This window comes from Xiphophorus maculatus, chromosome 10 (genome assembly GCF_002775205.1).
Source record: "Xiphophorus maculatus strain JP 163 A chromosome 10, X_maculatus-5.0-male, whole genome shotgun sequence".
NCBI lineage: Eukaryota > Metazoa > Chordata > Actinopteri > Cyprinodontiformes > Poeciliidae > Xiphophorus > Xiphophorus maculatus.
In genome coordinates, this window is record NC_036452.1 from 261,677 (window position 1) to 389,272 (window position 127,596).

General features: G+C 40.4%; 1 protein-coding gene across 3 annotated transcripts; it reads left to right on the plus strand.

The window, feature by feature from the left end:
- Positions 1-13,119: 13,119 nt before the first annotated feature.
- Positions 13,120-116,710, plus strand: LOC102235952 (formin-2-like). Of its 3 annotated transcripts, none has more exons than XM_023340739.1 (19): positions 13,123-15,012; positions 17,455-17,687; positions 21,183-21,361; positions 28,439-28,586; positions 30,302-30,357; positions 30,500-31,527; positions 44,206-44,350; positions 46,123-46,210; positions 49,029-49,090; positions 58,088-58,179; positions 58,522-58,651; positions 70,168-70,314; positions 71,421-71,480; positions 72,661-72,781; positions 74,627-74,719; positions 75,002-75,053; positions 75,252-75,401; positions 84,795-84,876; positions 116,351-116,710. In XM_023340739.1, the coding sequence occupies exons 1-19, from the start codon at positions 13,433-13,435 to the stop codon at positions 116,573-116,575; spliced, it is 4,671 nt and encodes a 1,556-aa protein (XP_023196507.1). In that variant the 5' UTR covers positions 13,123-13,432; the 3' UTR covers positions 116,576-116,710. The 3 variants fall into 3 exon arrangements, with proteins under 3 accessions (XP_023196510.1, XP_023196507.1, XP_023196508.1); XM_023340740.1 differs by lacking the exon at positions 116,351-116,710 and adding an exon at positions 109,826-113,577 and having other exon boundaries at positions 13,125-15,012; XM_023340742.1 differs by lacking the exons at positions 70,168-70,314; positions 71,421-71,480; positions 72,661-72,781; ... (3 more) ...; positions 84,795-84,876; positions 116,351-116,710 and adding an exon at positions 59,190-59,449 and having other exon boundaries at positions 13,120-15,012.
- Positions 116,711-127,596: the final 10,886 nt, after the last annotated feature.

The following is a 127,596-nucleotide window of genomic DNA, read 5'->3' on the forward strand; positions in this document are numbered from 1 at the left end:
AAATCATTCATGCTTTTGTATTATTTTGTCTAGACTACTATAATGCCCTTTTTACCTGCCTGGATAAAGCCTCAATTTCACGTTCGCCATCTATACAGCACGCAGCAGCCAGACTTCTCACCAAATCCAATAAATTCTGTCATGTCTCTCCTGTTCTATATTAATTACACTTTCTCCCAGTTGATCTTAGAATTTGTTTTAAAGTTCTTGTGCTGACATACAGAGCATTACATGGACAGGCTTCTTATTATCTTTGTCAGCTTTTAACTAAATATTCTGCTGGTCGTGGTCTTTGTTCTCAAAGTCTGAATCTTTGATTGTTCCACAAACACAGTTAAAAACTAAAGGGGACTGGGCCTTTCAGTCGGTGGCCCCAAGGTTGTGGAACAGTCTGCCCTTGCAGCTCCATTTTGCTGACTCTGTGGAGGTTTTTAAGAAGCATCTAAAAACATTTTTTATTTTCCTGGGCTTTTATCTCTTGATTTTGTTGTGTTTCTTCTGTTGGTTTTGTATTTTGTATGGTTCTTAAGGTTGATTTTTATTATACATCGCTTTGCGATTTCATGTCTGTGAAAAGCGCTTTATAAATAAATTTTACTTACTTACCCTGACCCAGTCTGATGCTTTGCACTATGAGATTGAGCCAAACTCCTTCTCAGCTGTCTTTGGAGTTGCCCCAGAACTGGATTTACCACATTTCAAACAAAGAATGCTCTAATTTTCATCAATTGCCAGGAGAACTATCTTATTGAGGAAGATCCACCTCCCACTTCAGATTCACACTGGTTAAGGGACATTTACACTATGACTTAGAAAGTCCATACACAACCTTTTTAGTTGTGTGTGGACAATTTTTACATTAATTCATTTTATTTTATATTTTCTTTTCATAGATATTTGTGGCTAGTGTATTTTATTGTCATAGGATCAAATGGCATTATTGTATCTTTATTCTACTTTGTGCAGATGTTATTTATTTTACCTCAGTTTAGTTTTGCGTGGGTGTGTCTACACTGTAAAACATTTGAACTGCATTTAGTTGTGTTTACTATCTTTTGTTCTTTAAGTCAAATAAATTTTGAGAGTTTAAATCTTGAACCTAAATGTGTGTGAAAGATAAACTTACTAAGGTAGCTAAGGTATCCAAATGTTTTCATTGTACTGGACTACACAGATGTTAGCCTCTTTTTTTTTACCATCTTTGATACTGAGATGTCCTGCACTTTAATTGGTTTTCAAAATGTAAAACTGAGTGGCAGACAGTTATTGACAGTCACCACCACAGAGTGTCAATAGATATTTCTATTGTGTTAGCTGTGTTGCAAGTGCTACCTAACCTGTTAAGTTGTTTGGTGTCCTGAGCTCCAACCAACTTGGAAAAATTGAGAAATTGAGTATATCCAAACCAGGTGCTTTTGTTAGACAAAAGGTTAGACAAACGGAAATATCAAAAATCTTTGATCTAAATCTATTGTCTTTTTTCATTTTGATTTATCTACCTCCTATTAATCTTATTTGATGCATTTTTGAAAATACAATTTTTTCGTCGCAGACAAGAGAGTCATGACTTCACTTACTGTCTCTGCACTATTGTCCATTCTGTAAACCAGTGGTACCCCTAGTGGGTGGAAGGACCTCCTCAGCTCTCTGGAACCACAAGATGGTCTCTCCTCAGTAATCTCTGTAAAACCCAACCCTTTACTGGAAAATGGTCTACTCTTCTTATTCCTCAGCTCCCCCATTGATTCTTACAGATTCTTCACTTGCCTCCTTCTGTCATTCATTAACTCTTAACTGTTCATTTGTATTCTTAATTGTTGTACGATTGAGAGGCTTAACATCAGCATGACAGGGAGTCTGATGAGGACACTCAGAGAACACTGAACACTGTAACCTCCATATATTTGTGTGATATTGTTAGTAATTCATACATATTTCATGTAACACAAATTGGTTACAACACCAAGAAAACAAAGGAGGTCATCATGGACTTGAGGAAACTCAGCACCGACACAGCTCCTCTCTATATTAACAGCAAGTGTGGAGAGGTTCCACACCTTCAGATTTCTTGGTGTCCTCATCTCTGCCAACCTCTCCTGGACACAGCAGCACACAGCAGTCATCAAGAAGGCTCAGGAGCACTTACACTTCCTGAGAGTCCTCAGGACTCTCAGCAACTCCAAGCTGCTGTTGACCTTCTACTGCTCCTCCATGGCGAGCCTGCATCACAGCCTGCTGTTTCAGACAGGATGAGGCTGCAGAGGGCCATAGAGGCAGCTCAGAGGATCATCGGCTGTCCTCTCCCCTCTATGATGGACATTTACACCTCCCGCTGCTTCAGCACAGCTGAGGCCATCACCAAAGAACAGAACAAACCCTGACTTCATCCTGTTTGACCTGCTGCCCTCAGGGAGGCAGTACAGATTCACCAAATCAAACAGACTCAGCTTTGAGGAAAAAAAGGCCAAAAACAGCTTCTTCCCAAAAGCAATTAACAACCTAACAACCACATGCACTAATTATTTGATGGTTATATGTGTATGAATGTATATATAAATTTAACTGATTCATTCATTAAAGTTCCCCTGTTCCCATGGTGATTTACGAGCATTGATAATAGCTTTACAAATGTGTGATTTATTTGCAATGTTGACAGAGTGTAATGGGTCTCCTCTGCTCTGACTCTTGAAGATGCGGTGTTGAAATGATGACTGTCAAACTTGCTGCAGTGCTGAGGACGAGGGAGAAGCTAATGGTAGCTAATGGCCACTTTCGCTGCTTGATCAGGACAGACAGGCTGCAGCTGAGCTGCAGAGCATTGTCACTATAAAAGTCTCCAATAACACAGAAAAGGAGTCTGTAGATTTATCATTAGTTGTTTTGAAATGTGCCAGGACCAGTGAGATGGAAAAGGGGCAACTAGAATTTAAAACCACTATTTTAACGTAGGTAGACTGGATCACAATAACCCACTTTAAAGGTTACCTGGAAGCGCACAGACCCGCTACCCAGGAGGCTTGAGACAATTTCATCCAATTCAATAATTTTATTATTTTAGAAATGTTGCAAATATGAAAATATTTGTATTTTCATATTAGTTAATATGAAAATACAAATTTAAGACCACTCACATGTTAAAAATAGATGGGTCATAGGCTCAGCTCTGAGATCGCAATGCAGATCAGGGTAGTGACCTAAATGAAAGAAAACACAACAAACAAGATAGCAAAAATAATAAAAAGAAAAGAAAATCATGCACCAAACCAGAAAAAAGGACCATCACCCATAAAGTCCACCACCAACAAGAAGGATTGATCGGCGTTTAGAGCGTCATTTAGAGCACAATTCAAGCATGCATTTGTACTCTGCTGTTATACAAAAATGGAAATAAATTACCACAAATAATGGGCTTAATGAGGAGATATGAAGCCTGCCTTAAAATAGCATGATGTCAACCAGATGAGGGAGGGCCTTTTATATACCGACAGCCAGCTCCTCAGCCAATGACATTCAGGGACTTGTCTAATGCGTTCAGACTACCTACAAGGCACACTGCCATATTCCAACCCCCAAATCAATGCCCCGATGATGGTGAGCTAACTCAACTCAAAATTAAAGTGAAATAACACTACACGCTGATCCAACTTTAATGTAATGTCCTTAAAACAAGTCAAAATTAGGCTCAGTATTGTGTGTGGCCTCCACGAGCCTGTATGACCTCCCTACAACGCCTGGGCATGCTCCTGATGAGGTGGCGGATGGTCTCCTGAGGGATCTCCTCCCAGACCTGGACTAAAGCATCCGCCAACTCCTGGACAGTCTGTGGTGCAACGTGACGTTGGTGGATGGAGCGAGACATGATGTCCCAGATGTGCTCAATCGGATTCAGGTCTGGGGAACGGGCTGGCCAGTCCATAGCTTCAATGCCTTCATCTTGCAGGAACTGCTGACACACTCCAGCCACATGAGGTCTAGCATTGTCCTGCATTAGGAGGAACCCAGGGCCAACCGCACCAGCATATGGTCTCACAAGGGGTCTGAGGATCTCATCTCGGTACCTAGTGGCAGTCAGGCTGTCACATGTGCTCAGTGTGAACCTGCTTTCATCTGTGAAGAGCACAAGGCCAGTGGCGAATTTGCCAATCCTGGTGTTCTCTGGCAAATGCCAAGCGTCCTGCACGGTGTTGGGCTGTGAGCACAATCCCCATCTGTGGACGTCGGGCCCTCATACCATCCTCATGGAGTCGGTTTCTAACCGTTTGTGCAGACACATGCACATTTGTGGCCACTAGGAGTACTAGGTTTTCGATTTCTCCCCAGACTTACTGAAACAGTGCCAAAAGAACCAACGACTGATGGCTCAAATTAGCATCCATTCTTCAATTGTAAATGTGGTCGTTGACCGTCAGGCCAGAAGGTAGGAGTGTGAATAGTCCATGTTGGGGGTGGGTATCTATGATACCAACAGGAGATCAGATCTCCTGTAGGTAATGCTCTTCAGTCTAGTTTTGAAGCATGCATGAAGTGTTTTTGGAGAGATGTGGCCTTTTGCAGCTGATGTTGTGCTGCATTATCCAGTCTAAGTCGAAGTCTAAGGAACAATTGTGCAACTGTGAGATGCGTTGAGGCCATTACCAGGGTACTTATAAGGTAATGGCCTTATTTACAGAACAAAAGCAATCCTTCAGGTCATTTGGCCTATCTCTAGACTGCATAGGTAAATGTCAAAGTGGAGTCAAAGTGGACTAACTCCAGCACTTCCAGTGTTAGGAGGAACCCAGGGCCAACCGCACCAGCATATGGTCTCACAAGGGGTCTGAGGATCTCATCTCGGTACCTAATGGCAGTCAGGCTACCTCTGGTGAGCACATGGAGGGCTGTGCAGCCCTCCAAAGAAATGCCACCCCACACCATTACTGATCCACTGCCAAACCGGTCATGCTGAAAGATGTTGCAGGCAGCAGACCGCTCTCCACGGAGTCTCCAGACTCTGTCACGTCTGTCACATGTGCTCAGTGTGAACCTGCTTTCATCTGTGAAGAGCACAAGGCGCCAGTGGCGAATTTGCCAATCCTGGTGTTCTCTGGCAAATGCCAAGCGTCCTGCACAGTGTTGGGCTGTGAGCACAACCCCCATCTGTGGACGTCGGGCCCTCATACCACCCTCATGGAGTCGGCTTCTAACCGTTTGTGCAGACACATGCACATTTGTGGCCTACTGGAGGTCATTTTGCAGGGCTCTGGCAGTGCTCCTCCTGTTCCTTCTTGCACAAAGGCGGAGGTAGCGGTCCTGCTGCTGGGTTGTTGCCTTCCTACGGCCTCCTCCACGTCTCCTGGTGTACTGGCCTGTCTCCTGGTAGCGCCTCCAGCCTCTGGACACTACGCTGACAGACACAGCAAACCTTCTTGCCACAGCTCGCATTGATGTGCCATCCTGGATGAGCTGCACTACCTGAGCCACTTGTGTGGTGCAGTGCTGAGGAGTCCGTCTCATGCTACCACGAGTGTGAAAGCACCACCAACATTCAAAACTGACCAAAACATCAACCAGACAGCATAGGTACTGAGAAGTGGTCTGTGGTCCCAACTGCAGAACCACTCCTTTATTGAGTGTGTCTTGCTAATAGCCAATAATTTCCACCTGTTGTCTATTCCATTTGCACAACAGCAGGTGAAATTGATTGTCAATCAGTGTTGCTTCCTAAGTGGACAGTTTGATTTCACAGAAGTTTGATTTACTTGGAGTTATATTGTGTTGTTTAAGTGTTCCCTTTATTTTTTTGAGCAGTGTACAAAGCTGCTTGATCAAAGTGCTCACAAAATTGCGGCCCCGGTCTGAATGGATGCATGCCGGTACTCTGAATTTTGTAAAGTAAGTAGCAGTAGGCTACCTCATTAAAATGTAACTTTAGGGACTTTATGATGAACAAAACAAAGTTCTGCTTGTCATGTCCTCAACCTCCATCACCTTATTGGAGTCGACATTCAGTTAAACTCCTCTTCACAATGACCAAACAGACAAGAGGGCTTACGTTGGCTCTTTACTGAAGCCAGTTGGAGTAGGGTAAAGCTGAGAAATGAACATACAAACTTCAGAAATAATACACAGTAGCAAACAATACAGCACTTAAATGTACAATAAATTTGCTCCAGAGAAAATATTTAGCTCAAGGCTGTAAAAGTTTGTATAAAAGAAATGCTGCTTTCTTACAACCCAGCCAGCATGCATGAGTGGGCCCCACTTGGGTTTGTTGTGGGCTACATGGGTAACGAGTGGGCATGGGTTTTATCTGGGCAAACTGCATGAGACACATATCCCTAACCCAGCCCACATGGGACCCATATGGGCTGGCCCATTTGGGCTAAATGTATGGGCCCTATTCAGCAATAATGTGGGCTAACTGGGAATGGGACAGAAATGGCCAACACTATGTGGGGCCCATGATACTGAAACCATATGTGGGCTGACCACATTGAACACACATGACATAAGCATGGGCTGACCGTACATGGGTTGGACCTGGGCATGGATATGTAGGCCCTAGTCCTCTTTTATGTGGGCTAACTGGGAATGGGACAGAAATGGGCTACACTGTGTGGGGCCCATGTGGTTTCAGTATCATGGGCCCCACATAGGAAGCCCATGTGGGCTGACCACATTGAACCCACATGACATAAGTATGGGCTGACCGTACATGGGTTGGACCTCGACTATTAAATGTAGGCCCTAGTAGATTTTTATGTCGGATAAGGGGACAAAACTGTTTAACATCTTAATGGACAATGTGGTTAACCTGTCACTTTCAAACTTTTCACTATATGTCAAAAGCAAACGCTGCAAGAGCAAGAATATAAAAATTTGGGAAAAAATTACCCGAAATATCAGATTGATGGTCTTTGCCAAGGCAATTTTTACTCAACTGGCCTCTAATGGAGTTGATATAAGGTGAATTGTAGAAGCAATTGCATAAGCTTTTCTTTCTACAAAAGGATAAGCTTTTCCTTGGATGGTTACCTCGTCTTGGAAGTCACCAAGGTGTATTGTATTTGAACCTAAAACATGCTCACTATATGATCTCTGTGTCTGACTCATTTACTAACACTGACATGACACTAGGCTTCCAAAAAGACCAGGATATTGCCATTAAAAAATAATGCTTCAGTGCTTTATTTTTAAAACAGTGCAGTATTGTTCTAGCTACACTTTGCACTCCTAATGTTTTTTCTTTTTATTATTTACACTAGAACAGTCCAGTCCAGTCTGGATGTCATTTTTGTGACATCATCTGTTTTAAATATGCACGATGTATATGCAATCTTCTGCTCACTCAAAATTAGGTTCAGATCTGGACTTTTCACCTTGCTTTTTCTTTTATCCAAAGGGTTTATTGCAGCTTTTTCACAACAGGATTTAATTCTTATTTGGAGAAATTGTTCAGATCGATCAGACCATTGTGAAAAATATTACAAAATGTTTAGAAAATAAATTCAAACAAAATTCATTATCAAGTGAGAAAGACTAAAATTTTGAGCATTTGTTTTTCATATATCTGCAAACATTTTCCAAGTTGTCAACATAAATAAAATAAAATAAAAACTTAACATTTCTATTAATGATTAATTTTATATATTTTAATCTGGTTGCAATGATCTTTTTAACCTTTTTGTTGCTCTATAGCATCGGTGTCAAACTCCAGTCCTCAAGGGTAGGTGTCCTGCAACTTTTAGATGTGCCTCTGCTGCACCACAGCTAAATAGAATAATTAGTTCATTAAGGCTCTGGAGAACCGATCCACACAGGTAATTAAGCCATTTCATTCCAGGTTTTTGTACCTGTGGCACATCTATAAGCTGCAGGAGACCTGGAGGACCTGAGTTAGGGGTTGGTCGGTGGAGTAGTGTGAGGTGGAGCGGCGAGAGAGAAGCGTTTGTTGGTTAAAGTGACGGAGGTGTATTTTGGAGTTACTTGTAGGTTATTTTAAACAAGGAAGTGCGATGGATGAATGCGAAGAATTAGATGACTCAGATAATTGTAGTATGAATAGTGATTATTGTAAAAAAAGTGCAAAAACAGGAGACTGGCAAACAGTGAACCGAGGAAATAAGAAAAGGAAAGGATTTGAATCTGATGAAAGAAAAAGAGAGGAAAATAAAAGGATTGAAATTAAAGTGATTCTTAGATTCCAGTACCCATGTGTTTTGAATCCTTTAAAATAAGTGAGGCAATATATAAAATAATAGGTGAGGTAAAAGCAGTCAAAACGTTAAGAGATGGTAATCTATTGGTGTTATGCAGAGATAGAGATCAGGTGCAGGGACTAATGAGATGCAAGACATTATTGGGAAAAACAATCAAGCCACAAATATGGCGGGACACAGGAAAAGTAATGGGAGTAATATATGGAGTATCAACTGATCTGACAGAGGAAGAGATTAAAGATAATGTAAAAGGAGCTCGGGTGATTAAAGTGAAACTCTTGTTTTTTTTTTTTTTTACAAGAGAAGGAGTTAAAAGTCCTGGTAAGTCAGTTATGTTAATCCTAGAAGAGGATAGATTACCTGAAAAGTGATGATTGGGTATGTCAGTTATACAGTAAGGCAATACATTCCTCCACCAACCAGATGTTACAAATGTCAAAGGTTTGGACATATTGCTGCTGCTTGTAGAGCTAAGACTAGGTGTGCTAAGTGTGGAGGGGAGCATGAGTATGGGAAATGTTCTGAAGGAACTAAGTTAAAAAGTTGCAATTGTGGTGGGGAACATAGTGCTGCATTTAAAGGATGTGAAGCTCATAAAAGAGCAGTGCAGGTACAAAATATATGGGCAAAAGAAAAAGTTACCTATGCAGATGCAGTTAAAAAGGTAAGTAATTTAAATGTTAATGCTAAAAGCATTTCTGTGCCCCAAATTCCATCTCAAACAACAGAGCAAATGCAGAGCCAGAGAACTTCAGGAAGTACAATGATGGTGGAGAAAAATAAATTTGTTGCATTTATTGTGGAAGTAATAAATTGTTCAGCACAGATAGAACAGAGCGAATTAAAATAATAATTAAAGCGGCAGAAAAATACCTTGAGATGGAAGACTTGTTTTTTGAGTCAATCAGTGCAGTTTTAACAACTGGGATAAATGAAAGTCAACCGTCCAGCAATGGGGACATTTGATGGTTTTATCCATATTACAGTGGAATGCAAGAAGCTTAATTGCTAATGGCCAAAAGTTACACTATTTTATTGAAAGACAGCATGATAAACCAAATATAGTATGTATTCAAGAAACCTGGTTAAAACCATCACTTGATTTTATTCTTAATGGATATATAGCACTACGTAAAGATAGAAATCCAAATGTAGGAGGAGGGGTTGCTATATTTGTTCAGAAAAGAATTAGTTATAAAATTCTGAATATAAATGAAGAAATAGAAGTTATAGTGGTTGAGGTATGGATTAGTAAATCAAAATTTAATATTATACATTTTTATAACTCTTGTAAAAAAATAAGTAGAGAAAGACTTGATGCTATTTATGTGAAGAAAAATAGAAGAAATATTTTATGTGGAGATTTTAATGCTCATAATACCTTATGGGGGAGTAAAAGACTGATGAAAATGGGAACATAATTGAGGAATTTATGGATGATTATAATTTAACTTGTCTAAATGATGGAAGAGGTACTAGATTTGATGTAGGACACGGAGCAGAATCTGCAATTGATTTTACGATAGTGTCAAATCAGATAGCAGGAATTAGTCAATGGGAAGTAATTAATGATAACCCCCTTGGAAGTGATCATTATCCTATCCTGCTTAAGTTGCATAATTTTAAGGTAGTAGTTGAAGAAAATTGGTATCCTAAATGGTTAGAATGAGGGAGGCTAATTGGGCAATTTATAATAAAATAGCAGGTGACAAACTTATGGAGATTATGCCAAATTTAAGCAATGATATTGAAGAATTAAATTCAGTGATTACAAATATAATATGTGAATCTGCAGAAAAGGCCATCGGCAAATCTACTGGATTAAGAAAAGAAAATGGTTCCTTGGTGGAACAATGAATGTAAAGAAGCTATTAAAGTTAGGAATAGAGCATTTAGAAGGTTAAAAGTAAATCATTCATTTGAGAATTTAATATTATACAAAAAAGCACAGTCTAAAGTTAAGAGAATAGTTAAATTATCTAAAAAGAGTTATTGGAGGGGTTTTTGTAGTACAATTGGAACAGAAGTTAAAGTAAACGAGATCTGGGGAATGATTAGAAAGATGGGAGGAATTAGAAGGGATTTTTTTTTAACCTATAATTAAAGATAATCAGTGTGAAGCTGTATTTGTTACAACAAACAAGGAGAAAGCAGAGATGTTTGCTAGGTCCTTTGTGAAAGTGCATAGTTCTCAAAATGTATCAAATGAAGAATTATCATGGAGATTGAAGATAATAGAGAAATTTTAAATAGGAAAGAGATAGATGGAGGTGTTTTAGATAAAGATTTTACATTGTTTGAAATGAATAGAGCTTTGATTGGAGTTAAGAATACGTCTCCAGGTAAAGATGGCATATGCTATAAGATGATTGAACAGCTATCAGATATTGCTAAAGGAGTAGTTTTAAAGTTATACAATAAAATATGGGAACAAGGTAAATTGCCCTCTAGTTGGAAACATTCAGTCATTGTACCAATAGTAAAGCCAGGCAAGGATAAAGTGGAGGTAAAACGTTATAGGCCTATTGCTCTTACATCTAATTTATGTAAATTGATGGAGAGAATGATAACTAAGAGATTAATGTATGAAATGGAAAAAAGAGGTCTTTTATCTCCTTATCAGAGTGGTTTTAGGAATGGACGGACAACTGTAGATCCAATTGTTTGTTTAGAAAATGAAATAAAAAAGGCTCAGGTAAATAAAGAAATTCTCTTGGCTACATTTTTTGATTTTGAAAAAGCATATGATATGCTTTGGAAGGAAGGTTTATTAATTAAGATGGATAAAATGGGAATAAAAGGGAAGATGTTTAATTGGATTAAGGACTTTTAAAACCCGCGTAGTGCCACCATGGAGACCTCTAACAAACCCACTTGTTACCCATATTCTAGCCGAGTTTAGACCCAATTGGGACCCAGGTAAATATTCCTGAAAGCACCCTAGTGGGCCACAGATGGGTCTCATGTAAGTTAACCATCTGGGCCCCACTGAAAACCCAGTCAGAGCCCATTAAAATCTACTTGGGCAAACCCATGTGGGGCCACCATGGAAACCGTGGACAAACCCACTTGTTACCCATTTCTAGCCCAGTTCAGACCCAATTGGGGCCGAGGTAAATATTACTGAAAGCACCCTAGTGGGCCACAGATGGGCCTAGTGTAAGTTAACCATATGGGCCCCACTGAAAATCCAGTCAGAGCCCATTTAAATCTACCTGGGCAAACCCATGTGGGGCCACCATGGAAACCGTGGACAAACCCTTTTGGGACCCATATTGTCTGCCATCTTTGATCCCTTTTATATATGGGGCCCACCTAGGTATGCTGGCTAGGAAATGGCTGAATTACTTTTAATCAACAAAATCTCCATTGCAAAATTGAATACATACCAACAGTGCTTTCAAAGACTAACTGAATCAAAGTTGCAGTTTGTACTGAAAGAAAACCATCATGCATTCTCTTGCTTTGTCTGCTTTTAATGACATCATCAAAAACTGCAGACTCTTAAATGTATTACCTAAATTCCGCCACTAGATGGCAACAACTGAACACTTCCACAGTACTGTATAAACCTATGAAATGTCCACAAACTGACATACAACAGCACACTGCTCATCATAAAGGAGATGAGGACATATTGGTCTCAAACTGTTCTTACTTAAAGGAGCAAATTTATGAATAAAAAAGCAACACAAAATATTGTGTATTTTTAATGGGACATTATTTTCCAATATCTTATGTCAGCTGCTGTTTGTTACTCCTGTTAACAGTTTTAAATAACTGACTCCAAACTAAGCACTTACTTTGCTGTAGTCAGTACAAATCATAATCACAAGTAGCTTAAAAAAATTGACATTTACATTTATTGTTAAATATTCAAATTTACAATGTATGATAAAACCGCTGACTAAATTTGGAGTTAAACTGATGCATTAAATTCAGCAAAGGCTTTTCCTTTTCTCAGAAATTAACTTGAACTAAACTTGATGGGTTTTGCTCCTGTCTTCCCATTGATGCAACACCATTAGATCTTGATACAAACACAGCCGAAGGATCAATGCCGTTTTTGCTGATCTATTCTTATGTTTTATCCTTACTCATAATTGAATATGATTTCAAATATAACTGAGTAACTTTACTCAAAACAAATTTAAGTAAAAGTAAAAGTTCAGGTTTTGTAAACAAATTAAGGTTATAGACCTTAAGTTGTAATTACAGCAATACGAGTAAATTTAACTAATTTCCAACCTCTATGCCAGAACCAAAATATATATATATTTTACATTGTAAAGGGCTTGCCTCATAGACTACTTTCTGCATTATCCATACAGGTTGACTATAGTACAGTGAAATATTTATATTTTTATTTGTTCTGGTTTGCAAAATGAGCCCCTCAAAAATCAATATCTTTTGCAATCCGTTAGGCTTTTAGATAGCCTCGTATAAAATGTATTCATTTTATACAATCAGCTGAACTCAACAGTGTTGCATAATTATTTGGAGTGAACTGGCTTTTATGTAGTTGAATCTGAATGTGACTAAGCATAACTAGATGCTAATTAAGCTATAATTTGAACAGAATTTTTACTCTGTTGGACTTCATAGAGATTGGATATTTTGTGCTTCAGTTCACTTGTACAAACATTTGGGACAGGTGGAATAGTTTTCAAAAAAAACATAAATTTTGTGTTGAGGGTAACATTTTAAAATCCCTAAGCTTCTTTTTTAGAATATTGATAGAACATGTAGAAAAATGTCGGAGGTTCATGGGAAATGTAGTTGCAAACTGTGAAATTAGCTGCAGTGGCAAGTGACACCGCCGAGGACTGAGCTTTGTTCCCACTCCAGTTGCTGCACAATCCGTTAGGTCTGCCTCCCTGTCAGAGCTCCAGGGAGAACATAGAGCTGGCGTCATCCTTTCGGCAAACCAAGAGAAGGAAGGGGGAGGGTAAGACAGAAATGGGTAGGAGAAGGAGGGTTGTCTGTGCTTCTACTGCATCAGCGCCAACATCACTGCCTTCGTCACCGGAAAACAAGGACTGACTAAAGCTGAGACTAAAGAGAAAAAATACTGTTAGCAGCAGCAAATCTCTTTCCATCAAATACGGATTCCCACATTAGGCCACTGCGTCTTCACCTTCCTTAGCCAGAGGCATCATCTCCCGAGAGAGAAAGAGGTCTTCTAGGAATGACTTGAGAAGAGAGGACGACAGCCATCGCTCCATCCTGTCAAGATGGGAAATCAGGAGGCAAAGCAAAAGAGAGCTGCGCCTTCATCGGGTAATGGAAGCTATCCTTCGCTAAATGAAGGATGGAGGGAAGGAGGAGGGGATTTGACAAAAAGGGGGGGCAAGAAACTCGGCAAGCAGGGAGGTAAAGGAACAAACAGCAGTGGAGGAGGAGGGACTCATGGCACTGGACCAGGTAAAAAACGAAATAAATCTGATTCCAAATCCTCAGTTTTTTCCCTCCGAAAAAGAAAGATAAACCTGAAAGGAAAGGGGGATACATGCTCATCAATACCAGGTTTAAATGAAGATGATTGGGCTTCTCAACATGATGATCTGGACAGCACCAAAACACCTGACCTGTCTGCAGATGAACTAGGACACTCAGATTCTGAGGCTGCATTTCCTGAAAAGAGAAAGAAATCAGAACAGGAAAACAGGAATAAAGATAGAAGAGAAGATGAAAAGTCACATGTGCAATTGAAAGCCTCAACAGAAACCACATCACCCACAGAAGAAGCAGGACAAAAGGGGGGTAGCTCAGGATCGGACACTGATATATACAGTTTTCATTCAGCAGCTGACCATGAGGATTTACTTGCAGACATCCAGCTGGCTATTAGACTACAGCATCAGCAGCAACATGATGGGGAGAACGCAATCTCAGAGGTACATGCAGGTGGAGCGGGGGACCTGAATTGGAGAGCAGCGGAAGAATGGACTAAGAAAAGTAATAGGGTGGAAAAAGAAACTCATCAGGAGGTGCTTGGTATGACTCCAGAACTAGAGGTGGGCTCTGACGCACTATCATTCTTAGAGACAGAAAGTCATGTTTCTGTCAATCACACAGACTCGCTTCCAATGCTGTCAAGTAGAGAGACATACCTGTCCTCTCACACAGAGATGAAAGGACAGGGGGAGGTCCAAAAAGGGCTGGGACCACCAAAGTTAAGTATGAAGACGAGAGAGGGACAAGCTTTTCTTTGTATTGCTACAGGCACAAAAGACCAGCATGTGGACATCTCCATGGCAACTGGAAGTCTGACAGTCAGCCCAATCACTATGGCAACCTGTGACAATTGTTCACCTATAGTCTCAATTGACAGTGAAGGGAAATGTCTGGGAATGGTGGAGGAAGCAGAGTTCAGTCCCCCTCCAGTCAGTAACAGTAAAAGTACTGAACATGCAGAAGGATTTAGCTCAGGGGCTGTGTTTGATGAAGGTGATGGTCAGTTAGGCTCAGGTACCAGTGCAGAGTCCCTCGAGGACTGTGTTTTGACTGGTTCCAAATCCAATCAATGTGCTGCTTCTTGTAATGGTTTCTCACCCTCTGACCAGCTCTGCAGCAGGGACAGCATCTGCTTTATCACACTGACTCCCCAGGGGAGCCCAAAGTTGGCAAAGCAGCTCCTCAAGTCCACCCATTCCTCCAACTTTTATAGCCATGTGGTGAAATCCTACCCCACTATTTTTCCATCCTACATCAAGACCACTACGCGACAGCTCAGTACCCCAGGACAATCCCCAGCTTTATCTCCTTCCCACAGCCCACTTTCTCCACGGAGAGCCCATCTTCACAATCGCAGGTACATATGCTACTCCTCATGCTTATCATTTAATGATTTTTCATATTTGTACTCCATTTTGTGTTTTTACAGAAAATTATCCCAAAACTGAGACTGCACATTTATAATCTGATTCGTAGTTATTTATACCAGGAATGCAACTGAAACAAAATTAAACAGATTTTCAGAATTATCTTAGGATGCAATCTTAACCCAAAGCTATGGAAAATGTAAACAATAATTCACATTGTCACTACATTAACTGTACATCAAATAGTTTGGGATAATGGGATTTGAGAAGATTAACAAAATCAAATTCAAAAAATACTTTGAGATCCCAAAGGGAAATTAAATGTTGTTGTAACTCATATTAAATCTTCTTCACAATTGTTGTAGATTGTGATGGTTGTTGGCAGGAAAGATCTGTAGTGGTCTGTATTACAACAAATTTGAAGAAGCCTCTAATTGAAGACACTATGTTTTTCCAATACAGTATTATGAAGAGGATGGCCAGGCTTGTCCATATATTTCATGATTTTATGGAGAATCCTTCTTTGCAACATCACCTTCAGATGATTTTTTAACAAATTAACGTTAAAAAAGCATGTAAAAATTATGTTTTTCTCGTGAATGAAGTGATAACTAGTTTCAGAAAAGCTAAGCCTACCCAATTGTATTATCTGTCAGCAATCTTATCAGTCTGGTTATATAATATACAATGTTTTTCTATCAGTTTCTAATTATCAGTAATCAGCCTAAATGGCAACTGTTATGGAGTCCTAATCAAATACTTGATTGAATGGAATGAGAGTGTGGCATATTTGTCAGAGGTCATCTGCAAGGTGCTGCAAAGATGCACAGTACAAGGTCATAGCAAGAATGTTCATTTCCACGTTCAGTCTCTGGGCAGGTTGATGTAAACAAGTATGATTTATCAGATTATGAAGTGGTGAAAAGCCAGTTTTTGTAATTAATTACATACATGTCTGATAAGTTATTATACAGATCTCACTAAACCAAAGCAAACCACACAACAAACAATTCACAAAACAATTTATTTGCCTTCATCAATAATGAGTAGAAAACTGCTCATTTATCAGGCAATTTTTTTTCCAAATGTGCAAACATTTTAAAACTAGAACATAGACCTAAGAAATTGCTGATTGGACTACAGCTCGTTTTTACTTTTGAACCGGAAGTTATTCTGGCTTTAACGTGTTTTTTTTAAAACATGAATGTTCTCGGTGATCCAAAGCCTCTTGCCACAACTGCTACAAACGTTTGGTGACAGCTCAACCAGCACTTTTCCTCAGTTTGGGCAAAAATGGCTACGTGACCGTATTCCAGCTCCAAACAAGCTGTAGTCCAATCAGCGATTTCTTAGGTCTCCCACTGGGACATACCTCTTCCGTTTTGTTAATATTGTAGTGCTTTTGTAATTTGTAATTGTCCTTTGTTAATGTTGTAGTGCTTTTGTAATTTGTAATTGTGCTTTCAATTTGCTGAAGTGGTTTGCACCTCAGGGCCACCGTAGAAGTGGGATGATCTTGGTGTTTCTTGACAATATTTAACTTTTACAATCAAAAATTAACAAATTATTAAAGTCATACAGTTATTTGGTGAGCAATTAAGTCAAGAAATAAAACATAAACAAACATCAAATATAAATACTTCAAAGGACTTTCCAAAAGGAACTGAGTGAATATTAACTCAATGAAAGTAGTCTTGCAAGATGGCTTTTCCAATACCTATCACTACAATAGTTGCTCAGAAGCAAAACAATTGACAAACCGAAAGGTTAGATGGTAAACCAATAAAGGTTTTTAGAAGGTTTTTATTGGCTCTAGTGGCCTTTACTTTGGACTTTTCAGAGTAAAATGGGTTGTGAGAGAGGGGGACAACATGCAGCAAAGATCATCGGGCCGAGATTCGAACCTGCGATGACTGTCAAGGACTAAGGCCTCCACACATGAGTTGCATTTAACCCTGTGCAGCCACCTTGTTCGTTTATAGATATCTTAACCAGTAGAATCAGAACTGATCAATTTAATTGGACATTTACTTTGATTCTAGATGTTTTACCTACCTGGCTTTTTTCCGGCAGGTAAACATCCAGGGTCATTATCTCTGCATATCCTGTCAAGCTCAGGCAAATAGTCTGTGGAATAAAAATTGTTTGAGTTCTGTCTGATGCCAAGGTAAAGGGTGTAAATATGTATGCAAATCATTTAGATTTACAAAAATATATATAGCTACAGATTGATTGTTGCCTATATTTCTTGCTTTAAATATGAGTAAAGCCTGAAACAAGACCTTTGCACATCACTATGATGTCTATATATATGAGAACAAGTGTTTCCAAAAAAGGTGGTGAAACAAAGGAAATTCCTCCACAAAAGGAATAGATTGCTGAACTGTATTGAAGCCTACACAGATGTTAACCAGAAACGTAAATGTTGACAGGATGGTGGCTGGAGAACACGAAACGCACAGACAACGGTCACTGAGCCTTACTGGGACTCTAAGCCGATCAGCTGACTGGACAGAGGAGCTTGAAAAGAGGCTGAGAGGCAGAGAAGTGGATGGAGGAGAGTATCTGATGGGCTACAGAGGAGGAGGCAGTCAACCTATCTGTGCTACCAGAAGATCCTCATGTGGACAAGTCTCCCTCTGTGCTTTTCAAGATGTCTTTACAGGTGAGCAAAGAACATGCAACAGTAAAATTTTGGGAAGTCGTCACTTTCTTACTTTAATAGAGATAGAAGAAGCAAGATATTCCCAGATGTTCTTCTGTTGATGAAGTTGTATTGATGTTGTTCAATTAACTTAACATTTCAAAGTAATGATTGAAAAAAACTAGCCAGATGCGAGATCACTTCATAGTACACTTCATCTGTCTCAATTTTGGTATTTATTTATGTTTGTTTCAATGTTTTCTTCATGTCACGGTTTTTACAGTACATGAGTTTTAGATTTTGGCCTTGTTTTCAGCCTAGTATTATTGGGTCATGCGCCACCTGCTTCCCCATTAAAGTGTCTATTTGCGAGTGAAAATGTGTAGGAGTAATACTTTTGTATTTAACTATGGCGCCATGTATTCTGATCACCATGTGTCCATAGTCTTTTCTGGGTCATAGGTAGAATTAGTTTTCCACTACACTTTAAATTTTGCTTGTTGGTTGTAAGGTTAATTTGCATAACATATAACTTAATTTAAAAAACAAACAAAAGAATACCCTCCATCTTAAAGAATTAGCAACATTTAATTTTCTCTAGGAAACCAGTCACACAATCCAGTTTCTAACAGGAGTCCCTATGCCAGAAAATGCTTCACTGAGTAGAATGAAGTCAGAAATACAAATCAATTGGTTGGTTTGCATACTATTGGCGATCCAACCACTATTGGAAACCCAGCAGAGCCACACCAAGCCATATGTAACAGCCACTCTTCTGTGTTTGTTAGATTTGTGAAGTGCACAATTTATAGCGGTCCAATCAAAAATGTTTTTTACATGACCTGTGGATCTCTGCTGCTCCTGCATAGTCACCATAATACTTATGGTTAGTTCTCTAATTAAATCAACAGATTTAATAGAGAATCTGGCTGTAAGTCTGTGACCCAAAACTTACAGCCAGACCTGTAAATTTGGGTCACAGCTGTTAAACTCTTTTGCCAAAGGGCCAGTGACCTGCAAACTTTAGGTGTGTCTCTGATTCACACCTGAATAAAAAAAAATCATCTTTACCATCCCACTGTAGAACTTGACTTCAGACTGAGGAGGCACTTTTGGCATTTGAGTCAGGTTTGGTGAATAAGTTATATAAGCTACTGTCAAGTTCCGTGTTTTTCTGTGTGTTTCTTTTGAGTTTCCTGTGTATCTGTGTCTCAGTGTTGTCCTGTCTTCCCCTTGATTGTTCCCAGGTGTGTCTCGTTCTGTGATTACCCCCTGTGTATTCAACTCCATCTGTGTTCCTTGTTCCTCGTCGGGTCCTTGTTTTGCAATTGTCGAATGTGCGTTCAGTCCTTCATCTGGTCCATTCAAATTACCAGTTGCTACTGGCGTTGAGCCCTGGCCTCTGCTCAGTCGTGCTGCCTGGTTGTGTGGATTTTCTGGACATTCTTTATTAAAATCATTATTCATCTTTACCTGGGTTTAGAAGCGTCTGCCTCACCATCACCTCCACCGCACCGTTTCATGACAGCTACAATAAACAGGCCCAGAATGACTATAATTTAGCACTCCTAGTGTAGGTGAAAGGCCTGAACTAGGAGTGGGTAGGTTTCCAGTAAGTCATAGCATTTTCTTTTTTTCATTTTTTAGCAGATATTGGATTGCAGATGGCTGTGTAAGATATTCAATGCCTGAGATATTGTTTTAAAATCTAACCACGATTTAAACTTCATTATTTTATTCCTGACAGGTCTTCTGGAATTCTCAATCAAGCATAGCACATTTCAGCAACAAGACAGTTCAAAGTGCTTCACATTATGAAAACATGAAAAAGATCAGTTCATAGTAGACTTCATCGGTCTACTATACTTGTAGACTTGTATACTTTACCATGTCCAGAGGACTCCAACGCACTTCACACTACATTCAGTCATTCACACACATTCACATGGTGGCAAGCTACTAGACAGTAGCTACAGCTGCCCTGGGGCAGAGGTGGGGCTGCCATGCACAGGAACCACTGAGCCCTCTGACCACCACCAGCAGGCAATGAGGGTGAAGTTTCTTGCCTAAAGACACAATGACAGAGGTGGGCAGAGCGGGGATCGAACCGGCAACCAGCCAATTGCAGAGCGAATTCCTACCACCATCGTCCCTCGAAAAATAACAAAACCTCATAGAAATGTCATACAGTCAACAGTTCTGAAACCAGTAACAGACATTGCATTTTGCCAAATGTTATAGTTAAAATCATCATTGTATATCAAAAATGTTTGCAAATATTCCATTTATTATGGTTGAAAAGCAACTTTAAACAGGTGGATTTTTAGTCTAGGTTTAAAGGAACTCAGTGTTCCGGCATTTGGCAGTTTTCTGGAAGTTTGTTCCAGGTTTGTGGCGTGTAGAAGCTGAATGCTACTTCTCCATGCTTGGTTCTGGTTCTGGGGATGCAGAGCAGCCAGAACCAGAAGACCTGAGAGGTCTGGAAGGTTGATACAAAAGCAGCTCTTTAATGTACTGTAATGCTAAACCGTTCAGTAATAGAAGCATTTAAAAGTCTATTCTATGAGCTCCAGGGAGCCAGTGGGAGGATTTTAGAACTAGGTGATGTTATCTCCCTGGTTTTAGTCAGAATGCCAGCAGCAGCGTTCTGGATCAGCTGCAGCTGGAAGACTAATTTTTTAGGCAGACCTGTGACGACACTGTTGCAGTAATTAATGTGACTAAAGATAAATGCATGTATGACTTTCTCTAGTCATACATGCAAATTATACAAGAAAATTCTGGCCAAATTTTCTTTATAGAACTAAAATGTGGTCAAAAAGGCCACATTTGAGGGTTTTTTAACACTGGATCATTCTGAAGTGAATATGTTGATGTGATTTTGCCCATTGTTCTGGTTTTGCTTTTGAACTCTCCTCCCGTAGATGCCATTTTTGTACAGTGTCTTTCTTCTTGTAGAATCAAAAATTATTGACTTCAGATAGACAAAGGATGTTTGCAATACTTTAGATGTTGGTCTTGATTCTTTTGAGAGTCCTTCACATGGTGGATCCACATCCACCATGATAGTTATTGCCCACATGCACCTTTCCAAAACCACTTTTGGAAAGGTGCATGTGGGCAATAACTATCATATTGACTAACTCCATTCAGCTTGCATAACTTAGTAATTACTTCAAGCATTGTTCATGCTTGTTCATCTTGGTAATTGCTCTTACAGCTGGCATCAAAGCTTTAGAAATGGCTTTGTTGACTCATATGTAAATAACTATTAGTATTTGCATTTATTTTCACTGAGTCACTGCTTTTTGAAATCTTTTAGCCTTTTTTTTTGGTTTTTGGTGGTCAGTTGAGGAGGGCTTTCGAAGCAAATCATGCTAAGGGCCACAGACCATCTTTGCTTAGAAGTGAACCTAGAACATAAGAAATTTAAGGTGATTTACAGAATATAATGGCTTTAAATATTAATAAAGTGTTTTGGGTTTTTTTTTCCCCGTTTATTCTATGGCTATGCAGGTCGCACCCTTCTTGAGAAGCTGTTTTTGCAGCAGCAGCAGAAGGAGCCAGAGGAGGCTGAGAGGCTCTGCTCCAAGATCTTGGCCATGGGTCTTCTGCTTCCTTTCACTGACTGCTTCAGAGAACAGTTAGGCGGCAGCACGGCTCAAATTTCATCCACTGCATCAGCCAAGTTTGACGTACGTACTATTATTTTTACACATCTTTTTGACATGTTTCAAAATTCTCTGAGGGTCATGTGTAATTTATCATCACTTTTTCAGCAACAGTGTCAATCCCATTCGGCATTTAAATACTATTGTCAGGAGACACATTCACTCATGATGTGCATGAATGTCAGATAAACATTCTTTAAAAATTAATTCTGTATTAAAGCCATGTTCTCTTCAAGGAAGATTTGTCATGCAACATTTTTATGTTGTATAATAACTTGCATCCAGAAAGTTAGGAATAACCACTAAGGGTAATTTGGTGACTTGGCCAAATTTTCTTGACCTGCAAGTTGTTATAGGTGTCTGATGTCATTCTTTTGTTGCATCCCCCAGTTGCTTCCAAGCTTCAACCATATAGCTTTATGGACTCAATACACTGGAGGCGATGTCACCCCCTCTCCAAGGAAACTTGTGTGATGAGGTGACAATCAATTCCTGTCCTCCAGCTAAGCGATCAGTGAAAGTTGTTCATGTGAAATTTGAAGCTTGTAGACATGCATATGCCATAGCGACGCAATATAAAAAGCTACAAATTGTTCAACTTTTGTCGTTGCTGCCTTCACCATTGCTTCAGTCTCATGTGTTGGGTTCAACCAGAGTGGCAAGAACCTGGCGAGTCTCACTGTCCATCACTCCCCATGTGTCAAGTGTAATAGAATTGAGCTGGAGTTGAAAATATTAAAGGTAGTTCACATACTTCATTGTCCCATTCAATTCCTTGAATACACCATCACCACCCACAGCCCCGTAGCAAGATGCCAACTCTATCATGCTTAACATTTGGTATAATCTTTTTAGCTTTACAAGAGTCACCTTGACTTCTAAAATATACTTCTTGTCATTTTGGCCAAATTGCTCAATCCTAAAACATGTTCATGAGGTTAAGTCAAGTTTCAAAGTGTAGGGTTTGGAGCACATTCATCTTTATTTGAATAGAATAGAATAGAATAGAATTACTTTATTCATCCCAGCAGGGAAATTACTTTGCAGTTACAGAAGCATAGATACAAGACACACAACATCCACCACTGAGTAGCAATGTAGACAAGATAAAATAAGAATAAAATATGACATGCTGTCAATATAAAAAGCAGCTTAGAGCAGTCCTTCCAAAGATTCAAAAATGCAGAACAGAATGTATATGTAAATATATGTACAGCAAGTGTGCCACAGTGCAGTTGTGCGAAATTGGACTGATTAGTGCAGAACAGTGATTTAGCTTTTATTGTACAGTGAGATGGCATGTGGCAGGAAGGATTTCCTGTATCTGTCCCTACGACAGCGGAGCTGGAGCAGCCTATGTGAGAAGGTGCTCCGCTGCCTGTCCACTATGTGGTGGAGAGGGTGCTGTTTATTGTCCATAATAGACAGAACCTTCTTCAATGTCCTCCTCTCCACCACAGTTTCCAGGGACTCCAGCCTTAGTCCCAGTACAGAGCCAGCTTTCCTGATGATTTTGTCTAGTCTATTAGAGTCACCGGCTCTGATGCTGCTTCCCCAACACACAGCAGCAAAGAAGATGGCACCGGCAACAACACTGTGATAGAAGGTCTCCAGCATCTTGCTGCACACATTGAATGATTTCAGCTTCCTTAAAAAATAGAGTCTGCTCATCCCCTTCCTGCACACAGCGTCAGTGTTAGATGCCCAGTCCAGTCTGTTGCCGATTACAACTCCCAGGTATTTGTAATCCTCCACCTCCTCCACCACTTCCCCTTTGATCTTCAGTGGCCGTGAAGGTATCTTCTTCCTTCTGAAGTCAATCACCATCTCTCTGGTCTTACTAATGTTGAGCCTGAGGTGATTCTGGTCAGACCACTCCACAAAGCTGTCCACCAGTGTCCTGTACTCCCCCTCCCCTCCATCCCCTATACACCCGACAACCGCTGAGTCATCAGAAAACTTCTGTAGGTGACATGACTCACCTACTGGAAATCAGTGGTTTACAGGGTGAAGAGAAAGGGAGAAAGCACAGTTCCCTGTGGAGCTCCTACGTCACTGACCACCACATCAGACAGGACACTGCCCAGATGGACAAACTGTGGCCTGCCTGTCAAGTAGTCAGTCACCCAGGAGATCACTGAGTCGTTGACACCCATCCTCCGCAGCTTCTCACCCAGTAGCAGAGGCTGGATGGTGTTGAAGGCACTGGAGAAATCAAAGAATGTGATTCTCACAGTGTCTCCTCCACCATCCAGGTGCGACAGTGCTCATTGCAGCAGGAAGATGACGGCATCGTCCACTCCTAAGTGGGGCTGATAGGCAAATTGCAGGGGGTCTAGAAACGTCCTGACATCTTCTAAGTGAGAAAAATAAGTATCTGAACACCCAGCGACATTGCCAGTTCTCCCATTTAGAAATCATAAAGGGGTCTGAAATTTTCGTCATGTCATAAGGTACATGTCCACTGTGAGAGACATAATCTAAAAAAATAAATAAATTAAAAAAAATCCAGTTATCACAATGTATGATTTTTTATTTTTGTGTTAGGCTACTGCTGCAAGTAAGTATTTGAACACTTGCCAATCAGCAAAAATTCTGGCTCTCAAAGACATGTTAGTCTGCCTCTAAACACTACACCTTCACTTCACTTATTATTCTAAATTAGAAGCACCTGTTTGAGGTCATTAGCTACATAAAGACTCCTGTTCACCCCACTCAATCAGTAAGACTCCAACTACTAACATGGCTAAGATCAAAGAGCTGTCAAAAGGCACCAGAGACAAAATTGTTGTTATATTGCAGGCACAAATGGGACAGGCGACTACATAGTCTTTGGTCATACAAAACTTTTGGTGGCCATCTTTGTATAAAGATGTCAAAGAGATTGTTTGGTTTATGCCAGAATGACATGAAAATTTGGCAGTATAGGTCCAATAAATAAGATGAGCTCTGATGGAAGAAGGGAGATAGAGACTATCAGGTAGTATGTTATCAGGACCGGGTTTGGTCTGTTGAGTTGTGAGTACCTGGTCTCTAATTTCCCAAGAAAGGGCTCCGATGACACAATGGTGGAATGATGGTGGCGCAAGTGTGTCTTTATCGAGGAAAACTGTCTTGAAAGTGCATCTGGTTTGGTGTTTTTGGACCCAGGCCTGTAACAAATTGTAAAGTTGAATCTGGAGTGAAAAAGTGACCAGTGAGACTGTCTGGGACTCAACCTTTTGGTCTGTTGAAGATAGGCTAGGTTTTTGTGATCTGTCCAACCGATGGGATGTTCAGCCCCCTCCAGCTAGTGACGCCATTCATCAAAGGCCATCTTTATGGCAAGGAGTTCTTTATTGCCTACATCAGTTTTTCTCAGCTGATGAGAGACGGCAGGAGGAGATTGCACAGGAGTGTAGTTTGTCATCAGTTGGTGAAATCTGTGACAGGACTGCTCCAACCCCTGAATGAGACAGGAATAAACTGTCTAGATCACATGTGTCAAACACAAGGCCCGGGGGCGAAATGCAGCCCCTCGCAGCTTTTTATGTGGCCCTCTAGATTCTAGACTTATGCATAAATAAAACATACAGGATAACAGTTGTGTGCTTAAACAATATGTTTCTTAATTAAATCAAAATGGCTTTTATTTGTTACAGCCAAATTACATTAGTCAATTCTTCCAGTTTTACTACAATCGCAGAAATTCACACAAATCAACAAATTGTGTAATTTTTTGTGCGAATGCATAATTGTGAATTTACTGAAAGTTTTCCAGAAAAATTGTCAAAAACATGTGTTTGAAGTGATACCAACTCCCACCTGCAAGTGGCAGTATATTTTACTTCTACATTTATGCTTTAATTGATGTCAAGTTCTAGTCTGTGATCGACAATTTGCGACTAATGAAAAGTCACATTTACCATAATAGATAAATGCAAATATTGCAAAATTTCTTACAAATATTTTTAAATTAGCAATTTATTGCAAAAAAATTACAACAACAACAAAAAAGAAATCCTGGAGGAATTGATGAATGTGAAAACTGTTAATTATGATTTGAGTTAGGACATTCGTGATGTTAATGTGGCCCAAAATGAAAACGAGTCTAGATGGATCTGGTTAAGTGAGGATGGATGCAATGGCAAATTAGTTTTATGAAACTTCGGGTGACCAACTGAAACTGGTTATGGTGGATGTGAGACTGGTAGAACAGTTTGTCATAGTTTTTAATGAAACGACGGTAGAAGTTTGCAAACCCCAGAAAACACTGAAGTTGCTTGCGACATGTGGGAGTAGGCCAGTCCAAGAACTTGAACCTTTGCTGGCTCTGTCTTCACCTGCCCGCTCCCCAAACATATCCAAGAAATGTGAATGATGAGGCATGGAACTCACATTTCTTTGCTTTGACAGTCTATTCTCCAAGAGAAGCTGAAGGACCAGGCAGACATGTATTTGTGCTTCTCTACGGACCTTGGAAAAAATGAGAATGTCGTTGAGATAAACAAAGATAAACTGATTAAGCTACTCCCTAAGGACATCGTTGACTAGAGATTGGAACACAGCTGATGCACTCATGAGGCCAAAAGGCATATCCAAATACTCAAAATGGTCAAGTGACTGATCTAATAGTTTTTATTCACTTGTTGATCACATAACCCTTTCATGCATAAATTATGATCCTGTAAGTCTGGATTTTCAAAATCGTTTTTGATTATCTTAGGGCATTAAAGAAAAAGGTGGGAAAAAAACTTGGTAATTTTCTTTTTTCTAGGATTTATCCAAGTGTCCACTCAGGTAGACAACATGTGCTTAAATTTTTTTAACTAATGATTTGCTGTATATTACATTGTGAATTTTTATTTTTTTGTACATTTTTTACATAATATTTTGACATGAGTTAATAGAATGCATAAATATATAACATTGTATTCAACTCGCATCCTAGTCTAATGTTCACTACTATCTCATCCCTTTATTCACTCCCTCTCATTCAACTGCTCAATCTAATTTTAGTCGTATTTTGGCTTCTTCTCAAACAGTATATTATTATGGGCATTTTTATTTTTACAAAACTAACAAGATTGAATATGATAATTCAGTCATTTTGTTGTTTTCTGTAACATAACAGTACAGTCTCTTCAGTTTCAGTTATATAACTTCTCAAACATAAAGACGTTGAAATATAAAGGTCCTCAGAGTGAGCCGGCACATTACCGACGCTACCCCTGTCTGACAAAACTGACAAAACGGTGCATTGGAACCGTGACTCAATTATACATCACGTCAATCAATATGTAAACATCCTACAAAGTTGCCCTGGCGGGTTTTTTCCACTGTATACTGACCTGGAGAACAAATTGACAGGAGTCATCAATGGAACGTAGGGCTGCATTTAGCATCCAGATTGTTTTTGGGGCAGACCAGAAGTCCATCCCAAACCCAACCTGGAAGCAATGCCCCCCAAACAAAGGTTCCGCTTTGCTACTACCACTCTGGTCCCCACCTCAGGAAAGCATTATAAATGTAATGCTTAACTGTGAACAAAATATAATTTGTTAGTTTATTTTTTTCTTTTAGAAAATAGAATAAATTTTACCTGAAACTATTTCAAAATTAATTAAAAAAAAAACAAAATACTGTGGTGGCATTTCTAGGTGCACCACATACGTATATACAGTATATATATATATATCAACACCACCTGGGGTTTTTGTTCCAGGACTATTCAGCTTCACAATATTTACAAAAAAGCTATGCTAGGTCAGGACAACAAGGAGAGGTGGATTATTATATTTTAGAAATGGTTTATTTTCTCCAAAGTTTAAAGTAGGCCTACAACAATAGAATGCATGCATAAAAGACGACTTACAAAGTTCACACATGTATACTGCACATTAGCTCTTCAACACCAAGTTGTATACTACAACCCAATTAAAAAAAAGAACATTTACACAAATAAAAGAAAAGCCCTCCAAACCAAACAGCAAAACAACATGCATGCAAACAAACAAACAAAATAGCAAAACAAAACCTGCAAGCAAACAACAAACATACATACAAAAAGGGGAAAACATCTACAAACCCCAAATGAACATGCAGTAGAATTACAAAAGGGACTCACCATGAGCAGGTTGAGCCCAACAATAAAATTATTAATAGGGTAAATGACATCCCAGCTGAAAAAGGCATGAAACAAAAGGACAGGGACCAAACAACGACTTTGATGTGGCTGTGCTCCCCATGCGCACACCAGCAAGGAGGAGGGGGAGAGCCACGAACAATTTGCAGCCAAGTTCCGCAACAGCCCAGGATCTAAAGTAAAATTTATAGTACGCCATTGCACAGAGCCCACAACGAGCTGGACAATGAAATCACTCACCCCAGTATGAACCCCAAACCCACGGCTTGTCCGACCACACGCACTTCCAACGAGCAGGAGAAAAACCACACAACCTAACCATGTCCCTGAACCCAAAGGAGGCATGATCACTAAAAAAACTGGTCTAGAAGCCAAACAAATGGGAGACCACAAAACTAACCTGGAAACTATGAATGCTCACCATACGCCATCTTCACGACTCAATAGAAGTGTGTGGGAAACGTCCGATGCCTACCTGGCTTTGTTGGTGCCACCCACCACTCATTGTACAGGTGAACCTGCACCAACATACCACACTTACAATAAAATAATACATGGATTCAAATCCACAATAAATTACCAATTTTACAGAGTTAACTGTGCTGAAAACTACAGACCTCATAAACAGACAGAATGGAATTATTCAAGAACATCTTTAAAAACTTGGTATTTCCATGGTTTCCATTTAAAACACAGAAAATACCAACACTTCAAAAAATAAATTTTAAAAGAACAATTCTTTTGTCACTGATGTTATGATTCCAATTTCATGGGAAGAGCAGAGTTTGGTTCATATTACAAAAACAACATTGTAAAAATTAGTTTGGACTTTCTTTTAACTCATTGCTTTAAAGTTTTGTCTAACATCTAAAAGGAAAGTTGTGATTAACTTGGCAAGGAAGTTGGAGGAGAATAGTGAATTACATAGTAAACACCTGTTGCTTAAGAAAGTGTTTAAAATAGTTTTGTTTCTGCAGCATGACCAGCTGTATACATGGGCCGCAGTCAACCAGCCACCACACTCACTGGATCTTCTTGAAGGAAAACTAGCAGGCCAACTCAAGACGCAGTGGTCTCCATTAAGGCTAGGAGAAAACAGAACTGGTCATAAATCTATGGGAGCAGGTAAGCTCAACATTCAAATGAAGTATAAGGAAATCAAAATAGTATTGTTTTCCACATCAAGCAGTTAATTTATTCTGAACATGTGGAAAGGAATCACAAACAAAATACAAAAATACAACAACAAAAATTGGCGTTTACTTAAAAATTATGCAAGCTTGCAAGCTAAAGGTTTCAAAACATAAGTCTTAGTATGTGCGAGCTGTACTGATTGAGTAACATTAACGTGTGCAATTTTAGGGAATTTTAAGTTTATATTAGTATTAAATTAATATTAGTATGTTGTAATTACTTAAACAACACCCAAAACCTAAGTTTTTTTTAAACTAGAAACTACTTACATAAAAAGAAAACAACTTTTTTGAGACAGTTCCAGCTTTATATTTGTTTCTTTGCTCAAACCTAGACAGTAAATACAGAAAACAAAGATAGTTTGCTCACGTTTTTCAGTAAAACAAACTCATTCACATACCAAGCTGCACTTATTTTTAAATAATAACATCACAACAAATATGGCATCAGTATTAGATATACTCAAACTTGAAAAAAGTCACCACAGGCTACTTCCAAACATACAAAAGTGAAGAAAAAAAAAAGACTAACAATGAAAATTAATCTAATGACAAAATAATAATAAAAAAACAACTAGCTGTTTTAGAGGAGTTTCAGATTGTTTATTATACGATACAGATATTTCTGAGTATTGCTACGTTCTACGAACAAATGATGCAATTTGTCCTGGGAAAAATGTAGAAAAGGGTGATTGTATTATTTTTTTCTCAGTCTGTCAGGTCAACTTCATACTCGTTGCCATGGCAACCAATAAACAACAGCTCTGGGAGTGCAGAGCAAAGATTACGTTCAAGTGCATCAGGAATTAACACTAAAAAAACCCCCCACAAAAACATTTCCCACACAAAAAGTATGTACAAACACCAAACAGAACATTTTGTCCGTTGTAGATTTATGTTTTTGAATTTCCATTTTGCGATCATTAGGAAGTGATTACCTGAACACTCGCGGTGGTTGATTAGCTAACTTAAACACCTGCCCTTCTGATTATCTGTCGGAAAAAAGAATGTGGGTTGCCTTATTTTTGTGTTAATTGAACCAAGCTAACATAACTAACTTACTCTCCACTTTTTTTAATTAAAGGTTTTTACTGACCTGTGAAATGTGATCCCTTTGGACCTTGTTATCTTGCTATTGTAGTGTTGACAATTAATATCAAAACTTTGCGTCCCCTTCTCAGATTCTTTGGTTGATTGCGTAATTTCCCCGACCATCGATATTCCTGACTCAATGTAATGCAACAGCAAATGTGGCTCACTGCCACGGCGCGCACAGTAAGTCACGTGATGTCCAATCCACTAGATCACTGAGCGGACTTGCCATTTACGTTTTACAAAGGAATTTTAAAAAGCATTACCTGGCCGTTAATGCTTTGAATACAACGTGCAGCTGCTGCCGAGTTACATAGATGCAGGCCTATAAAGATAAAAAGGTGCAGGAAATATTGGTGGGGACTGTCCCCTTCAGGCCAGAGTTGGTGGGGACATGTCCACACCAGTCCTTCAGGAAGTTACACCTATGCTGTAATGTAATAAAAGTTACCTCCTACAGCTTTAATGTTACCTCTTACTATTACCACTTTCTGTCACTCTTCCATAATGTTTTAACTAAAGTATAATTGCTGTACTGTGATATTTTTTGCCTAGATCATTGTGAAGCTGTCCCCACAACAAGACAACAAGACAGTGAGGAGAGATCAGGGGTCTGTCCTTCTATTTCTCTCTACATTCTATAATTTTGCTGTGTGACCAAACTAGTCTTCTAGTTCTGTTTGGTAGAGAGAGTGCAAGTGAACAAAGACCTTAAATTTTTTTAATTTGATTTTGGATTTTTCCTTTCTGCAGGGGGAATATGTGCTGCCGTCAAAAAAACTAAAGGAGAAACACGTTGATGTTATCCAGCAGCTTGAGCAAACTATAGAAGATCTCAGGACTAAGATTGCTGAGTTGGAACGTCAGCCCCCTCTTCTGGAGGAGAAGGGTATAACAACCATCACTTCCACCACCGACGGAGAATGTGGAGGAGATGAGAGCCTATTGAGGTCTCTCTGTGATGCTCATCTGCAAACAGAGGCAGGGGCCTCTCTGGGATGCCAGGAGGTCAAGTCAGTGCAGACCTCGCCAATGGATGATAGTTTTAGGTTCAACAGGTTCTGTAGAGGGCTGGATGGAGGCTTTCTGCAGCCATCATCCAATCATGATTGTTCATGTCAACTAGACCCTTGTACTTCACCTCTTCTGCATCAAGGAGAAACTGTAATTCTTCACTCATGCCTGAATTTGGTCCCACCTCCTCCTCCTCCTCCACCTTTGCCAGGATTTCCATACCCTCCTCCCCCTCCTCCTCTTCCCCCTCCTCCTCTTTTCCCAGGACTTCCAGGCCCTCCTCTTCCTCCTCCTTCTCCTCCTCCTCCAGGCTTTCCAGGCCCTCCACCACCGCCTCCTCCTTTACCAGGATTTCCAGGGCCTCCCCCTCCACCACCGCCTCCTCCTTTACCAGGATTTCCAGGGCCTCCCCCTCCACCACCGCCTCCGCCTTTACCAGGATTTCCAGGTCCTCCCCCTCCACCACCGCCTCTTTCTTTACCAGGATTTCCAGGGCCTCCCCCTCCACCACCACCACCTCCTCCTTTACCAGGATGTTCAGGCCCTCCACATCCTCCTCCAGGATGTGGGCCTCCTCCTCCACCACCAGGAGCAACTGGCGTACCCCCAAGTCTTCCAGCAGTAATGGGTTCATTGCCCCCTCCAATGCCACTGGGTTTGTATTCTCTACCTTTAACTCAGGATAAACCAACCAGAAAAGCTGCAGTGGAGCCACCCCGGCCAATGAAGCCCCTTTATTGGACGAGGATCCAGCTACACACAAAAAGGTATTGATGTTGACCAGACAACTATGATGTTATTGGCAAGACATTGCTATTGATTTGGTTCTGCTTACTTTAAATTAGGGGTTGCATGACTTCATATTTTTTAAAGTCGACCACAATATGACAAAGTCGAGTCGATTAGTCACAGTGACGTCATAGTAATGAAAGCGAAAATATATCACAGCAACTTACAACCTTTATTAGCTATGTTCACGGCAAATATTAACAAAAAAACATGCTTATGTTAAGTCTATTATGCTGAATTTAAAGAACAAGAACTGGTCTACATGTGTTTTGTGGACTTGGAGAAGGCGTTTGACCGTTTCCTTCGGGGAGCTCTGTGGGGTGTTCTCCTGGAGCATAGGGTATCGGGCCCTTTGATACAGGCTGTTAAGTCCCTTTATAACCAGTGTCAGAGTCGGCAATAACTTGCCGGCAGTAACTCGGACTCGTTTCCGGTGAGATCTGGACTGCCCTTTGTCATCAATTCTGTTCACTACTTTCATGGACAGAATTTCTAGGCGCAGCCAAGGTGTTGAGGGGATCCGTTTTGGTGGCCTTATGATCGCATCTCTGCTTTTTCAATCAATCAATCAAATTTTATTTGTATAGCACATTTCAGCAGCAAGGCATTTCAAAGTGCTTTACATCGTATCAAACACAGAAACACAATGCAACATAGAATCAACAATCAAAACACGGCATTAAGTAAAGTTCCATCAATAAATTTGTTTACGTTTCAAATACAATCCTAAACAGGTAGGTTTGTAGTCTAGATTTAAAGGAAGTCAGTGTTTCAGCTGTTTTACAGTTTTCTGGAAGTTTGTTCCACATTTGTGGTGCATAGATGCTGAAAGCTGCTTCTCCTTGTTTGGTTCTGGGGATGCAGAGCAGACCAGAACCGGAAGACCTGAGAGGTCTGGAAGGTTGATACAACAGCAGATCTTTAATGTACACTGCCTGGCCAAAAAAAAGTCGCCACCTGAATTTAACTAAGCAAATAGGTACAAGCCTCCTATTGGATAAGTACTGCATAGGTGATTATCTTTCAGCTTCCAACAAGTTATTTAACCCCAGCTGATGCAATGAGTAACTCCTCATTTCTTAAACAACCATGGCAAAAGACACATCCTGTGGTCGTGGAAAAGACGTTAGTCTGTTTAAGAAGGATCAAATCATCAGCATGCATCAAGCAGAGAAAACATCTAAGGAGATTGCAGAAACTACTAGAATTGGGTTAAGAACGGTCCAACGCATCATTAAAAACTGGAAGGATGGTGGGGAACCATCGTCTTCCAGGAAGAAATGTGGTCGGAAAAAAATCCTGAATGATCGTGATCGGCGATTACTTAAACATTTGGTCAAATCAAATCGAAGAAAAACAACAGCAGAACTCAGGAGTATGTTTAATTGTGAACGCAAAAGCATTTCCACACGCACAATGCGAAGGGAATTCAAGGGGTTGGGATTGAACAGCTGTGTAGCTGTAAGAAAACCTCTAATCAGTACGGCTAACCAGAAAAAAAGGCTTCAGTTTGCTAGGGAGCATAAAGATTGGACTCTGGAGGAATGGAAGAGGGTCATGTGGTCTGATGAGTCCAGATTTACCCTGTTCCAGAGTGATGGGCACATCAGGGTAAGAAGAGAGGCAGGTGAAGTGATGCACCCATCATGCCTAGTGCCTACTGTACAAGCCTGTGGGGGCAGTGCTATGATCTGGGGTTGCTGCAGTTGGTCAGGTCTAGGTTCAGCAACATTGTGTGCCCAAAGAATGAGGTCAGCTGACTACCTGAATATACTGAATGACCAGGTTATTCCATCAATGGATTTTGTCTTCCCAAATGGAACGGGCATATTCCAAGATGACAATGCCAGGATTCATCGGGCTCACATTGTGAAAGAGTGGTTCAGGGAGCATGAGACATCTTTTTCACACATGGATTGGCCACCACAGAGTCCAGACCTTAACCCCATTGAGAATCTTTGGGATGTGCTGGAGAAGGCTTTGCGCAGTGGTCAGACTCTCCCATCATCAATACAAGATCTTGGTGAAAGATTAATGCAACACTGGATGGAAATAAATCTTGTGACACTGAAGCTTATTGAAACAATGCCACAGCGAATGCGGGCTGTAATCAAAGCTAAAGGCGGTCCAACAAAATATTAGTGTGTGACCATTTTTTGGTGGCGACTTTTTTTTTGGCCAGGCAGTGTATTTTAGTGCTAAGCCGTTCAGTGATTTGTAAACTAACAACAGTATTTTAAAGTCTATTCTTTGAGCTACAGGGAGCCAGTGTAGGGACTTTAAAACTGGTGTTATGTGCTCTATCTTCCTGGTTTTAGTGAGAACGCAACCAGCAGCATTCTGGATCAGCTGCATCTGTTTGATTGATTTGTTGGAGAGACCTGTGAAGACGCTGTTGCAATAATCAATGCGACTGAAGATGAACTCATGGATGAGTTTCTCTAGATCTGGCTGAGATATTAGTCCTTTAATCCTGGAAATGTTCTTCAGGTGATAGAAGGCCGACTTTGTAACTGTCTTTATGTGGCTCTGGAGGTTCAGGTCAGAGTCCATCACTACTCCCAGGTTTCGGGCCTGATCGCTGGTTTTTAGTTGTAATAATGAAGCTGTGCATTGACTCTAGATCTATAACTCTAGATCGTTCCTCTTTAGGTCCAAAAATAATGACTTCAGTTTTGTTTCTGTTCAGCTGGAGAAAGTCTTGGCACATCCACACATTTATCTATTCTAAGCATCTGTTCAGTGATTGGATGGGTTCTGAGTCACCTGGTGACATCATAATGTAGAGCTGTGTGTCATCTGCATAGTTATGGTAGCTAATATTATTTCCTGTTATAACCTGAGCTAGTGGGAACATATAAATATTCAATAAGAGGGGTCCTGACTTCCGGTTATGGCGTCTCAGTGAAATTGTGCGTATGGCTCGCTGTTAAATCCTTAAATGAATCCGTAATTAAGATCAATATCCACAATTACGCTCGTTTATGGTAATGGAAAACGTTTAGTGGGGATCATGCCACTGAAAAATGCCAAAGTTGTCCAACAACCAACTAAAGCGACTCCACGAGAGAATGCGGCTAATGTAGCTCATGCTAACGAGACAGCACCGGCTAACTTGACAGAGGCTCAAGAAGCTCCGACCAACCATGATATTCTCAGAGCAATTAACCTACTGAAGGAAGATATGAACAAACAATCTGCTGATATGATGAAAGCAATTCATGATATCAAAGGGGATATGCAATCGCTCACTGAGAGAACTGGGGAAACAGAAGTGCGAATTTCGCAAGTAGAGGATGGCGTTACTTCCCTTCAAAGCAGAGTTAAATCACTGGAGAGAACAGTGGAGGTGCTTGGTGATAGAGTTACGGAGCAAGAGGACAGGAGGAGACGCTCCAACCTGAGACTGGTCGGGCTGCCTGAAAAATCCGAGGGAGCGGATCTGTGTGGCTTTCTGGAGACATGGTTTCGAGAAACACTAGGTGAGGACTTCACCTCCTCTCGATGCGTGGAGAGAGCTCACAGAATTGGGCCCCTCAGCTCTGAAACTGGCTCCAAGAGTTGTTATAATGAAGTTTCTGAGTTATAGAGACCGGGATTTAACTCTGAAAGCCGCCAGGAAAATGAAGGAAGTGCATTATGACAATCACCGTGTCACCTTTTTTCCTGACTTTTCGGCCGAGACTCGCAAGCTGCAGAGGCGCTTTGATGGAGTGAAAGCCCGGCTTTGAGCCCTTAAAGTCCGGTATGGTATTTTGTATCCAGCTCATCTGATCATCACACACAATGACAAGCGACGGATCTTCAAGTCAGTGGAAGAAGCCGAGAAATACATCGATGGAATAATCGATGGAGTTGATAACTCCAGGATATAGTGTGTGCCCATCGCTTCCCCTCAACAGTGGATACAAAAGGAACAAATTGCAGTGGACAATATTGTAAGTTGACAAACGTTTTGTTGATGTATGTGAAAGCATGAACACTGCTATTAATGTTTCTTTATTATACCTTTGTATTGTTACCAAATCTAGCCTTAACTATTAATATTTTGGTCAAATTGTTCTTTGTTCGGCCAGCCAACCCACATATTACCTTCGTTATGCGTGTGGACTTTTACGTTACCCAATTAGTGGATGCAACATTTCATATAACCCGAGTTCAATGTTCAGAAGGGATTAACACCACATTTCGTTTGGGGAAATGTGTGGTGATTTGGGATGAAGGGCTCACTATGGGTACAGTTTTTTTGTTGACTTTACATGACTTGAATGTGAGAATAAGAAGAGGCCAATGCATTAAATTTGTTTACATCTCCAAGTACACGATTTATGTCTGATTGCCCGGTAATCAATATATCTAGTTGGAATGTTAGAGGTCTGAACAAAATGGTCAAACTTAAACAAGTGATGGGCAGGATCAAACAGATGAAAACTACAATATGTTGTGGCCGGGACAGGTATTCTCCTCTAGTTTTACAACTCATGCCAGAGGAGTAATAATAATGATTCACAAATCAATTCCATTTGAACTTAAAAATAAATACCTTCACCCGGCAGGGAGATTTATCATTCTTAGTGGGACTATAATCTCTACATTGGTCAACTTTGTATGTCTCTATGCCCCCAACGGGGATAATCCTACCTTTTACCAAAATCTGTTTTTAACCATGTCAGCTTATAATGGTTCATTTATAATTGGTGGAGATTTCAATTGTGTTTTAAACCCTGCAATAGACCGTTCAAATAGTTCTGTCATATCCCACCAACAAGCCAGGAAAACTGTCGAGAAATATATGAAAGATCTTAATATAGTGGAGGTTTGGAGGCAACTTCATCCAAATAAGACAGAGTACTCATGCTTTTCAAGCACCTCCAAAACTTATTCACAAATAGATTATTTTCTGGTCTCCTCCGGTTTATTATCTACAGTTGAAAAATGTTGGTATGAAGCTATTCTACTTTCTGATCATGCCCCAGTTATTCTGTCAGTAAAATTACCAAATTATTGCCGGTCTTCAATCCCATTTCGATTTCAAGCTAAATGGTTTAGATCCCAAGAATTTGAGGAATTTCTCGAAGAGAAAATAACTGAGTATTTCAATTTTAATACAACCCAAACCAGTGCATCAATAAAATGGGAAGCCTTTAAAGCCTATGTAAGGGAGGAAATAATGAGTTATACTAGGCATAAATCAAGACTACATTTGAATAAATTAAAAAACATTGAAAAACAAATCAAAGAATTACAAGAGCAACTGTATCACTCTAATGATGCTGACAAATATAGGAGACTTCTTTTACTAAAATCGGAATATAATGAGCTCACTACCAACAAAATAGCAACTTGTTTACTGTGGTTAAAACAATCATACTATGATCAGGGTGAGAAGGCAGGTAAACTCTTAGCTTGGAGGCTTAAAAAGTTACAGACGAATCGGGCTATAAATTCAATCAAATTAAATAATGGTGAAAATCTGGTAGATCCAAAAAGTATAAATGATGCATTTGCAAAATATTATGAGAACTTATCTACATCTCAATATCTAGACAACACAAATAAACAGGACCAACTTCAATTTCCAACTCTGTCAGAAGAGAATAAGAACAATTTGGATGAAAAGCTGAGTATTGAAGAACTTAAAATGGCCTTAAGCCGCATGAATTCAGGTAAGGCACCTGGCCCCGATGGCCTTCCAATTGAACTTTACAAGAAATTTCCAGATAAATTACTGCCCCCTCTACTCGAAGCGTTCAATGAATCTTATGAAAAAGGCATCCTGCCTCCATCACTGCGTTTGGCAACTATTTCTCTCTTGTTGAAGCCAGGTAAACCCCCAACAGAAATGGGTTCATATAGGCCCATTTCTTTAATGTCCTGTGACACAAAAATTCTATGCAAAGCTTTGGCTCGAAGGATTGAAACTCATATTCCTAATTTAATCTCGAATGACCAAAATGGATTTGTTATTGGACGCCAAGCCTTTCACAATACCCGTCGATTGCTAAATATATTATATGCAAAACAGTTTGCTATGGACCACGCCTTTCTATCATTAGATGCTGAGAAAGCTTTTGACAGGATCGAATGGAGCTATCTCTTTGATACCCTTAAGAGATTTGGCCTAGGAGAAAAATATTTAAAATGGATTCAATTACTATATACTGAGCCAGTTGCTAAGGTCGCAACAAACGGTCAACTTTCAACATGTATTAGCCTCTGTAGATCGACGCGACAGGGATGCCCTCTGTCCCCCCTCCTTTTCTTATTTGCCATTGAGCCGCTTGCCATGGCAATACGTAAATCCCCTGAAATCACCGGCATTCAAATTGGAGATGTGGAGCACCGGTTGTCTCTTTTTGCGGATGATATTGTTCTGTTTTTAGCTAATCTGAAAGAGTCTATTCAGGCTGTTGATAAAATTCTGAAGGTATTTGGTGAATTCTCAGGTTACAAAGTTAACCAAAAGAAAAGCTCCTTGTTACTGCTTAACAGAAATAACCCCCCAATACAAACACAATTTGCTTATACCTATGAGGGCTTTACCTACCTAGGAATTAAGATTAACCCAGATCTAGAGAAAATAGTCTCTATAAACTATGATCCTTTAATTCAGAAAATATTAGATTCCCTAGATAGATGGAATGAGATGCCAATTTCAATGATAGGTCGTATTAACATCATTAAAATGTCCATTCTCCTTATACTTATACTCCATGTTCTTATACTTTTTTCAGTCCATCCCCTTACACATTCCAGCTTCCTTCTTTTATTCGATAGATAAAGCCTTTACCAAATTTATATGGAACAATAAACGCCCCAGATTGCGACTCTCTCTTCTTTATCTGCCCTGTGAACGAGGTGGGCTTAGAGTACCAAACATTAAGTTGTACTATCATGCAGCACAGCTTTGTGCTGCTACTTGCTATTTTTCCACTGGTGAAATACCCTCTTGGGTACAAATAGAGAACAACTTATTAACATTGTCTTTGACATCCTATCTTTATTCAGCAGATCTTAAACATCTATTAAAAAACACCAAAAATACTTTTCTCAAAAACACAATATCAGTTTGGCACCACTCACATTCAGTTTTGGATGAGGTGTCCGAGCTCTCATGTCTATCCCCTATTTGGGGAAATAATAGATTCAAACCAGGAAGAGCAGACAGAGGATTTAGAATATGGTTGAATAAAGGCGTAAATAAAATAGGGGACCTTTATAGTGAAGGAGTTTTGATGTCCTTTGAACAGCTGGCAAATAAGTACAGTCTGCCTCAAAAACATTTTTTTAAGTATTTACAGATTAGAAGCTTTGTTTTTGCGTCACTGAAATCCACTGCTGAACCTCCACTCTCTACCATAGAATATTTAGCCACTCAACACAATCAGAGTAGGGGTTTACTCTCCAAATTTTATAATATCTTGCTTTTATCCTTAAAAGAAAATAGTCTCTCATATTTACAAGCATGGAAAAGAGATCTGCAAACTGAAATCTCTGAAGATGAATGGAACAACTCTTGTCTACTGGCACAAACGCAAACTATTAACACAAGGTTTAGACTATTACAATACAAGTGGTCGTTTAGGACATATATCACTCCTATAAAACTTCACCATTTCAACTCAAATATTTCTGATGTGTGTGTTAAATGTAATATAGATAAGGGTACTCTTTTTCATTGTATGTGGCAATGTATGGAACTTCAAACTTTCTGGAAGGAGGTTATTGTGTTCTCCTCTCGTTTGATTGAACAGGATGTTTCAATGGACAGTAAACTTTGCCTACTGCATATTTTTCCAGATGGATTTAAAGTACCTATAAAGAGAAAGAAGCTTGTGAGTTTTTGCCTTTTGCAGGCTAAACATTTGATTGCTCTGAAATGGAGGAACCCAGAAAGACCAAAGATAAATGAATGGATCAAACTACTGAGCAACAACCTGGCAATGGAAAAACTGACTTATATAACAAAAGGAAAACTTGAAGACTTCGATGATATTTGGTCCCCCTTCCTATATTTTATCGAACAATGTGACATGTAAACTCAACCTTTCCTTTCTTTTTGTGTAGAGAGTGAGCCCTGGGGTTTTGTGTGTTTTTCTTTATTATTATTATTATTTTTGGGGTGGGGGGAGGGACAGCATTGTGTTATTTTTTTATTTTTTTTCTTCTTCTCTTTTTTCATGTTCTTTTCTTGAATGTTTATATAGCAGAAAATTCTAATAAAAATATTTTGGGAAAAAAAAAGCAGAAAAAAATAAATAAAAAAAAATAAGAGGGGTCCTAGGATTGAACCTTGGGTACCCCACATGTGACCTTTGACCTCTTTGATGAAAAGTTTTCAAATGAAACAAAGAAATCCCTGTTCTTTATTAAGATTCAAACCAGTTAAGCACTGGACCTGAGAGTCCGACCCAACTCTCCAGTCGATTCAGTAATATGTCATGGTCAACAGTGTCAAAAGCTGCACTGAGGTCCAACAGAACCAGCACTGTGGTTCTCCCACAGTCCGTATTTATATGGATGTCATTGAACACTTTTACGAGGGCAGTCTCTGTGCTGTGGTGAGCACAAAAACCATACTGGAAGGAGTCAAAGCGGTTGGTTATCGTTAGGAAGCTATTTAATTGTTTAAACACAGCTGTGTTAGACCAAAATTCTCTAAAATATTAGAGAGCTTTTTTGACCCTCTGTCTTGGGGGTTGTCAACATGAATGTTGAAATCACCGACAATTATTAAACAATCATAATTAATGCATTTGAGAGATAGAAGCTCATTCAAGTCAGTAAAGAAATTTTCCACATATGTTGGAGTTTTGTATAAAGTTAGTGTCAAAGTTCGTTTGTGGCCTTTAACCTCAATTCCAAGATACTCAAAAGAGGTGAAGTGACCCAAGGAAATTTTACTACTATTTACGGTATTCTTAAATATTGAAGCCATGCCTCCTCCTTTTTTATGTTTTCTATTCTCACTTAAGAAATTGTAGTTAGGAACCGCTGATTCAATTAGTACGATTGGTTCATTATTGTCATTCAACCATATTTCTGTCAGAGACATAACATCGATATTATGCTCAGTGATGAAATCACTAATTAATAGAGCTTTAGCACAGAGAGATCTGGTATTTAAAAGAGCTAGTTTAAGTGAATTGAGGCCAAAGGTTCTTCAGTCTGAGGTTCCTTTAGGCAGTGGAACAGTCTGAGGTTTGAATTAGGTCCACTGTATTTTATGTTTCTGTTTTTTGTAAATTTTCTGTAGTTATCCGGACAGGTAATGTCCTGTTTTGCAGTGCCGGGGGGCCAGACACATTCTGGAGTAAGACGGGTGTAAAGATAAAATCTGGACCCCGGCCTCAGACCTCAGAAATGCAGAGTGATGGATCCTCTGGGATGTGCCGAAGCGAACCTGTTGATTCATTCCATCTGTAAATGTAAGAAACTCCGGTTCAGAAGACATTTCTTTATGGGCATCTTGTGAATCCTGTGAATGAGTGGGTGAGCAGAGAGGGAGGGGGGAAAGAGGAAGGGAACCAGTCGCTCCGTCTCCAGTCGATGTATCAGCATGTTTTGGAACGGTTTGCTCCTGATAAGCGCAGGGTTCCATCCTAGTCAGACATCCTTGAGTCTGTTCTTCTGAAGCGATGATCACGTTGCTGTCCTTGATAAGATGAAAAAGATTTGCAGTTAGTAGCTTTGTCCCATGTTTATTAAGATTGCGTCTGTCTCTTCCAAAAAGGTGAAAGTGCTACCAATAGATCCAGAGGTTATCGATGAAGGTCACTGAGCTGGCAGAGCAGGTTTTAATCAGCCATTTGTTTATCATGTCCAGCCTGGAGTGTTTTTCGTCTCCCCATTGAGGTGATGGAATTGGACCACTGAGAAATAACTTCATTTTTAATTTTCCCATAGTGTTCAGAAGAATATTAAAGTCCTTTATCAGAATCTCATATTTCTGCTTTGCCAGATCGTTGGCTCCAACATGCACAACTAAAGTCTCAATATCTGGCTGATCAGTAGTTAGAGAGAGTACAGTGTCACCAGGAAAAGAAATCACTCTTGTTTTCTTGGGATTGCAAACGTGACTGATTCCATTTACTGCCTCATCTCCAACAATAAGCACTTTTGGGATACCTTTCGTTTTCCTGGTAGCCGCTTTGTCCTTAGGAGCTTTGGGGGGTGGATGTGTTGGTCTTGCCTCATTGTTGATGTTTGAAGGCGAGGTCTCACTCAGAAGCTCAGGCTGGATTACAGAAAATCTGTTTTTCAGTGGGATTCCCACAGAGTCAGAATGTTTTGAGGCCCGGGCTGGTCGCTTTGTCCTTGGGAGCGCGGTCGGTGGAACCGTTTTGGTTTCAGCTGCTTGTTTATTTTTCTTTGGTGGAGCAGGTGTTGAGGTTGAAGGTGGGTTTTGGCTCAGAGCCGGACACGCTGATTCGTCCAGGTGAGGGGTTCTCCCTGTCAGTTGCCTCATCGGATCTGCGGTGTGAGACTTTTGCTTCAGCTTGGCACCCAGAGCGTTCCAGGGTGGGCTGCTTGATGCGGTGCGTACGACCTCTTCGTTGAATTGAGGAAGAGTTGTCTCATTTCCTCAGGTAGAGTTGATCTCAAAGTTCACCTCCAGCATTTTAATCTTCATTTCTATAGACTGAAGTCGTTGTATAATACTGCTAATGTCCTTGGGGTTGGCCAGAGGCATTTTGTCCTGGTTCAACTTGGAGATGAAGAAAAGTAAGGTAAAAATAAAAGTAAGAAAATCCCCCAGTCCTTAGGTTTGAAGTAATCCAGTTATGATGTCAATAACGTAAATATAACTATAAAAACTGTCACTTTAAAAAATAACTCACAGGCAAAGTTATAAGTAAGGACGAGAGAGAGCACGATAAGCTGTTCCTCCTTCAGCTGCCACAGAGAAGTCCCGGTTGATGCGGTCCTATTGGCTTCATCAGGTAGTAATCTACAGCTTTCGCTGGAGCGGTTCGCAGCCGAGTGTGAAGCAGCCAGGATGAGGATCAGTGCCTCCAAATCTGAGGCCATGATCTTGAGCAGGAAAAGTTTAGAGTGCCTTCTCCAGGACAGGGGGGATGTCCTGCCCCAAGTGGAGGAGTTTAATTATCTCAGGACCTTGTTCACGAATGAGGGAAAAATGGAGTAGGAGATCGACAGACAGATTGGCGCAGCATCTGCAGTGAAGCGGGTGCTATACCGGTCTGTCATGGTAAAGAGAGAGCTGAGTTTACCGGTCGATCTACGTTCCTACCTTCGTCTATGGTCATGAGCTTTAGGTCATGACCGAAAGAACGAGGTCACGGATACAAGTGGCCTAAATCAGTTTTCTCCGCTGGCTCTCCCTTAGAGATAGGGTGAGAAGCTCGGCCATCCGAGAGGGATTCAGAGTAGAGCTGCTGCTCCTTCACGTCGAGAGGAGCCAGTTGAGGTGACTCGGGCATCTGGTTATGATGGCTCCTGGATGCCTCCCAGGGCACTCTTCTGGGCACTTCCCACCAGGAGGAGACCCTCCCCGGGGAGATCCCTCCAACCCAGAACGTTGGAGGGACTATATTTCTCAGCTGGACTGGGAATGCCTTCCCAGTGTGCCCCTGCGACCCGACCCCGGATAAGCGGAAGATGGATGGAGGAAAAAGAAGAAGAAGCAGAAGCAGAACATTCATCTGCTGCTGACTTATTCGTCAGCAGCAGAGCAAAAGTGGTCTGGAAAGTTGGACAAAGTTGGGTCCTGCTTTTTTTTCCGTTCTTCACCATTAATAACTGCCATTCATTGGGCTGATAATAAGCAAAGCTGGTGCTGATGATCAGGTTAGCAGTACTTATAGGAGGCAAATTATTACATTGACCACAACTATGCTTTTGGCACATCATTAAACAACTTATTATGAACAAATCCCATTTGAGTAGTTAAATTCAATGCACCCACCCGCTGCTCCTCCGCCCCAATTTGCAGCAGGATGCTCCACTGACTCAGCAGCGGCTCTCTGACTTTGCTGAATGAACCAACATGCAGACAGTGGCAGAGATCGCCTCTATCAGATCCTCAGAATGCAACTTGAACTAACATTAGCAGCTGCCTTGTTCAGCTCAACACTTCACTTTTTGCAGTGGAGGATAACCATTGCCTGCACTGTAAACGCTTGTTTACAGTGCAGGCGAGTTCCAGTAAGCTTCTTGGTATCGAACTTGTACATTACATACATCACATGCAAACATCCGCAATTGGGCAAAAGTTAAAACATCAACAGAGTTCACACCTCCAGAGAGTAATTTAAAAAAAAAAAAATTATTTTTATTTTGTCTACAACTGCTACTCAGTGGTGGTTGTTGTTGTGTCTTGTCTCTATGCTGTAACTGCGAAGTAATTTCCCTGCTGGGATGAATAAAGTAATTCTATTCTATTCTATTCTATTCTATTCTATTCTATTCTATTCTAATCGTTTCTCAACAGCCGAGAGCCCAGACCCTCTGTAGCCTGATTTTCTATTGACAGAAGAAAGATTACTTTAAACTTATGTCTGTCAAGGATATTTTGGCCTGTGGATAGATTGGCATGATTTAAGCTATATACAATCAAGAAAATAGTTTTTCTAGTTAGTTCTCAAAGTTTTGGTGTTTTACAAGAAACTCTTGAGACCTTTTGTGTTTTTCAGGGACATTCCTTCTTCACTTGTGTGGGAGTTGGTTGAGGAACCTGATGTGGACTTTGACGAGTTTGTGGCACTGTTTTCGAAAACAGCAGTTAAAGAAAAAAAGCAGCCACTCTCTGACACCATAACAAAATCCAAGGCAAAGCAGGTCTGTGTGTTAAGAATGTTTTATATCTTGTATATTATACAAAGCAAAATCATAAAGAGTTAATATGCTTTCAAAATGGTCAACAATTGAATATATAAATTATTCAAGTTTCTAAGAGATAAAGTCACTGAAGTTCACAATTTTTTTCTTTATATTTGCATATTTTAAACAGACATGATTAACACTTCCCCATGTTTTAGATGTCACTGTTGCAGAATAGCTTATTCAAATGATTACATGACCTCCTCTGCAGCGATCAAGTGCTGGAGAAGCTTGTTAATCACTGACTTATTCAGGCTACGTGTGTGGCAGAAGGGAAACACCTAAAATATACAGGGCAGTGGTCCCTGTTGACTGGTTAGATTCCATTTACCATCAATTAGTCTAACAAAGCTAAAAGCAAAACCAGGACAGAGCCAATTATACAAAACAAAAATGCAATATTTAAGATGCAAAGTTTGAAAATTTTTGAAGATTTTAGTCATCAAGTTGACGGCCTTTTGACAACATGACCAACAGTACATCAGCAGGACAAAGCATAAAATGTGGCAATGGCACCTGCCAGTGTCAGCATTGTGTTCTGGGGATGTCTTGCAGCATGCTGCAAGACATCCCCAGAACACAATGCTGCCCCACCATGGTTCAATATAGGGTTATGGTTATGAGCTGTGCCTGGTTTCCTCCAAACTTGACTATTGGCACTCACACTAACAACTTCAAACCTTGTCCTTGAAAATTTTCTTTCATGGTCAAAGTCCTTCAAGTTTCTTTTGGTAATCTCCAGACAGGCTGCCATGTACCTTTTAGTAAGGAGTGGCTTTCATATGCCCATTCTATCATACAGAATTGATCAGTGGATCACTGGAGAAATGGTTGTCTTCCTGAAAGGTTCTATTCTCTCTACAGAATGCAGTAGCTCTGGCATTGTGACCATCGGGTTCATGATCACCTCTGTAACTAAGGCCCTTCTCCCCTCTGCCAGATAGCAGTCTAAACTGCTCTATAAAGAATCCTACTGGTCCCAACCATCTTCCATCTACCAATGATGGAGGCCGCTGAGCTCAATGGGACATTCAAAACACCAGACATTTTAAGGGATCCTTCCCCAGATTTCTGCCTCAAGACAGACAATACAGTTTTGAGGTCATCAGGCACTTCCTATGATTTCATTCTTGGTGTTTGACCTCTGACCTACACTGTCAATTGTTGGACCTTATATAGACAGGCAGTGCCCTTCCAAATCAAGTCATATAAACCGCACAGCCCAATAAATAAAAATGTTATTTCTTGTTTTGTTTTGTTTTTTTAAAGGTTTTTGTGGCACTAGTTGCATTTATTTAAATGAAGTGACAGACTTATATAGTGCTTTTCAGGACACTCAGTCATTTCCATTTGCATGCTAATGATGGCAAGCAACTGAATTGTAGCCACAGCTTAATTTCTCTGACAGAGGCGAGGCTGCTGCATTGTGCTAACGGCTCTTCTAATCAAGGCGATCGCAGGGCAAAGTCCCTGCAAACTCATTGCAGGGAGTTTGTCACCGATTACATGTGCCCTCCCCCACACCCCAGTTTTCTGTTTTTAATAAATTAGCAAAGTCCTCAAAAACATATGTCCACCTTGTCATAATGGGGGATATTGAGGAAAGAGATTAATTTAATACTATTTGGAATAAGGCTGTAACATGTGGAAAAAGTGAAACGCTGTGAATTTTTCCTGAATGCACCTGTATCTGTTACAACTTGGAACTGACTATGGGGGGTTTTTTTTAGGTTGCAAAGCTGCTGAACAACAAACGTTCTCAGGCTGTTGGGATCCTGATGTCTTCCTTGCACCTCGACATGAAAGATATACAGCATGGTGAGCAGAGAAACTGAATTAACTGTGCTCAGCATTGTACCTTTTTATTTTTATTGTCCATGTTTGCCTGGGCACTTATGCTGTACAAAAATAATATCCTTTTGACTGATGAATGGTCAGGGCCACCGTACACAGCATAAACCAATCACCATTCAGAAGATTTGATTCCCATGCCAAAACATCAAGGGGCAAATGTCATGATTCTTCCACACATGGATTTTCTAGACTGAATGTGGTTTTGGAAAAACTTCTACCAAGTGATGCCATAGATCAATGTTTCCCAATCCCGGTCCTTTATTTTAGCAGGATTTAACCTGAACCATTTTAACTTTGTTACACTAAGAAAAATTAAAGTCAGGATTTAAAAAAATAAATAAATAAAATAAATAGAGAGAAAAAAAGACAAGAGTGTCAATTTTAACCCAGTTTTTCTCCAAGAGAGGTGAGTACACTGTGTGAGATTATCAACCATTTAGCATAGTTAGCTTAGCTAGACTACTGCTACTGCTTGCCTCCATTTCACCAGCATTTAATGAATTAAGGAAAAAAATTACCAAGATATTCATATATTTAACTTGTCCCTGTACCACACTTAACAACAGATGAGTCAGCAGCTGCTCTAACCCATGTCCCTCCTGACCAGCTCTCTCCTAAGTGAAATTAAAGCTGCAGTATGTAACTTTTATTTTTTTTAAAAATAATAATTTTACATATTTGTTAAAACGGTCATTATGTTGTGAAAGTATGGCATGAGAGATAATTTTTGTAAAATGTATTTCCTTTGCCTTCTCTTACTACTATCTATAAACAACCAATCAGAGACAGTAGGTGAATTTTAGCGATGTCAATCACAATCTCATGTGGTTGCTCATCCTCCCTCCCCTTGCTCTGTGCTATTCTGTAGCTAGAGCAGCCTGTTGTGAATGCTCAGTCTAGTTAACATAGCTACCAATGATGGCAGAAAAATGATTTTCCTGTAACGATAAGTTGTTTCTCTACCATTAGCAAATTTAGCAGAGTGAATAAAGTTGATTGACAGCACTAAGACCCTCCTCCTGGTTCTGATTGTTTGTTTTTTTTGTCATAATGGTGCATTACTTTAGTTAACAATAGTTTAGGGAGGAGGTGAAGGAGATTGATTGTTTTCCCAGATTATGTGTCTCATAGCAAACTATCATGACATGGTGACAGCTTTAACAAATATGGAGACAATATATATTTTATTAGTTATATACTGCAGCTTGAATAAAATGCAACTACATAGCATTTATTGAGAAGTCTAGATTGCTTCATTTATATTTTGCACATTACCAGTGACTTGCTAGTGAGGAGAGACATTTCAGTAATCTAAAACTAATAGAAAAAAATTAAGCAACCTATTTGAATACTGTATGCAGACTGTTGCATGTAAAATTCATTAGCAGTAAATATTGTGCTAGTATCAGTATTGGACCAAAGAAAGCAAGGCAGTTGCAAGCCTTTAAAATTGTGAAGCTTTTTATGGGTCAAATAGACTCAAGGAATTGTAACAGTGGCTGCGCAGGGGGGCCCAATCAAATTTTTTGGGGCCCAAGATTCCTGGATGCGCCCCTGGATGTAATGCATGCTTCCACCCACATGGCAGCAGGGAGCGGCTGCCATGTGGAGGCTTTCCCCTGGGCTGCCAATTAGGCACACTGTTGTGGACTCATTGTCTAATCTTTCTGAAATGGATTCAGCCTGACTTTAAGGTGTCTGTCAGAACAAAAATTGCTGAGATCCAAGATATTAGCTGTTCTATGACATAGAGATGTGTTTACTCAGTCAAAACCCCTGCTTAATAACTTATAACTGTAGATTTCACGATAGTGCCATGCCCTATTGTTAGCGCATGACGCTATCGTGAAATCTATGCGCATCTTCTTCAAAAAGACGGTGCTTGATGATCAAATTGGTGCGTTTTTTTATGGACTGTGATATTTTACACAGGTTTTTCAGAGACATTAAAAAAATGCTACTTCCACTGGGACAGGACGAACAATAAATCGCTTATCATTTATAGACTTCAAATTAAAAGCTGAATTTTTAATTTAAGCAAAATTAAAGCTTGATAAAAGTGCAGAAAACAATAACTAATTTGTTCAAATGAAAAGACAGTGGTGCAGTACATAAGAAGTTATTTGGAGGCAATTTTGTCTCCAAATGCTACGAAACAAAATTGTTTATCAATGTTTATACGTGCCAGTGAGGTGGAAAAAGTACAAGAAATTAGACTACTCAGGCTAAATCAAAGTTCTACTCATCACAAAGGAAATAGAACATATTGGTCTCAAACAGTTTTTATTTAAAGGAGCAAATTTATAAAAATATTATGTATATTTTTAATGGGACATTAATTTCCAATATATTATGTCAGCTGCTGTTTGTTACTACTATCTAATAGTTTTAAATAACTGACTCCAAACTAAGCACCTGATCTTCTGTTTTTAAATGTAGTCAATACAAATCATAATCACCTGTGATTGACATCTTAAGATATTTAACCAAAAACCATACATTTAGATTGTAATGTGACAGCAACCCATATATACTAAAATTTTATGACGTGGATGTGGTATTGCTTTAAACACCTGAAAGTAGCTAGAATTATAAATTACATATTTAGAAGCTTTTTCATTTGTAACTAGACAGATACCACATTGACACAATTGATGTGATCAACATTATCAAAGAGAATATTGGAAAATATTCTATAGTGTTTTGGGATGAAGTTTCTTCTTTAGAATGGATTGTCCTATGAAAACATCTGTGAACAATGGCTCTTCTTTTTGTTTTCTAGCTGTCTTGAACTTGGACAACAATGTAGTGGACACAGAGACCCTGCAAGCACTTTATGAAAATGTAAGTTGCTAACAGAAATTTCCTCCATTCAGGTTATGTTGCTTGTTATGTCAATCACTGGCTCTTAAAGCCTTCATGATTTTGCCAATAAATCTAGCTTAGAATCAAGTCTGTTTTACTAAGCTGCTTGTGTACACCCTTTCATCTGAGATATATTTTCTGTCCTAGGCATGGCTGCTAATAAAGGAAATTCCTAAAAAGTAATTGTCATTTTTTAAATGTTGAATGCCTTGATCAATTATTAGTGAGGGCCCACTAATGCAGAGCTGTGATGTGAAAAGACTTCAGCCTTCAAAAACACAACTACTAGTTGTCAAGTTGATTTTAAGCTTTTTACTCTTCCTACACCAACTATTAGCAATGGCAGCACTTTTTGAAATGTAAGGAGCCACAGTTGAATATTTCCCTTTTTGTAGTTTTCCTCACACGGCAGCAAATATTTGTTTTCAGCTTCCTAATTACTGATTTGGCATTTACAAAGTAAGTACATCTTAAGAATACATACATTTCTTCAATATAATCAATTAAAAACAAGCCATCAAATCAAAAATAGACATCAATAACTTTCACCTAGGACAACCATCCCCACTCAATAGCATCCAAAAATTGCAAAGTCTCCAAAAACTATAACTATACAAACTAAAATTTTCAACCAATAATACACCTCAAATTCCGATTACTAAATGGGAAAAAGATCTGTTTTGTTTTGAATGCATCTTTTTTAATGTATACCTATTTGAGTCATGATGGGTTCTATTTGTCTTGCCCATATGCAGAACACTACACTGGAGAAACGGAATCAGTGAAAGAAGGTTTATTAATATATATATATACAAAATAACTGCAGTTGTTGGTCCGGGTTGGAAGGGGAAAAGTCTCTTGGAGCAGCCAAAACTCTATGAGAGATAGCGGGGAAAAGGGATGAGTTCACAGACGGTGGGAAATAGGAGTGACAACAGAAACAATGGATCGATCTTACTGGGGGGATGAGAAAACTCAGTCCGGAGGGAGTAGTCCGTGGAGGCGCGGCGGAGGGCGGGCAGGTAAGTTCGGGCAGACCGGAGACAGAGGAGCGGTTCGGCAACCCGCCGGAGGAAACGAGGGAAGACATGTAATCCAATGGGGAAGTAGAAGACGGAACTCAGGCAACCAGTGGGTACGGTCCACGGCATCACGAGGGAGAGAGTCCAATAGGGGAACCAGACTTGACCGTCACTGGAAAATCCAAGGCGTCTCGAAAGGGAACACCCGAAGACGGGGAAAAACATGAGAGGATTCACTCGGAGAAATACTCTTGCGAAAACACAGAGCCTAGCTCTAGGGAGCTCAGAATACCATTGCTGGCTAACACTCTGGTGTCGAAGTGCTGGCAGCCCGCTCCTCTTGTAGTCTCGGCCTGATGAGGTGATGAAACACCGGTGTGCAAGTAATGCACCAATCTCTGGAGAGGTGGTGAATCTGACTCCATCTGGTGGTTGAATGGTGAGTAACAAAAAAGAGAAAAAGAAAACCCACAAAGAAAACCAAAAACCCCTGCTCCATGACAGTACACCCCCCCCCTCAACGGTCGCCACCTGGCGGCCGAGAAGAGCAAGAGGGGAGCGAGGAGCAATAATCCTCGATAAGAGAGGGATCCAAAATAAAAGACCCGGGAACCCAGGAGCGGTCCTCCGGACCGTAGCCCTCCCAGTCGACAAGGTATTGCCACCTGCGACCTCGCCGACGGGAGTCCACAATCCGGCAGACAGAGTAGGCAGGATGGCCATCAATATCACGGGTGGGAGGAGGGGGCTTGGAAGGGGGGCAAAGGTGCTGGTCTGGACGGGTTTTATCTGGGAGACGTGGAACGTGGGATGAATGCGAAAGGAGGCTGGGAGGCGGACGGCTGATGAATGATGGATTCTATCACAAACGGATTGATGAACCTGGGAGAGAGCTTTTTGGACATAGACTTTAACGGGACATTCCAAGAGGACAACCAAACCTGTTGACCTGGAACATAGGTGGGCGCAGGGGCCCGTTTCCGGTCCGCCAGACGTTTGTTCTGCGCAGCGGTATTGTTCAGGGCATGGATGGTGTTCCTCCAGACCTTCTGACATCGGCGGATGTGGTGGCGGACTGAATTGACTGCGATCTCGTCCTCATCAGAAGGAAGTAATGGAGGTTGATAACCTAGAGAGACCTCAAAAGGGGACAGGCCAACAGCAGTAGAAATATGGCAGTACTCTACCCAGGGGAGAAACTGGCTCCAGTCAGCCGGATTAGTAGAAGTAAAACAACGAAGGGTTGTTTCCAGTTCCTGATTCATCCTCTCTGATTGCCCATTGGTCTGCGGGAGGAATCCCGATGTTAATGACACCTTAGCGTGAAGGGACCTACAGAAGTTCCTCCACACTTGGGATATAAACTGGGGACCTCGGTCTGATAGTATCTCGAGTGGAGTGCCATGTAGGCGGAAAACATGTTTCACTAGGAGTTGGGCTGTCTGGAAGGCAGTAGGTAACTTGCGAAGGCGGACTAAATGGCAAGCTTTAGAAAAAAGGTCAATTATGGTTAAGAATGGTGGTCAAACCCCTTGATGGTGGGAGTCCGGTCACGAAGTCAACAGAGATGTGAGACCACGGGCGTTTGGGTATGTGAAGGGGTTGAAGGAGACCGGAAGGAGGTTGGCGAGACAGCTTATTCCTTGAACAAACTGTGCAGGCCATAACATACTCTCTCACATCTTTGTGGACCGAGGGCCACCAGAATCTACGTTTGATAACAGAAATAGTCTGACTAATACCAGGGTGACCTGAGAACTTAGATGTGTGGATCCACTGAATAAAACGGGCTCGGATGGAAGTGGGTACATAGATCTTACCAGGAGGACATGAATCGGGCGCTGGCTCAGATTGTTGGGCCTGTATGATTAAGTCCTCAATCTCCCAGGTGACGGCTGCAACGTTGCAGCTGGGAGGGGTCTTAACGGAGTCGTCCGGGGAATGGATACGGGACAGTGCGCCTGGCTTAATGTTACAGGAACCTGGGCGAAAAGAGATGGAGAGGTTAAACCTCGAAAAGAACAAAGACCAGCGGGATTGATGGGGACTCAGCCTCCTAGCAGACTGGAGGTATGACAGGTTCTTATGGTCCGTCCAGACCAGCACTGGATGTTCGGCTCCCTCCAACCAATGCCGCCACTCCTCCAGGGCCAATTTTATGGCCAAGAGCTCACGATCTCCGACATTATAGGTCCGCTCCGGTGGGGATAGCCTACGGGGAAAAAATGCACAAGGGTGAGTCTTGTTATCTTGATCAGAGATCTGGGACAGTACTGCACCAACACCCGTGTCAGAAGCGTCCACCTCAACAATGAATTGTTTCGTGGGATCAGGTTGAATGAGGACAGGGGCATTAGCGAAAAGAGTCTTTAGCTTGCAGAATGCGGTGTCGACCTCTGGGGTCCAACAGAATGTGGTCTTGGTAGACGTCAGAGCTGTTAGTGGTGATGCTGTTTGGCAATAGTTGCGAATGAACCTACGGTAGAAGTTAGCGAACCCAAGGAACCGTTGCAGCTGTTTGCGTGTTTCAGGTGTCGACCACTCCAATACAGCCCGGATCTTCTCCTCGGTGGCCCTTACCTGCCTGCCCCCTAGGATGAAACCAAGAAATGAGACTGAAGGCACATGAAATTCACATTTCTCCGCTTTCACATATAACTTGTTCTCCAATAGGTGTTGAAGGACTAGGCGGACATGGTGTTTATGTTTGACAAGGGACTTTGAGTAGATTAGGATGTCGTCGAGGTATACAAAAACGAACACGTTAAGGAAGTCTCTAAGTACATCATTCATTCCTGGAATGAATGCTGGGGTATTGGACAGGTCGAAAGGCATGACCAGGTACTCAAAATGCCCGATGGGGGTCTTAAAGGCAGTTTTTCATTCGTCCCCCTGGCGAATGCGGAGTAAATGGTATGCGTTTTGTTGTGATTTAAACTCAACGGACCAAAAGCATGTGAGCACACGAACAGGAAATCAGCCACACAGAATAATCAGTTTACTTTTTTTATTCTTTTTTAGCGCTAGAAAAGAGAGACGCTAACCCTCACAGGCTAATTTGTTGTGGAGTGAATATAACCGAAATTATACAGCATCTGATCAAAAACGGAAGAATCATTGGTTATATCTAAAAACACGCCCATTGGTTGCCTGATGTCGTACATCAGCTAAGTCATGCCCAGTGATCACCCGATGTGTTACATCAGCTAAAGTTTCTATTTCTACAAAGGCCTTTGTGTGAAAGTGAAGAATTCCATGTGCATGTCCTTAATAAGCGTCTCAACAGTTTCTTAAATCTAGTTTGGAAAAAATGGTTGCATCGTGTACCAGTTCAAAAGCTGATGAGAGTAGAGGCAAGGGATATTTGTTCTTTACTGTAATCTGGTTTAGACCCCTGTAGTCGATACATGGGGGTAGGAAGCCATCCTTTTTCCCCACGAAGAAAAACCCCGCCCCTAGGGGAGAGGAGGACGGGCGGATGATTCCAGCCGATAAGGCGTCCTTAATATATCTCTCCATAGTTTCACTTTCTGGTCTAGAGATATTACACAGGCGACTAGAGGGAAAAGGAGCACTGGGTAGAAGGTCTATGGAGCAATCATATGGTCGGTGAGGCGGAAGTGAGAGGGCTCTGGACTTACTAAAAACTGAAGCTAGGTCATGGCACTTGGGCGGAATGGTAGAGAGGTCGGGTAGGTCAGCCTCTTGGAGCCTTGCCGGCGATGGACCTGGTGGAATAGCCGAATGAAGACAGAAAGAATGACAAGTAATGGACCAGGACTCAATTCGTTTGTCTAACCAGTTGATGTGTGGGTTGTGTTGTTGTAGCCATTGAAAACCAAGGATTATGGGGGAGCTGGTGGTGGAAAAAACAAAAAAGGAACAAAGTTCACGGTGGTTTCCAGAGATTATTAGCTTTAGCGGTTTAGTTTGGTGAGTTATTTGGGTGAGGTTTTCACCATCTAAGGCGGTGACTCGCAGGGGAACAGCTAGTGGTTCGGTCTCTATGGATAATTGCTCAACGAGTACAGTACAGAGTCGAGGTTCTGTTCACAGCCGGAGTCTATAAGGACGGATAAAGGGCACGACTGATTGTTATACATGACAGTGGCTGGTAGTACTAAACGAGGAGTATTTACTTCATGCGAGTGGTCCGCCAGCCTCCCTGCTTCTACTGGCGGACCAGCAGGTTTGACCGAGTCGAACATGTGGCGATGAAATGTCCAGGAAGCCCACAATGTAGACAGACCCGAGAAGCCATTCGCTTCTGTCTTTCCTCGGGGGTTATCTGAGCTCGACCTAACTGCATGGGTTCGGGGTCAGAAGTAAACTGAGGAGGGGAAACCGAAGGGGTAGAAGTTACTGCCGGAAAAGATCTTACTGGCGGCTCTCTCCGGTTCCTCTCTCTAGTTCAGAACCGCAGTCTGTTATTGAGACGAATGGTAAGGTTAACCCCTCTACAGTTTCAGGATTGTCAAGAACAGCTAACTCATCCTTTATGGATTCGTTCAAAGTGTGGAAAAACACACTCTTTAATGCAGCGGCTTCCCACCCAGACGCGGCTGCCTTTATTCTGAAATCCACTGCAAAGTCTGCTACGGATCGCTGACCCTATTTAATCTTTAATAACTCCCTTGAGTTAAATGATTTATCTGGGTTCTGATTGAAAGCTTTTGTGGTGGGATGGTGTTCCACCCTTCCAACTATGTGCACCAGGTGTCGAAAGAAGCGCACAGTTGATTGGTGGGTGGGGCAGATGGCTTTATAGCTGAGCAGGCCGCTGTGAGGTGCGTGTGTCTTTGTTTCCCCTACTACATGTCAGCTGACTACCACACTGACGTGCGGTGGTTAAGCAGAGGTGCAGTACTTAAGCGCTTCTTTGAGCTACGAGGGGAAATTGGACAGTTCATGGAGAAGAAGGGATGCCCAGTAAAGGAACTTAAATGCAAGGAATGGGTGCAGGATCTTGCGTTCATGGTTGATATTACACAACACTTGAATACACTTAACACTAAATTGCAGGGCCGTAACAGAGTTGTCACTCAATATTACGACAGCATAAGTGCGTTCAAGATGAAACTGTCACTGTGGGAGACGCAGCTATCCAACGGTGACACCGCGCATTTCTCTTGTCTCACAGCTGTGCGTCCGGAGGCACCGGGCCGTCCCGATAATGATTTGGATAAATATAAAGATAACATAACAGATTTGCTGCAAGAGTTTGAGCAGAGGTTTCAGGTATTCGGTGAACTTCAAAACAGATTTGGCTTTTTTCGCTTGCCATTTACAGCGAAGCCTTCTGATATGCCAGCTGACATTCAACTCGAGCTTATTGACTTGCAGTGCGATTCCGCTATGAAGGATAAATTTAGGTCAGTGGGATTGGATACGTTTTATCAATATCTCGTGCCAGGTTACCCCAAATTAACAGCCATGGCTGCAAAGGTTCTATCCATGTTTGGGACTACTTATCTTTGTGAACAGATGTTTTCGGTAATGAATAATAATAAAACAAAGCAGCGCTCAAGGTTAACAAATAAACACTTGAATGACATTGTTAAATGTGCTGCTACTCAGGATTTGACACCTAATATTGATGCACTTGTGAAGGCAAAAAGATGCCAAGTTTCAGGAGCCAGCAGCAGCAAGTAGACTGCAGGAGTGCATTTTGAGAGAGAAAAAAAAGTGGGATGACACAAAATTTGTTTGCACTCGTGAATACAGATAATTAAAAATAAGATTCATCTGATTTCATATTAAAGACAATTGATATTGTGCAGTTTGTTCTCAGCTTCAGTAGGCCCAGCCTAGTAGTTTGATCTGACGTAGTCTAATCTTATTGCCCATGCACTGCACTTTTTGTATTTACTTCAAAGCAGTATGACAATTAAGGCGAAAATATTTTTTTCATAGCTCCCACTTGAGTTTGTTATTGTGGTGAGTTGGTTCAGGTGTAAAACTGCATTCAATCAACTGTTAAAATAAACCAGTTAACACCTTCATACCCAAACATGAAAATAATTTTTTTCCATTGTTTGTTGAATAAATGTGTTGTGCTCAGAAAAGATCCCTTGTCATCTATAATTATAATATGTAGGGTAGGCCACAAATGTAGGCTGAATGATAACACATAGTACTGAAAAACAAAGCTAAATATTTGGAGTTGACATTCTTTTACTGATCCGGCCCACCTGAGAACAGAAAGTCTGGATCCGGCCCCAGAGTCAAACTGAGTTTGACATGCCTGACGTAAGCAATCTTAGAACTGTCTTGAGTGAAACTTTGAGGAGAATGGTTAAATATGATGGCGCATTGTAAAACAAACCCCTTGCATCTGTTCGGGTCTCCAGAAAATCTTTCAGGAGTAGGTGGACGGATCTCGGAAAATGTGGGACGGATTGAAGGATCAGGGGCTGGAACGGGCTCTGGAGAGGATTGCTGGGGAACAGAGGTTTGCAGAAAATTAGAGATCTCGACAAGACGTCGGTTTGTTTCGGCTTGACGGCTACTTAGCTCTCCAAGAGCGGACTAGTGGGACTGTAAGAGAGCATGTTGCTCTGATAGCGTTCTCCGTACAGTGTCTGCTGGGCTAGTTTGTTTGCCAGAGTGTTCTGTCATGATGGGTTCTATTTGTCTTGCGCACATGCAGAACACTACACTGGAGAAACGGAATCAGTGAAAGAAGGTTTATTAATGTATATATACAAAATAACTGCAGTTGTTGGTCCGGGTTGGAAGGGGAAAAGTCTCTTGGAGCAGCCAAAACTCTATGAGAGAGAGCGGGAAAAGGGTTCCCACCATTCACAGACGGTGGGAAATAGGAGTGACAACAGAAACAATGGATCAATCTTACTGGGGGGATGAGAAAACTCAGTCCGGAGGGAGTAGTCCGTGGAGGCGCGGCGGAGGGCAGGCAGGTAAGTTCGGGCAGACCGGAGACAGAGGAACAGTTCGGCAACCCGCCGGAGGAAACCAGGGAAGACGTGTAATCCAACGGGGAAGTAGAAGACGGAACTCGGGCAACCAGTGGGTACGGTCCACGGCGACACGAGGGAGAGAGTCTAATAGGGGAACCAGACTTGACCGTCACCGGAAAATCCAAGGCGTCTCGAAAGGGAACACCCGAAGACGGGGAAAAACACGAGAGGATTCACTCGGAGAAATACTCTTGCGAAAACACAGAGCCTAGCTCCAGGGGGCTCAGAATACCATTGCTGGCTAACACTCTGGCGTCGAAGTGCTGGCAGCCCGCTCCTCTTGTACTCTCGGCCTGATGAGGTGATGAAACACCGGTGTGCAAGTAATGCACCGATCTCTGGAGAGGTGGTGAGTCTGACTCCATCTGGTGGTTGAATGGTGAGTAACAAAAAAGAGAAAAAGAAAACCAAAAACCCCTGCTCCATGACAATTTGTTTGTTTTGTTTGTTCTTTTTGTTTGGTTATTTGATCTCTATTGCTGTTATTTGTTCTATTATATGGTTAATTATTTTTGTAGATCAATATCCTTTTGTGTTTTTAGTCACTCTATGTTGTATATACACCTGCTGATGAATAATATATATATATAAAAGAAAAAGAAAAGAAAAAAATCATACACAAGAGATTCTACAATGTCTTTATATATTAAAAAGATTGTGCCATAATTAAACTTTTAAAGAAAGCAAATTGCAAAAACCTTAAACATGGATTTATTTATTTATATTTTTAAAATAAAACTATAATTTAATGTGAGTGTGCTTTCACTATACCATTCATGTAGTTTCTAAGGGCATCAATAAAACACTATAAAATGTATTCTTCTAATTTTGTTTTTTTTCTTTTCTTCTAGTTTTCATGGGTTGTTTTCATGTATGGTTATTGCTGCAGTGGAACAGGAACAAAACACTAAATAATTTTTTTTGCTGTTACAATGATTACTCCATATTGTGCATAGAATCTTGTATTTTTTCCATAGAGAGCACAACAGGAGGAACTGGACAAAATTGAAAAGCACATAAAGTCCTCTAAAGACAAAGAGAATGCTAAGCCTCTGGATAAACCTGAACAGTGAGTACTTCTCCCCCCAACTCAAGTTTAATTACCGGGCTAAGTTGTTCTTTGAACTTGAATCATGTTCTTTGCTCTGCTCACATATGTATTGATTATGAGGAAAAGTGCATTGTTGATTAGTCTTTATTATGACTAACCATGGCTAGATGAGTAATTGTTGTATTTAGTTATGACCTTTACTGAAACATGAAATTGATATGAAAATATATGTATTAAATTTTAAATAATTGACAGACATTCCAGAGTTGTTTTGTTAATTAAAATGCACATCTGCAATCCTATCCTGTGTTGGCAAAAGCAATCTTACAAATGCCTGCTATCTCATTTGGTTTGTTACAGATTTCTCTACCAGCTCTCCCTGATACCAGACTTCTCCAGCAGAGTTTTCTGCATTCTCTTTCAGTCCAGCTTCTGTGAGTGTATGTCATCAATCACAAGAAAAATTAACACACTGCAAAGGGTATGCAAGGTGAGTCATTAGAGCTTTTTCCAAAACCTTTTTTCCCCCAAAAAGCTTTTGGTAAAAAAAATATTTAAGAGTAGGGGAGACCGGGTATGGTTATAACATAGGGAGAGTTGTAACACCACCAGTTCCACCAATCAGGGATAAGATAGGAGTCACATGATCATTTCAGTGTTTACCCGCTTCCTCCCCAATCCCATATTGTGATTGTCAAGGCTGGAAACAGGCACATGCAGATACTAAGGAGAAAAAACTGATTTTGAGGTAAGAAAGTAAATTTTTTGACCATGACTATATTTTGTCATGATGGTAGTTTTTAACAAGCCCACATGCAGAACACAAGACAGGAGAGGTAGGATCAGTGTTAAATGATTTAATAATGATCACACAATTATCAGCGAGAATCAGGATGGTCTGGTCCAGGGGCAAAAACAGTGACGGCAACAATGGTTCACTACGAGGAAAGAGCAGAGTGGTGAGTTCAGGGGTCGTGGGAAGGAAGGAAATCTTTCTGGGAAAAACAGGCTGATCTTACTTGTTGCAGATGAACAGAGTCTTGGAGGGGAAACAAAGTATGTCCGGGGTCTCGGTTCTTGGTGGGTCCAGGAACAACGGAGGAGTGCGGCGGGCAGCGGACAGGTAGGCACGGGTGCAGCGGGGAGACGGAGGAGTGGTACATAAACCAGGAATTCAACCGGGATCTCATCAAAGGATCACCTAAAAGGCAACGGAGTAAACAAAGATAATTACTAGAATGTTCAAGACAACTAGAAACACAGAGACGGGCTCAGAGGTACCGTGACTGGCTAACACTCAGGCGACGCTGGACTGGCGGCCAACTCCTTAAGTCTGCGCCGCTGATGAAGATGATCACGAACAGCTGCGGATAATAATGCACCGCACTCCAGCCGGAACCTGTCGCCATCTGGTGGTAAAAGGTAATAAGGGTGCACAGGAACTCCCACCATGCAGCCAGAACCCCGGAACATAACATATTTTGTTTAGCACTTATACTGTTGCAGATAAAACCATATGACTTACATTAGATGAAAGTGTAATTTCTCAGGCAAAATGTGATGCATTTTCCTGTGCTAATTTCAAACTACTATGCTACTACAGCTAGCTAAACATGGCTGACAGGGTTGGGGTGGTTTGTAACACATCTTTAAAAAGTGTTACAACCATCCCCTTACATACAACTAAGAACATTTTGATTTTAATAATTTTACAGAATGCCTCGGCAGTGGATACGAAAGACTGATAGAGGTGTGCCTGCAGATGTTTTAAAAAAGGCATCTGATGAGGTCACAAAGAAGAGCAAGTCAGTCAGATCAGTTGCGAAGGCGCATGGGATCTGCCATGTAACACTGAGCAGATACTGCAATTCACTGCAGAAGCTGAGAGAACAGGGGTCCAGTGATCTTCCCAGAGTAAGTAATTGGAGCAGCAACAAAGTCTTCTCTGAGGTGCAGGAGGAAGTGTTGGCTGACTATTTCCTGCCAAGACGATGACGATATATGATATTCCAAGTATTGTGAAGACTGCTCTGCCTGCAGCTGCAACACCGAAAAACATTCAAGCCGGTTTCCAATCCACAGGTATTTGGCCCTTCAATCCTGACATTTTTGAGGAGTGTGACTATGCACCCTCACAAGTCACTGACCGTCCTGACTAGGGGTTGAACGACTACATATTTTTTAAGGTCGACTACATCATGATAATAGTCGAGTCGATGTCGACTAGTCGCGGTGACGTCATAGTGACGTAAGCGCAAAAACCCTTCACAACTACTTGGAGGCTTTATTAGCTATTTTCACGGCAAATATTGACACCCCCCCCCCACCCCCCCCACACACACACTCTCCCCTTCTCCTGCTTTTACTAAGTCTATTATGGAGATTCTTCGTGAGCAGCGGGGAAAAGTTTGTTGCACAAAGTCGGGTCTGACTTTTTTTTTCTAAACACCGGCTGATGCTGATGATCTCTGGATAGTTACTATAGGAGTCAAATTATCACACTGACTACATGGAGCTTTTGGAACATCACAAGCCAAACCTGTTATGAACGGATCCCGTTTGGTTACAGCTGAATTCAACGAAACCACCTGCTTCTCCTCCGCCCGATGCGCGGCAGGAAGCTCTGCTGACTCAGCAGATTGAACGATTTAAGATATTTTCTAGTCAACGTCAACATGATAAAAGTCGAGTCAATGTCGAGTTGACTAGTCGTTGTGACGTCATAGCAACGCAAGACGCAAAGCTTTGGAGTAACGTACAGGCTTTATTACCCGTTTTCACGGAAAAATACGGCATTTACACAGAACAGCAACAAGTGAAACAACAAAACATCGGGATAGTTTACGATAAATAATAAGTTGCTGGGAAACCAACATTCAAAAAGGAAACGCACATCTTTTAGATGGCATGTAAAAACAATAAAAAGAGGTGGCACGGGGCCGGGGGGGGGGGGGGGGGGGGGGGGGTAAATAAAGTTCACTCGCTGTCAATATTCTCTTCGCTAAGAGTTGTTGGGGTTTTTTCTTGGTTGACATGTAGGAAAACAAGGGCATCAACATGAGCCGGATGAAGGCTTGCCCGCTTTCTCGTAATGGTATTCCCAGCGAGAGAGAAAATCCTCTCGCTGGGAGTGCTGGTTGCCGGAACAGCTAAATATTTTCTGCTGAGGTTTGCCAGACGGGGAAATCTGCCCTGGTTGCTGGCCCACCACTGCAGCGGGTTCGCCATGGTGGGGATCTGCGGTAGCGAAAAAAAATCAAGGATTTCTTCGGCAGCAGTGGTGCTGTGTGCTGCTGATCCCCTGTAACTCTGGTAATGTGGCCCAAAAAGTTGCAAAAAATCTTCTTCACGTGTGACTTTTTTCCCGGTCACCGGCTCGCTCTGATCGGGCACGTCCTCCACCTCCTCCCCTTCCTTTCCTACAGCTATAAATAAAATAAATAACGCTAAGTTCATAAATTTTCACTTCATTTGGACATTATAGACTAAAGTTATCGTAAACTGTTCAACCTAAATCAACAGCTGTCATTACCGCAGATCTTTATTTAATCAGCAACATAACATCATAATGTATTAGTTAGATCGTCGTGACAAAGACACTCGCGAGCCGGCTAAGTGACATCCTTAGCGGGAAGGGGGCGAGTTTTAGACGGCTCGTGTTTTGTAGTGGACTGCAGCTGCAACTCCATCTCCTTTTAAAAACACTGTAAAACCACAAATATGCATCCATCTACATATCATTTAAACTAATGTATTAACTTATTTTTCTTGTGTCTTGTGACCTATACTGTGCTGTCAGATCAGCACAGGCTGTCACCACCGGCAATCACATGACTGCGACTAGTCGACATGAAATGTAAAAACTCGCGAGACGTCCTAGAGTCGACTAGTCGACTAGTCGACTAATTGGTTCAACCCCTAGTCCTGACCCAGGTACATCACTGACATCTGGAGCTTTCCAGCCACAGTCTCCACCAACTCATCTAGGGACGGCCTCCTCTCCTCCAACTCACCTGGAGACTACTACTTCTGGCTCCTCTGCAGTTAATGATGCGACCATGTCCTGTGCTCCAGATGAGCCAAGCACCTCGGGGGTATCTCCTGGTCAGGCATTCAATCCTTTGGCTATGCGGCCATTTCCAAAAGCAGGGCCAAGGAAAACAACTGGCAGGATCAGGAAGAAAAGGAAATCTGAAATACTCACTGACACACCAGTGAAACAAGCACTGATGGAAGAAAAACAGAGAAGAGGAATCAAAAATGTAAGGAAGAGTTTCTTTGCAAAGAATAAAGGCAAGCAAAAGAGGAAGGAGAGAAAGCCTGCCAAGAAAATGTTAAAAGCCAATGCTGAGGATTCTGAGACCTCAGATGATGAATATTTTTGTGTTGTCTGTATGGAGCCATTTGGCAACTCAAAGCCACAGGAAGTGTGGGTAAAATGTGCCCTATGCAGTCTCTGGGCCCACCAAGCCTGCACTCCTGGGCTACCATCACTCATTTGTCACCACTGTGACTCTGATTAAGGATACACACACACACACACGCACACACACACATTGACATTGGTTTTTGTTAGGCCTACATGTTTGTTCAGTGTTCATTAAGCATACATTATACATGTTAAGGAAGTTTGTTCTAGTAGAATAATTTACACACATGCACACACACACACAAACAGAGTATATTTGAGTTATGGTCAGTCACAGAGAGAGAGAGAGAGACATTGTTCTTGTATTGTTCTTTTAATTCAGTAAACCTCTTTTTGAAGCATATCACATGGTGTGGCCTCTGTTTTTGCTTCTTTTGTCTAATTGTTACAACTTACCCCAGCAGGTGTTACAACCTACCTCGGTAGCGGGGTAGGTTGTAACAAAGGAACACCATGTATTTGACATGAACTCATGCGGTCTGTGATATTCTTGCAGAGGTTTGAATTGGTGCCATTTGTAGTAAACAAATGTGGGTATTTTGTATAAAAGTTTGAAAACTCTAGCTCAAAAATTCTGTGAGTTAAAGGTGCTGGAGCAAAAAGTGTTACAACCATACCCGGTCTGCCCTAATTCAGTGGAATTCAGAATATGCTTTGGAAAATAGCGTGACTTGTTGCAGCCATGCTCCAAGTCACAACCACTAAGGGACAACCACTAGGATGGATTCAGATCATCAAATGACTATCAAAAATGCTGAAATTGTGAAAAATGTAGTAGCGCTGCACTAGAGGGGGTGTTCTATCAGATTATCATACACCGTCAGAATAGCATACATGCAGTTAGTACGAGCGAAGAGGAGCTGTCAGTTCAGCATACATGACAAGTTATGACGAAAATAAGTCATTAAATTGTTTTCAATAACTAGAAAGATATACATGCATCGTCGTGGTTTCAAAGTGTATTTAAAGCAGGGTCTAGCTGCAGCTGCCGTCAACTACAACACACGCCCGTGTAAAACTCATTAACCTACTTACTTAACCGCTAAGTCAGGAAGTCATACAGCTGTTAGTTAAAGCGTATGACGATCTACGTCATGATTCTATGTTGCTGATAAAATAAAATCATATGGTAATGACAGCGTATACATGTCTGATGGATATAGCCGTCAGCACGACGATCTGACAGCGTATACTGATCTGACAGAACACCGGCGCAAAAACAATGTGGGGAATTTTTTTAGTCAGCATTTTATGTAGGCTACTTAACAGCGCTTCCCACACAGGTCGCTTGGGCACGCGCCCCTTCAAGGACCAGGGCGTTTCTTTTTCTTTCAAATTTGAACGGTAGTAGTGCGCTCGACAACAGGGAGCTAAAAATGGGGCGGCAGAAAAAAACTTCGGGGCACAAAACGGAAAAGGGGGAGGGATAGATATGTTGGAGAGATGAAGAAAATCTTTTCAAAGTGGTTGAAAGACAGTTGGTAAGTAATGTCAGCAGGAGGGTTGTAAATATTCAGGTTAGCTTAAGCTAGCCTAAAATGACAGGTGGTTGTTGTTGTCTTCGCCCGTATTGAAGCAGTACGGGACGCGATTTATTCCGTATTTTTATAAATGCCTGATAAACACACCTATCACACATCTCAACAATAAGTATGATAATAATGACCAAAACAAAACACGGGAAATATTAAGGTCAGCTAAATTGTCGTGGCGGAACCTAAGTAGGACTCCCCATCCCTACAGACGAGGCTGCTGTTGCGGTTGCCTAGAGAGGACACTAAGCAGCCGCGTGAGCTGTTATCAACCCGCGTCTTTTTAAAATGTCCACCCGATACTACACCGTCCTTAGAAGTAAAACATCTGGCAAAAATACAGATGGTAGTGGGAAGACGCACATTCCAGGCTAAACAATTTCAGTGACGTTGAATAGGGGCATTAAAAAAAAAATGGGTCGGCGATATTCAGTGGTGCACAGTGGGTTGTACGATATCAGACAGAATAGATCAGGAGAGGAACACTGCAGACCCGCCAGAACCTAAAGAACCAGACATCAGAATCTCTTCATCACTCAGTGCTCTTATTGTGCTTTTAGTCGACTATTATGGATTGATTATTTGCTTAGGATGTTGAGTTTGGAGGATTATACTTTATTTAATATATAATAGTATTAGCTAAAATAATATAAATAGCTATTTAAAGAACAAATCATACTAATAGATTAGCAGTACATACATAAATATTTCCTACATCAAAAGAGTTTAAGGCTTTCTGTGTGTTTTATTCAGAAATGTTGATATATATTGTATGAATACATTGGTCAGTGTTAATTTAATGTATTATATCGCTATTATTTTATGAATGTGATTTACCAGTTTGGATAACTTGACTTAACTGTAACAGTCATTATAATGCTTAGTTCCTAGAGATGAGTCGGTATCACCACAAGGGGGCGCCTATTTCCTTTTTCCTTTGTTGTACTATTGTACAGAGTAAGAACTCCTCTTCCACGTTGTTGTAGAGATCATCGGTGATGATGAGGTGCAGAGCGGTAAACTATCGTTTCTTTTCTCATGTATGAGACTATAATGTTAGTACCGTGGAAATCTGGCTTTACATAGACAACGTGAAAATAAAGTGAAAGTGTGGAATACTTCAACAGTGCGTCCTGCTGTTTTGGGTTAGAGTGGCTAACCACCATTGCTAACTCCTTCTCCAACCTCGCACCACACCGTCACACAACGAAGAAAAAACATGCTAACCAAAAATGCTCCAGACCCAGAACTTCAGTTCATGGGCGGTTCTAGACGGGGGCCAATAGGGGAACTGAAGAAATCATACTAAATAAATATATTTTGTTAATATTCAGTGATAGAATTTTTAAATCTTTACAATTTTACTTTAACAATGAATTAAAAATTAGGGCTGCACTTTTAGCTGCTGCACTAAGATAGACATTTTCCATCTGCTAGATCAGGATCTGCAACCTGGATATCTTTAGACGCAAGTAGCTCTTTGACTCACTTAATATATCAAATGATGAAATATTGCTCTATTTTTTGTTTAATTTTTTTCAAATGTCCCTATAAAAACACAGACTATATTGGCCCCATGGTAAATTTGGTCTAGAACCAGCCTTCAAGAAAAAAAACACCAGTAAAAACCGTTATATATTTTTTTACCCAGCTACATGGGGGCAAACTTGTATCATCAGCACATTTATTCAGATAACAATTTGAGCAGCAAAATATTATGCTTAGCGATTTTTCTGCAATGGGCAATTTCAAGTGGCAAATGTAACGGGGTCAAACAATCAAGCGAGATGTTGTGATTGTGTCCGCAACATTTTAATTTAATAATTGTTACAAAGTAACTCAGTTAGCACAGTATCGCTACACAGCCGTTAGAAAGAAACATCGTTCCACAACCGTCGTCTCCTAGCAACGGCGGAGTGATACTGACCCCCTCTGCAACCACGTGAAACTGCGACACAACTAGTCAATAACACACACAAACACAAAACAGTATTAATTTACCTTGACTATTTCATCAAAATGGCCTGTGTGCCACAAATGCAGTACTTCATCAATTTAGTATTAATTAAGTATTATGAATGGAAATTGTGTAGAACATTGGCTTTATTTATTTGAAGAATATTTTGTAGTTCAGTACAAAATTGTGTATATGTGTAAAATATTTGGATAAATAATGGGTTAGTTTGATCCTGGTACTTAGCCTTGTTAATTACTCTTGTTGCTCTTTTTTGAAGTTTGATTAGTGACTGCTGTGTTGTTTTGTAATTAATTACCCAAACCTCTCTGGAGTCACTTAAATAAGGTCGAACTAAAGAACAGTACAGAATGTTAAGTTAGGCTGTTTCTTTGTGAATAGAAAAGAGTTTTATGCACTTCCTGAATTGTAAACTGAAATAGCAAAATCCTGACTCATAATGTCTACTTTTCCATTGATTGACATACATTTTTGTTTAAAGAAAAAAGCAAGAATGTTGTTTCTTTAAAAAAAAAAACATCCTTTATGTTTTTATCTGAACACAATGTTCAGATAAAAATAAGGGTATTGCAATTTCTAAGTATGATTTTCAAATAAAGTTCAGGTCTACCTTGATAATAAACTGGTTTTATGTTTATTAATGCTATGAATTTAGTAAAATGTTCTTCAAATGACTGGAAATACATAGTTTTGAGTAGATTTTATCTTAATTTCCGGGGGAGCATGACCCAGGCCCCTCTGGGACTGTGTCACTCCACAGCTGCTTGCCTCATTAATGTTAGCAGATGTTGGCAGGTATGATGTAGTCTTGAGAGTCTGTTTCAAACTGAGTTTATACAGCTCTAGAAAAAAATCAAGAGATCACTGCAAAATTATCAGTTCTCTGATTTTACTCTTTATATGTATATGTTTGAGTAAAATGGACATTGTTCTTTTATTCTATGAACTACTGACATGTCTCCCAAATTCCAAGCAAAAGTTTAGAATTTATTTCCAGAAAATGAGAAATGATCAAAACTATGAAAAAGATGCAATGCTTTCAGACCTCAAATAATGCAAAGAAAACAAGTTCATATTCATTTAGAAACAGCAATACTAATGTTTTAACTCAGGAAGAGTTCAGAAATCAATATTTTGTGGAATAACCATGAGGTTTTCAATGGGTTTAGTGCAGTGGTCTTCATTTTTTCCAGAGCTGTAGTTGTTAACAGTTTTAGTTGGACAAAACTACTTAATTTCATATCTGAATGTATGTAAATAAGCAGTGACATTTAAAAAAAAATGCACCAATAAATATCTTCTCTTGGGCCTTAGCACTTCTGGAGGCTAAGCACCCCTAAAGGTCAGAATCGCCCTTGATCCTTTCATCATTTTCTGAGACCAAAAAATGATATAAATGGCAATTTAAAGAACAAATCATACAAATAGATTAGTACTAAATAAATAAATATTGTGAAGAAAAACCATTTATTTTTTTTAACATTAAAAACAACATTTTTCCTACTTTGTGTAGGAAAAACATTATGTTTTATAAATACAGTGTTTTGTGGTCAGTATTATTTCACTGTTTTATTAATGTGGATTGTCAGTTGGTATAACCTGAGTCCCTATCAAGCCATAAGAATGACTGAATACATGCTAACAAAATGTCTCAGACACAGACCTGCAGTCTAGGTGGTTCTACAGAAGAGGCTACTCACATTGAGGCTAACAGAAGTGGCTCTTTGGCTAACTTATATATTAAATGATGAAACATTGCCCTGTTTTTTGTTTCATTCTTTTTTTAATAGATCTCTGGGCAGTAATTTATTCACACATATGTACATTTATTATTATTGATACTTTAATTAAAGATGAGATGTACAAGTTTATGTGTGTATCAAACACACATAAACTTGTGTTTGTGTGTACTCTGTGTCACTATAGCTCTTTGACTCAAAAAGGTTGGTGACCCTTGTTATAGAACTTGGCAGGTTAAATGTCACATGAGGTTAAATGTCCTTACCCAATATAACATTACTACAGTGGTGTTATATTGTACTCTGCAATATAACACCACATATTGTGGTGTACAAGATACATGTATCTGACTTATGTATCTGATAAATCAGATACATCACAGTGTCCAGACAGTAACTGTACATAGGCCTGTCGCGATAAACAATAAATCAATTAATCAATTAATCGCACAATAAATTAAAACTATTGACCTCATTTTAATTATCAGCTTTATCGTTTCTTCCGGCCTTTTTCTCTTTCTGTTGATGACACTGAATGTAAAAAAGGCTCAACTCCGATGCTCTCCACTGACCCCTCCCTTCCTTATTTCCTTAGTGTAATGCCCAGCGCACACGACACGATCTTAAAGTTGTCTTAAAGTTTGAAAATGGGCCGATTGTCGGCCCATTTTCAAAACCTGAGAGACCACACATTAGCTGACAGAAATCCTAGGTATAACGGTTCGATCGGGTTCGATCGTGCCGTGTGGTGTCCAACAATTGGCACAAAATAATGGCTACAAGTCCAGTTAACTAAGTTTGAAACCAGGCATTTATCAATGCTTTACAACAATCTAACTGCAATGCATGTGGCTAGTGTCAGTCCTGACTGAATGAAAATCATTATAACCTATTTATGTCACGTTAACGAAGAACAGCTGAAAAGTTACCGGGTTTATCAACTGTGGTAGCAATTTTGCTCCAACTCCTCCCCTTGTCATTTCTATATTCTTTGCACAAAATGTTGAGTAAACATTAATGTTGTTTCCACATATCATCTCCAATGTCAGCTGGACTACCCTTTGCACTGTGTCAGCTGTTTGGGATTCCCCTTCGTAATTTCCCCTCAAAAGCACAGAGGGGAATCCTTGCTTTCTGATTGGCTACCTGTCACATTCAACAGGCTGCCTTAATGCTCCCAGTTGGGGAAAACCCCTGATTTAGATCAGAGCGACCACCATGCTACAGGATGATCGATTACGAAATGCAAACGACAATCTTAGAGAATGATCTAAGATTGTCGTAAGGGGAAAATTGGGGAAAAAATTGGGTATTGTGAACTATTGCATCAGGTAGTCGATGTGCCCATCATCTCTATTTAAATCTAATGATTACTGAAGGGCAATACAGACTTCATAATCTGCAGCCTTTTGGTTGAATGCAGTATTTATTTCCACTTTGGCTTTATGTTGTTTAGTTTTTATTCAAGTACATTTTTTCTTAATTGGGAGACTGAGAATCCATTTTATTTTTGGTTGTTTTGTTTATTTTGTTTATCAGTTCCAGTGTTAAGTGTTCTTTTGAAAATAAAGTGTATCTATCTTTGGCAGGAAATTGCATGCATTATTATGTCATTTCCATTAAATCAGTTTAAAATGGTCTTCAAACAATATTATCGTTTATCGCAATAATTTTTGAGACAACTAATCGCTCAGCAAAATTTGTTATTGTGACAGGCCTAACTGTACATACACCTCAGTTGTGTAGTTGTGTAGTTGTGCCGCTGGGTAGTACCGCATACAGTATATTGAGCCACTGATGTCACATTAGGAGCCTGAAAGAACATGGGCCAAGATTGACAGATTTGTTTCACTTAAGTAATGTGTTGATTATCTTTATTTATTTTGTCAAGGATTTTTGTTGCTCTAGTGGTCTTCATAGTGGTAATTGATAGGTAAGTTTGTTGTGAGAGAGTGGGAAGACATGTAACAAAGGTCAGCAGGTTGGAAGTCACAACAAGCCAGGCTTATTTGTTAGCAGAAATATTAGTTAATTCTGTTGGAACCAAGCCTTGCTTTTAGTGATTGTTTTTGTTGCTCCTTTTGAGGAGGAGGTTTGTTTTTGATTTAATATTGAATTTTTATCTGGATGGAAGTTAGTTGGTTCAACAAATCATGTTGATTGTTTAGTTCTTTTACAATTAATATATAAATATAATAATAAAATGTTCATATTATTTTATCTTTCTCCTTATTCCCATAGATTTTTTAAACTTTTCTTTTCATCTATGTAATATCAGAAAAAGAAACCAAACCATTCATTATTTGCCTTTGTCTTCAACCTTTTTGACAGACTCTGCAGGACAATGTTTCAGTAAAGAAGATTCTAGGTTTGGTTCTGGCATTTGGTAATTTCATGAATGGTGGGAATCGAACAAGAGGTCAAGCTGATGGCTTCACTCTTGAGATTTTGCCAAAACTCAAAGATGTCAAGAGCAATGTGAGTAAAGAAATCATATAACATTCCAACTTGAAATCATTTTTGGGCCTCTTGAATATTTTTGTTCGTTTGTTTTGTTTTGTGCAAAATGTACTAAAACACTTTCCAATTTCATCTTAGCCAGGGTTTCCCCCAGAAAACTTGCTAAGCCCATTGATCGGGGCGCCGAGGCAGTACACCGGTGGTCCACCGTGTTTTTTATGAAAAGATGTTAAGTAGACAGGAAATGTCTACTTAACATCTGGAAGATGTTACTGGAATGTTACTGGAAGACATCGCCAGTGAAACGCTATTTAAACCCAACTAGTACTAAAAACAACAAATCAAAAAATACAATTAAAATGAATATTAATTATTTTCACTTCTGTTTAATCCAAATTAAGTCAGCGGCTCCAACAGGGCCCCCAGGGCTTCAGAGGCCATAAATGTTAATATTTGATGGAAAGAAGGAGATCTTTCTGGAGATTTTTCCTGCCCACTGCCATCACTATCTACTACACATTTTTAATTAAATTTAATTACAGCATTTAATTTCTCTTTGACATCAATAAATTGTTTTTTTTTAAAAATGACAAGTGTTTCTTGTCTATCAGGAAGAACTTTCAAGTAGAATCAGGCTCAGTGTGAGCGGCAATCTGCCATAGCCAAATGGGAGTTTGAGAAAGCAAAGCTTACACACAATAAAAAGAAACACAGTATTTTTTATGTCAGAGTCGACCTTCAGATTCATGTAATTAAACCCTTACATTTTAAGATACAGTATAAAAAGAAGCCCGTGGGTGTTTCGGTGGCTAGTCATACATCAAATGACATCAAATCAAATTTACATCAGCTTGTTTCCAAATTCCATAACAGTAATTTGTGACACAAGAACAGACTACTTCATAGAAATGTTTGGTAAAGTAGTATTTATTTGGTCTTTTATAAACATTTTGCATGTACATGATTGTAGTACAAAAAAATTGCTATCTTCACAAAATGATAGAAACTTGAACGGGCAGTTTATACAGCTATTGGAAATAGTAAACATCACTTTATTGTTTGTACTGTTATCTCCACGCTGTTCAAAATGTCAGTGTCTCTTCTTGTTGTTTTTCTACATGCAGGATGGCGCTAAAAGTCTTCTGTCATACATTGTAGCCTACTACCTCAGACACTTTGATGAGGTAAACGTCTACCTTTCTTTATTAGCTCAAACTTTCAGATTTTTTCCTTTGCAGCATTTTACATGTCTTAATGTTATTGTAATGTCCAAAGTTTCCTTACAATCAGATGGTTACTGTGCATTGCATGTCTATTAACCACACACACAAAACACATTTTATTGGGATTTTATGTGATAGACCAATACAAAGTAGGGCACAATTGTAAAATGACACAAAAACAATACAACCTTAAATGTCGTAGAAATAAAAGGCATTTGAATTCAGCTCCCTTTATTCTGAGACATAAACAAAACTCTGTGCAAGAAATTGCTTTCAGAAGTAATGTTAGTATTAAATAAAGCCAAGTTATGTGAATTTTACCTTTGTATAAACTTGCCTTAAAATTTCATGTGCTCTTTGGTTTTACTTTTTTCCACTTTACAATTATGCACTAATTTTTTTTTGTCTAAAACCCTAATACAATTAACTAAACTTTGTTGATATGCATTGTATAGGGAACAGAGAATAGACATGATGTTTAAAAAACTCAATTTATTACTGACACCTTCAAGATTAATGACAAAAAGCAATGGGTGCTGATTTAAAAATCTATACAGTTTATGAAGGTAATATATTGGGTATTGCTTTTGAAGTCAACAATGTTAAAAGAAAACCAAGGTCACTGATAGCAGTAAACAAGTGATGCCCAGTCTTTGTTCTGCAGCTTCACAGGTTTCAACAGTTGTTTGACTGGAATGAGACCATTAATACATGGTATATGGTAGTAATAAAGATAAAACATACTTTTATTTTATGACTTACACCCAACTCCTCTCATTGGGCTCATAAGAATTGGGAATAGGGTTCCCTCCAGTGAACCCTAGCGCAAACAATTTCTGACTTCAACAGCTATTGAAGTCAGAAAGCAGCAAAACAAAGACTGGACTTCACTGTTTTCATAACCATGATTTATTATTTCTGTACTCAAGTTATTAAATGCATCATCCTGATCTATTAAAACGACCACCTGTTAAAACTGGCAGGTAGTCATTACTACATTTCACTACATAAAAATTTAAAAATGAACATTTTACCTGCAACGTGATAAATTAGTGATAAATCTGTGCACTTTTAATTTGGCATTTTTACTTTCCTGTTGTCAATCTTTCATACTGTTTAATATGTATGTGTTGATCAAAAGGATGCTGGGAAGGAGACATCTGTGTTTCCTCTTCCTGAGCCTCATGACCTGTTCCAAGTTTCACAGATGAAATTTGAAGATTTTCAGAAGGACTTCATTCGACTTCGGAAGGACCTCAGAGGTAACACACGTGTAGAAAAAAAATCAACAAGATAATAAACTCATGCTCCATTAAATCAGAATATTGAAGAAAAAGAAGGAAAAAAGGTAGAATAAAAATAAATCCAGATGCTAGATTGCTACGAAACAGAGCGTCCAGTCATGATGACCGAAGGATCTGAGAGAGAGATTATTTTAATCTGCTTGATATGCCATCAGAAGCTGTATGCTGTATGCACAATTATTACTCAAGTTGTAGTTTTGGGGATTAATTTAATTACTAAACAACTACAGTGCTCTCAAACAATAACCTCTCAAACCTGAATATTTAAGAAAGCAAAAGTGAGATTTTGGCTATTTTAAGACAATATATATGTGTGCACGATTATTGGGCAACAATTAGTGTGCAGAATTATTATGCAACTGAATTAAAACTGAAAATTTTCCCATCTCACCTGTTTATTGTCATCCGTTAAAGTGAGAATAAAATTGACAAATAAATATTTGTAACATTTAAAAAATAAATCAGTGACCAATATAGCCACCCTTCTTTTCAATAGCAGTTGAACTGACAAACTTTCATTCATGGAATCTATCAGTTTCTTGATCTCTTGACGATCTTTTTGTGCAGCAGCAACCACAACCCAGACACTGTTCAGAGATGTGTTCTGTTTTCTATCACTGTAAATCTCTCATTTAAGAAGGGCCCATAGGTTTTTAATGGGGTTTAGGTCTGGTGAGGAAGGGGACTACTTCATTATTCTTTCATCTTTAAGGCTAGCCACATAGAGGAGTACTTGATGCATGCGATGGAGCATTGTCCTTCATAAAAATCATGGTCTTCTTGAAAGATGCAGACTTTTTCCTGTACCACTGCTTGAAGAAAGTGTCTTCTAAAAATTGGTAGTAGGCTGTGGAGTTAATTTTGAGTCCATCTTCAACCTGAAAAGGTCCAACTAGCTCATCTTTAGTAATAGCAGCCCATACAAGTACCTGCCTCCACCTTGCTGGTGTCTGATGCAAAGTGGAGCTCTGTGCCCATTACTGATCCAGCCACAGGCCCGTCCATCTGGTCCTTCAAGAGTCACTCTCATCTCATCAGTCCATAAGACCTTTGAAAGATCTGTCTTCAGATCTGTCTTGGCCCAGTATTGATGTTTCAACTTATGTGTCTTGTTTAGTGGTGGCCGGGTTTCAGCCTTCCTTACCTTAGCCATGTCTCTGAACTCTGAACATCTTGTACTAATGGGAACTTCAGATAGGTTGCAGTTCTGCAATATAACAGCAATGGAAGATAATCAACTTTGATTCTTCTCAAATTTTTGGCAGTAAATTTACCTCTTTTTTTCTCAACACATTTCTTGCAACTTTGTTCACTACTTGCAGCAAGCAGTTAGATGGTTCTGTGATCACACCCCTATATCTTAGCAATTTCAAGAGTGCGGCATCCCTTTGAAGGACTTTTTAAAATTTTTGACTTTTCAGTCTCTTAAATCTCTTTTTTATCCATTTTGCCTGAGGAAAATAAGGTGCCTAATAATTCTGCACACCTTGATATAGGGTGAGGCCCCACTCTCCCTCATTAAACAAATACACATCAGCTGATGTGTTTATATTCAATAATCATTCAAGTTTATACCGCTTGGAGTTGGAAAATATGTATACAAATTATTATAATTGTTAGTTTTATAAACTAAAACATGGCTAATAATTGTGCACACAGTGTAGTCTGGATACAATGTTCTTACACAATGTCAGGAACAGGAATATTACAACATACACTCAGGCACAACATGCAAATCTTATTTTATTATTAATAAATGTTGTTTATGTAACCCAGATGTTTTACACTCATCACTTTAACTAGCATGTACATCGGAAGTGGAAAAGGTGTGCAAGGTGTCTGATGAAGATAACTTGCAGCCTTTCAAAGAGAAGATGGATGCATTTCTTGCACAAGGTATGCTGTAAATCTATTAACCAACCATGATTAGGCTATCAGGAGGGATCTTTCCTCATTTTCCAGCAGAATTCTTCTTTCAGCCACTAGAGGCCAGGCCTTCATTACAGCATTTTCAGTACTGGTTCTGTAATGAAATGCAAGGACAGGGTGGGAGATAGACAGTGCCTGAACTGCTACTGTGTTTATTGGAGTGAATGTGTGTACTGACCTTTGCTGTGTGCTACCAACAAATAAACAAATGAAATGAAACTGAGTTTCAAACTTTTCTTCCTTTGTTAGCTAAAAGTGAACTAGAGATCCTGGATGCTCAACTCAGCAGCACTCACAAACTGTAAGCTCAGTCTGTTTTTTCTGTTTAACACTCATTGATGTCATAGTTTCCTGCATATCACTGTGATTACTTTATACTTAATATATTTTTTCACAAAATCTTATTTCAAAAAGTAAGACAAATTTAGGAACTGTAGCTGTATCTCTCTCTGGTTGTTAAATATAAAAATGACATTGTGGATGTGTCTGTTCTCTTTAGGTTCATAGAGCTGACGGTGTTCTATTCAGTGAAGCCCAAAGCAGGAGAAAAGGAGGCTTCCCCCAACACTTTATTTTCCATCTGGCATGAATTCTCCTCCGATTTCAAGGACCAATGGAAAAAAGAGAACAAAACTATTCTCAAGGAAAGGTAGAATACTATCTACCCACTCCTTCACCATAGAAATTTCTTGTTTCCTCAAACTTTTATTTATTACATCCATCCCTATTTCTTTTCTCCTGTCCTATTTATGGATTTTAGGTTTAGATTCTAAAAATATATTTCCATTTTATCTTATGAAAATAGAAGATTTTCTGTTTTTTATTTTCAGATGGTGACAATAAAAATGCATAGAAGCCTATGGCAAAAAGGATTGTGAGTGTATACTGTTAAATCTGATAAATTAATTGAACTTGATTTGAGGAAACTCATTGACTTAAACCATTTAAGTTACCTTAGCATGCTATGCTACACTAAAACAAAATAAGTGGATTTTACTTGAAAATTGTATGCAAACTTGCCTAAAAAATGACATTTTCAAAACTTAAAAACATTAGCATGTACTGATTGAGTAACATTGACTTTTTTTTTAATAACTTTATTTTTATTTACATTTTTAGATACAATCAAGAAAAAAGGTCAAACAATACACAGAAAATATAAGAGACAGAAAAGAACAAACCAAGAAAAAAGCAAACTACACTCTCGGGGGAGACTCTTAGTTAAATAACACATAACACAAGGGGACCCTTTATATTCAAAATTAGTCCTTTAATTTTGATGTGACATTTGTCCATTTTTCCCATTTGTCCTGGCATTGCTCTTCCTTTGTCCTTACTCTGTGTGTTAAAATCTCTGTCTCAAATAATGAGTTTACAGTCTGTATCCATTCCTTTGTAGTAGGAGGTTCAGGTTGGCACCATTTCCTGATGATTACCTTTTTGGCTGCCGTTAGAAGAATTTTAAATAAATAATAGTCATTTTTAAGTGCAGTATTTTCCAAGAGACCAAGATATAAAACCAAACAAGTTTTAGGTATTGTGTAGCCCAATATTGTTACAATCTCCTTGTGTATTTTGTCCCAGAACGGTGTGATTCTGGGACAAAGCTAGAAAACATGTGTGTGGTTAACATTAAATGCTCCACAATCTCTCCAACATGGTTGAACTCTAGATTTGAATTTACTGGTGATTTTGGGTGTTACAAAAAATCTGATCGTGTTCTTCAAAACAATGTTCTCCAAATTATAGAAGAGGATGTTGTAATTTGGGCCTTCCAGATATTCAGCCAATCGTCTTCTGTTAGTATAATTCCCAAGTCCTTTCCCATTTTGTTTTAATATCCAATTTGTTAGTGATGTATTTTCTAACAGATACAGTGCCTTGCGAAAGTATACTGTTTTTATCAATTTGTGTTATTGTCGTTCTTGTGTAGCGCTTTGGTGCAGTTTTACATCTGTTTTTAAAGTGCTATATAAATAAATTTGACATTGACAAATATGGCCCCCTTGAACTTTTCAACCTTTTCCCGCTTTTCAGGCTTCAAACGTAAAGATCTAAAATTTTTATTATTTTGTTAAGAATGAACAATAAGTGAGACACAATCGTGAGGTGGAATGAAATTTACTGAATATTTTAAACTTTAACAAATAAAAAACTGAAAAGTGGGGCGTGCAATATTATTCGGCTCTTTACTTTCAATGCAGCAAGCTCACTCCAGAAGTTCAGTGAAATCTCTGAATGATCCAATGTTGTCCTAAATGACTGATAAGTAGAATCCACCTGTGTGTAATCAAGTCCCCGTATAAATGCACCTGCTCTGTGATGGTCCCAGGGTTGTGTTTAAAGCACAGAGAGCATTATGAAGACCAAGGAACACACCAGGCAGGTCCGAGACACTGTTGTGGAGAAGTTTTGGATACAATAAGCTTTCCAGAGCTTTAAACCTCTCAAGGAGCACTGTGCAAGTGATCATATTGAAATGGAAGGAGTATCAGACCACAGCAAATACACCAAGACCCTGCTGCCCTCTAAACTTTCATCTTGAATAAGTAGAAGACTGATTAGAGATGCAGTCAAGAGGCTCATGATAACTCTGGATGAACTGCAGAGATCTACAGCTGAGGTGGGAGAGTCTGTCCATAGGACAACAATCAGTGGTACACTGCACAAATCTGGCCTTTATGGGAGAGCGACAAGAAGAAAGACATTTCTCAAAGATATCCAAAAAAAGTCTCGTTTAAAGTTTGCCACAAGCCACCTGGGAGACGCATCAAACATGTGGAAGAAGGTGCTGTGGTCAGATGAAACCAAAATCAAAATCTTTGGCCACAATTCAAAAAGATATGTTTGGCATAAAAAGCAAAATAGGTAATCACCCTAAACACACCATCCCCACTGTCAAATATGGTCGTGGCATCATCATGGTTTGGGCCTGCTTTTCATCTGCAGGGACAGGGAAGATGGTTAAAATTGATGGGAAGATGGATGGAGCCAAAATACAGGACCATTCTGGAAGAAAACCTGTTGGAGTCTGCAAAAGACCTGAGAATGGGACGAAGATTTATCTTCCAAGACAATGATCCCAAACATAAAGCAAAACCTACAATGGAATGGTTCACAAATAAATGTATCCAGGTGTTAGAATGGCCAAGTCAAGTTCAGTCCTGAATTCAATTGAGAATCTGTGGAAAGAGCTGAAAACTGATGTTCACAAGCGCTCTCCATCCAACCTCACTGAGCTCCAGCTGGTTTGCAAGAAAGAATGGGCAAGAATTTCAGTCTCTCGATGTGCAAAACTGATAGAGACAAAACCAAGCGACTTGTAGCTTTAATCGCAGCAAAAGATGGCGCTACAAAGTATTAACGCAAGGGGGCCAAATAATATTACACGCTGTCTGTTATTGTGCAATAGCCAGCCCCGCCCATTCCTCACAACTCTCCTGGGCTGACTACTGACCAGTTCTCTGTCTAACAGGTCCGGAAAATCTCTAAGACCTGGATGTTACCCTAAGAGAGATCTTTAAGAGATAATCTATTCAAACTGGTGGCGAAAGCGATTCGTCTAGCTCTAACTACCTCCAATCCAGAAGCTACGACCCTTTTCAGTTAAGAAACAGTCAGCTGAGTAGCCCTCGCAGCTGCATAATTCCAATAACCACTCCTGTTAACGGTAGCTCGCTTCCTAAAATATAACTCGCTCTTGGAACAGGCTAGATTAAATTTAGTGACTTGGATATAAGTCCCAGGGTCATTATTTACACTCACTAAAGGAAATTATGAAGCCTCCTAATTTCTAGAATCATGTACATTAGTTTTACCCCAATTAAAAGAACTGAAAAATAATTAGATGACTCAATTAATTCCGATGTCCACCAACCTCATTAGAATTTTATAGAATAAATTTATTAAGCAAGCTTAAGCAGGGATATGTGACATACAAATCAATAATCAATTGTATATAATTTAAGAGCAGTATAATAAAATCAACATGTATAACCATACTATCCTGTCTCTTTTCCCTAACCTATGTCGCAAGTTCTGAGATAGATTTTTAGGGAGCAAATTCAACTCACACCCAGTTGATAATGGATCTTTATCAACAGGAACATCCAGGAGCCTTGGTCAGAGTCTTTGTCCTTGTGGGGAAAAATCCTCCTTTGAATAGAAGCAAAGCAGAACGGGTCCAAATCCTTCGAAAACCCAGCTCTTTATCCCTCCGGGACCTTCGTCTTTTCTCCAAGTCTGTTGCAATATTCGGGTTGAGGCAGGACCGACGGTCGAATCAGGAACCAGGGTTAGGGCAGTAGGATCTTGTCCCTTCTTGGCGGCGCGGAGTCTTGACTTTCCCGTGGTTCCGAGCTGCGGACCTCTGCTGTCTTCTCAATCTGCTTCTCCGTGTGGTCTCTTCTCCAACGCCGCGGACTAAGAACGGTTGCTTCCTCTTTCCAGGCTTCTTTTATACTTTTTACACCCATATGTGTGTATGGCGAGCTTGATTTACTATTTTTTTCTTGAACTTCTGCTTTCTTTTTCTGGAAAGCCCCGCCGGTCCCCAACTTGCGACATTTCCTGACAGCAGGACCTCACCCATCCTGCTGACTTTAACATTATAACTTCCTCTCTTTTCTATAACTCACTATTAGCTGTTACAAATCATTAGACACATTCAACTTGTATTAAAACCTTTTGAATCGATTTCAAATCATCACAACTTTGATATTCATTAAGAATTAATCACATTTCTTACTTATTATAAATCATCAAACATAATACACATTGTTGTTGCTATTACACATCATTACTTGGAAATTCATTTCAGAAAGTTATTTAGTGATTTACTTATACACATGTTACCAATTGTATTCATACATATTCAACTTAATTATTATTTTAATCAAATCACAAGATTGCTTTATTTCTCTCAGGCCCTTATGCACCTTTTCTGCGTATACCTGGCAAGATCTCACAACCCCATGCCAGTTTTCTTGACAACGCCCCACTTTGCAGTTTTTTATTTGTTAAAAAAGTTTAAAATATTCAGTAAATGTTGTTCCACCTCATGATTGTGGTCCCACTTTTTGTTCATTTTTCATAAAATAATGACAATTTTAGATCTTTATGTTTGAACCCTGAAAAGCGGCAAAAGGTTGAAAAGTTCAAGGGGGGTGAATACTTTCGCAAGGCACTGTATATATAGAGTAGATACTGTTCTGTGTGTTTTTATTCTAATAGGATTCAATCCACATTTTGATAATCCCATTATTGTTGAGGTCTGTCTTATGTTTAATTTTTTGGTTATAAAAGTCCCTTAACTGTAGGTCTCTAAAATGATCTTGAGTTCTTGGAGCAAACTCTTACTGTAGTTCCTGGAAACTTTTAAAGTGCCCATCTTTAAGGACTACTAACAGTGCTGTTAAACCTTTCTCTAGCCATTGTTTAAATTGTGGGTCTGGAATAAAAATATTTATTATAAGCTGGCCACTGTATCAGACATAATTGTTTCTCTTATTTGCTTTTTCGGATTATATACTGTATAATCATTTACCCAGTGAGAAACTAGTAACAGTATTAACATGCTTAAGTGTAGGGTTAAGGTTAGGCCATAAGACCACACTAGGTTGGGGGCCCTCTCTACCTCTCTAGTAGTAGAATGAGATCCACTTGTCCAACATTTGGCGTGCGCTACAACATTTACTCCATTCGGTATTTTAGATAAATATCTGTATCAAAAGACCTACCAGAAATAACTACAGTGGGGCAAAAAAGTATTTAGTCAGCCACCAATTGTGCATGTTCTCCCACTTAAAAAGGTGAGAGAGGCCTGTAATTTTCATCATAGATATACAGTACCTCAACTATGAGAGACAAAAGGAGAAAAAAAAAATCCAGAAAATCACATTGTCTGATTTTTAAAGAATTTATTTGCAAAATATGGTGGAAAATAAGTATTTGGTCAGCTACAAACAAGCAAGATTTCTGGCTCTCACAGAGCTGTAACTTCTTCTGTAATTGGCTCCTCTGTCCTCCACTCGTTACCTGTAGTAATGGCACCTGTTTGAACCCGTTATCAGTATAAAAGACACCTGTCCACAACCTCAAACAGTCACACTCTAAACTTCACCATGGCCAAAACTAGAGAGCTGTCAAAGGACACCCGAAACAAAATTATAGACCTGCACCAGGCTGGGAAGACTGAATCTGCAATAGGTAAACAGCTTGGTGTGAAGAAATCAACTGTGGGATCAATTATTAGAAAATGGAACACATACAAGACCAATGATAATCTCCCTCGATCTGGGGCTCCACGCAAGATCTCACCCCGTGGGGTCAAAATGATCACAAGAACAGTGAGCAAAAATCCCAGAACCACATGGGGGAACCTAGTGAATGACCTGCAGAGAGCTGGGACCAAAGTAACAAAGGCTACCATCAGTAACACACTACGCCGCCAGGGACTCAAATCCTGCAGTGCCAGACGAGTCCCCCTGCTTAAGCCAGTACATGTCAAGGTCCGTCTCAAGTTTGCTAGAGAGCATTTGGATGATCCAGAAGATGACTGGGAGAATATCATATGGTCAGTTGAAACCAAAATAGAACTTTTTGGTACAAACTCTACTCGTCGTGTTTGGAGGAGAGAGAATGCCGAGTTGCATCCAAAGAACACCATACGTACTGTGAAGCATGGGGGTGGAAACATCATGCTTTGGGGCTGTTTTTCTGCTAAGGGACCAGGACGACTGATCTGTGTAAAGGAAAGAATGAATGGGGCCATGTATCGAAAATTTTGAGTGAAAACCTCCTTCCATCAGCAAGGGCATTGAAGATGAAACGTGGCTGGGTCTTTCAGCATGACAATGATCCCAAACACACCGCCCGGGTAACGAAGGAGTGGCTTCGTAAGAAACATTTCAAGGTCCTGGAGTGGCCTAGCCAGTCTCCAGATCTCAACCCCATAGAAAATCTTTGGAAGTCCGTGTTGCCCAGCGACAAGCAGTACAGCACCAACACTGTTTATAGTGGGGATGGTGTGCTGCTGACCTCTACTCGGGACGTCGTGGGCCGGTGGGCAGAGTACTTCAAAGACCTCCTCAATCCCACCAACATGCCTTCCATTGGGGAAGCTGAGCCTGGGGATTCTGGGTTGGGCTCTCCAATCTCTAGGGACGAGGTCGCCGAGGTGCTTAAAAAGCTCCTTGGTGGCAAGGCTCCGGGGGTGGATGAGATCCGCCCGGAGTTCCTTAAGGCTCTGGATGTTGTAGGGTTGTGTTGGCTGACGCGACTCTGCAATATTGCATGGACATCGGGGGCAGTTCCCCTGGATTGGCAGACTGGGGTGGTGGTCCCCCTATTCAAAAAGGGGGACCGGAGGGTGTTCTCCAATTATAGAGGGGTCACACTCTTAAGCCTCCCTGGCAAGTTCTATTCAGTGGTCCTGGACAGGAGGGTCCGTCGGATAGTCGAACCTCGGATTCAGGTAGAGCAGTGTGGTTTTTGTCCTGGTCGTGGAACACTGGACGAACAGGGTCCTGGAGGGTGCATGGGAGTTCGCCCAACTGGTCTACATGTGTTTTGTGGACTTGGAGAAAGCGTTCGACCGTGTCCCTCGGGGAGCCCGGTGGAGGGTTCTCCGGGAGTATGGGGTACCGGGCCCTTTGATACGGGCTGTCAGGTCCCTGTATGACTGGAGTCAGAGTCTGGTCCGCATTTCCGGCAGTAAGTCGGGCTCGTTTCCGGTGAGAGTTGGACTCCACCAGGGCTGCCCTTTGTCACTGATTCTGTTCATCACTTTCATGGACAGAATTCCTAGGCGCAGCCAAGGTGTTGAGGGGATCCAATATGGTGGCCTTAGGATCTCATCTCTGCTTTTTGCAGACGATGTGGTCCTTATGGCTTCATCAGGTCGTGATCTGCAGCTCTCGCTGGAGCAGTTCGCAGCCGAGTATGAAGCGGCCGGGATGAGGATCAGTGCCTCCAAATCCGAGGCCATGGTCTTGAGCCGGAAAAGGGTAGAGTGCCTTCTCCGGGTCAGGGGGGGTGTCCTGCCCCAAGTGGAGGAGTTCAAGTATTTCGGGATCTTGTTCACAAATGGGGGAAGAAGGGAGCAGGAGATCAACAGGCGGATTGGCGCAGCGTCTGCCGTCAAGCGGGTGCTGTACCGGTCCGTCGTGGTGAGGAGAGAGCTGAGCCAAAAAGCGAAGCTCTCGATTTACCGGTCAATCTACGTTCCCACCCTCATCTATGGTCATGAGCTTTGGGTCATGACCGAAAGAACGAGATCGCGGATACAAGCGGCCAAAATGGGTTTTCTCCGTAGGGTGTCTGGTCTCTCCCTTAGAGATAGGGTGAGAAGCTCAGTCATCCGGGAGGGACTCAGAGTAGAGCTGCTGCTCCTTCACATCGAGAGGAGCCAGTTGAGGTGGCTCGGGCATCTGGTCAGGATGCCTCCTGGACGCCTCCCTGGTGAGGTATTCCGGGCACGTCCCACCGTGAGGAGGCCCCGGGGAAGACCCAGGACACGCTGGAGGGACTATGTCTCTCGGCTGGCCTGGGAGCGCCTCGGGATTCCCCCGAAGAGCTGGAAGAAGTGGCCGGGGAGAGGGAAGTCTGGGCCTCCCTTCTGAAGCTGCTACCCCTGTGACCCGACCCCGGATAAGCGGAAGAAGATGGATGGATGGATGGATGGATGGATGTAAATAATTGATTGAGCATACTGTACTGTTTGATTAGTATGGTCAACTGGAATGTATGTGTGATTCACTGAAATTATTTTTTTGTAAAGTGCTTTGAGACAACAATTGTGAATTGGTGCTATATAAATAAACTGAATTACCTAATAAAAATGCACTTGACACTATTTTTTCTTTCCACTGGGTAGTCATGCCTTTCTTTGTTTTAGGGCAGGGGTGTCAAACTCAAATACACAGTGGGCCAAAATTTTAAATTGAACAAAGCCGCGGACCAAGGTTGAACAAATGAATCTTTTAATATGGACCCAAACAAGTTTTGATTTAACAATAAATATTGAACAAGCAAGGCTTATATAACTTAAAAGTGCAGGCATGCAAAATTGATTTGCTAATAATAATAAAACATATAAATGGCATATTAAATAAAATTTTAAAAAAAATTGAAAGCCTCCTTTCTGAGGTAAATGTCAAAATTAGCTTTGTACACAGACTAATAAATTTGAAAATAAAATAACATAACTATGAATGAATCATTAAATAAACTATGAATAAACCATTCAGGCCTTGGAGTAACAAGAAAAGGTGCATAGAAAACTTATTTGTTGCTCATTTTGCTACACACTGATGCGGCCAAGTCATATACCTGGCATCTTTTTTTGGATGCCAGTTCATCAATGTCGGGGCTCAGGGTTTGAGCTGAGGAAACCTTCATTATCGAACAAAGGTGTTCGTCAGTCAGACGTCTCCTGTGAGACGTTTTCGTCATCTTCATTGAGGAGAAAAGTTGCTCACATACATATGTAAACAGACATTCTGTCTCCCACCTGTCCAGAAAAGTTCTATTTTCTTTCTTTCTTTTTGCCATTTTTTGGTAGGGTGACAGCTGTAGTTTGAGGTCGCAGTGTGGTTTGGGGGAGAGGCACAGGGATGCAGGGTGTGCCGGGGCTTTCAACCCAAGGAGTGCACAAGGAGACGGATCACCACCTTCCTAATACATCCATGTCCGCTACCATAAGTGCTACTGACACAGAGGAACGTGCCAAAAAACAGCAGAGCATTATGGGATTTGTAGTATAAGCGGTGAATGAGGCGTCACAGCGTTACCACCGTATAATACCGGCGGGCCGGCTCTAATATTAATTTGAAATTGCCTCGCGGGCCAAATATAATTACACTGCGGGCCAAATTTGGCCCGCGGGCCAGAATTTGACACCCCTGTTTTAGGGTATCACATAAAATCCCAATTAACATTAAACTTTGTGGTTTCAGTGTTAAAAATTTGAAACGGCTTCATAAGTAGGAATAATTTTGCTAATCTCTGTACTTATTTTCACTCTAAAATTTGTGTTTTGCAGGTTAAAAGCAGCAGAAGAGTGTTTCAGACAAGCCAAGGAGAAGACTTCCTACAGTGTTAAACCAAAACATGCTTCTGGTATTGTAAGTTTCCTTGAGATTTTCCTGGTTTGTTTAAAGGGGTAAAGGTCAGATGATGATAAACTCTTTGCTTCCTCAAAGCCCTTAGTACTGTTCGAAGACAGATTCTTTCTTTTTCCTATTTGTTTGTGGTTGCATTTTTCAGGAATTGTGAAGTAAAGAACATAAGAAACTTCTTTACAGTACATTGAAAAACAGTTCTCATTTCCTATGCATTTGTGAAGTACCTTTGTGCTGCAGAGACCACACAAAGGACCATAGGAATGTTCCTATATAGCAGAGGTGCCCAAACTTCTTTTTTTTTCTTTTTTTTTAATCGCCCCGCAAGGGGTCTTTTTGTGGGCTATAGTGTCCCTTTTTCAAAGTAGGCTGACAGGAAAGGGGGAAGGAGAGGGAGGAAGACATGCGGTAAACGTTGTCGGGTCCGGGAGTCGAACCCACGACAGCTGCGTCGAGGCCACGTTGCCTCTGAATGTGGGTTGCGCTAACCCCTCCGCCACCACAGCACGCCCCGGGTGGCCAAACTTCTTGAGACCAAGATCTACTTTTTCTCTGACCAGCCGGCTGAGATCTACCTTATGACACGAAGACATAAAATTGTAAATTAAACTCTATTGACTTATTTTATATGCGAATATAAATTAGTTATAGCAGAAATAATAAAGTGATAGAAAACCTAATGCAATTTCTTCCTCAGTGAGACCCTGTCACTGGGAGGAGGTTACTGGTTTCTCAGTCAGAAGCTGGTTGCAAACCTGAGGCCAGCAGGTGCCAGTCAGTTATGGTAGATCTGAACTTTGGTTTGATGACCTCAATATGAGAAACTACAGACTGATAGGAGGAACCAAAGAGCTCTGTAAAAGTAAAGGCAAATCTTCTGAATTTGGGATATAATTAATTTAATTTCACATAATTATCGCGGTAGAAGCCATTTGTTTGTTAAAACTTAATGAAATATATTTGTTCTATTTGATGTTTGTTGTGAATGACTTATACTCACAAATGAACGAGGTAATTAATCCAAGTTTGTCGTTTATTGAATGTTCAGAAACTACAGCGGCTTTAATGTGTCACAGCAAAGGTAAACAAAGAACCCGAACAGATGATCAACTCAAAACTACTCCTACCTTTTTACTCTCCGTCTCGCTCTGTCGTTTAAGCACAGTCGTTGCCATGGCAACCGCCTGCGCCCTGCAAGTCAACCAGAGATTACATTAAAAACATAACATTAAGTCTGTTACGCTATTAGGTTTTCAGGCTTGATCTTTATTTCTCAATTATTAATAAGCCTCACATGAACACAGTGGTGGTTGAGTAGCTAATTTAAACTCCTGCTCTGCTAGTCAGTCGGTCGTTGAGTCCCCTTTTTTTTGTTAATGAAACCGAAACACACTGAATTGCACAACACCTTGTTAAACAGTAATTACTGAGATTATTAATTTTAACAGATTTGTTGATATTTTTTAAATGATTATTCTTTAATGAAGCTACAAACGTTTAGGATCTTTGTGAATATTTTGATAAGCCTGTCAGAAGAGGAAGTGCTGGTCTCAGCGTCCGGGTGGCGTTCAGTTTGTTACCTACTGCAGAGATCGGCTCAAAACCTTCCCGCGATCGACCGGTCGATCTCAATCGACGTATTGAGCACCCCTCAGTATATAGGTACTGAGGCTTTGTGGGTTGGACTGCACTACTGATAATGTAGTTTGAAAATGTGCAGGTGTATCTGTATAAATAGATAAGTGAATTTCCAATCAACTCCTGAAATGTATTGCTGGGTTACAGACATGTGACCATGATGACGTGCAAAATTCACATAGGGGTCAGGAAGTGGATTTCTCTGGTTCAAAACAGAGCAGCAAAATAGAATCACAGCGACAACGCTAATGCCCTAAATAGGCAGGAACAGACCATGTATCTGAAACAAATTAGGGGTTGAATGACTTCATATTTTTTAAGGTCGACTACATCATGATAATAGTCAAGTCGACGTCGACTCGTCGCTGTGTTGTCATAGTGACGTAAGCGCCAGGCGCTTCACAACTACATGAAGGCTTTATCAGCTATATTCACTCCAAATATTGCCCCCACCCCCTCCCGCTTTTTCTAAGTCTATTGTGCAGAATTAAAAGAGCAATAAACAGATCATTCTTCGTGAGCAGTGGAGAAATAAAGCCTGACATCATGCCGCGTTGTCGCACATTACTCTAGTAGTCTTTATTTTTAGGATTTTTTCCGCACTAGTTTATCTGACTGTAAGGGGGCAGAGGGAGCGGAGCAGGGGAGAGAGGCATGGGCCCAGCAAACAGAGGACGGGAGTCAGCAGAGGTGGGGACTCGAGTCAGACTCGAGTCATTAAAATCAAGACTTGAGACTTGACTTGAAAAAATGCTCAGACTCGGACTTGACTTTGATTTTCACACCATTGACTTGGGACTTGACTTGAAGCTGTTTACTTGAAAAGACATGGTATTTTACTAAAAGTGTTAAAAATGTAAAACACATTATTTATAAAGTGGCCCCATTAATTAATTTCACTCATTCTGTATTAACAAGCACAGACCGTTCCTCTGTTTTTCCGTACGTATATGGTAAGCTGCAGCACAATGAATCAAATTAACAGGATTTTAAAATAGTGTAAGATGATTTATTTTTTCCTTTTGAATTAATGTGATTATATACAAGATCAGTTACTACAGTTGATCTATAGTTAAGGAATTGTGCTGTGCCTTTAAGAGGAGCCGTTTCTTTCTTCTTTGTGGGTTATTTTATTGAGATGTACCTGGGACGGGTTCGGTGCTGTTAAAAATGGAGGTTCAATAAAAGTCTGGACAGCTACGCTATTCCCTCTCAGTGTTCTGCTCTTTCTCCACCCACGACCTCTTATTCTACGATAGCACCGATTCAATTCACATCGTAGTGTTACAATAACAATAGGGGAAAAAAACGAGAGACAAAAAAACGCTCAAAGCAGATATGCTCCTGCAAGTAATTTATTTTGGGTACATCAATCATGAAATATCCAACTAAAAATGGAGTAAAACATGCAAAACCTGCAAGACCAGGATCTCAGATGGAGATACAACAACTTCCAACTGTTCGGCATTTGAAGTTGCATAAAGAACGGTGAGCGGTACTTTTCTTATACTAAATCAAATTTATTTTCAAATCAAATCAAATTTTATTTGTATAGCACATTTCAGCAGCAAGGCATTTCATAGTTATAGTATTTGTTACTATGAAACAACTGACTAGCTAACTTCGTGTTAGCAACTCTGGGTTACGTTATTGATGCCGCTTTGGCATTAGTCCCTTAATCCTGGAAATGTTCTTCAGGTGATAAAAGGCCGACTTTGTAACTGTCTTTATGTGGCTCTGGAGGTTCAGGTCAGAGTCCATCACTACTCCCAGGTTTCGGGCCTGATCGCTGGTTTTTAGTTGTAATAACTGAAGCTGTGCATTGACTCTAGATCTATAACTCTAGATCGTTCCTCTTTAGGTCCAAAAATAATAACTTCAATTTTGTTTCTGTTCAGCTGGAGAAAGTTTTGGCACATCCACACATTATCTGTTCTAAGCATCTGATCAGTGATTGGATGGGTTCTGAGTCACCTGGTGACATCATAATGTAGAGCTGTGTGTCATCTGCATAGTTATATTATTTTCTGTTATGACCTGAGCTAGTGGGAGCATATAAATATTGAATAAGAGTGGTACTAGGATTGAAACTTAGGGTACACCACATGTGACCTTTAACCTCTTTGATGAGAAGTTTCCAATGGAAACAAAGAAATCCCTGTTTTTTATGAAATATTCAAACCAGTTAAGCACTGGACCTGAGAGTCCGACCCAACTCTCCAGTCGATTCAGTAATATGTCATGGTCAACAGTGTCAAAAGCTGCACTGAGGTCCAACAGAACCAGCACTGTGGTTCTCCCACAGTCCGTATTTATATGGATGTCATTGAACACTTTTACGAGGGCAGTCTCTGTGCTGTGGTGAGCACGAAAACCAGACTGGAAGTAGTCAAAGAGGTTGGTTATCGTTAGGAAGCTATTTAATTATTTAAACACAGCTTTCTCAATAACTTTGCTGATGAATGGGAGGTTGGAGATCGGCCTATAATTCTGCATTAGTGATTTGTCCAGATTGTTCTTTTTTATAAGTGGTTTGATTACTGCTGTTTTCAAAGCCTTGGGGAAAACACCTGATGAGAGCGATGAGTTTACTATTTGGATCAGATCAGTAGCAATAACAGGCAGGACTTTCTTAAAGAAATGTGTAGGTAGGACATCCAGACAACAGGAACTTGAGTTTAGTTGACTTATTATTTACTGTAGGGATTTATATTTAAGTAGTTAAAATTGGGTCATTTTTCCTGTATTTGTTTTGTTTGGGCACAGCATTGGTACTGACTTTATAGTGGATGTGCAGATTAATCCTCTGATTTTTTTTAATTTTCTCTGAAAAGAAGCTGGAAAACTGGTTGCAGGTGGCATTAGATTGAAATTCAGGTGGTAGTGTCATAGAGGATTTGTGAGCCTGTCAACTGTTGCAAATAAAGCTTGAGCATTGTTAATGTTTTTGTTTATGACATCTGCAAAGAAAGCCTCCCTTGCATGTTTTAGTGTTATGTGATAGTCTTTCTTTATAGATGTCATAATGAACGTGAAGTTGAGTTTTACGCCATTTTCATTCTGCCCTACGGCAGAGTTGTCTTGCAGATCTGTTTGTGCATTTCTCCATGGAGATTTCTTTTTGCCAGACACAACCTTCATTTTAAATGTTGCAACGGAATCAATGATATCTAAAACTTTAGACTGAAAATCATTTACCAACTTATCAACGTCATTACAGCATTTGATTAAATGTTTCTGCTGTGTTTTATGTGAGAACATTTTGTGATGGTTGCTGTTTGTCCAAGTGGATTAAAGGATAAAGAACTTTCAACGATAACAGCAAAATGATCCGACAGGGCAACATCAGTTACAGAGACATTGGAAATATTCACACCCTTACTGATAACCAGGTCCAGTGTGTGTGCTTACGTGTGTGTTGCTTGTTTGACATGTTGTGTTAGACCAAAATTCTCTAAAATAATAGAAAGCTTTTTTGCCCCTCTGTCGTGGGGGTTGTCAACATGAATGTTGAAATCACCGACAATTATTAAACAGTCATAATCAATGCATATGAGAGATGGAAGCTCATTCAAGTCAGTAAAGAAATTTTCCACGTATGTTGGAGTTTTGTATAAAGTTAGTCTCAAAGTTTGTTTGTGGCCTTTAACCTCTTTTGAGTATCAAGGTACTGAAAAGAGGTGAAATGACCCAAGGAAATTTTACTACTATTTATGGTATTCTTAAATATTGAAGCCACACCTCCTCTTTTTTTATGTTTTCTATTCTCACTTAAGAAATTGTAGTTAGGAGGTGACTCAATTAGTACGATTGGTTCATTATTGTCATTCAACCATGTTTCTGTCAGAAACATAACATCGATATTATGCTCAGTGATGAAATCATTAATTAATAGAGCTTTAGCACAGAGAGATCTGGTATTTAAAAGAGCTAGTTTAAGTGAATTGAGGCCAAAAGTTCTTCAGTCTGAGGTTCCTTTAGGCAGTGGAACAGTCTGAGGTTTGAATTAGGTCCGCTGTATTTTATGTTTCTGTTTTTTGTAAATTTTCTTGTAGTGATCCGGACAGGTAATGTCCTGTTTTGCAGTGCCAGGGGGCCAGACACATTCTGGAGTAAGACGGGTGTAAAGATAAAATCTGGACCCCGGCCTCATACCTCAGGAATGCAGAGTGATGGATCCTCTGGGAAGGTAGAGTCAGGTGGCTTAAATGAAGTGAGGTCTGCTACGTGAGTGCTAAGGAGTCGTCCCTGTTGATTCATTCCATCTGTAAATTTAAGAAACTCAGGTCCAGACGACATTTCTTTATAGGTATCTTGTGAATCCTGTGAATGAGTGGGTGAGCAGAGAGGGAGGGGGGAAGGAGGAAGGGAACCAGTCGCTCTGTCTTCAGTTGAAGTTGTATCAGCTTGTTTTGGCTACTGATATGCAGAGGGTTAAATAAGATAAGATAAGATTTGTCATTGTCATCAACAGATTACGAGATTGAGATTTGCTCGACTCGAGTTAAAATGCAGGTTATGTGTATATACATAATATACAATATACATATACAGTACATACATACATAAAAAAGAAAGAAATAAATAGTACAAAATGAGAAATAAATAGACATCAGAAGATGGTTTCAGCGCCTGGAGGTGTCGCAATAGAATTTACATTTTTTTAACAAAGTGGTGTCAAGAGCAGAAGTTCTTATGCCTTTGAATTTAGTGCCATGATTGCCATCGGGTAAAAACTGTTTTTTAGGCAATTTGTCCTGGTTTTTATTGCTCTGTATCTCTTGCCTGATGGCAGCAGCTGGAAGAGACCATGGCCAGGGTGTGAAGAGTCATTTAAAATGTCCAAAACTTTCTTGCGGAGCCTGGAAGTGTAAATCTGTTCCATAGTGGGGAGGGGGCAGCCTATGGTTCTCTCTGCTGCCCTCTGGAGCGCCTTTATGTCCGTGGATGTGCTTCTGCCGTACCAGACACACAGACTGTACGTGAGCACACTCTCAATGGAGCAGTGACAGAAGGTCTGCAGTAGGTCTGAGGGGAGACAGTTCTTCTTGAGTATTCTCAGAAAGTACAGTCTCTGCTGTGCCTTCTTCAACAGCTCCTTGGTGTTGGTGCTCCAGGTTAGTTTGTCCTCCAACTCCATGCCCAGAAACCTGAACACTGGGACCCTCTCCACACAGGTCCCACTGATGGTGAGAGGCTGGATGTCCGTTTTGTTCTTCCTGAAGTCGATCACCAGCTCCTTTGTTTTGGAGATGTTGAGGAGCAGGTTATTGACTTTGCACCACTCTGACAGCCGCTTCACCTCATCCCTGTACTCCAGCTCCCCCTTCCTGCCTGAGATGAGACCAACAACAGTCGTGTCATCTGCAAACTTTATGATCTTGTTGCTGAGGTGGTTGGAGAGACAGTCATGAGTGTAGAGGGTGTAGAGAAGTGGGCTGAGCACGCAACCCTGTGGCGATCCGGTGTTCAGGCTCAGAGCAGTGGAGGTGTGGGGGCCCAGTCTGACCCTCTGGGAGCGACCTGTTAGGAAGTGTTAAGTTGCACAAAATTCGAGACCAAACTTCAGCTTTAAAAGAGAACAAACACAGCTTTAATTAACATTTGCAAATGGAGAAAACATACAAAGCTCACATCTCAGTGAGAATCGGATGAGTTCTGACTTGGGGCTGAACGTCCCCTCATTTACATAGGATACATCACACATTACTTAGTCACACCCCCTGACACAAGTGTCAGGTAAAAATCTATACGTTACTTATCTGTAAGTTTCAGTGGAGCAGAGTTGCATACACATTCACAGCTCAATGTAAGGCGTTTCTCCAAAAAGGCCTCTCTGCTGATGGCTAAACAGATACTAGAAACTGAATTTCTACAATCTACGCTTATCACCTTAGCCATGTCTTCACATTTCTAACTGCTGAACACCCTGGTCTTCACTTATTTGAGGAGGGTCAGAAAAGCATATATCCTGTTGAGCTGCAACTGAGTGCAAACCTTTAATAAAAACATCATAAAGTGTACATTCAAATTTATTTAAACTTGTCTACTAAATTTTTCCTTCACAATTCCTCCCTTTGATTCCATTAAGGAATCACATTCTAGAAAATAATCACAAAATAAATGAAATAACTAAATACAATTAAAAGATAACACAAGGTAAAACACATCTAATAGCCATAAACAGTCTGTATTGATAAAACTTCAAGTTACAACCGTCACTTGCTTAAGTGGTTTGGGATGTAAAAATCACAGGTCAATACATAGAAAAAATGCTGTTTTTTCGAGGGATAGTCCTCTAACACTCTTTAAGCAAAGGCATGCAGAAATAGCTTATAACTTCAAAAATCAGAAATGAATTATACAAAATGAACCTTTTCCTTGTAGGTTAATACAAATTTCATCTGTCATATACCATGTGCAGTCCTTATAATCCTGTCCTTTACCTGTTCCAGTATTTTTATTCAAGTTTGACCATGGGACAAAAATGGTAGTTGAGGAATTCGAGGGTACACATACTTGAATGCCTGCTCTCATGGCTCGGTGATCTCCACAAGAGTAACTTCTCAAATCCGTTGACCGTTTGCTCCTGTTGAATGCAGTTGTATAGTTTGCCCGTACCTTCCCCATGTTGTTGTACCGGATGGGAAGTAGGTACCAGACGAACAGCCCAATGACTACACATCCCAAAAGGAAAAACCAGCATAGTATGGCATCTTTTAGCCACGTGGGCATTCTGGTACGGTGTTGTCTCGTCCTGTCCATGTTCTTAATGCTGCCTCAGCTAGATGCTGGTGATCTACTGAGTGGGCCGAATAGTTGGCAGCTCGAGTTAGCCCGAGGTGCTTGACGGAGCCACTCGGTTAGGCTCTTGTTCTGACTCCAGGGGCCTTCCCGTGAACCTCTTGCAGTGGCTGACGTGGACCCAGGTGGCTCTCTCAGCGACCTTGATGGCGGTGTGGGTGGTCAGCAACACTTGGAATGGTCCGGTCCACCTCTTGGATCTCCAATTCTTCCTCCTGAAATTTTTAATAAACACAAAATCTCCAGGTTGTATATTATGCAATGGTTTAGAAGCCGGTGCTGGAAGCCCTCCTTGGACCTGCTGTCTGATTTTCTTCAATTGTTCTGTAAGGGAAACACAGTAGTCAAGCATCCTATCACTGCATGTGATAGTATTTTCTCCGGGTGTCTCTGGCGCCCCCATACCCATGTTTGGGGGTCCTGCAAAAAGGATTTCAAAAGGACTGAGGTTATTCTTTTGACGGCGTCGCATGCGCATGTACATTAAAGCAATGGGAAGAGCTTGAACCCAGTTCAGTTTTGTTTCTTCACAAATTTTGATTAATTTATTTTTTAATGTTGCATTTTCTCTCTCAACAGCGCCCCCACTCTGTGGGTGATAAGCACAGTGCTTGTTCAAATTAATTTGTAAAATATTTGAAATCTGTTCCAACACCTTTGCAGTAAAGTGAGGACCATTGTCACTGGAAATTTTCCTAGGGATCCCCCAGCGGCAAATCACCTCCCTTAGGAGAAGTTTTGCAACTGCTGGGGCATCTGCATGTGTTGTGGGAAAAGCTTCGACCCATTTTGAAAACATATCAACCATCACCAAACAATATTTCTTTCCCTCGGCCGGTGTTAGTTCTATGAAATCTATCATTAGATGTTGAAAAGGTGCTGTTGTGGGAGGATGTGCTCCTCTGTGTTTCATTTGCAGACCTCTGGAAACATTATTTTGCGCACAGATTAGGCAGTTTTCACAAAAGGTTTGAGCAAATTTCGAAAAATTTACTGTAAACCAATTTTGGTCCATTTCTCTCAACATTCCCCCTCGTGACGCATGATCAATCCCATGTGTCACTACACAAAATGGATGGAAAAAATGTTGTGGGAGACATGGATTTCCATTTGGGCCAATCCACACATCCTTCTGTAGATATGAGCCCTGGTTTTTCCAAACAAATTTTTCAGCAGATGTAGCAAATTTTTGGAGGTCAGTCAGTGCCAAATCTGGTTGTGGGGGATGGGAGAGCAGCTGCAGAGGTAATGGTTTAAGTGCAGCAAGTTTTGCAGCTTCATCTGCAGCGGCATTTCCCACAGAAACAGGGTCATTTGCACGTGTGTGTGCAGCACATTTGATCACAGCAATAGCTGAGGGCAGCTGAACAGCATCCAAAAGGTCTGACACCAGGTGACGGTGCAGAATGGGAGTTCCATCAGAACGGAGAAAGGAGCGATGTTTCCACAAAGCCGCATAATCATGCACAATTCCAAAAGCATAACGAGAATCAGTGTAAATATTCACAATCATATCAGTGGACAAAATGCATGCTCTGGTTAATGCAACGAGTTCACATGCTTGTGCAGAGCATGGGGGGAGTGGCTCAGCTTCAAGCACGCCCTCAGAGGAAACTACAGAGTAACCACTCAATATAGCTCCTGTGGTGGGGTCACGTGATGAGCTGCCATCCACAAACAATGTCATGTCAGGGTCTGAAAGCGGTTCCTGCTTCAGATCTGGGCGGGGAGTACAAAGGATATCCAATTCAGCAACACAGTTATGAGGTTGGCCTTCCTCAGGTGTTGGGAGAAGAGTAGCAGGGTTTAAAATGTTGCAACGTTTAATGGTTATATTTGGCATATTCAATAGAACTGAATGATACCTTAACCACCTAGCGGTGGAAAGGTGTGCAGTTCTTTGCTCATTTAAAATGAGTGTGACAGAGTGGGGAACGAGAACAGTCAAATCAGAATATCCCACAATGTCTCTGGATGCCAGTACTGCTTTTTCAGCAGCTGCTACGGCTCTTAAGCAGTTAGGCATCCCTGAGGCGACTGGATCCAATTTTGAGGAAAAATAGGCGACTGGTTTCAATCTGTCACCATGTTTTTGGAGCAAAACAGAAGTCATGCAGCCACCACGCTCATCCACTGTCTGTATAAACGGACGAGATGGATCGGGAATACCCAGAGTTGGTGCTTTTTGTAGTTGAATTTTTAGCGCTTTAAAAGAATCAGAGGCCTTTTGTGTCCATGATACCTGTGACGTCATCAACAATCCTTTTTCATGACAAATTTCCCTTAAAGGTTTTTCTAATTCAGCATAACTAGGAATGAAATGTCTGCAGTAACCACACAATCCTAAAAAGGACATCAGCTGTTTTTTGGTCTGAGGTAGAGGCAGAGAAACAATGGCTTGGACACGTTTTTCTGAAATTGCCCTGCCCTTATGAGAAATCACATGACCCAGAAATGTCACACATGGCTGCACAAATTGCACTTTTGATTTGTTAACCTTATGACCATTTTCAGACAGAAAACACAACAGCTTCATGCTCTCAGAGCGGCATAGTTCAGCAGTGGGTGCTGCCAACAGCAGGTCATCCACGTACTGAAGCAATGCACAGTCTGGGTGCAGAGTCAGAGCACTCAAACTCTGATTTAAGGCCTGATGGAAAATTGTGGGGGATTCACAATAACCTTGGCACAATCTGGTAAATGTGTATGTTTTCCCTTTAAACTGAAAAGCAAACCAGAACTGACTGTCAGGGTGAATTGGAACACTGAAAAATGCATTTGCTAGATCTACAACAGTGAAAAACTGACTTCCAGATGGGATTTGGGACAAAATAGTGTAGGGGTTTGGGACAATCGGTGCACGGGGAATGACAGCTTCATTAACTTTTCTCAAATCTTGAACAAATCTCCATTCATTCGGCTGTCCCTTGTCTCTGATTTTCTTTACAGGGAAAATAGGTGTTCTTACTGGTGAATCATCACAAGGAACAATCACTCCTGTTTCCAGCAATGACTGAAAAACGGGTGTTATTCCTGCAACAGCTTCAGGTTTCAATGGATATTGGTGCTCATGTGGTCTAATGTCAGATTTTGCAGTGATGTGAATTGGTTCTTGACCTTTAATTAATCCAACATCATATTTATGAGCTGCCCATAAACGTTCAGGCAGTGTGTCCAAATCAGGATCATTTTCTTCCATTTTTGAGAAAAATTGTCATGCATTATCATCAATCACCTCTTTAGAGGGCTTCGCAGCCAAATCTCTGGGCATAGTTTCTCTGTACATTGATAATGATGGAGAGAAAAGGATGCCAGGAGAATGGTAAATCCAGTCTGTGGCTAATTGTGCTTGTTTAGCCAGAGGTCCCAGTGATTTCCACTTGTCCTCAAGGCTTTTTGTGAGAGAAACATGTGGAAATGACTCAGGAACTGTAAAAAATTGCTGTTGTTCCGAGTTGAGACAAACCAGTAAGAACGATGTCAAATGAGACCAATACATGTGTGTGACATGCAGTGATGTCGAAGGGGAGCAGAGAAACCTATCACCTAGTTCATCAGTGGGATCTGTGGTTGCCAAGGCTGTGCAATGCAGTCGCTGTTGAGTGATTACATCAGCAGTTGGGGGAACTCTGTGTCTGGCCAAACGCAGAATTTCCTCAGCTTGTGAATCCACAATGAGCCATTCAAAAATATAGAGCAATTTTGGTGTTTTGAAAAATGTAGTGGTTTCAGTTTGTTGAACCACAGTAACACCTTCTGGGGTGCACTTAAGTGCCAATGACATTTTTAAAATTAGATCTCTGGCCAATAAATTTATTGGACAGCATGATGACAGCAGAAATTGATGCTGAATTTGATCTTTTGTGAATGGATTTACAACAGGTAATGGTTTTGTTACTGGCTCTGATGTAGTTTGACCAGATGCTCCTGTGGAATGAACTTGTTTTCCAGACAGGGGTGCATCTGGGAGGGTGTATTTTCTTATTAGAGACTGAGTAGCACCAGAATCCACTAAGAAATTTACATCCTGACCACTAACTTTGACACACAGCATTGGTAAGTTCTTATAAGCATCACCTGAATAAGCCAAATAAGTTGTGTTCAGGGATGTGTGTGGTGTGGTACTTGCGATTTGCTGAACCTGGGGTTGATCCAAAAGCACCACAAAACAGTCAGAAGCTAGTCAGGTTGAGTAGCCTCCCCTGCCCCCTTGGTAACCACCCCGAGGTTGGAATCCTCGGCCGTGGGGAATGAATCCCCCACGTGGGCCTCTCCCATGGAGGCCACTGTGGTTATTGCCTCCTCTGAAAAATCCTCTGTTGCGTCCTCTTTGTTTCTGGGGGCATTCTCTTGACCAATGTCCATGCTGTCCACAGTGGAAACAAACATCAGATTGGGGGTCATACTGGTCTTGGGGTGGGCCCCTGGGTTGCAGCTGATACTGTTGTTGGGGTCCGTTCCTGCTCAGCTGGCTGACTTGGTGCAGGAGGGTAAGTTGAACATCCTCCATGTGTTTGTCTTTTCTTTGTTTGTTCTTTTTTTTCTCTTTCCTCCAGCAATTTTTCGTTATGGCGTGCATGGACCAGCAGGTCCTTCATACGAGGAACTTCCCAGCCAATATAAGTGTTCTTGATACCATCTCTTAGGCTGGAGCGAAGGCCATCCAAAAACTTTCCACACAACAGAGTCTCAAACCCATCAGGGTCATCTTCATCCATCCAGTTATTGTGGCGTGGGGTGAGTGTAGAGTTGGCACAGAATATTCCAAAAAGACGAGCATAATAGTCAGATGCCAATTCATCCTCTCGCTGTTTGCAGGCGCTGATGGCATTGTAATTAGGCCGGGCAGGAAACATCTGTTCCAGCTTGCGTGTTATTTCTCCAAACTTCTTGTAGTAGGGGTAATTAGGGCTAGGTTTTCCACCGTAATCAACTGCATGGCCAGGATCAGTGGGGTGGAGGAGCTTGAGGTTTTCTCTAAAAGTGTCCATGCCCAGTCTGTTGACAAAAGTAATCCCATAAACACGCACCAGAATGATCTTGAGTTCAAAAAATGTGGGCCTCATGGTTTCAGCCAGTTCCATGAGGGCATCAGCAATCTCTTTTCCGCCCTTTTCAACCGGAGGAAGATGTTCTTTGGCTATGGCAGCCAGGGTCTCAGGATCGCAAGATCTGTAGACCAGGTTAGTACCCTCTGGGCCAGGAACTTCAACCATAGGGAAGGATGAGATGGCTTGGTGTGCAGTAAAACTGTCATCTTTTTCATCTTCATTACTGCCAGACTCAGTAGGGGGTAGGGTGGTGCGAGTAATGGGATGGTTGTGGGGGTGATTGTCCTTGGCCTGTCGATCATAATATTGTCTTTGGGACAGGTCAGGTTGTTTATTGGGTTCACTAAGTTCCCGTCCTGCATGTGAACCTCTGTTTTTGGATTTTTCTTCTTGGCTTTCAGGTTTGAGTTCTTGTTTTTGGCCTTTTGGAGTCACAACAAAGGGAAAAGAGTCCAGGTCTGGATCAGCCCAAAAAGGGACATGGTCTCTGGCTTGGATCTTCTTGGCTTTGACAGAGGAGTAGGACGGTGGCTGTTGTTGAGGCAGGGAAGGGTACAGAGCCACGTATGAACTGGATGGAGGTGCCGTTGGACTCAAGCCCGGTGCAGCAGCGTGTGGGGGAGAAGAGGGAGAGGACAGATTAGTTTTTTCATTCTGTATCTGTTTCTTTGTAGTAACTTTATGAACCATTTGCAATCTAGACAGTTCCCTGCTATTTCTAACATCTTTTTCTCTTTTCCACAGTTTAAATGCATCCTCATGTTCTTCCATTGCTTTATATTGATCAGGGGTGATTTTAGAAGCCTTTAATAGTTTTGCCTTTTGCCCCAGGAGCTGTTTTTCCAAACTTTCAATAGCTTCTGGATCAAGAGAGCCATTTCTAGGGAATCCAAATTTGTGGTGCCAAATGACTAGGTGTTTACAGCAGGCCATGCCATGAGTTCTGGTCATAAAGTCAACTTCAGGTCCATGGGGTATGTAATCTTCCTCAGAGTGTCCTTTGCTAAAAAATGAACCCATTTTCCTATTTTATTTTAACCTTGTACAAGCTCTTTTTTTTTTTTTTTTTTTTTTTTTTTTTTTTTTTTTTTTTTTATATATATATATATATATATTTTTTTTTATTCTAACTTTTACTCTAACTGTCCTACGCCCAGGTACAGCTTTCTTTAACTTTCACTATAACTGTCCTACGCCCAGGTACAGCTTTCTTTTACTTTCACTATAACTGTCCTACGCCCAGGTACAGTTTTCTTTAACTCTGACTATAACTGTCCTACGCCCAGGTACAGTTTTCTTTTACTTTTACTATAACTGTCCTACGCCCAGGTACAGTTTTCTTTAACTTTCACTATAACTGTCCTACGCCCAGGTACAGTTTTCTTTAACTCTGACTGTCCTACGCCCAGGTACAGTCTTCTGGTTGTTCTAAGCCTAGAAACAACTCTTTTTCTAATCCTACGCCCAGGAATTAGAAACAATATTTTTACCTTAAGCAGTGGTTTTGTTCTCCCTTGGTCTCGAATTATCTTTGTCCTGTCGTGGACGATCCAACCTGGTGGAGCCCGGAGAGTTCCTCTCACTCTCAGACAACACTTTTAAGCGGAGGTGGAGGTCAGGTGATCAGCCTTTCTTTCCTGGGGTTCACCAGGTGGACGGCTCAGCGAAGTATCCTGTTCGTGACGCCAATTGTTAAGTTGCACAAAATTCGAGACCAAACTTCAGCTTTAAAAGAGAACAAACACAGCTTTAATTAACATTTGCAAATGGAGAAAACATACAAAGCTCACATCTCAGTGAGAATCGGATGAGTTCTGACTTGGGGCTGAACGTCCCCTCATTTACATAGGATACATCACACATTACTTAGTCACACCCCCTGACACAAGTGTCAGGTAAAAATCTATACGTTACTTATCTGTAAGTTTCAGTGGAGCAGAGTTGCATACACATTCACAGCTCAATGTAAGGCGTTTCTCCAAAAAGGCCTCTCTGCTGATGGCTAAACAGATACTAGAAACTGAATTTCTACAATCTACGCTTATCACCTTAGCCATGTCTTCACATTTCTAACTGCTGAACACCCTGGTCTTCACTTATTTGAGGAGGGTCAGAAAAGCATATATCCTGTTGAGCTGCAACTGAGTGCAAACCTTTAATAAAAACATCATAAAGTGTACATTCAAATTTATTTAAACTTGTCTACTAAATTTTTCCTTCACAGAAGTCCAGAATCCAACTGCAGGTGGCTGATGGGAGCCCAAGGTTTACTAGCTTGGACACCAGACGTTGGGGAAGTATAGTATTAAATGCTGAGCTGAAGTCCACAAAGAGCATTCTGACGTAGCTTCTCTAAGTGGGTCAGGGCGGCATGAAGTGCAGTGGATACAGCGTCCTCTGTGGACCTCTTTGCTTTGTAGGCAAATTGGAGAGGGTCCAGCTCAGCAGGCAGGCCAGCGAGACTGTGACTCCGCACCAGTCTCTCGAAGCACTTCATGATGATCGGTGTGAGTGCCACTGGACGGTAGTCGTTCAGGGTGTTGATGTTGGTTCTTTTTGGCAGGGGGACAATGGTAGAGGACTTTAGGCAGGGAGGGACAGTGGCTTGAGACAGGGACCGGTTAAAAATCTTTGTGAAGATTCCAGCCAGTTGGTCTGCACAGTCTTTAAGCACCCGTCCTGACACACCATCAGGTCCCGCAGCCTTCCTTGGGTCCACCTTCCTCATCACCTGCCTCACCTCATACTCCTCTACTGTCAGAGCAGAGCTGCTGTGGACAGGCAGCTGTGATGGAGCTGTGGTAGGTGTCGCCTCAAAGTGGGCAAAGAAGATATTCATCTCCTCTGCAAGGGAAGTGGTTCCCTCCGTGCATGGCTGGTTGCTGGATCTGTAGCTTGTAATGTGCTGGACACCGTGCCACACCTGCCTGGTGTTGTTGCTCCTGAGCTGCTTCTCTATTCTCCCTCTGTATGATGCCTTAGCTTGGCAGATGCCTCTTCTCAGGTTGGCTCTGGCAGAACTGTAGAGTGCTTTGTCCCCAGACCTGAAAGCAGCATTCCTGGCTTTCAAGAGGCCCCGGACCTCCTTAGTCATCCAGGGTTTCCTATTCATGAGTCTGTTCCTGGTGACATTGTCCGTGCAGAACCTGATGTAGTCCAAGACTGCTGAGGTGTAGTTCTCCAGGTCCTGATGTGCAAAAACCTCCCAGTCAGTTCTCTGGAAGCAGTCCTGTAGTTGGTGAGAGGCATCCTCAGGCCAGATGGTGACAGTCCGGATTATACTGGGGACACGTTTCCGCAGGGGGTGTAAGCAGGGATCAGTAGCAGGGACACGTGATCAGACTGGCCAAGGTGTGCTAAGGGTTTAGCCCTGTATGCCTGTCTGATGTTTGTGTACAGCTTGTCCAGAGTTTTATCACCCCTGGTTGTGCACTTTACGTGTTGATGGAATTTGGGGAGGACTGATTTCAGATCAGCATGATTAAAGTCCCCAGAGACGATGTGAACAGCCTCGGGGTACTTGTTCTGGTTGTTGCTGATAGTATCATGCAGGAGTCCCACGGCCGAGCTAGCGTTAGCATCCGGTGTTATGTAAACCGCAGTGAGTAGAATGGTGTTAAACTCACGTGGGAGGTATCGGGGTCTTCATTTAATTGTGATGAACTCCACACCTGGAGAACAGTGGCTAACAACTACAGTGGAGTTCGTACACCAGCTGTTATTTACATAAACGCATAGTCCACCTCCTCTTTTCTTACCGGAGCTCGCTGATCGATCCTGTTGGTGTGCTGTGTAGCCTGCTAGCTCGATCTCCGGGTCCGGTATGGTTGGATTTAACCACGTCTCCGTGATCAACAGAATGCAGCATTCCCGGATGAGGTTGTCAGTTGCAATCCACAGCTTCCATTCCTCCAGTTTATTAACGAGAGACCTCACGTTGGAGAGAAAAATGCTTGGTAGCGGTGGTTTGTGTGGCTGTTTCCTGAGCCTCGCTAACACGCTGCTGCGACACCCCCTCTTTTGTTTACGATCTCTGCGCCGTCGCCCTGTCAGATACTGGGATTGTAATCCAGGGAGAGCCGGGTGTCCGTGCAATATCGACCGGAATGTTGTTGTGGACACGGAAAAGCTCCTGTGACAGACTTTCCCCGATTGCTTGAGCAATGGCCAGTAAATTTTGTCGGTTGTAGGTGTTTTTAACCGCGCAAAGTGGAAAAGGACAAACTTTGAGTCAGAGAGCACAAAGCCGCTGCGTCTACGCGCGCCGCCATTCCATCCTAGTCAGACATCCTTGAGCCTGTTTTTCTGAAGCGATGATGAAATTGTTGTCCTTGTAGATAAAATGAAAAAGATTTGCAGTGAGTAGCTTTGTCCCATGTTTATTAAAACTGCATCCACCTCTTCCAAAAGGGTGAAAGCACTGCCAATAGAGCCGGAGGTTATCGATGAAGGTCACTGAGCTGGCAGAGCAGGTTTTAATCAGCCATTTGTTTATCATGTCCAGCCTGGAGTGTTTTTCGTCTCCCCATTGAGGTGATGGAATTGGACCACTGAGAAATAACTTCATTTTTAATTTTCCTTATCACATGAAGAACATTTCCAGGATTAAGGGACTAATGTCTCAGCCAGATCTAGAGAAACTCATCCATGCGTTCAGTCGCATTGATTATTGCAACAGCATCTTCACAGGTCTGTCCTGCTTGTGTTCTCACTAAAACCAGAAAGACAGAGCACATAACACCAGTTTTAAAGTCCCTACACTAGTTCTCTATAGCTCAAAGGATAGACTTTAAAATACTGTTGCTAGTTTACAAATCACTGAACGGCTTAGCACCACAATACATCAAAGATCTGCTGTTGTATCAACCTTCCAGACCTCTCACGTCTTCCGGTTCTGGTCTGCTCTGCATCCCCAGAACCAATCAAAAAGAAGCAGCATTCAGCATCTATGCACCACAAATTTGGAACAAACTTCCAGAAAATTGTAAAACAGCTGAAACACTGACTTCTTGTTAAATCTCGACTAAAAACCCACCTCTTTAGGATTTTATTTGAAACGTAATCAATTGCAAACTTATTGATGGAACTTGACTTAATGTCGTGTTTTGATTGTTGATTCTATGTTGCATTGTGTTTCTGTGTTTGATATGATGTAAAGCAGCAGTTCTTTGCTGGGGGAGAGGAGGGTGCGTGTCGTAAGTATCGAGTCCGATGCTGTTGTTCGGGGGGTGCGCGCGCAGTACTCCGATGTTGTTTTGTTACTCATTCCGCTGCAAGTTGGCTCAATTTTGACGCGCAAGACGTAACTGGTAAAATCCGGTTTAGGATTTTCAAAATAAAAGATCCAGAAGTAGTTCATTATTTCTTACGCACCCCAGTACCAATTAGTCCGCGGACCTGGTGGTTGGGGACCACTGATGTAAAACACTTTGAAATGCCTCGCTGCTGAAATGTGCTTTACAAATAAAATTTGATTGATTGATGGCAGAAATTCAATGCACCTAGGCATGTAGATGTGGTGTGACCAATGTGATTAAAATCAGGCAACTAGAATTTAAGACCACCATGCCACGATTTTTATGAAAATTATATATTTTATACAAATTCTTGAAATCACAGTTTACAGATGTTGAATTGGAAAAAGCCTTTCATCTAAGGGAGCTGTAATTGTATTTATTGTTATAGATATATAGATATAGCAATCTAAAAATATTTTTGAAAATGTAGGATTTAGAGCTGTTGTAAACGAATATTTTAGTAATTGAGTAATCTATCGATTATTCTTACAATTAATCGAGTAATTGGATAAAAAAAAATTAAAAATTGGTCTAACAGCAGTATTAGTATCGCATATCAACATCAGTCCAATTTTTCACATTAGAGAGTCCCTAACAATAACTTTTCTGTAGTTTAGAAAATTAACCTGTAACAATAATAGCTCACTTTCTAACTTTACCTGAAGAAAAGTTATACAAAAATCTGAAATTATATTCATTTTAATAATAAAGAGGCAGGCTCACAAATACGCTAGTAAAAAATGTCTATACTCCAGCTTTTGGTTTATGTATTCATCTTCAGTCAACTTAAATTAATTCTCACCCTGCTTAGACATTTATAGCTTTTCTGTTTATGTTAGCGACGGGATTTGACACATGCGTTCGTCACACACAGAAACACACCTATCAGCTACGTACCGCCACACATTTGTTGAGACGGGGATTATATGAAATAAATTTTAAAGCTACACTTACGTTAATCATCTAATGTGCAGTCGCCCGCAGCATTCAGTCTATCCGCTCACCTGTATAAATACACCTTCAGCGCTCTTACCCTTCGTTCGCTCTGAACACTGGCCACCAGGCAGCAGCTCGGGGAGGAGAAAAGCTGTCATACTCCAGGCATTGCGCCAGTCATCTGAAGGATGCTTATTGGTCCCCTAAAAACGACAAAGACCCAGACATTATCACTGATCAATAAAATCCCCACGGCTGAACTTGAAAACTGGACGTTATGCTGCTAACACTTAGCTTTCGCCAACAACTCAGGCGGAAGTCAGAGCACCACGCAACGCAAGTATCCTGGCTAGAACAGGTGTATTAAATAATAAAATATAACTTAACGAAGCTTCGAGGCAGATAAATTTTCCTCGAGGAATTTTAATAATCAAGGTACTCAAATCACTTGAGGAATCGTTTCAGTTCTAGTAGGATTATGATTTCTAAAAAATATTTTGAAAATGTGCTAGAGTGCCACCAATAGGCTAAATGGTAACACCTTTAAGGAGTAAGCACTGTCCTGAAAACTTCTAGCTCAGTCCAGATGCTAAGAAACACAATGAAGCCAGGCTGGTGGGATGTGGGGAGCAGAGTGCAGAACAAGGGGTGGACTTACTGGGAAAGGCTTGAAACCCATTGATACCTGCTTGAGGTTCTAGAAATTGGACTGATCTATTGTCAAGTATTTTTTGTATATTTGTAGATATGACAGGTCATTATCATAAGAAGACAATATGTGAAGTGCCTCACCCATATGTGCCTCATTGTTCGACTATTTAGTTTGCAGATTTTTATTACTGGGAATACACAACTACACAATGTATGATTATCAATAAAGGAAGACACTCTTTTCAGTTGTGAAAATGGAAATTCAGTTTATTTGTATCAAACATTTCAGCAACAAGCCAGTTCGGAGTACTTAACATGATAGAAACAAAATACAGTAAACAAAATATTAGTTTTGATTCGAAGGAACCCTATGTGTTTCAGTAGTTTTGCAGTTTTTTGGAAGTTTGTTCCAGACTAAAGGAGCGTAAAAACTGAATGCAACTTCTCCATGTTTTTGGTCTTGAAGGTTAATATGCCAACGTGTCTTTAATGTATTGTGGTGCAATGCAATTCAGTGTTTTATAAACTAGCAAAAAATATTTTCAAGTCTATTCTTTAAGATACAGGGTGTGTTAGGACTTCAAAAACACCTAGATGATTCCTCTATTTTCCTAGTGTTAGAGAACACGTAAGCCTGATTGTTAGTTTCTAGCTTTGAGCTTTGTGTTACCTAGATTGTTCCTCTTTAGGTGCAGAAATAACATCAGTTGTGTTTCTGTTCAGCTGGAGACAGTTGTGGCACATTCACACATTGATTTGTTTTGAGCACTTACTTAGCACTTGAATCAGTTCAGACTAAGCTCTTAATGTAATCTAAGAGCTGTGTATCAGCTGCGTAGTTATAGTAACTTATTCTTCTTATTATGTGAGCTAGTGGGAGCCCGTAAATAAGGGGTTTCCAAAGTCAGTTTGCAATAGCTGGTATCCTGCATGTTTTAGGGTGTTTTCACACCAGATAGTCTGATAGACTTGGTTCGATTGGGGATCAAAATTGCAACATTTGTTACATTTCCAGGACTGTAGTTTGCATTCACACTACACTGTGTCAAACGACGCAAACTAACTGAAAGCCCCGTTCACCCCAACGCCTGTGATGGCGCTGCACCAAGAAATACTGAAGGAATCGACACAAAAACCTCTGAAGAAGACATAGAGCGGAGGCTCTTTTTGGTAGGACTCCACAACATGTTGCAGGCTGCTCCTGGATCGAGTGCCAAGAGTAGCATCTAATGCAGGGGTGGGCAATTATTTTTTCCATGGGGCCACATGAGAAACAGAAAATATTGTGGAGGGCCGGCCAAAAGGCTGATCTCAATTCTGCATAATATGAACTGTACTTCTTTGTAAAAAGCAGTAAATAGCATTGTTTTGACAAGCTGGTAAGAGTACATGTTATAATTAAGCAATGAAAACATGAGGTTGCCTTCCAAAAAATGTAATTTATTCAAGCGAATTTCACAAAACAATGGGAAAGGCAATTAATCCCTAAAACGGCATCATAAAAACACGCTAAACATGCAAATAAAAATAACCACAATATAATTAAAATCATGCACAACTCAACCATTTAAAACTTTTTACATTTTTAAGTTATTTTTTCTTGTTCAGTGAGAGAAATCTAGTCTCTGCTGGGCTTTAACGAGTGCATCAAAATCAGGTTGAATGTCTGAGGTGGAGATGCGAAGCACAGCTGACAGATGATCGTCAGTGAGAGATGATCTGTAACTGGATTTCATGAACTTCATCATTGAAAATGTTTGTTCACATATGTAGGTAGAGCCAAAGAGAACCAACATCTTCTGAGCATGTCTCTTCATGTTTGGAAAGTTCTCCTCCTTGAGAGAAGAGTAGAAATCCAGCAGAGATCCTGATTTAAAGAGCTCTGCCAGTACTGCATCAGACTGCAGGTCAATGAGTTCCAGCTGAACATCACTGGGTGCATTATCCACACTGCAGGTAAAGGGAGAGGAAATCATGTGCATTTCATCCTCGATTGTCCTGAGATCTTCAAATCTCCTTGAAAACTCACAATGCAATGCTCCTAACATGGATGAGTACCTGCGGAGGTGATCGGCTGATGGTGTGACTTCTTTCAGGGTTTGCATGTGAGTGAGATTGTTGTTCTCCAGTTGGCTTGAAAGAAACAACATCTTTTTCATGAAAGCCTTCACCAGGGTGTGCATTTCATGAACAAAAAGGCCCCTGCCTTGCAGTTTGGTATTCAGGTCATTCATCAGTGCGGTCACATCAACAGCAAATGCAAAATCTGCCATCCAGTCCTCATCTGAGAGCTCTGGGATGTCTTTGCCTTTCATCTCACAAAACTCTCGAATCTCTGTTTTCAGATCCCAAACTCTTTTTAGCACTTTGCCCAGGCTGAGCCATCTGACAGGTGTGTGGTAACTGACGTCACTATGCTCAGACGCATGGTCCTCCAAAAGTGCGACAAACTGTCTGTGATTCAATGCCCGTGCCCTGTTGAAGTTTACTATGTTACTAACATTAATAACATGGTTCATTTTTAGCACCGACTTGCACAACACATGTTGGTGTATAATACAATGCAAAAATATTAATTCCTGATCTGCGTCGATTTCAGCCACTTTATCTTGCATACGTTTTAAAAGTCCCACATTTTTCCCTGTAAAATTTGGACAACCGTCCGTTGTGACACCTGCCAGTCTGTCCCATTTCAGTCCCAGTGTGTCCATGCACGCATTCACCTCCATGAAGAGATCGCTCCCTGTAGTTGTTCCTTTCATCGACCGCATTGCTGCCAGCTCCTCCGTAATCTTGAAGTCCGGCGTTATCCCGCGGACAAATACAAGTAACTGGGCTGTGTCACGGACATCACAGCTTTCATCCAAAGCCAAGGAGAAAAAGTCAAAATTTGCCACTTCACGTTGCAGCTGAAGCTCCAGATTGCACGATATGTCCTCGACCCTTCTCGTCACGGTTCGCCTGGAGAGCGGGACTTTCTCAAATTCTTCTTTTTTTTCAGGGCATATTAAAGCTGCAGAGTCCACCAAGCACTCTTTGACAAACTCCCCCTCCGAGAATGGCTTACTGGTTTTAGCGATTTTGTGAGCCATCACAAAGCTGGTCTTGGTTGCTGCATCCCTGGATGTGTGAAGCTTGGTAAAAAAGCCTTGCTGCTTTTGCAGTTTAGCTAGCAAAGCTTCCGATGTCCGCGCCCTTTCAGCATCAGTCACGTTCTTGTATTTCTCCCCGTGTTTTGTCTCGTAATGCCGACTCAAATTGTAGTCCTTAAACACGGCGATCTGCTCCCCGCAAACTAAACACACGGCTTTACCTCTCACTTCAGTAAATAAATACTTAGCAGTCCAATTTTTGTTGAAAACCCTGCATTCGGCATCTACCTTTTTTTTAGCATGAGCAGACATTTCTGAGGGCTAAAGTCCTCTTATGACAACAATCAAATCACGCACATGCCTCAATATACGTTTTGCGTCATCATGTACGTAAATAAGAAACAACTTCAAAATAAAAGCAATGCAGCTTCAGTCCATGCATCAGGTAAAATAAGAAAATGTTTATTTTGTAATTTCCAATTAACGTTACACGGGCCGGTCAGAGTCAATCAAAGGGCCGTATGCGGCCCGGGGGCCGTACAATGCCCAGGTTTGATCTAATGTGTCATATCAAGGAAACTTGTCCTTCGCATCTCCTGAACTTCCACTTGCCCTTAGCATGTTATGTATTGATGGCGAAGTCTTTTTACCTTAGTGCGGTACTGTGCAACTGTACGAGGGAATCCAATGCCTCCATCTTCACACTAAGTAGCTTGAAAATCTCGCTTTTGTGAGTGGTTACAAGTATCTGCAATATATTTTCTTCTGACCATATTTGTATGAGGGCCTTTACCTCCTCTTCACTCCACGCCTGACCACGAGCTATTTTTTCCTCTAATGGTGGAAATGCACATTTATTATGGTTGTATTGACACAGAATGCTATGCACTGTAGTTCACTTCCTGCTTTTGGAACAGTTTCATTCAGATATGATTTCAACCATGGAAGAGTTCACTTCAACCGGATCGAGATCTAGGTTTTTAGGTGGATCAGAGTTCACTTTTTTTAATCCGTTTTGGATTTTAAATTTCCATTCTCACCTCCTAAACAAATTGGACCTTCTAGACAAATGAATTAGGGTCTGATTCAAGACTCTTAATTCTAGGCTGGTGTGAATGCACCCTTAGTTCACTCCCTCATTCAACATAGCTGGATAAAATGATGGCTCATTAGCAGGAATAGGAAGCAACTACCACCAGGGACAGAACTAAAATCTGGAGGATGTTGGCCCTCAAGGATTCACTTTAGACACCACAGATGTAGATATTAATTAAGGGGAGCCCAAGTATTGAACCTTGGGGTATCCCACAATTGACTTCTGTCCCCTCAGATGAAAAGTTATCTGTTGACACAAAGAAGTCCCTGTTATTTAGGTAAGATTCAAACCGAGAGACCCACCCAGCCCTCCAGTCACTTGAATAATATATCATGGTCAACAGTGCGTGGTGATGGTGTGTTAACCACTGTGATGTGTCTTCCACAGAAAGCCAAGCTTGGTATGAAGATTTAACATCGCTAACCTGGGAGATCATGAAAATGGAACTAGAGTGAAGTGAATGACAGCAGATAAGTCCTCTTTGGACATCATGTTTGATTTGTTGATTATTTTTTATGCAGTTTGATTACTTTTGTCATATAAGCCACTGTTTTATGATGTTTGAATCAAATACAGTCAGAGTTTTTTTATCAGCCCGACAAACACACTTTTCATCAGTTCAGATATCAACTCACAATAAACCTATAGTTCTGAAATTTTCATTCAATGTCTAATAAAGTCTCTTTACTTCTGCATCATAATTATTGTGAACAGAATTGCTCAGATGTTTAAGCCTGACTACCAGCTGACTTCTCTCTGCTCTCTTCCAACAGTATGCTGCCAACATTTGTTTTACTTCATTTTGTTTTGGTTGCACTTTATCTACGCTTACATCTATATACACCACCTATGCACACCATCTCTTGCCATAACTTAATTTTTACCTAATTTGGAGAAACTTTTTTTTCCAAGAAAATATCCATGTAGAAAAAAATCAATTTTCCTTTTTGTTTGATTTGAAAATGTTCAATGAACCTTTGTGGTGCGTTTCAGCTGTCAGACATTATACTTCGCCGAAGAACACTTATGAACACTATTCACTTCATTCTTCCATTTTTCATCTGTAAACAGTCTCAGAATCTGTAGGCTGTAATATACCCACTTATAGTTTTCTGCGCAATGTGTAAATCTGTCAGTACTGCTGAGTGACTCTAAGCTGCATAGAAACAGAATGGAGGTTTCAGTCCTTGTTGATACATCTTCAAACAATTAAAATGTAACACTTGGATTTCCTAGTAACAGTGAAAGTTACTTTTCAACCATAGATTGAAAGATTACATACTGAAGCATTTGACTTGGATGTCACAGCCACATGGTGAACACATAATCTTTGTAATGCCACAAAGGATTTGAAATTAAAATAAAGCATGACTAGTGTGAGAAAAATAATGTGTAGTAGAGCTGTCATCGGAATTATTTAGCACTATCCTGTTACATCCTAAGAATTTTACACATTTTAGCAATTACAGCCAATACATTTAAACACATTATTATTATTGTTGTTATTAATATCTCACCCATTAGCCACTGGATATTGGGACCAATCTGCCAATGACACTAAGTACAAAAAATGGTAGGACAAGTCTTGAACTGTGAAACATGACTGGTAGCAAGTAAGAATAATGTGCCGACACTACAACATGACAAGGGTGGTAGATATAGGCTTGAATTACTGTCAGTTTGAATTATTTAGTGCAATGTCAATAAAATCACAGGAAAACTATTTTTTTAAACTGTCTTTTTAGGCTCTAAGACAGGGGTCACCAACCTTTTTGAGACTGGGAGCTACTTCACGGGTACAGAGTAATACGAAGGGCTACTTGTTTGATACAAACAAATTTTCTTGGCTCAGCCTCTATAACAATAATACATATACGATTACATGCGGTCTAATCATATTAATGTTAGGGACCACTCACAATAGTCATCAGTAAGTACGGTTAATTGCTATTATGTGACCAGAAGTTCTTAGTTCAGAGTTTTAAGTTTGATTCCCTTTTGGAGCTTTTCTGTGCGATTCTAAATTGCCCACAAGTGACTGAGAATATGGACTATTCTAGTAGTACCTACAGCTGTACGCACTACGAGTACCTTGAGATTTTCCTTTGAATAAAAGAAGTAAAGAATAGTTATTGTATGTTTTATTATCTAACCCTCTTTACTATTAACAAAATTGTGGAGGAAAAATAATATTTTGTGTCAAAACATCTTGTACGTAGCGCACATCGGGGTGAGTCTGTGGGGGTGGGCGCAAAAGGCTAAATCATATTGGTCACTCAGTTTACTTTTGTTAATTTGGCACTTTTTCTGTGAGCAAGAAACAAATGAGCTCCTCCCATTGGACCAAAGTTCCGCCTGAGCTTTTTACCGTGCGCGGTTCTGTCGGGGTCGCCGGTTTATTATCCTTTTTGTAGTTTCGCGAACTGAAAAGCTGACGGGTCACCTGTTGGCTGACACCAGCAGATGCCGAAAAAAACAGTTAGACAGATCGGAGAGTAGCATAAAACTACCACTACACCTGACCAGCACAAACCTAAACCACAAAAGCAGCAGACTTTTTTGTTGTTTTAAACAAATAATGCTAAATAATAAAGACATGAAAGTGAAGCCTACCCTTGTGATCCACGGAAAGAGGGGGATGTTGATTCCCAGGTTCAGGTGGTATAGGAGACGCAACATTGTTTGCTTAATTTCTTCTCTTTTGGGGAACGTTTCGTCTGAGTAGGAGCAGCAGATGTCTGCCATCCGGTGACCCCACCAGAATCGCGCACACGGTAAAAAGCTCAGCCGGGATCCAAATGACCGCTGTTAGGACTACGGGTGGGATCAAACTCCACTCAATCATTTTTAGCTTACAGAAAAAGCGCCAAGCTGCCAAATAAACAAAATAAACTGACCAGTTAACATTTAGGCTTTGATCTGCCCTTTAACCCCCACAGACTCGCTACATAAAATATGTTTTGACACAATAGGTTTTTTTTCTCCACAATTTTGCTAATAGCAAAGAGGGTTAGATAACAAAATTCCAGAAGTTATTCTTTTCTTTTTTAAAGGAAAATCTCAAGGCACCAAAGTGGGTGCAGCTGTACAGCTGCAGGCGCTGCTGCCTTCTGATAATATCCTGTAGGCGTCTGCGCATAATTCTGAACTTTAACCCTAGAAAAGAGTTGTATACATACAGCAAATTATTTTAAACGTTTTTATAACTCACTTTTTAAAAAACAAATTCTAAAAATAAACAAATGTTATTTCCAGGTAAAAGAATTTAATTGAATATTTTTTTGGCAGTGCTCCCTAATGACAATGGCTATTTTTAGAACTTGCTCCCGGGCGACTGACTAGGTCCCCTCGGGCTATGGGATGCCCGCGGGCACCGTGTTGGTGACCCCTGCTCTAAGACCTTATAAACACAAATATTGCTTTAAAAATGAAGCTTATCTTGTCTGAAACAAGCTTGTTCATTTCAATCACATGTTGAATTAAACATAGTTCAATTCAACATGTTCAGCTTTTTCAGTTGAATATGTTGAACGTGTATTTCCAGTCATATTTAAAATAGTAAATATTCTCTTCCATAACCAGTATTGATAAATTGGAACAAATATGAAAAGCAATCATTATCAAACTATCAAACGTAATCTGAATTTATAATTAAATTTTGTTATGCGTTTTCATACTAAAAGTCAGGTGAAATAAAAAAAAATTGTCAATTGCTACAATATGTATAAAAAAAAAAGAAATCAAACATTATGAAAAGTGGGGTCTAATTAATGTAGCCTTTACTGATCTGTTCAAGATTCTGCATTGTTCTGTCCAATAAAATTTTGTCGCTTGGACAAAAAATAAATAAATAAAACCAGTGTCTAGCCCTGTCCATCTGCAGTGTTGAACAGGAACAACATCTCATTGTAAATGGTGTCATTTTGCCATAAAGGCCATGTAGCACTGAATTATCTTGGTGTGTGCATGGATGTTTGTTTTAATGTTGATACAGGCATACAGTTTTTCCTCATCATCTGGTTAATAAGGTCTCAGTTGTAACCCATGTGTTGTAGAATATGTACAGTGTATAAATACCTTCTGTAAAACTCTGCTGCAGAAACCATGTAAAGGAATAAATTGTTGTATTTCAAAATGTACTTTAGTACTGTCACCTTTAGAGGGGTTTATTTACAATAGTAGGGTTTGTGCACAATCATTGCTGATTTGTTTGTTTTGGGAATCAACGGAATCTACATTTTGTAATATAAATAGAAATTGTTAAATATTTTCTTCATATTTAATATTTTAATCAAACTACTGCTTAGCCTGGAATTAAAGGACAATTGTTTGGTCAAAACTGATATTTAAAAACATTTCTTCTTTAGCACAGTTTCCCTTCTTTGAGGCTAAAAACAGAATCAGTCTAGAACAGGGGTCTCAAACTCCAGTCCTCGAGGGCCGCTGTCCTGCAACTTTTAGATGTGTCTTCTGCACCACACCTGAATAGAATAATTAGGTCATTAGCAAGGCGCTGGAGAACTGATCTACACAAGGAGGAGGTAATTAAGCCATTTCATTCCAGTGTTTTGTACCTGTGGCACATCTAAAAACTGCAGGACAGTGGCCCTTGAGGACTGGAGTTTGAGACCCCTGGTCTAGAACTTAAAGCCATTTGAACTGCTGAAGTAGGAACTGAGGAGAAGCTATGGGTAAAAATGAATGCCCTTGAGTTACTGTCGGTGTCAAGCAGCCTTCTATGTACAATCAGCTCAGAAGCGCAATAGAAGTCCCCAAAAAGGCCCTGGCCTTTCTGGCTCTGGTGCTGCTACCATCTGAGTCAGATGGTAGAGCACAGGGAGAGAGGTTTATGAGGGGGCGTTTAGGACAAGAACTATGTTTTGTCTCTAACACACTATTAAACACTCACCCACACAAACAAAATATTACAATTACACATATATGCTAATAAAATGTCACACACACATCAGGGTTTCCCCCAGAAAACTTGCTAAGCCCGGTGGTCAGGAAACCGAGGCAGTCCACCGTGTTTTTTATTAAAAGATGTTAAGTTGACAGGAAAAGTAAAAATATTACTGGATGTTCCAGGAAAACATTTTCACTGAAACGCTATTTAAACCCACAACTAGTCTTAAAAACAACTAATCAAAAAACACAGTTACAATGAATATCAATTATTTGCACTTCTGTTTAATCCAAATTAAGTCAGCAGCTCCATCAGGGCTCTAGGTGCCATAAATTCTAATATTTTAACACAGACAGATACATGTAACATTTGTTTATTGACATTATCAATGCTACTAAATTTGATTTAGTGGTTTCAGCATACATAGATTAAATATTTGAAATTGTTTAACATTTAAATGCAAGATGTTAAGGAGCTGGCAAGTTTACTTTGTAAAAGTTCAAAGAACAATGTTCATTGTTAGATTGTTTTGATACCATAGCAACAATCTGATGCTGTGAATTTAATCTTTGAGTTTGAGCTCTATTTGTTCACAAATACAAATTAGTGAACTGAGATAACTTATTGCTTTTTGGGTTGGCCATTTAAACTATTAAATCTAACACAGAAGCTGTTAGAGGTGCTGATGTTTTTGAGCTACAAAAGGGTGATTCAGGTTGAATCGATACCAGGCACAATTTGTTTGGTATTTCTATACATGTCCGATAGACACACCTGTCAGTGACAGGCTGTCACACAGATCTCAACAATAATGACCAAAACAAATACTACGGACCATCACAACCTAAAGAACCAGACATCAGAGTCTCTTTATCCCCTACCCCCCCCCCCCCCCCCCCCCCCGAGACCAAAAAATTTAAATGGCAATTTAAAGAACAAATCATACCAATACATTAATGGTAAAAAAATAAATATTGTGAAGAAAAATCATTTATGTTTTCTACATTAGTTTGTTAGGGAATCTGTGTAGGAAAAATGTTGATATCCTTTATAAATACATGATAATTATGTGGTCAATATTATTCCAGTATTTTATTAATGTGGGTTGTCAGTTTGGATAACCTGACTTCATTCTTATCAAGCTATAAGAATGGAGGAAAACATGCTAACAAAATGCCTCAGACCTGCAGCCCATAGGCGGTTCTAGAGGCTGGTGGAAGTGGCTCATATATTAAATAAAATATTGGCCTATTTTTTGTTTAATTCTTTTTAAATTGCTTTCTAGGCTGCAATTTATTCACACATGTACATTTATTATTATTAATACTTTAATTAAAAATGAGTTGTATAAGTTTTTGTGTATCAAACAAATTAGTCCTCAGTGTCACCAAAGCCCTTAGACTCAAAAAGGTTGGTGACCCTTCTTCTGGGACTTGGCAGGGAGACACTCGAGTTTAAATGTCTTTACTCAATATCACTACAGTGGTGTTGTGATGCATCTGATAAGTCAGATCAGATACAGTAGCTGTTATCCAACAAGAACATTTAAAAATTAATTTTTTATGTGGTTTGACTACTGTATTTTTAAACCTACTTAACACAAAATGAATGTCATTCAGCTGTGAGGATGGAGAGAAAGAAGAGAAGATGAATCAGGACAGACAGGGGAAAGCAACAGGTTGGTCTAACATTAGGTGTCATGATGGGTTCCAATTTTCTAGCCCACATGCGGAACACAACACAGGAGAAGATGTATATAGTTAAGAGTTTACTTTGAACACAACAAATGGTGAATGTGGAGTAACGGGTCTGGTCCAGGGAAGGAACGGGCTCACGGAAAGACCGGCACACTATGAGCGGCAGAGCAGGATATGGCGAGTTCAAAGCCGTCAGAGACGGGAGTGCTAACAGGTTAAACGGAACGAGCTTACTTGTGAGGATGAGAATTATCGTCTTGGGCGGGTTTACTGAAATGTCCAGGGTCTTTTGTCTCTTTGTGGGTCCAGGTGGTCGGTGCTGAACAGCAGGAATCCAGAAGGCACAGGTGGAGTGCGTCGGAGGGCAGGCAGGTAGGCTCAGGTACAGCGGAATCAGAAGAGCGGTGCGACTGCCAGTCGAGGGATCCCGGAGGAACTTGCAATCAGACGGAGGAGGTGAGTTTGGAAACTCGGGTAACCAGCGGGTACGTTCCGCAGCGTCACGAGGAGGGTTTCGATCAGGAAACCAGATGAGATCGACTCAAGGAAGATCCATGGCGTCTTGAGGATTCACCTGAAGGCAGGAAATAACAGGGAGAAATCACTAGGAGGTCAAGTCAAACAAGGATAACTGAAACTAGCTCTAGGAGGCTCAGAGGTACCGTTACTGGCTAACACTCAGGCGCCGAAGTACTGGCAGTCAGCTCCTGCCAACTGCCAGCCCTGCTCGATAAGCTGATTCGATTCAGGTGCGCTGATTGACGGCACACAACTCCAGGAGGGTGAGTCTGGCACCATCTAGAGGCTGAATGGTAAGTAGTGACCACAAAGAAAACAAAGAACCCCGGAACACAACATTAGGTGGAAGTGAGGGAACAGCTGCTTAATCCCAAGCAATATTTTTTATTATTATTATTATTATTTTGAAAAACTGTATTAAGATCTGTAATTTTGTACAACTAATATATAATGTTTTTTTGACCATATGATTTAGTGGAGAACACCAAAGACGAGGGTGAAGGAAACAGACATGAGGTCAGTGATAGAGGATACAAGTGATGACATCAGGAAGGAATAATAACATTAAGGAGGCAACAAAAACCTAAAAAGGGTTAGGGTTACCTATCTACCGTGATGGTTTGAATTTAATTACTGTATTTTATAAGTGCACGAGAGCCACCCGTTTCGGATGTTGTTAACCCGTGGAATGGCTGTTATTAGTGGTTATCAGCCCCTTTGAATAGCTTCAGGCGGTCCGTCTTGTGCCTCCTGGGAGGCTCAGTAGGTTATTGAGTAGGTTATTGGTATGGCTGATAGAACTTTTTTTTTTTTTTAGGTTTTTTTTAAAAAAAACTTTATTTACAATTTACGTACTAGTTTGAGTAGGACATCAAGAATTTACTACAAATAAAAGCCAGATGTATCAGTCATAAGACTTTAATTCGATATTTAAAAATAATTCAGTAAAGTGTAAAACCAGAGGGTTTTTGTTGTTAGCTTGATTTAAAAGCTTTATTTACAATTTACCTACTATTTTTGAGTATGATATCAATGATTTACCCCAAATAAATTTAAGAAGAACGAAGATGGATTTTCTCTTGTGATTGCATGCCAAACGGTTCTGTAAACGTCGCAATATTTTTGATTGAAAAATAAAAATAAGGATGGATCCCACAAAAATCCAAGAAGAAGAAGAAGCTGACGTCAGAAAAGGTCAGCTATGTCAGGAGCAAGCTCAGAGGGGCACGGACATTTCCGGTAGCCACGTATGATTGCGGTAGCTTGAAGACAGAAAAGTTTGGAACTGAACTTTTGATGATAAATGCGACTTAATTTAGAACATGGCAACGATGGATTTAGAAAGAAGTGACTGGAATAGTGTGGACTGTAGTGACGAGGAAGGGATGGGTGGTCAAAATGAAGAAAAAAAGTGGGGAAAGGTGGAGAAGGGTGGTAAGAAGCAGAGAGCCACTGAAAGAAAGAGAAAAAAGAGAAGTGAGGAAGACACTGATAGTGAAGGCATTGAGGAAAGAGCAGAAGAATCAAAAAATCCAACTATGTATACAGTAAGATTTGATGAAGGAGAAGGGTTTAAGAGGATTGATCCACTTAAGTTAACAAAAGCACTTAAAGCGCATGTTGGAGAAATTAAACATGCTAAAATATTGAGAGACGGAAATCTTCTGATTGGATGTAATTCGGAAGTTCAAGTGGAAAAGGCAAAGAAACTTGGGTGGTTGTGTAAAGTCAAAGTTAGAACAGTTGTTAGAGTCGGTGAAAATAAAATAATGAAAGAAAAGGAATTATCACAGAAGTGCCTTCAAGTGTAAATATGAAAGATTTAGTTTGGAATTTAAAAAAATTAAATCTTGAAGTAAAAGGAGCACAAAGACTGATAAAGGGTCCAGAAAAAGTTGAAACAGAAACTGTGTTGGTGGAGTTTGAAACAAAAGAAGTGCCAAAGGAGGTTTTCTTTGGTTTGATAAGATTTAGTGTCAGGGAATTTGTGCCTAAACCAGTAAAATATTTCAACTGTCAGGAATTTGGCCATGTTGCAAAAATGTGTAAAGGAAAAAGAGCATCCAGCTCCATCACCTCCTCTGCCTCACCTCTCCCTCCACCCCAGCTCCAAAAACCGACTCAACACTGTTCTTTCCTGAACCTTCATTCTGTCTGTCTACCTCCACCTCTCCTTTCACTCCCTTATCTCCACACTACGGTGGCCCTGAGGTGCAAACCACTTCAGCATTAACATAGCACAATTACAAAAACACAACATTAACTTAACACAACATTAACAAAGCACAATTCCAAAAACACAACATTAACTTAACAGAACATTAACAAAGCACAATTACAAAAACACAACAACATTAACATAGCACAATTACAAAAACACAACAACATTAACGAAATGCAACAACATTAACAAAACGGAAAGGGTATGTCCCAGTTGGAGACCTGAGAGATCGCTAATTGGACGACAGTGCTTTGAACCGGAAGTTATTGCTTGAGCGGTTCGGCCCGTTGTTACAGCATCTGCCATATTGAAAGTGCCTTATCTACCAGCAAGCTAATACAAGTAAATGACCGAACTTCGTAAAGTGCCGTTCTGCAAAGTATTTCAAGTAAATGAATGCCACTGACACAATCTCTCACACATTATTATAGATAGGAATGAAGAAAAAAAACAACAAAGGACAACGTTTCAAACTTTTTGATGTGATTATTTAATTGTTTTGGGGCACAATAATTACATTTGATACAGCTTATTCTGATAAATTGTTTTTATTAATGAACACACACACACACACACCTTTACAGTGGTGTATTCATGAACATATTAACACAATTCCATAATTCAATGTGCATTTGCTATTTCAAGATATGAAAAAGTAACTTAATTTAAATTTTTAGGCATTTTATTGTAAAGACAAACTTTGATAATAGTTGTTAAACTTTAGCTACATATTTTTACTTTAAAAAATATTTATTATAGTGTAATATGTCAACTATGCTATAGACAGCAGTGTGAACTAAATCTAACAGACTAAATCATTTTTAATTTCTTTACATAAACTCATAATATCCTAATACTTCAAATTGAGATATTTCACTTAAAATACACAAAAAATTAAAGAAAAAAAGTGTGCAGTACATTATAAATTTATTTGTATTATACTGGCACACAGAGCACAGGCAGGGGTTTAGTCTGCTGGTCAAGCTGGGATCAGTTCGGTGAACGGGCCTTCTGAGACATCTGGCTAGCCACAGGTTAAAGCAAATGATAAAAATGATCTAACAATAGAAGTGTAATAGAAACTACTGTACATCCCTGATTCATTCACATTCAGAAAAAATATATATATCTTCACCATATGTGGCATTTACTTATCATCTAAACACAGACATTGTGGAGATGAGCTGCGAAACAGAAGTCTGAAGAAAAACAGCTCCAGCTCTGATCTTTATGGACCTGTCCTGATGAAATCCCCCGGTCTCCACGCTGCTCTCTGGATTAATGTACTTTCAGTCCACTTCAGGTTCACTGTTATATCAAACAAATGATTTTAATCTACATAAATTATAAGAAACATCTTACAGACAACTGACGTACCTTAAAGTAACCATGTTTGACCAGACAAACAGCGACTTGTCTAACGAACTTCTAGGTAACCATGGCAACAATAAACAAACGGCAAAAGCGCCCATTAGCTACATGTTTTTCATTGCCCCTACCTCTTTAGAAAAACTACACAGTATTAAAAAAGTTAGTTAAGCTAAGAAAATAGTCAGAGTAGTTAACTGGGCCAATTTAGTTACAAAGGAAATATTTCTTGGCTGTTTAGAAGTTTGTTTAACCATGGAAATGCACAGTACTGGCCACAAAGTCAAGAAATTCTGCTAGTAAATTTACATTATTATTATCTTTAATTCTTACCTGTGAAAGATAAAGGCAGTGGGTCTACTTTGTACTGTAAAACCGTTTAAACTAGTCTATGCATCACGTTTTCTCCTCTGCCACTTTCAAGATGGCGGTGATGTAAGTAGGACTCAGCGTATATGTATTCATGCCTATTGTCCACTCAGCGATTTCTCAGGTGTCCAACTGGGACATACAAGCAACCACTGCTCGCGCCCTGAGCTCGGCCACCATGCTTCAAACTTATCAAGCTACGTGCTTGTCCGAGCTAGGAGTGCAGATACCTCCTGATAGCCATCTGATTCCCCTCTTAAATGAGATCAGAATCTCTGCGGATTATATTCTTCGCACATCCCGCTGTGCGGCGCTCTCACTGGGGAGGGATAGGTAAAATGTTTCTCAAGATACGAGAGAAAATGTTCGGAATGTTTGTGTAACTGTTCCACATGTTTCAATAAAGAGTGCAATTCCTTTGCCAAAAAATCAAAATCAAAACACTCTGTGCCATAACGTGCACAACAGTCAAACGGAGCTGCTCCTCTCTGTTCCAGCAGAGGGCAGCACCTCCTTGCCAACAGTGCGTCAGGTCAACTGTCTGGCTGCAACCGTACCTCTTTGGCACGCATGCGCACTTTCCCATGGATGGAAAGGACCGTTGCTACGGGTTATCGGTTGCAGTTCCGGATAAGGCCGCCCCGGTTCCCAATCAGTTATAAACATAGGCACCGAAGCAGCGAAAGTTCTGAGAGACGAAATAAACACGTTGTTGGCAAAAGGAGCAGTGCGTGTGGTTCCCACTTTGGAAGCAAACTGAGGATGATACAGCCGCTATTTTGTTGTTCCAAAGAAGGGAGGTGGGCTACGTCCCATCCTGGATTTAAGAGTGTTAAATAAGCACCTTAGCAAGTACAGATTCAAAATGTTGACGCTGAGACAACTTTTGAACGCTGTTGGCCCAGGCGATTGGTTTGCAACAATCAATCTGACCGATGCTTACTTTCACGTAGCAATACACCCAGAACACAGGCATTTTCTGAGGTTTGCTTTAAACGGAATAGCCTACGAGTACCTTGTCTTACCCTTCGGTCTGTTGCTCGCCCCTTGCACATTTACGAAAATTGTGGAGGCAGTGCTAGCCCCTCTCAGAGAAAAGGGAATTCGCATTCTAGTTTATCTGGATGACTGGGCTTTAATAGCTAGATCCAAAGAGCAGGCGGCAAAACAGCTGCCGCAGGTGCTGTCCCCTAGGATTCTCGGCAAACTTTCAGAAAAGTTCACTGAACCCGAGCCAGCAGTTCTCATTCCTGGGGCTGGAAATATGCTCCCTGTCAGCTCGAGCTCGTCTCTCAGAGCACCGTATGACCGCGTTTCTTCGGTGCCTCGCTCAGTTTCAGTTGGGGTGCAAACTGCACTTCCAGACTGGGAATGATGGCCTCCATGGTGTCACTCGGACTGTTAAAAATGCGTCTGATGCAGCGGTGGACGCTCTCACCGGTGGTGCATGTCACGGCACCTGCACAGAAGGCTGACGATAACTGCTGTACCGTGGGTCTCCAATCGTCAGGGTGTCCGTTCGCAAAGTGTTGTCCACAGATGCTTCTCTGAAGGGGTGGGGGGCAATATGCGATGGCGTAGGGGTGAGGGGGGTCTGGACATGAACCCAATCCAAGCTCCACATAAACTACCTGAAGTTGCGAGCGGTCCTGCTAGCTCTGAGGCATTTTTGCAGGGTTATGATGAACCAGCATGTTCTGATAAGGACAGACAACACCACTGTGGTGTCGTACATAAACAGACAAGGGGGCATTCATTCACGTTCCTTGCTGAAATTGCCTCAAACTGTTGTAGTGGTTCAGCATTCATTTTCTGTCTCTTCAAAGCAACTCATATTCCTGGGTACTTCTTTGATATTAACAGGCCAGATCTGCAATAATCCTGGACATTAAAACTTTGGATAATATAAGAGGCAGGAATATATATATATATATATATATATATATATATATATTTGTATGTATACATAGAGAATTTAGAAAGACCAAAAAACCTGACAGTCATGTTTTTGGACTGTGGGAGGAAGCCGGAGAACCCAGAGAGAACCCACCTTGCACAGGGAGAACATGCAAACTCCGTGCAGAAAAACCCCGGGCCAGGAATTGAACCCAGAACCTTCTTGCTGCAAGGCAATAGCTCTACCAACTGTGCCACTGTGCATTTAACGTACATTTTTGTTATACTAACCTCAAATTCTGAAACAACAATAATGCTTGTCTTGGCCTTGTTTGTGAACCTTTGGACAAGTACACAGTATTTGTTTTAAGTTTAACTAACTGCCCTGAAAGCATAACCCAAGCCTTTTGAAATTTGACACAAGTGAGCAGAGGGAAAAGACACGACTGGAGATGGAGATTAACAAAGATAGAGGCAAAGCTTATCCACTTTGTTGCTATCTTTGTACATTTTTTTCATACTCCTCTACAGACATTTTGTCAAAACAGCTAGTGATATGTGTAGCCACTCTTTTTTGTGTGTTTGAGACTCTTAAGTCAACATTGCTCTGCGGCCTTGCTGTAGCCTGTCTGGCCTGAGCAAGCAGCATAGATTGCTTTGATTCCCCCTCGCTTCTAGAAAGACTTGCAGTATAACAGTTGTCTGTCCTGCAGAATACCTGTGGCAGTAATCATAGCAGAGCAGACCCATTCCAATTTAGTCAATATTACAAATAAATCACACATTTGTAAAGCAGAATGATGCTATCATCAATACTCACCACAACGCTCAATACTCCATACTCACTCACAACTCAACCACAACCACCGTGTGGGGCAGTGGGGCTGAGTGAGACGGTCATATACCAGAATGAGTCCTGAGTGACATGGTTATAGTATTATTTCATATTTTTGTGTTAATGACTTTCACTGTAACTATTAGGAAAACCCAACTACCGACTTAAGGAGTCAAGCACTAAAGCAAAATTCTCACAGACACAGAAAACCTTGATAGACAGTTTATAAGCAACAAAAACTTGTTTTGGGTTTAGTTACACTTTAAGTATTAGTTTTTCCATTTCTGTGGCCACTCTAAAGTAGTTAAATATTAAAAATATTTAACTACTAATAATATAATATCAACCTCTGACCTAATTTGAGAAAATGTGTAAATCCATGTAAAGAAGAGTAAAGTTTAGAAGGTTTATAAAATATGAGTCACCATACTAGTTTTCATTTTTCAGTATACACTGACTTTAATTCTTATTTTGTTTTTATAATTTTTTTTTTCTTTTCTTCTCATTAAGGTTGCCAGAAATGTAGCAGACAAAAGGTGTTCCTGTTTGACTCAATCACTGGGCATAGGACTAATGCGGTAAGACTTGAAGTGTTACTAATGTACCCTCTCAAAGTTTATCTCCACCCCAGTCAAACATGCCAAGATACACTGAGAGACATTGCCTGTGTGGAGATGAATAGATGGGGGGAGGGGTGATAAGTGGGACTGTGGTATGCAAAAATGAGCACAGTTGTTTACTTATAAACCTTGTGGTTACATTTACTGACATTCCAGACTCCTTTTCTTTCTTTCTATTTGTCTATTGTTTTCTAAGGACAAAGAAGGGCATTACAATAGGAATCAGTAGTACTTATACCACATAAGTCACAACATCTCTGGTATTGCAGAGCGAAACAAATTCACACAAAAAAGTCAGTATTTGCACAGAAACATAGAAGCATAGAGATAGAACTCCAAATAACGAAATTAGGCCTTTTATCATAAAAGAAATGCTGATTTGGGAGTTATTTCGTCTTTCTAAAGGAAACCCATGACCACTTATCATCCTTCAATAACATGTAAAAACCGCTTCCACACTTAAGTATTTTAGAAACAATTTATGGATATGTTGTGTGATGATTGCTTTAATTAATGCATTTCTCTTGTTTTATGTGGTGTCTAGGGCAAAGAGGAAGTAAAAATTCATTGGTTGCCCTGCTCTGCTTGGTGAGAAGTGTTTCTTTGCACTTATTAGAAATATTATTTTGCTATTTCAGGGGGAAGTATAATGGAAAATCAACTTTTGGAGCTGTATATCATGTTATAATGTCATCAAGCTTTCTGTGGCCTTTTGCCACAAAAGCTTTTCCTTGGCTTTTCAGTCTCTAGCTGAGATAGTGCCCTACAAAGCATACATCCCACATGCAACCCCTCAAAGCTAGTGGCAACAACAATTAGCAAACACCTGGTGGAACAGCCCCTCTGCTGAGCTCATGTGAGGGATCTTCTCAGTCCAACTCTACTAAGAATGGCTGTAAACTGCTTGGAGGAGTGATGTTGTGATGACATCCTGAAGGCAGAGTGTCAGAAGAGCAGGCGCTTCTTAAAGAAACAATGACCCATTTTCAAAGGGGTTTATTTGTATCTCCAATAGCCATTGCCTTAAACATGGCTATTCTTCCTGGGATCCATAATTTAAAGTGTGCAAATGGCAAAGTGACATTTCTTTTAAGTCATTTTTGATAGAATACCTATCAAACATGTTGCCTTCATTTTTTATAATAACTGAAGGTAACAGACTTACTTTATTATATTATGAAAAGGCACTATGGTCCTATAAATTATTTAATACTGTGCCTTTTATAATTCATACAAGCTGGAAATGAAATCTGAAACGGTCACTTTCTTTGTGTTTTATGTTTTTTAGACTTTTCTAAAAAACTAAAGCACTATGAGAGATTTTTCTTGTTTGTGTAATGTTAAAAAATGACTGTGCAGTCAGTTTGTCATTGGATACTTAATGATAATTCAAGATAATATTGTATCTTTGGGACACAACAAGATGTATGTACTAGCTGTTAATTGGGGGGGATTTAGGCAGGGAAAAGTCTTTGGCTACACAACCTCTCTTTTAGAAAGAGAAAATTGTCAACTTTACTGCACAAAAAATCCACCACTTGATTTTATTGTTGTTGATCTTTTCTAGCGGGAAAATCTGGGATGACACCTGGGAACCTGCAAGTGAATTCACACATGTTGCTGTCCCCCAAGAGCTTCTTCCTTCAGACAGCAAACAAGTCCTTCCATGATGTTGCTCTTTCTTTTTTTGTGTTACAAAGTTGTAATTTCCATTTTTCTATAACTGCAGTTTGACTATATTTAAAAGTTTTCTGTGTAATATTGTTTTCGGCTTATTTTGGGCTGTTTATTGACACGTCTTTGTCATGTTCTGTAAAAGACTGAGTGATGCTGGTTGAGTCACTGCATGAACAAGTTATTTTGCCTGTATTGAGGCTTCAAATTTTGAACAGGATTGTTTGTACATTTTGGCTTGTAATAGTTGACCTAATGTCTTAAATACTTTAAACATTTGTTTTTGAGTGTTTTGAAGGTTGATGTGGATGTACAAAGTATAGTCTATTAAAATAGAAAAAAATGTATAAATATAACTTAATTTAAATATAACTAATTGGAAGTTGTTTCATGCCAAGAAGCATGAAAATTTCAACAATTCAACATCACCTTTTTTTGTCATGTATTTTGTCAATCGAGATTGTATTTGTGAAATGCTACAATAAAATTGCTTTCAAATGCAGTACAATTACTTTTTAACACAGCAAATTTAAGTGAAGTTACTGATGAAGAACATGATAAAATACATTTTAATGTCCAGATCAACTGACTATACTACACTCAATATTCAGCCTTATTAGCATTGGAACAGCATAGAAATGCTGAGATGCAGTAGTTCTGGTGGTTTGAAGCTGGAACCAAGTGTAAATTTTGAGTTTTATAGGTTTTGAATTATAGCGACCAAAAAAGCGTTTTCTCAGCGAGAGAAGTGAAAAAGTGACAATATGTGAATTTTCAGCACTACAGTCAATATTCAGCCTAATTAGCTATGGAACAGCATAGAAATGCTGAGATGCAGTAGTTCTGGTGGTTTGAAGCTGGAACCAAGTGTAAATTTTGAGTTTTATAGGTTTTGAATTATAGCGACCAAAAAAGCGTTTTCTCAGCGAGAGAAGTGAAAAAGTGACAATATGTGAATTTTCAGCACTACACTCAATATTCAGCCTTATTAGCTTTGGAACAGCATAGAAATGCTGAGATGCAGTAGTTCTGGTGGTTTGAAGCTGGAACCAAGTGTACATTTTGAGTTTCATGCGTTTTGACTGTTAGAGACCAAAATGCGTTTTCTCAGTGAGAGAAGTGAAAAAGTGACAATATGTGAATTTTCAGCACTACACTCAGTATTCAGCCTTATTAGTTGTGGAACAGCATAGAAATGCTGAGATGCAGTAGTTCTGGGGGTTTGAAGCTGGTACCAAGTCTAAATTTTGAGTTTCATGCGTTTTGAATGTTAGAGACCAAAAAAGCGTTTTCTCAGCGAGAGAAGTGAAAAAGTGACAATATGTGAATTTTCAGCACTACACTCAATATTCAGCCGTATTAGCTTTGGAACAGCATAGAAATGCTGAGATGCAGTAGTTCTGGTGGTTTGAAGCTGGAACCAAGTGTTAATTTGGAGTTTTATAGGTTTTGAAATATAGCGACCAAAAAAGCGTATTCTCAGCGAGAGAAGTGAAAAAGTGACAAGATGTGAATTTTCAGCACTACACTCAATATTCAGCCTTATTAGCTTTGGAACAGCATAGAAATGCTGAGATGCAGTAGTTCTGGTGGTTTGACGCTGGAACCAGGTCTAAATTTTGAGTTTCATGGGTTTTGACTGTTAGAGACCAAAAAAGCGTTTTCTCAGCGAGAGAAGTGAAAAAGTGACAATATGTGAATTTTCAGCACTACACTCAGTATTCAGCCTTATTAGTTGTGGAACAGCATAGAAATGCTGAGATGCAGTAGTTCTGGTGGTTTGAAGCTTTAACCAGGTCTAAATTTTGAGTTTCATGAGTTTTGACTGTTAGAGACCAAAAAAGCGTTTTCTCAGCGAGAGAAGTGGAAAAGTGACAAGATGTGAATTTTCAGCACTACACTCAGTATTCAGCCTTATTAGCTTTGGAACAGCATAGAAATGCTGAGATGCAGTAGTTCTGGTGGTTTGACGCTGGAACCAGGTCTAAATTTTGAGTTTCATGGGTTTTGACTGTTAGAGACCAAAAAAGCGTTTTCTCAGCGAGAGAAGTGA

What these genes read in the sequence shown, in the direction of transcription:
- LOC102235952 (XM_023340739.1), top strand. Translation starts at nt 13,433, where the DNA reads ATGGGAAATCAGGAGGCAAAGCAAAAGAGAGCTGCGCCTTCATCGGGT. An exon ending in CACTGCAAAGGGTATGCAAG is followed by an intron (nt 58,652 to 70,167) that starts GTGAGTCATTAG and finishes CCTTTTTGACAG; the next exon opens with ACTCTGCAGGACAATGTTTC. An exon ending in ACCTCAGACACTTTGATGAG is followed by an intron (nt 71,481 to 72,660) that starts GTAAACGTCTAC and finishes GTTGATCAAAAG; the next exon opens with GATGCTGGGAAGGAGACATC.